Raw genomic sequence first — 144,179 nt, forward strand, 5'->3', positions numbered from 1 at the left:
CAAAAGTGGCTGTTGTACTCCATTTGTGTACCCCTGGTGCTAAGCTATTTCTAGCACCTCTGCATTGCACCCTTCTGCTCTGTTTTTAATAAGCTATAAAAATAGCAAAAAATGCTGCAACCTAGTGGCATCCAAAAAGTGGCTGCTGTTCTCCATTTGTGTCCCACTGGTGCCAAGCTATTTCTAGCACCTCTGCATTACACCCTCCTGCTCTGTTTTTAATAAGCTATAATAATAGCAAAAAATGCTGCAACTTAGTGGCATACAAAAAGTGGCTGTTGTACTCCATTTGTGCCCCACTGGTGCCAAGCTATTTCTAGACCTCTGCATTACACCCTCCTGCTCTGTTTTTAATAAGCTATAAAAATAGCAAAAAATGCTGCAACTTAGTGGCATCCAAAAAGTGGCTGCTGTACTCCATTTGTGTCCCACTGGTGCCAAGCTATTTCTAGCACCTCTGCATTACACCCTCCTGCTCTGTTTTTGATAAGCTATAATAATAGCAAAAAATGCTGCAACGTAGTGGCATACAAAAAGTGGCTGTTGTACTCCATTTGTGCCCCACTGGTGCCAAGCTATTTCTAGCACCTCTGCATTACACCCTCCTGCTCTGTTTTTAATAAGATATAATAATTGCAAAAAATGCTGCAACATAGTGGCATCCAAAAAGTGGCTGTTGTACTCCATTTGTGCCCCACTGGTGCCAAGCTATTTCTGGCACCCCTGCATTACACCCTTCTGCTCTGTTTTTAATAACCTATAAAAATAGCAAAAAATGCTGCAACTTAGTGGCATCCAAAAAGTGTCTGTTGTACTACATTTGTGCCCCACTGGTGCCAAGCTACTTCTAGCACCTCTGCATTACACTCTCCCATTACAACCTCCTGGTCTGTTTTTTAAAAGCTATAATAATAGGAAAAAATGCTGCAACTTAGTGGCATCCAAAAAGTGGCTGTTGTACTCCATTTGTGCCCCACTGGTGCCAAGCTATTTCTAGCACCTCTGCATTACACCCTCCTGCTCTGTTTTTTAATAAGCTATAATAATAGCAAAAAATGCTGCAACTTAGTGGCATCCAAAAAGTGGCTGCTGTACTCCATTTGTGTCCCACTGGTGCCAAGCTATTTCTAGCAGCTCTGCATTACACCCTCCTGCTCTGTTTTTGATAAGGTATAATAATAGCAAAAAATGCTGCAACTTAGTGGCATAAAAAAAGTGGCTGTTGTACTCCATTTGTGCCCCACTGGTGCCAAGCTATTTCTAGCACCTCTGCATTACACCCTCCTGCTCTGTTTTTAATAAGATATAATAATTGCAAAAAATGCTGCAACTTAGTGGCATACAAAAAGTGGCTGTTGTACTCCATTTGTGCCCCACTGGTGCCAAGCTATTTCTGGCACCTCTGCATTACACTCTTCTGCTCTGTTTTTAATAAGCTATAATAATAGCAAAAAATGCTGCAACTTAGTGGCATACAAAAAGTGGCTGTTGTACTCCATTTGTGCCCCACTGGTGCCAAGCTATTTCTAGCACCTCTGCATTACACCCTCCTGCTCTGTTTTTAATAAGATATAATAATTGCAAAAAATGCTGCAACTTAGTGGCATACAAAAAGTGGCTGTTGTACTCCATTTGTGCCCCACTGGTGCCAAGCTATTTCTGGCACCTCTGCATTACACCCTTCTGCTCTGTTTTTAATAAGCTATAATAATAGCAAAAAATGCTGCAACTTAGTGGCATCCAAAAAGTGGCTGTTGTACTCCATTTGTGCCCCACTGGTGCCATGCTACTTCTAGCACCTCTGCATTACACCCTCACATTACACCCTCCTGCTCTGTTTTTTGAAAGCTATAATAATAGGAAAAAATGCTGCAACTTAGTGGCATCCAAAAAGTGGCTGTTGTACTCCATTTGTGCCCCACTGGTGCCAAGCTATTTCTAGCACCTCTGCATTACACCCTCCTGCTCTGTTTTAAATAAGCTATAATAATAGCAAAAAATGCTGCAACTTAGTGGCATCCACAAAGTGGCTGTTGTACTCCATTTGTGCCCCACTGGTGCCAAGCTATTTCTGGCACCCCTGCATTACACCCTTCTGCTCTGTTTTTAATAAGCTATAATAATATCAAAAAATGCTGGAACTTAGTGGCATCCAAAAAGCGGCTGTTGTACTCCATTTGTGCCCCACTGGTGCTAAGCTATTTCTAGCACCTCTGCAATGCACCCTTCTGCTCTGTTTTTAATAACCTATAAAAATAGCAAAAAATGCTGCAACTTAGTGGCATCCAAAAAGTGTCTGTTGTACTCCATTTGTGCCCCACTGGTGCCAAGCTACTTCTAGCACCTCTGCATTACACTCTCCCATTACAACCTCCTGGTCTGTTTTTTAAAAGCTATAATAATAGGAAAAATTGCTGCAACTTAGTGGCATCCAAAAAGTGGCTGCTGTACTCCATTTGTGTGCCACTGGTGCCAAGCTATTTCTAGCACCTCTGCATTACACCCTCCTGCTCTGTTTTTGATAAGCTATAATAATAGCAAAATATGCTGCAACTTAGTGGCATCCAAAAAGTAGCTGTTGTACTCCATTTGTGCCCCACTGGTGCCAAGCTATTTCTAGCACCTCTGCATTACACCCTCCTGCTCTGTTTTTAATAAGCTATAATAGCAAAAAATGCTGCAACTTAGTGGCATACAAAAAGTGGCTGTTGTATTCGATTTGTGCCCCACTGGTGCCAAGCTATTTCTAGCACCTCTGCATTACACCCTCCTGCACATTTTTGCAAAGCCATTGTAATTTAAAAGAGTGCTGCCAGTTAGTGGCATCCAGAAAGTGGCTGTTGTACTCCATTTGTGCCCCACTGGTGCCAGGCTATTTCTAGCACCTCTGCATTACACCCTCCTGCTCTGTTTTTAATAAGCTATAATAATAGCAAAAAATGCTGCAACTTAGTGGCATCCCAAAAGTGGCTGTTGTACTCCATTTGTGCCCCACTGGTGCCAAGATATTTCTAGCACCTATGCATTATACCCTCCTGCTCTGTTTTTAATAAGCTATAATAATAGCAAAAAATGCTGCAACTTAGTGGCATCCAAAAAGTGTCTGTTGTACTCCATTTGTGCCCCACTGGTGCCAAGCTACTTCTAGCACCTCTGCATTACACTCTCCCATTACAACCTCCTGGTCTGTTTTTTAAAAGCTATAATAATAGGAAAAAATGCTGCAACTTAGTGGCATCCAAAAAGTGGCTGTTGTACTCCATTTGTGCCCCACTGGTGCCAAGCTATTTCTAGCACCTCTGCATTACACCCTCCTGCTCTGTTTTTAATAAGCTATAATAATAGCAAAAAATGCTGCAACTTAGTGGCATCCAAAAAGTGGCTGTTGTACTCCATTTGTGCCCAACTGGTGCCAAGCTATTTCTAGCATCTCTGCATTACACCCTTCTGCTCTGTTTTTAATAAGCTATAATAATAGCAAAACATGCTGCAACTTAGTGGCATCCAAAAAGTGGCTGTTGTACTCCATTTGTGCCACACTGGTGCCAAGCTACTTCTAGCACCTTTGCATTAAACTCTCCTGCACATTTTTGCAAAGCCATTTTAGTTTAAAGAGTGCTGCCAGTTAGTGGCATCCAAAAAGTGGCTGTTGTACTCCATTTGTGCCCCACTGGTGCTAAGGTATTTCTAGCACCTCTGCATTACACCCTCCTGCTCTGTTTTTAATAAGCTATAAAAATAGCAAAAAATGCTGCAACTTAGTGGCATCCAAAAGTGGCTGTTGTACTCCATTTGTGCCCCACTGGTGCCAAGCAATTTCTAGCACCTTTGCATTAAACTCTCCTGCACATTTTTGCAAAGCCATTTAAATTTAAAGAGTGCTGCCAGTTAGTGGCATCCCAAAAGTGGCTGTTGTACTCCATTTGTGTACCCCTGGTGCTAAGCTATTTCTAGCACCTCTGCATTGCACCCTTCTGCTCTGTTTTTAATAAGCTATAAAAATAGCAATAAATGCTGCAACCTAGTGGCATCCAAAAAGTGGCTGCTGTTCTCCATTTGTGTCCCACTGGTGCCAAGCTATTTCTAGCACCTCTGCATTACACCCTCCTGCTCTGTTTTTAATAAGCTATAATAATAGCAAAAAATGCTGCAACTTAGTGGCATACAAAAAGTGGCTGTTGTACTCCATTTGTGCCCCACTGGTGCCAAGCTATTTCTAGACCTCTGCATTACACCCTCCTGCTCTGTTTTTAATAAGCTATAAAAATAGCAAAAAATGCTGCAACTTAGTGGCATCCAAAAAGTGGCTGCTGTACTCCATTTGTGTCCCACTGGTGCCAAGCTATTTCTAGCACCTCTGCATTACACCCTCCTGCTCTGTTTTTGATAAGCTATAATAATAGCAAAAAATGCTGCAACGTAGTGGCATACAAAAAGTGGCTGTTGTACTCCATTTGTGCCCCACTGGTGCCAAGCTATTTCTAGCACCTCTGCATTACACCCTCCTGCTCTGTTTTTAATAAGATATAATAATTGCAAAAAATGCTGCAACTTAGTGGCATCCAAAAAGTGGCTGTTGTACTCCATTTGTGCCCCACTGGTGCCAAGCTATTTCTGGCACCCCTGCATTACACCCTTCTGCTCTGTTTTTAATAACCTATAAAAATAGCAAAAAATGCTGCAACTTAGTGGCATCCAAAAAGTGTCTGTTGTACTACATTTGTGCCCCACTGGTGCCAAGCTACTTCTAGCACCTCTGCATTACACTCTCCCATTACAACCTCCTGGTCTGTTTTTTAAAAGCTATAATAATAGGAAAAAATGCTGCAACTTAGTGGCATCCAAAAAGTGGCTGTTGTACTCCATTTGTGCCCCACTGGTGCCAAGCTATTTCTAGCACCTCTGCATTACACCCTCCTGCTCTGTTTTTTAATAAGCTATAAAAATAGCAAAAAATGCTGCAACTTAGTGGCATCCAAAAAGTGGCTGCTGTACTCCATTTGTGTCCCACTGGTGCCAAGCTATTTCTAGCAGCTCTGCATTACACCCTCCTGCTCTGTTTTTGATAAGGTATAATAATAGCAAAAAATGCTGCAACTTAGTGGCATACAAAAAGTGGCTGTTGTACTCCATTTGTGCCCCACTGGTGCCAAGCTATTTCTGGCACCTCTGCATTACACTCTTCTGCTCTGTTTTTAATAAGCTATAATAATAGCAAAAAATGCTGCAACTTAGTGGCATACAAAAAGTGGCTGTTGTACTCCATTTGTGCCCCACTGGTGCCAAGCTATTTCTAGCACCTCTGCATTACACCCTCCTGCTCTGTTTTTAATAAGATATAATAATTGCAAAAAATGCTGCAACTTAGTGGCATACAAAAAGTGGCTGTTGTACTCCATTTGTGCCCCACTGGTGCCAAGCTATTTCTGGCACCCCTGCATTACACCCTTCTGCTCTGTTTTTAATAACCTATAAAAATAGCAAAAAATGCTGCAACTTAGTGGCATCCAAAAAGTGTCTGTTGTACTACATTTGTGCCCCACTGGTGCCAAGCTACTTCTAGCACCTCTGCATTACACTCTCCCATTACAACCTCCTGGTCTGTTTTTTAAAAGCTATAATAATAGGAAAAAATGCTGCAACTTAGTGGCATCCAAAAAGTGGCTGTTGTACTCCATTTGTGCCCCACTGGTGCCAAGTTATTTCTAGCACCTCTGCATTACACCCTCCTGCTCTGTTTTTTAATAAGCTATAAAAATAGCAAAAAATGCTGCAACTTAGTGGCATCCAAAAAGTGGCTGCTGTACTCCATTTGTGTCCCACTGGTGCCAAGCTATTTCTAGCAGCTCTGCATTACACCCTCCTGCTCTGTTTTTGATAAGGTATAATAATAGCAAAAAATGCTGCAACTTAGTGGCATACAAAAAGTGGCTGTTGTACTCCATTTGTGCCCCACTGGTGCCAAGCTATTTCTAGCACCTCTGCATTACACCCTCCTGCTCTGTTTTTAATAAGATATAATAATTGCAAAAAATGCTGCAACTTAGTGGCATACAAAAAGTGGCTGTTGTACTCCATTTGTGCCCCACTGGTGCCAAGCTATTTCTGGCACCTCTGCATTACACTCTTCTGCTCTGTTTTTAATAAGCTATAATAATAGCAAAAAATGCTGCAACTTAGTGGCATACAAAAAGTGGCTGTTGTACTCCATTTGTGCCCCACTGGTGCCAAGCTATTTCTAGCACCTCTGCATTACACCCTCCTGCTCTGTTTTTAATAAGATATAATAATTGCAAAAAATGCTGCAACTTAGTGGCATACAAAAAGTGGCTGTTGTACTCCATTTGTGCCCCACTGGTGCCAAGCTATTTCTGGCACCTCTGCATTACACCCTTCTGCTCTGTTTTTAATAAGCTATAATAATAGCAAAAAATGCTGCAACTTAGTGGCATCCAAAAAGTGGCTGTTGTACTCCATTTGTGCCCCACTGGTGCCATGCTACTTCTAGCACCTCTGCATTACACCCTCCCATTACACCCTCCTGCTCTGTTTTTTGAAAGCTATAATAATAGGAAAAAATGCTGCAACTTAGTGGCATCCAAAAAGTGGCTGTTGTACTCCATTTGTGCCCCACTGGTGCCAAGCTATTTCTAGCACCTCTGCATTACACCCTCCTGCTCTGTTTTAAATAAGCTATAATAATAGCAAAAAATGCTGCAACTTAGTGGCATCCACAAAGTGGCTGTTGTACTCCATTTGTGCCCCACTGGTGCCAAGCTATTTCTGGCACCCCTGCATTACACCCTTCTGCTCTGTTTTTAATAAGCTATAATAATATCAAAAAATGCTGGAACTTAGTGGCATCCAAAAAGCGGCTGTTGTACTCCATTTGTGCCCCACTGGTGCTAAGCTATTTCTAGCACCTCTGCAATGCACCCTTCTGCTCTGTTTTTAATAACCTATAAAAATAGCAAAAAATGCTGCAACTTAGTGGCATCCAAAAAGTGTCTGTTGTACTCCAATTGTGTCCCACTGGTGCCAAGCTACTTCTAGCACCTCTGCATTACACTATCCCATTACAACCTCCTGGTCTGTTTTTTAAAAGCTATAATAATAGGAAAAATTGCTGCAACTTAGTGGCATCCAAAAAGTGGCTGCTGTACTCCATTTGTGTGCCACTGGTGCCAAGCTATTTCTAGCACCTCTGCATTACACCCTCCTGCTCTGTTTTTGATAAGCTATAATAATAGCAAAAAATGCTGCAACTTAGTGGCATACAAAAAGTGGCTGTTGTACTCCATTTGTGCCCCACTGGTGCCAAGCAATTTCTAGCACCTTTGCATTAAACTCTCCTGCACATTTTTGCAAAGCCATTTAAATTTAAAGAGTGCTGCCAGTTAGTGGCATCCCAAAAGTGGCTGTTGTACTCCATTTGTGTACCCCTGGTGCTAAGCTATTTCTAGCACCTCTGCAATGCACCCTTCTGCTCTGTTTTTAATAACCTATAAAAATAGCAAAAAATGCTGCAACTTAGTGGCATCCAAAAAGTGTCTGTTGTACTCCATTTGTGCCCCACTGGTGCCAAGCTACTTCTAGCACCTCTGCATTACACTCTCCCATTACAACCTCCTGGTCTGTTTTTTAAAAGCTATAATAATAGGAAAAAATGCTGCAACTTAGTAGCATCCAAAAAGTGGCTGTTGTACTCCATTTGTGCCCCACTGGTGCCAAGCTATTTCTAGCACCTCTGCATTACACCCTCCTGCTCTGTTTTTAATAAGCTATAATAATAGCAAAAAATGCTGCAACTTATTTGCATCCCAAAAGTGGCTGTTGTACTCCATTTGTGCCCCACTGGTACCAAGATATTTCTAGCACCTATGCATTATACCCTCCTGCTCAGTTTTTAATAAGCTATAATAATAGCAAAAAATGCTGCAATTTAGTGGCATCCAAAAAGTGTCTGTTGTACTCCATTTGTGCCCCACTGGTGCCAAGCTACTTCTAGCACCTCTGCATTACACTCTCCCATTACAACCTCCTGGTCTGTTTTTTAAAAGCTATAATACTAGGAAAAAATGCTGCAACTTAGTGGCATACAAAAAGTGGCTGTAGTACTCCATTTGTGCCCCACTGGTGCCAAGCTATTTCTGGCACCTCTGCATTACACCCTTCTGCTCTGTTTTTAATAAGCTATAATAATAGCAAAAAATGCTGCAACTTAGTGGCATCCAAAAAGTGGCTGTTGTACTCCATTTGTGCCCCACTGGTGCCATGCTACTTCTAGCACCTCTGCATTACACCCTCACATTACACCCTCCTGCTCTGTTTTTTGAAAGCTATAATAATAGGAAAAAATGCTGCAACTTAGTGGCATCCAAAAAGTGGCTGTTGTACTCGATTTGTGCCCCACAGGTGCCAAGCTATTTCTGGCACCCCTGCATTACACCCTTCTGCTCTGTTTTTAATAAGCTATAATAATAGCAAAAAATGCTGCAACTTAGTGGCATCCAAAAAGCGGCTGTTGTACTCCATTTGTGCCCCACTGGTGCTAAGCTATTTCTAGCACCTCTGCAATGCACCCTTCTGCTCTGTTTTTAATAACCTATAAAAATAGCAAAAAATGCTGCAACTTAGTGCCATCCAAAAAGTGGCTGTTGTACTCCATTTGTGCCCCACTGGTACCATGCTACTTCTAGCACCTCTGCATTACACCCTCACATTACACCCTCCTGCTCTGTTTTTTGAAAGCTATAATAATAGGAAAAAATGCTGCAACTTAGTGGCATCCAAAAAGTGGCTGTTGTACTCCATTTGTGCCCCACTGGTGCCAAGCTATTTCTAGCACCTCTGTATTACACCCTCCTGCTCTGTTTTAAATAAGCTATAATAATAGCAAAAAATGCTGCAACTTAGTGGCATCCAAAAAGTGGCTGTTGTACTCCATTTGTGCCCCACTGGTGCCAAGCTATTTCTGGCACCCCTGCATTACACCCTTCTGCTCTGTTTTTAATAAGCTATAATAATAGCAAAAAATGCTGCAACTTAGTGGCATCCAAAAAGTGGCTGTTGTACTACATTTGTGCCCCACTGGTGCCAAGCTATTTCTAGCACCTCTGCATTACACCCTCCTGCTCTGTTTTTAATAAGCTATAATAATAGCAAAAAATGCTGCAACTTAGTGGCATCCCAAAAGTGGCTGTTGTACTCCATTTGTGCCCCACTGGTGCCAAGATATTTCTAGCACCTATGCATTATACCTTCCTGCTCTGTTTTTAATAAGCTATAATAATAGCAAAAACTGCTGCAACTTAGTGGCATCCAAAAAGTGTCTGTTGTACTCCATTTGTGCCCCACTGGTGCCAAGCTACTTCTAGCACCTCTGCATTACACTCTCCCATTACAACCTCCTGGTCTGTTTTTTAAAAGCTATAATAATAGGAAAAAATGCTGCAACTTAGTGGCATCCAAAAAGTGGCTGTTGTACTCCATTTGTGCCCCACTGGTGCCAAGCTATTTCTAGCACCTCTGCATTACACCCTCCTGCTCTGTTTTTAATAAGCTATAATAATAGCAAAAAATGCTGCAACTTAGTGGCATCCAAAAAGTGGCTGTTGTACTCTATTTGTGCCCAACTGGTGCCAAGCTATTTCTAGCATCTCTGCATTACACCCTTCTGCTCTGTTTTTAATAAGCTATAATAATAGCAAAAAATGCTGCAACTTAGTGGCATCCAAAAAGTGGCTGTTGTACTCCATTTGTGCCACACTGGTGCCAAGCTACTTCTAGCACCTTTGCATTAAACTCTCCTGCACATTTTTGCAAAGCCATTTTAGTTTAAAGAGTGCTGCCAGTTAGTGGCATCCCAAAAGTGGCTGTTGTACTCCATTTGTGTACCCCTGGTGCTAAGCTATTTCTAGCACCTCTGCATTGCACCCTTCTGCTCTGTTTTTAATAAGCTATAAAAATAGCAAAAAATGCTGCAACCTAGTGGCATCCAAAAAGTGGCTGCTGTACTCCATTTGTGTCCCACTTGTGCCAAGCTATTTCTAGCACCTCTGCATTACACCCTCCTGCTCTGTTTTTAATAAGCTATAATAATAGCAAAAAATGCTGCAACTTAGTGGCATCCAAAAAGTGGCTGTTGTACTACATTTGTGCCCCACTGGTGCCAAGCTATTTCTAGCACCTCTGCATTACACCCTCCTGCTCTGTTTTTAATAAGCTATAATAATAGCAAAAAATGCTGCAACTTAGTGGCATCCCAAAAGTGGCTGTTGTACTCCATTTGTGCCCCACTGGTGCCAAGATATTTCTAGCACCTATGCATTATACCTTCCTGCTCTGTTTTTAATAAGCTATAATAATAGCAAAAACTGCTGCAACTTAGTGGCATCCAAAAAGTGTCTGTTGTACTCCATTTGTGCCCCACTGGTGCCAAGCTACTTCTAGCACCTCTGCATTACACTCTCCCATTACAACCTCCTGGTCTGTTTTTTAAAAGCTATAATAATAGGAAAAAATGCTGCAACTTAGTGGCATCCAAAAAGTGGCTGTTGTACTCCATTTGTGCCCCACTGGTGCCAAGCTATTTCTAGCACCTCTGCATTACACCCTCCTGCTCTGTTTTTAATAAGCTATAATAATAGCAAAAAATGCTGCAACTTAGTGGCATCCAAAAAGTGGCTGTTGTACTCTATTTGTGCCCAACTGGTGCCAAGCTATTTCTAGCATCTCTGCATTACACCCTTCTGCTCTGTTTTTAATAAGCTATAATAATAGCAAAAAATGCTGCAACTTAGTGGCATCCAAAAAGTGGCTGTTGTACTCCATTTGTGCCACACTGGTGCCAAGCTACTTCTAGCACCTTTGCATTAAACTCTCCTGCACATTTTTGCAAAGCCATTTTAGTTTAAAGAGTGCTGCCAGTTAGTGGCATCCCAAAAGTGGCTGTTGTACTCCATTTGTGTACCCCTGGTGCTAAGCTATTTCTAGCACCTCTGCATTGCACCCTTCTGCTCTGTTTTTAATAAGCTATAAAAATAGCAAAAAATGCTGCAACCTAGTGGCATCCAAAAAGTGGCTGCTGTACTCCATTTGTGTCCCACTTGTGCCAAGCTATTTCTAGCACCTCTGCATTACACCCTCCTGCTCTGTTTTTAATAAGCTATAATAATAGCAAAAAATGCTGCAACTTAGTGGCATACAAAAAGTGGCTGTTGTACTCCATTTGTGCCCCACTGGTGCCAAGCTATTTCTAGACCTCTGCATTACACCCTCCTGCTCTGTTTTTGATAAGCTATAATAATAGGAAAAAATGCTGCAACTTAGTGGCATCCAAAAAGTGGCTGTTGTACTCCATTTGTGCCCCACTGGTGCCAAGCTATTTCTAGCACCTCTGCATTACACCCTCATGCTCTGTTTTAAATAAGCTATAATAATAGCAAAAAATGCTGCAACTTAGTGGCATCCAAAAAGTGGCTGTTGTACTCCATTTGTGCCCCACTGGTGCCAAGCTATTTCTGGCACCCCTGCATTACACCCTTCTGCTCTGTTTTTAATAAGCTATAATAATAGCAAAAAATGCTGCAACTTAGTGGCATCCAAAAAGCGGCTGTTGTACTCCATTTGTGCCCCACTGGTGCTAAGCTATTTCTAGCACCTCTGCAATGCACCCTTCTGCTCTGTTTTTAATAACCTATAAAAATAGCAAAAAATGCTGCAACTTAGTGGCATCCAAAAAGTGTCTGTTGTACTCCATTTGTGCCCCACTGGTGCCAAGCTACTTCTAGCACCTCTGCATTACACTCTCCCATTACAACCTCCTGGTCTGTTTTTTAAAAGCAATAATAATAGGAAAAAATGCTGCAACTTAGTGGCATCCAAAAAGTGGCTGTTGTACTCCATTTGTGCCCCACTGGTGCCAAGCAATTTCTAGCACCTTTGCATTAAACTCTCCTGCACATTTTTGCAAAGCCATTTAAATTTAAAGAGTGCTGCCAGTTAGTGGCATCCCAAAAGTGGCTGTTGTACTCCATTTGTGTACCCCTGGTGCTAAGCTATTTCTAGCACCTCTGCATTGCACCCTTCTGCTCTGTTTTTAATAAGCTATAAAAATAGCAAAAAATGCTGCAACCTAGTGGCATCTAAAAAGTGGCTGCTCTACTCCATTTGTGTCCCACTTGTGCCAAGCTATTTCTAGCACCTCTGCATTACACCCTCCTGCTCTGTTTTTAATAAGCTATAATAATAGCAAAAAATGCTGCAACTTAGTGGCATACAAAAAGTGGCTGTTGTACTCCATTTGTGCCCCACTGGTTCCAAGCTATTTCTAGACCTCTGCATTACACCCTCCTGCTCTGTTTTTGATAAGCTATAATAATAGCAAAAAATGCTGCAACTTAGTGGCATACAAAAAGTGGCTGTTGTACTCCATTTGTGCCCCACTGGTGCCAAGCTATTTCTGGCACCTCTGCATTACACCCTTCTGCTCTGTTTTAACAAGCTATAATAATAGCAAAAAATGCTGCAACTTAGCGGCATCCAAAAAGTGGCTGTTGTACTCCATTTGTGCCCCACTGGTGCCATGCAACTTCTAGCACCTCTGCATTACACCCTCCCTTTACACCCTCCTGCTCTGTTTTTTGAAAGCTATAATAATAGGAAAAAATGCTGCAACTTAGTGGCATCCAAAAAGTGGCTGTTGTACTCCATTTGTGCCCCACTGGTGCCAAGCAATTTCTAGCACCTCTGCATTACACCCTCCTGCTCTGTTTTAAATAAGCTATAATAATAGCAAAAAATGCTGCAACTTAGTGGCATCCAAAAAGTGGCTGTTGTACTCCATTTGTGCCCACTGGTGCTAAGCTATTTCTAGCACCTCTGCAATGCACCCTTCTGCTCTGTTTTTAATAACCTATAAAAATAGCAAAAAAATGCTGCAACTTAGTGGCATCCAAAAAGTGGCTGCTGTACTCCATTTGTGTCAACCTGGTGCCAAGCTATTTCTAGAACTCTGCATTACACCCTCCTGCTCTGTTTTTAATAAGCTATAAAAATAGTAAAAAATGCTGCAACTTAGTGGCATCCAAAAAGTGGCTGCTGTACTCCATTTGTGTCCCACTGGTGCCAAGCTATTTCTAGCACCTCTGCATTGCACCCTACTGCTCTGTTTTTAATAAGCTATAAAAATAGCAAAAAAAGCTGCAAGTTAGTGGCATCCAAAAAGTGGCTGCTGTACTCCATTTGTGCCCCACTGGTGCCAAGCTATTTCTAGGACCTCTGCATTACACTCTCCTGCACATTTTTGCAAAGCCATTTTAATTTAAAGAGTGCTGCCAGTTAGTGGCATCCCAAAAGTGGCTTTTGTACTCCAAATGTGCCCCCTTGGTGCTAAGCTATTTCTAGCACCTCTGCAATGCACCCTTCTGCTCTGTTTTTAATAAACTATAAAAATAGCAAAAAATGCTGCAACTTATTGGCATCCAAAAAGTGGCTGCTGTACTTCATTTGTGTCCCACTGGTGCCAAGCTATTTCTAGACCTCTGCATTACACCCTCCTGCTCTGTTTTTAATAAGCTATAAAAATAGTAAAAAATGCTGCAACTTAGTGGCATCCAAAAAGTGGCTGCTGTACTCCATTTGTGTCCCACTGGTGCCAAGCTATTTCTAGCACCTCTGCATTACACCCTCCTGCTCTGTTTTTAATAAGCTATAATAATAGCAAAAAATGCTGCAACTTAGCGGCATCCAAAAAGTGGCTGTTGTACTTCTCTTGTGCCCCACTGGTGCCAAGCTATTTCTAGCACCTTTGCATTAAACTCTCCTGCACATTTTTGCAAAGCCATTTTAATTTAAAGAGTGCTGTCAGTTAGTGACATCCCAAAAGTGGCTGTTGTACTGCATTTGTGCCCCCCAGGTTCTAAGCTATTTCTAGCACATCTGCATTACACCCTCCTGCTCTGTTTTTAATAAGCTATAAAAATAGCAAAAAATGCTGCAACTTAGTGGCATCCAAAAGTGGCTGTTGTACTCCATTTGTGCCCCACTGGTGCCAAGCAATTTCTAGCACCTTTGCATTAAACTCTCCTGCACATTTTTGAAAAGCCATTTTAATTTAAAGAGTGCTGTCAGTTAGTGGCATCCCAAAAGTGGCTGTTGTACTCCATTTGTGCCCCACTGGTGCCAAGCTAATTCTAGCACCTCTGAATTAAACCCTCCTGCTCTGCTTTTAATAGGCTATAATAATAGCAAAAAATGCTGCAAATTAGTGGCATCCAAACAGTGGCCGTTGTACTCCATTTGTGCCCCACTAGTGCCAAACTATTTCTAGCACCTCTGCATTACACCCTCCTGCTCTGTTTTTAATAAGCTATAATAATAGCAAAAATTGCTGCAACTTAGTGGCATACAAAAAGTGGCTGTTGTACTCCATTTGTGCCCCACTGGTGCCATGCTACTTCTAGCACCTCTGCATTACACCCTCCCTTTACACCCTCCTGCTCTGTTTTTTGAAAGCTATAATAATAGGAAAAAATGCTGCAACTTAGTGGCATCCAAAAAGTGGCTGTTGTACTCCATTTGTGCCCCACTGGTGCCAAGCTATTTCTAGCAACTCTGCATTACACCCTCCTGCTCTGTTTTAAATAAGCTATAATAATAGCAAAAAATGCTGCAACTTAGTGGCATCCAAAAAGTGGCTGTTGTACTCCATTTGTGCCCCACTGGTGCCAAGCTATTTCTGGCACCCCTGCATTACACCCTTCTGCTCTGTTTTTAATAAGCTATAATAATAGCAAAAAATGCTGCAACTTAGTGGCATCCAAAAAGCGGCTGTTGTACTCCATTTGTGCCCCACTGGTGCTAAGCTATTTTTTAGCACCTCTGCAATTCACCCTTCTGCTCTGTTTTTAATAACCTATAAAAATAGCAAAAAATGCTGCAACTTAGTGGCATCCAAAAAGTGGCTGCTGTACTCCATTTGTGTCCCACTGGTGCCAAGCTATTTCTAGACCTCTGCATTACACCCTCCTGCTCTGTTTTTAATAAGCTATAAAAATAGTAAAAAATGCTGCCACTTAGTGGCATCCAAAAAGTGGCTGCTGTACTCCATTTGTGTCCCACTGGTGCCAAGCTATTTCTAGCACCTCTGCATTGCACCCTACTGCTCTGTTTTTTATAAGCTATAAAAATAGCAAAAAAAACTGCAAGTTAGTGGCATCCAAAAAGTGGCTGCTGTACTCCATTTGTGCCCCACTGGTGCCAATTTATTTCTAGGACCTCTGCATTACACTCTCCTGCACATTTTTGCAAAGCCATTTTAATTTAAAGAGTGCTGCCAGTTAGTGGCATCCCAAAAGTGGCTTTTGTACTCCATTTGTGCCCCCTTGGTGCTAAGCTATTTCTAGCACCTCTGCAATGCACCCTTCTGCTCTGTTTTTAATAACCTATAAAAATAGCAAAAAATGCTGCAACTTAGTGGCATCCAAAAAGTGGCTGCTGTACTTCATTTGTGTACCACTGGTGCCAAGCTATTTCTAGAACTCTGCATTACACCCTTCTGCTCTGTTTTTAATAAGCTATAATAATAGCAAAAAATGCTGCAACTTAGCGGCATCCAAAAAGTGGCTGTTGTACTTCTCTTGTGCCCCACTGGTGCCAAGCTATTTCTAGCACCTTTGCATTAAACTCTCCTGCACATTTTTGCAAAGCCATTTTAATTTAAAGAGTGCTGTCAGTTAGTGACATCCCAAAAGTGGCTGTTGTACTGCATTTGTGCCCCCCAGGTGCTAAGCTATTTCTAGCACATCTGCATTACACCCTCCTGCTCTGTTTTTAATAAGCTATAAAAATAGCAAAAAATGCTGCAACTTAGTGGCATCAAAAAGTGGCTGTTGTACTCCATTTGTGCCCCACTGGTGCCAAGTAATTTCTAGCACCTTTGCATTAAACTCTCCTGCACATTTTTGCAAAGCCATTTTAATTTAAAGAGTGCTGTCAGTTAGTGGCATCCCAAAAGTGGCTGTTGTACTCCATTTGTGCCCCACTGGTGCCAAGCTAATTCTAGCACCTCCGCATTACACCCTCCTGCTCTGTTTTTAATAAGCTATAATAATAGCAAAAATTGCTGAAACTTAGTGGCATACAAAAAGTGTCTGTTGTGCTCCATTTGTACCCCACTGGTGCCAAGCTATTTCTAGTACATCTGCATTACACCCTCCTGCACATTTTTGCAAAGCCATTTTACTTTTAAAGAGTGCTGCCAGTTAGTGGCATCCCAAAAGTGGCTGTTGTACTCCATTTGTGCCCCACTGGTGCCAAGCTAATTCTAGCACCTCTGAATTAAACCCTCCTGCTCTGCTTTTAATAGGCTATAATAATAGCAAAAAATGCTGCAAATTAGTGGCATCCAAACAGTGGCCGTTGTACTCCATTTGTGCCCCACTGGTGCCAAACTATTTCTAGCACCTCTGCATTACACCCTCCTGCTCTGTTTTTAATAAGCTATAATAATAGCAAAAATTGCTGCAACTTAGTGGCATACAAAAAGTGCCTGTTGTACTCCATTTGTGCCCCACTGGTGCCAAGCTATTTCTAGCACCTCTGCATTAAACCCTCCTGCTCTGCTTTAAATAGGCTATAATAATAGCAAAAAATGCTGCAACTTAGTGGCATCCAAACAGTGACTGTTGTACTCCATTTGTGCCCCACTGGTGCCAAACTATTTCTAGCACCTCTGCATTACACCCTCCTGCTATGTTTTTAATAAGCTATAATAATAGCAAAAATTGCTGCAACTTAGTGGCATCCCAAATGTGGCTGTTGTACTCCATTTGTGCCCCACTGGTGCCAAGCTATTTCTAGCACCTCTGCATTACACCCTCCTGCACATTTTTGCAAAGCCATTTTTATTTAAAAGAGTGCTGCCGGTTAGTGGCATCCCAAAAGTGGCTATTGTACTCCATTCGTGCCCAACTTGTGCCAAGCTATTTCTAGCACCTCTGCATTAAACCCTCCTGCTCTGCTTTTAATAGGCTATAATAATAGCAAAAAATGCTGCAACTTAGTGGCATCCAAAAAGTGGCTGTTGTACTCCATTTGTGCCTCACTGGTGCCAAACTATTTCTAGCACCTCTGCATTACACCCTCCTGCTCTGTTTTTAATAAGCTATAATAATAGCAAAATATGCTGCAACTTAGTGTCATCCAAAAAGTAGCTGTTGTACTGCAATTGTGCCCCACTGGTGCCAAGCTATTTCTAGCACCTCTGCATTACACCCTCCTGTACATTTTTTCACAGCCATTTTAATTTAAAGAGTGCTGCCAGTTAGTGGCATCCCAAAAATGGCTGTTGTACTCCATTTGGGCCCCACTGGTGCCAAGCTATTTCTAGCACCTCTGCATTACACCCTCCTGCTCTGTTTTTAATAAGCTATAATAATAGCAAAAAATGCTGCAACTTAGTGGCATCCAAAAAGTGGCTGTTGTACTGCATTTGTGCCCCACTGGTGCCAAGCTACTTCTAGCACCTCTGCATTACACCCTCCTGCACATTTTTTCAAAGCCATTTTAATTTAAAGAGTGCTGCCAGTTAATGGCATCCAAAAAGTGGCTGTTGTACTCCATTTGTGCCCCACTGGTGTCAAGCTATTTCAAGCACCTCTGCAATACACCCGCCTGCTCTGTTTTTAATAAGCTATAATAATAGCAAAAATTGCTGCAACTTAGTGGCATACAAAAACTGTCTGTTGTACTCCATTTGTGCCCCACTGGTGCCAAGCTATTTCTAGCACCTCTGCATTACACCATCCTGCACATTTTTCCAAAGCCATTTTAATTTAAAAGAGTGCTGCCAGTTAGTGGCATCCCAAAAATGGCTGTTGTACTCCATTTGTGCCCCACTGGTGCCAAGCTATTTCTAGCACCTCTGTATTACACCCTCCTGCTCTGTTTTTAATAAGCTATATTAATAGCAAGAAATGCTGCAACTTAGTGGCATCCAAACAGTGGCTGTTGTACTCCATTTGTGCCCCACTGGTGCAAAGCTATTTCTAGCACCTCTGCATTACACCCTCCTGCACATTTTTGCAAAGCCATTTTAATTTAAAGAGTGCTGCCAGTTAGTGGCATACAAAAAGTGGCTGTTGTACTCCATTTGTGCCCCACTGGTGCCAAGCTATTTCTAGCACCTCTGCATTACACCCTCCTGCTCTGTTTTTAATAAGCTATATTAATAGCAAAAAATGCTGCAACGTTGTGGCATCCAAAAAGAGGCTGTTGTACTCCATTTGTGCCCCAATGGTGCCAAGCTATTTCTAGCACCTCTGCATTACACCCTCCTGCTCTGTTTTTAATAAGCTATAATAATAGCAAAAAATGCTGCAACTTAGTGGCATCCAAAAAGTGGCTGTTGTACTCCATTTGTGCCCCACTGGTGCCAAGCTATTTCTAGCACCTTTGCATTACACTCTCCTGCACATTTTTGCAAAGCCATTTTAATTTAAAGAGTGCTGCCAGTTAGTGGCATCCCAAAAGTGGCTGTTGTGCACCATTTGGGCTCCACTGGTGCTAAGCTATTTCTAGCACCTCTGCATTGCACCCTTCTGCTCTGTTTTTAATAAGCTACAAAAATAGCAAAAAATGCTGCAACTTAGTGGCATACAAAAAGTGTCTGTTGTACTCCATTTGTGCCCCACTGGTGCCAAGCTATTTCTAGCTCTTCTGCATTACACCCTCCTGCTCTGTTTTTAATAAGCTATAATAATTGCAAAAAATGCTGCAACTTTGTGGCTTCCAAAAAGTGGCTGTTGTACTCCATTTGTGTCCCACTGGTGCCAAGCTATTTCTAGCACCTCTGCATTACACCCTCCTGCTCTGTTTTTAATAAGCTATAATAATAGCAAAAAATGCTGCAACTTGGTGGCATACAAAAAGTGTCTGTTGTACTGCATTTGTGCCCCACTGGTGCTAACCAATTTCTAGCACCTCTGCATTGCACCCTCCTGCTCTGTTTTTAATAAGCTATAATAATAGCAAAAAATGCTGCAACTTAGTGGCATCCAAACAGTGGCTGTTGTACTCCATTTGTGCCCCACTGGTGCAAAGCTACTTCTAGCACCTCTGCATTACACCCTCCTGAACATATTTGCAAAGCCATTTTAATTTAAAGAGTGCTACCAGTTAGTGGCATACAAAAAGTGGCTGTTGTACTCCATTTGTGCCCCACTAGTGCCAAGCAATTTCTAGCACCTCTGCATTACACCCTCCTGCTCTGTTTTTAATAAACTATAATAATAGCCAAAAATGCTGCAACTTAGTGGCATCCAAAAAGTGGCTGTTGTACTCCATTTGTGCCCCACTGGTGCCAAGCTATTTCTAGCACCTCTGCATTACACCCTCTTGCTCTGTTTTTAATAAGCTATAATAAAAGCAAAAAATGCTGCAACTTAGTGGCATCCAAAAAGTGGCAGTTGTACTCCATTTCTGCCCCACTGGTGCCAAGCTATTTCTAGCACCTCTGCATTACACCCTCCTGCACATTTTTGCAAAGCCATTTTAATTTAAAGAGTGCTACCAGTTAGTGGCATACAAAAAATGGCTGTTGTACTCCATTTGTGCCCCACTGGTGCCAAGCTATTACTAGCACCTCTGCATTACATCCTCCTGCACATTTTTGCAAAGCCATTTTAATTTAAAGAGTGCTGGGTTAGTGGCATCCCAAAAGTGACTGTTGTACTCCATTTGTGCCCCACTGGTGCCAAGCTATTTCTAGCACCTCTGCATTACACCCTCCTGCTCTGTTTTTAATAAGCTATAATAATAGCAAAAAATGCTGCAACTTAGTGGCATCAAAAAAGTGGATGTTGTACTCCATTTGTGCCCCACTGGTGCAAAGCTATTTCTAGCACCTCTGCATTACACCCTCCAGCTCTGTTTTTAATAAGCTATAATAATAGCAAAATATGCTGCAACTTAGTGGCATCCAAAGAGTGGCTGTTGCACTGCATTTGTGCCCCACTGGTGCTAAGCAATTTCTAGCACCTCTGCATTGCACCCTCCTGCTCTGTTTTTAATAAGCTATAATAATAGCAAAAAATGCTGCAACTTAGTGGCATCCAAAAAGTGGATGTTGTACTCCATTTGTGCCCCACTGGTGCCAAGCTATTTCTAGCACCTCTGCATTACACGCTCCAGCACATTTTTGAAAAGCCATTTTAATTTAAAGAGTGGTGCCTGTTAGTAGCATCCCAAAAGTGGCTGTTGTACTCCATTTGTGCCCCACTGGTTCCAAGCTATTTCTAGCACCTCTGCATTGCACCCTCCTGCTCCGTTTTTAATAAGCTATAATAGCAAAAAATGCTGCAACTTGGTGGCATCCAAACAGTGGCTGTTGTACTCCATTTGTGCCCCACTGGTGCAAAGCTATTTCTAGCACCTCTGCATTAAACCCTCCTGCACATATTTGCAAAGCCATTTTAATTTAAAGAGTGCTACCAGTTAGTGGCATACAAAAAGTGGCTGTTGTACTCCATTTGTGCCCCACTGGTGCCAAGCTATTTCTAGCACCTCTGCATTAAACCCTCCTGCTCTGTTTTTAATAAGCTATAATAAAAGCAAAAAATGCTGCAACTTAGTGGCATCCAAAAAGTGGCTGTTGTACTCCATTTGTGCCCCACTGGTGCCAAGCTATTTCTAGCACCTCTGCATTACACCCTCCTGCACATTTTTGCAAAGCCATTTTAATTTAAAGAGTGCTACCAGTTAGTGGCATACAAAAAGTGGCTGTTGTACTCCATTTGTGCCCCACTGGTGCCAAGCTATTTCTAGCACCTCTGCATTACACCCTCCTGCACATTTTTGGAAAGCCATTTTAATTTAAAGAGTGCTACCAGTTAGTGGAATCCAAAAAGTGGCTGTTGTTCTCCATTTGTGCCCCACTGGTGCCAAGCTATTTCTAGCACCTCTGCATTACATCCTCCTGCACATTTTTGCAAAGCCATTTTAATTTAAAGAGTGCTGCCAGTTAGTGGCATCCCAAAAGTGGCTGTTGTACTCCATTTGTGCCCCACTGGTGCCAAGCTATTTCTAGCACCTTTGCATTACACCCTCCTGCTCTGTTTTTAATAAGCTATAATAATAGCAAAAAATGCTGCAACTTAGTGGCATCCAAAAAGTGGATGTTGTACTCCATTTGTGCCCCACTGGTGCCAAGCTATTTCTAGCACCTCTGCATTACACCCTCCAGCTCTGTTTTTAATAAGCTATAATAATAGCAAAATATGCTGCAACTTAGTGGCATCCAAAGAGTGGCTGTTGTACTGCATTTGTGCCCCACTGGTGCTAAGCAATTTCTAGCACCTCTGCATTGCACCCTCCTGCTCTGTTTTTAATAAGCTATAATAATAGCAAAAAATGCTGCAACTTAGTGGCATCCAAATAGTGGCTGTTGTACTCCATTTGTGCCCCACTGGTGCCAAGCTATTTCTAGCACCTCTGCATTACACCCTCCTGCACATTTTTGAAAAGCCATTTTAATTTAAAGAGTGGTGCCAGTTAGTGGCATCCCAAAAGTGGCTGTTGTACTCCATTTGTGCCCCACTGATTCCATGCTATTTCTAGCACCTCTGCATTACACCCTTTTGCTCTGTTTTTATTAAGCTATAATAATAGCAAAAAATGCTGCAACTTAGTGGCATCCAAACAGTGGCTGTTGTACTCCATTTGTGCCCCACTGGTGCAAAGCTATTTCTAGCACCTCTGCATTACATCCTCCTGCACATATTTGCAAAGCCATTTTAATTTAAAGAGTGCTACCAGTTAGTGGCATACAAAAAGTGGCTGTTGTACTCCATGTGTGCCCCACTGGTGCCAAGCTATTTCTAGCACCTCTGCATTACACCCTCCTGCTCTGTTTTTAATAAACTATAATAATAGCAAAAAATGCTGCAACTTAGTGGCATCCAAAAAGTGGCTGTTGTACTCCATTTGTGCCCCACTGGTGCCAAGCTATTTCTAGCACCTCTTCATTACACCCTCTTGCTCTGTTTTTAATAAGCTATAATAAAAGCAAAAAATGCTGCAACTTAGTGGCATCCAAAAAGTGGCTGTTGTACTCCATTTGTGCCCCACTGGTGCCAAGCTATTTCTAGCACCTCTGCATTACACCCTCCTGCACATTTTTGCAAAGCCATTTTAATTTAAAGAGTGCTACCACTTAGTGGCATACAAAAAGTGGCTGTTGTACTCCATTTGTGCCCCACTGGTGCCAAGCTATTTCTAGCACCTCTGCATTACACCCTCTTGCTCTGTTTTAATAAGCTATAATAATAGCAAAAAATGCTGCAACTTAGTGGCATCCAATAAGTGGCTGTTGTTCTCCATTTGTGCCCCACTGGTGCCAAGCTATTTCTAGCACCTCTGCATTACATCCTCCTGCACATTTTTGCAAAGCCATTTTAATTTAAAGAGTGCTGCCAGTTAGTGGCATCCCAAAAGTGGCTGTTGTACTCCATTTGTGCCCCACTGGTGTCAAGCTATTTCTAGCACCTCTGCATTACACCCTCCAGCTCTGTTTTTAATAAGCTGTAATAATACAAAAAATGCTGCATCTTAGTGGCATCCAAAAAGTGGCTGTTGTACTCCTTTTGTGCCCCACTGGTGCCAAGCTATTTCTAGCACCTCTGCATTACACCCTCCTGCTCTGTTTTTAATAAGCTTTAATAATAGCAAAAAATGTTGCAACTTAGTGGCATCCAAAAAGTGGCTGTTGTACTCCATTTGTGCCCCACTGGTGCCAAGCTATTTCTAGCACCTCTGCATTACACCCTCCTGCACATTTTTGTAAAGCCATTTTAATTTAAAGATTGCTGCCAGTTAGTGGCATCCCAAAAGTGGCTGTTGTACTCCATTTGTGCCCCACTGGTGCCAAGCACCTCTGCATTACACCCTCCTGCTCTGTTTTTAATAAGCTATAATAATACAAAAAATGCTGCAACTTAGTGGCATCCAAAAAGTGGCTGTTGTACTCCTTTTGTGCCCCACTGGTGACAAGCTATTTCTAGCACCTCTGCATTACACCCTCCTGCTCTGTTTTTAATAAGCTTTAATAATAGCAAAAAATGCTGCAACTTAGTGGCATCCAAAAAGTGGCTGTTGTACTCTATTTGTGCCCCACTGGTGCCAAGCTATTTCTAGCACCTCTGCATTACACCCTCCTGAACATTTTTGTGAAGACATTTTAATTTAAAGAGTGCTGCCAGTTAGTGGCATCCCAAAAGTGGCTGTTGTACTCCATTTGTGCCCCACTGGTGCCAAGCTATTTCTAGCACCTCTGCATTACACCCTCCTGCACATTTTTGCAAAGCCATTTTAATTTAAAAGGAGTGCTGCCAGTTAGTGGCATCCAAAAAGTGGCTATTGTACTCCATTTGTGCCCCACTGGTGCCAAGCTATTTCTACCACCTCTGCATTGCACCCTCCTGCTCTATTTTTAATAAGCTATAATAATAGCAAAAAATGCTGCAACTTAGTGGCATGCAAAAAGTGGCTGTTGTACTCCATTTGTGCCCCACTGGTGCCAAGCTATTTATAGCACCTCTGCATTACACCCTCCTGCTCTGTTTTTAATAAGCTATAATAATAGCAAAAAATGGTGCAACTTAGTGTCATCCAAAAAGTGGCTGTTTTCCTCCATTTGTGCCCCACTGATGCCAAGCTATTTCTAGCACCTCTGCATTACACCCTCCTGCTCTGTTTTTAATAAGCTATAATAAAAGCAAAAAATGCTGCAACTTAGTGGCATCCAAAAAGTGGTTGTTGTAATCCATTTGTGCCCCACTGGTGCCAAGCTATTTCTAGCACCTCTGCATTACACCCTCCTGCAAATTTTTGCAAAGCCATTTTAATTTAAAAGAGTGCTGCCAGTTAGTGGCATCAAAAAAGTGGCTCTTGTACTCCATTTGTGCCCCACTGGTGCCAAGCTATTTCTAGCACCTCTGCATTGCACCCTCCTGCTCTATTTTTAATAAGCTATAATAATAGCAAAAAATGCTGCAACTTAGTGGCACGCCTAAAGTGGCTGTTGTTTTACATTTGTGCCCCACTGGTGCCAAGCCAAGCTATTTCTAGCACCTCTGCATTACACCCTCCTGCTCTGTTTTTAATAAGCTATAATAAAAGCAAAAAATGCTGCAACTTAGTGGCATCCAAAAAGTGGTTGTTGTAATCCATTTGTGCCCCACTGGTGCCAAGCTATTTCTAGCACCTCTGCATTACACCCTCCTGCAAATTTTTGCAAAGCCATTTTAATTTAAAAGAGTGCTGCCAGTTAGTGGCATCAAAAAGTGGCTCTTGTACTCCATTTGTGCCCCACTGGTGCCAAGCTATTTCTAGCACCTCTGCATTACACCCTCCTGCTCTTTTTTTAATAGGCTTTAATAATAGCAAAACATGCTGCAACTTAGTGGCATCCAAAAAGTGGCTGTTGTACTCCATTTGTGCCCCACTGGTGCCAAGCTATTTCTAGCACCTCTGCATTACACCCTCCTGCTCTGTTTTTAATAAGCTATAATAATAGCAAAAAATGCTGCAACTTAGTGTCATTCAAAAAGTGGCTGTTTTACTCCAATTGTGCCCCACTGGTGCCAAGCTATTTCTAGCACCTCTGCATTACACCCTCCTGCTCTGTTTTTAATAAGCTATAATAATAGCAAAATATGCTGCAACTTAGTGGCATCCAAAAAGTAGCTGTTTTACTCCATTTGTGCCCCACTGGTGCCAAGCTATTTCTACCACCTCTGCATTACACCCTCCTGCTCTGTATTTAATAGGCTATAATAATAGCAAAAAATGCTGCAACTTAGTGGCATCCAAATGTGGCGCCCCTGACCTGGTCAGGCACCACTGAGTACTGCACCCATGCTGGGGACAGTACAATACAGGTAATCCAGAAGGCTGACCGAGGTGTGACTACACAGGCGCATAGTGATCAGGTCTCACACATGTACCTATGAGAGGACCCCTGGGGATCCCAGGAGGGGGAAAAGCCTTCACCTTCACTGGAATAGTGGAGGGGGCCAAAAGCCTCCATCTCCTCTCAAGGGGTGTGGTAAGAGAGCCTGGTTGCTAGGTGGCGTAGGCAAGAACAGGAGAGGAGGAGCAGTGAGCCGGTTCAGTGCAGTGCAGAGTCCAGGGAGCTCCGAGAGGAGCTGACCCCTACCCCTGGGGCTGTTGCAGTCTGACAGCGCCCGCGCAGTGGCTACCGACGGGGGAGAACGGTCACCTAGGAGTGCTACCCGAAACCCATCTCCAGCTAGAGAGAGAGCACAGAGTGGGAAGTAAGGAGACTGCTAGGGAGTACCAGGCCCAAACGGGCGGCAGATCCCGGAGCGGGGATAGATCCACCTTTCTCTGCTAAACCTGCCGGTGTGGGGCCCTCAAAGCCCACACCACAACACCTAAAAGCCGCAGCCACGTAGCCACAGTTAGGGCCCATAGTTCACAGGAGGCAAGCAGCTGGAGTGATCTGGCCCAGGCAACAAGCAAACGGCAAACGAAGGGGAGAGAGGCTTCAGCAACTTCCCTGGGTGACCCCCATAGGGACTAAAAGTCGGGGTTACCCCAAACCACCAAGGGCTAAGGAAGGCGAGTTGGTAGTCACCATCAGAAGTCAGCCTGAAGGATACCTGGTTCCAGCCTGGTTCATCCCAGCTACGCCCGGGTTACTCACCCTGCCATCAACTGTGAGTAAAATCCCTGAAAGACATCCTGCTTGTGTGGAGTTATTCTGCGCCTTGTGGTTCTACACACCTACACAGGGCCCTGGGGCTTGCCTCACTCTCAGGAGGCTATCCCAACTGACTGCACACACCATCAGCCCCAGGCGACCCTCAACCTGCAGTGGCGGTCACCACTGACCGCAATTCTGAGAGTGGCGTCACGACAAATAGAAGATTTCCTACCTGTGACAGGATCCAGCAGAGTGGAGTCCCTGAAGGTAATGCACCGACACAGCGTTCTCGGGGCTTCACACAAACAGTGGCTGTTGTACTCCATTTGTACCCCACTGGTGCCAAGCTATTTCTAGCACCTCTGCATTACACCCTCCTGCTCTGTTTTTAATAAGCTATAATAATAGCAAAAAATGCTGTAACTTAGTGGCATCCAAAAAGTGGCTGTTGTACTCCATTTGTGCCCCACTGGTGCCAAGCTATTTCTAGCACCTCTGCATTACACCCTCCTGCACATTTTTGAAAAGCCATTTTAATTTAAAGAGTGGTGCCAGTTAGTGGCATCCAAAAAGTGGCTGTTGTACTCCATTTGTGCCCCACTGGTGCCAAGCTATTTCTAGCACCTCTGCATTACACCCTCCTGCTCTGTTTTTAATAAGCTATAATAATAGCAAAAAATGCTGCAACTTACTGGCATCGATAAAGTGGCTGTTGTACTCCATTTGTGCCCCACTCGTGCCAAGCTATTTCTAGCACCTCTGCATTACACCCTCCTGCACATTTTTGCAAAGCAATTTTAATTTAAAAGAGTGCTGCCAGTTAGTGGCATCCCAAAAGTGGCTTTTGTACTCCATTTGTGCCCCACTGGTGCCAAGTTATTTCTAGCACCTCTGCATTAAACCCTCCTGCTCTGTTTTTAATAGGCTATAATAATAGCAAAAATTGCTGCAACTTAGTGGCATCCAAAAAGTGGCTGTTGTACTCCAATTGTGCCCCACTGGTGCAAAGCTTTTTCTAGCACCTCTACATTACACCCTTCTGCACATTTTTGCAAAGCCATTTTAATTTAAAGAGTGCTGCCAGTTAGTGGCATCCCAAAAGTGGCTGTTGTTCTCCATTGGTGCCCTACTGGTGCCAATCTATTTCTAGCACCTCTGCATTACACCCTCCTGCTCTGTTTTTAATAAGCTATAATAATAGGAAAAAATGCTGCAACTTAGTGTCATCCAAAAAGTGGCTGTTTTACTCCATTTGTGCCCCACTGGTGCCACCCTGTTTCTAGCACCTCTGCATTACACCCTCCTGCTCTGTTTTTAATAGGCTATAATAAAAGCAAAATATGCTGCAAATTAGTGGCATCCAAAAAGTGGCTGTTGAACTCCATTTGTGCCCCATTGGTGCCAAGCTATTTCTAGCACCTCTGCATTACACCCTCCTGCACATTTTTGAAAAGCCATTTTAATTTATAGAGTGGTGCCAGTTAGTGGCATCCCAAAAGTGGCTGTTGTACTCCATTTGTGTCCCACTGGTGCCAAGCTATTTCTAGCACCTCTGCATTACACCCTCCTGCTTTGTTTTTAATAAGCTATAAAAATACCAAAAATTGCTGCAAGTTAGTGGCATCCAAAAAGTGGCTGTTTTACTACATTTGTGCCCCACTGGTGCAAAGCTATTTCTAGCACCTCTGCATTACACCCTCCTGCACATTTTTGCAAAGCCATTTTAATTTAAAGAGTGCTGCCAGTTAATGGCATCCCAAAAGTGGCTGTTGTACTCCATTTGTGCCCCACTGATGCCAAGCTATTTCTAGCACCTCTGCATTACACCCTCCTGCTCTATTTTTAATAAGCTATAATAAAAGCAAAAATTGCTGCAACTTAGTGGCATCCAAAAAGTGGCTGTTTTACTCCATTTGTGCCCCACTGGTGCAAAGCTATTTCTAGCACCTCTGCATTACACCCTCCTGCACATTTTTGCAAAGCCATTTTAATTTAAAGAGTGCTGCCAGTAAGTGGCATCCCAAAAGTAGCTGTTGTACTCCATTTGTGCCCCACTGGTGCCAAGCTATTTCTACCACCTCTGCATTACACCCTCCTGCTCTGTTTTTAATAGGCTATAATAATAGCAAAAAATGCTGCAACTTAGTGGCATCCAAACAGTGGCTGTTGTACTCCATTTGTGCCCCACTGGTGCCAAGCTATTTCTAGCACCTCTGCATTACACCCTCCTGCTCTGTTTTTAATAAGCTATAATAAAAGCAAAAAATGCTGCAACTTAGTGGCATCCAAAAAGTGGCTGTTGTACTCCATTTGTGCCCCACTGGTGCCAAGCTATTTCTAGCACCTATGCATTACAACCTCCTGCTCTGTTTTTAAAAAGCTATAATAATAGCAAAAAATGCTGCAACTTAGTGTCATCCAAAAAGTGGCTGTTGTACTCCATTTGTGCCCCACTGGTGCCAAGCTATTTCTAGCACCTCTTCATTACACCCTCCTGCTTTGTTTTTAATAAGCTATAAAAAAAGCAAAAATTGCTGCAACTTAGTGGCATCCAAAAAGTGGCTGTTTTACTACATTTGTGCCCCACTGGTGCAAAGCTATTTCTAGCACCTCTGCATTACACCCTCCTGCACATTTTTGCAAATCCATTTTAATTTAAAGAGTGCTGCCAGTTAGTGGCATCCCAAAAGTGGCTGTTGTACTCCATTTGTGCCCCACTGGTGCCAAGCTATTCCTAGCACCTCTGCATTACACCCTCCTGCTCTGTTTTTAATAGGCTATAATAATAGCAAAAAATGCTGCAACTTAGTGGCATCCAAACAGTGTCTGTTGTACTCCATTTGTGCCCCACTGGTGCCAAGCTATTTCTAGCACCTCTGCATTACACCCTCCTGCTCTGTTTTTAATAGGCTATAATAAAAGCAAAAAATGCTGCAACTTAGTGGCATCCAAAAAGTGGCTGTTGTACTCCATTTGTGCGCCACTGGTGCCAAGCTATTTCTAGCACCTCTGCATTACACCCTCCTGCTCTGTTTTTAATAGGCTATTATAAAAGCAAAAAATGCTGCAACTTAGTGGCATCCAAAAAGTGGCTGTTGTACTCCATTTGTGCCCCACTGGTGCCAAGCTATTTCTAGCACCTCTGCATTACACCCTCCTGCTCTGTTTTTAATAAGCTATAATAATAGCAAAAATTGCTGCAACTTAGTCGCATCCAAAAAGTGGCTGTTTTACTCCATTTGTGCCCCCCTGGTGCCAAGCTATTTCTAGCACCTCTGCATTACACCCTCCTGCACATTTTTGCAAAGCCATTTTAATTTAAAAGAGTGCTACCAGTTAGTGGCATCCCAAAAATGGCTGTTGTACACCATTTGTGCCCCACTGGTGCCAAGCTATTTCTAGCACCTCTGCATTACACCCTCCTGCTCTGTTTTTAATAAGCTATAATAATAGCAAAAATTGCTGCAACTTAGTGGCATCCAAAAAGTGGGTGTTTTACTCCATTTGTGCCCCCCTGGTGCCAAACTATTTCTAGCACCTCTGCATTACACCCTCCTGCACATTTTTGCAAAGCCATTTTAATTTAAAAGAGTGCTACCAGTTAGTGGCATCCCAAAAATGGCTGTTGTACACCATTTGTGCCCCACTGGTGCCAAGCTATTTCTAGCACCTCTGCATTACACCCTCCTGCTCTGTTTTTAATAAGCTATAATAATAGCAAAAAATGCTGCAACTTAGTGGCATCCAAACAGTGGCTGTTGTATGCCATTTGTGCCCCACTGGTGCCAAGCTATTTCTAGCACCTCTGCATTACACCCTCCTGCACATTTTTAAAAAGCCATTTTAATTTAAAAGAGTGCTGCCAGTTAGTGGCATCCCAAAAATGGCTGTTGTACTCCATTTGTGCCCCACTGGTGCCAAGCCATTGCTAGCACCTCTGCATTACACCCTCCTGCTCTGTTTTTAATAAGCTATAATAAAAGCAAAAAATGCTGCAACTTAGTGGCATCCAAAAAGTGGCTGTTGTACTCCATTTGTGCCCCACTGGTGCAAAGCTATTTCTAGCACCTCTGCATTACACCCTCCTGCTCTGTTTTTAATAGGCTATAATAATAGCCAAAAATGCTGCAACTTAGTGGCATCCAAAAAGTGGCTGTTGTACTCCATTTGTGCTTCACTGGTGCCAAGCTATTTCTAGCACCTCTGCATTACACCCTCCTGCTCTGTTTTTAATAAGCTATAATAATAGCAAAAAATGCTGCAACTTAGTGTCATCCAAAAAGTGGCTGTTTTACTCCATTTGTGCCCCACTGGTGCAAAGCTATTTCTAGCACCTCTGCATTAAACCCTCCTGCTCTGTTTTTCATAAGCTGTAATAATAGCAAAAAATGCTGCAACTTAGTGGCATCGAAAAAGTGGCTGTTGTACTCCATTTGTGCCCCACTGGTGCCAAGCTATTTCTAGCACCTCTGCATTACACCCTCCTGCACATTTTTGCAAAGCTATTTTAATTTAAAAGAGTGCTGCCAGTTAGTGGCATCCCAAAAGTGGCTGTTGTACTCCATTTGTGCCCCACTGGTGCCAAGCTATTTCTAGCACCTCTGCATTACACCCTCCTGCTCTGTTTTTAATAGGCTATAATTATAGCCAAAAATGCTGCAACTTAGTGGCATCCAAAAAGTGGCTGTTGTACTCCATTTGTGCCCCACTGGTGCCAAGCTATTTCTAGCACCTCTGCATTACACCCTCCTGCTCTGTTTTTAATAAGCTATAATAATAGCAAAAAATGCTGCAACTTAGTGTCATCCAAAAAGCGGCTGTTTTACTCCATTTGTGCCCCACTGGTGCCAAGCTATTTCTAGCACCTCTGAATTACACCCTCCTGCTCTGTTTTTCATAAGCTATAATAATAGCAAAATATGCTGCTGTGACGCCCTGGGCAATCCAGGGGTCACAGGTCATCACACCACCACACCCTACATCCCAGTTAGGAACATTAAAGCTACCAAAATCCTTGTTGCCTTCCTCCAGGGGCTGATGTTCACACCAGGGGGTGGGTCAGGCGGTTGGCTCCGCCCACCGAGGAGTACACAGTCCTGGAGGCGGGAGAAACCAGTGAGTGAGCTCAGGGAAGAGCTAGAGGGAGGAAGGAGTAAACAGCTAAGTGAAAGGGAAGTGGTAGGGGAGCAAAGAAGAAAAGGAGTAAAAGTGAACATAGAAAGGCCTGAAGGTTAGTCCAGCTAAGTGCAGGACAGTGTCAGCAAGGTCAGCAACAACGGTGATCGTCTGGAGGGGGACTGCTCGGAGGTTGCTGGAAGGACCGCGGACGGGAAGTGGCCCGGCGGTCTGGAGCAGTATACGAAGGACAGTCAGCACCAGGGCAGGGGCCTCTCGGACCCCGGCAAGGCTAGGAGTCGCCATAATTTGCCGAATCCGTCAGTGAAGGGGACGTCGATCCCCCAACAACCAAGTCCCGACTGAAGGCAAAAGTCCAACCATTAAGGAGGAACACCGCCACCGCCAGGGCACCAGTTCCTCAGGGCCAGCGTCTGCGGGCAAAGTAGGGCTCCTACGGCCCATATCCAAGCCGGGGAGCGGGTTACCGGTGGGAACCCATCGCTACCAACACAGAAACACTAGGTGCAGGTCAAAGGGACATCACCGTTACCTACTGGGAGAGCAAGTGCAGCCGTCCGTGGGAACCGTCTTTCCAGCCGTGTGGTTTACCGTAAAACTGTGTCAACGTCTCAGGCTGAGTGAGTACCACAGTGCCGCAAGGCACAGCGCTGCCCCCGCGTCCCTGTGCCCACCAGGCCCTGCACCTTCCACTCCATCACTGGGCCCCGGGATCACCAACCCCTACCCATGGAGGGGCAACACAACACCTGGCTGCTCCGCATCACCACTCCCGGGATCCCCATATTGAGCAGCGGTGGTGCTACAAATCATCACAACCGTGGGTGGCGTCATGGACAATAAACCATCCCCACATCCAACAACCCCCTTTCACTCATGGGCGAGGAGCGCCGCTAGAGTCCCCGGGATCCGGCCCACCGCTCGAGCCACCGAGCAGCAGCAGGCCGCAGCAGCCGCGGCAGCCGGACCCGAGCAGCAGTGGGAGAGCGCGGCGTCCCCTCCTCCGCCCGCGAGAACTTGGCGTCACGAACAGGATCTTACCGCTCTGCCGTTGGGTAGAGGTGCACCTTGTTACCGCCGGAGGTATCCGGCTGAAAATTTCCAGAAGTCGCCATCTTTGGCGCGAAAAGTTCCCGCTCGAGTGTCTTCTCGAGTAGCAGAGGCGCGTAGGCCAAAACTCCGCCCCAATAGAGGAGTGGCCGGAAAGAAGCTAAGGGGGACGGAAGCAAGATGTCTGCGCCCGACGGAGCCGCTGGAGGAGCGGTGGTCGCAGCCGCAGTGGCCCCCGCGGATGGGAATGGGCCTGCCCAGGTCCCGGCCGCACTGGCGGGAGGTGCCGCGGCCCCCGCGCTCGCTCAGGTCATGCCGTTCTCCTTGCCCTTTGCGCCCGGAGCTGCCTGGCTACCGCAGTATGACGGGAAACCGGATGACTTACAGGCCTTCCGGAAAAAGCTTAACCCGTTGCTAGAACTGTACCCCCTGACCGATAAGCAACGTGCGGCGATAGTGCTAGGCCAGTTAACCGGTGCGGCTGAGCAGGAAGCGGAGGCCTGGGCCGAGGGGGACCGGCTCTCTGTAGCCACCATCTTTGAGAAGCTACAGACTGCCTTTGAGACCCGGACTGAAGCTGAGCTGAGGATGCAGTTTTACCAGTGCCGGCAACGGGCTGTGGATAGCATTCGGGACTATGCTTTACGTCTGCAAACCGCCCTCCGCACGCTGAAGCGGGTAAACCCTATTAATGAGGCGGATAGCAACAAGATGTTAGTAGAGCAATTTGCGCAGGGGATGAGGTCCCTTGAAGATCGTAAACAACTCCGGCTGTGGGCCCTGGAACACCCTGATGTGGACTTTGCTGTGTTAAAGGAACGGGCCATTAAAGCACTACAGCCCCCAGCCTCAGAAGCCCTGGAGCCAGCCCCGTGGCCCATCGAGACAGCTCCCGTGGTGGTGGCCCCTGACCTACCAACCTCTCCAACACCTGCAGCCCCAAGCAGCACTATGGAGGAACTGGCAGCCCAGGTCCGTCGCATGGACGGAGACATCGCCAAGATTCTTGCTGCACTCCAACCGTTGACCAGATCTCAGCCTTCAGCACCGATCCAGCTTGCCAACAGCCCTGAAGATGTCCCCTGGATGCAGCGGAGAAGTAATAGCAACCCGCGGGGCAGGCCTCCCATCTGCTACAAGTGCCGTAAGCCTGGGCATTACATCCGAGAGTGCCCGTTAAACGAGCAACCCCTGGGGCCCCGGGCCAACCCTCAGGAGTAGAACCCCGTGGCCCCCCGGACTGGCGGGACCGGTATATCGGGGCCCGACCCATCATTCCCGTGGTTGTGGACGGCATACCGGTGATGGCTCTCTTGGACACTGGATCCCAGGTAACTACCATACCTTATACGTTGTACCAGCGGTATTGGGGGATAGACGAGCTGGCACCCCCAGATACTAGTATAACGCTAATTGCTGCCAATGGACTCCCATTGACCCAAGTGGGGTATAAACAGGTGGCTATGACGGTAGGGCAAGCTGAACTGCAACACCAGGGTATGATTGTGATCATGAATGCACCCAGTGATCATAACCCGAAGATAGTGCTAGGAACTAGTGATGAGCGAGTATGCTTGTTACTACTCGGTACTCGCACGAGTATCACCGTACTCGGGCTACTCGGCGGGGACCGAGTAATCTCGCGATACTCGTGCTGTACTCGTGGTCTTCATCCCTGCATGTTGGCGCTCTTTTGAGAGCCAGCCCTCATGCAGGGATTGGCTGGCAGACCACTGCAATGCCACAGCCCTGTTAGTTGTGGAATTGCAGTGATTGGCCGGCCCGCACAGCGTGACCGAGCCTTTATACCGGCGGGCGCGCTGTGCTCTGCTCACAGCCATCCAGACAGTCAGTGCAGGGAGAGGGTTGCTGCTTCAGGGAAAGGTTTGCGGCCCTTTATAGTTAGTTCCGGAGCAGGGCTGCAAACAGTGTGACCAGAAGTCCTTCTCAGGACATACAATAAGTTGTATACAGGCAGGCAGGGAATAGCCAGGTCGGAGTACAGTAGCAGAGTCCTTCTCAGGACTATTGTTGCTATATGCAGGCAGGGTATAGCCAGGTCGGAATACAGGCTAGTGACCAGAAGAGTCCTTGTCAGGACTATTGTAGCAGTATACAGGCAGGCAGGCAGGGTATATAGCCATTCCTAGTGGTGACCATATACCAGCCTTCATCATATCTGGGGCTGGTGTACACAGTGTAAAACAGTCCAGATAGTGTCAGACTTCTCAGTAATTGTCGCTCCTAAAAACCTGTTAGGTTCTTAGTACGTCCGTGCTTGCATTTAAAAACCGCACGTGTGTGCCTGTCGGTGGCAGCGTACAGGTGCACTTGTGTGCGTTTTTCACAAACTATTATATAACGCACAAGTGTAGTGTATAATACACGTCAGTCAGCAGTGGCTGATAGTGTCAGACTTCTCAGTAATTGTCGCTCCTAAAAACCTGTTAGGTTCTTAGTGCGTCCGTGCTTGCATTTAAAAACCGCACGTGTGTGCCTGTCGGTGGCAGCGTACAGGTGCACGTTTTACACAAACTATTATATAACGCACAAGTCTAGTGAATAATACACGTCAGTCAGCAGTGTCTGATAGTGTCAGACTTCTCAGTAATTGTCGCTCCTAAAAACCTGTTAGGTTCTTATTGCGTCCGTGCTTGCATTTAAAAACCGCACGTGTGTGCCTGTCGGTGGCAGCGTACAGGTGCACGTTTTGCACAAACTATTATATAACGCACAAGTCTAGTGAATAATACACGTCAGTCAGCAGTGTCTGATAGTGTCAGACTTCTCAGTAATTGTCGCTCCTAAAAACCTGTTAGGTTCTTATTGCGTCCGTGCTTGCATTTAAAAACCGCACGTGTGTGCCTGTCGGTGGCAGCGTACAGGTGCACGTTTTGCACAAACTATTATATAACGCACAAGTCTAGTGAATAATACACGTCAGTCAGCAGTGTCTGATAGTGTCAGACTTCTCAGTAATTGTCGCTCCTAAAAACCTGTTAGGTTCTTATTGCGTCCGTGCTTGCATTTAAAAACCGCACGTGTGTGCCTGTCGGTGGCAGCGTACAGGTGCACGTTTTGCACAAACTATTATATAACGCACAAGTCTAGTGAATAATACACGTCAGTCAGCAGTGTCTGATAGTGTCAGACTTCTCAGTAATTGTCGCTCCTAAAAACCTGTTAGGTTCTTATTGCGTCCGTGCTTGCATTTAAAAACCGCACGTGTGTGCCTGTCGGTGGCAGCGTACAGGTGCACGTTTTGTACAAACTATTATATAACGCACAAGTCTAGTGAATAATACACGTCAGTCAGCAGTGTCTGATAGTGTCAGATTTCTCAGTAATTGTCGCTCCTAAAAACCTGTTAGGTTCTTATTGCGTCCGTGCTTGCATTTAAAAACCGCACGTGTGTGCCTGTCGGTGGCAGCGTACAGGTGCACGTTTTGCACAAACTATTATATAACGCACAAGTCTAGTGAATAATACACGTCAGTCAGCAGTGTCTGATAGTGTCAGACTTCTCAGTAATTGTCGCTCCTAAAAACCTGTTAGGTTCTCATTGCGTCCGTGCTTGCATTTAAAAACCGCACGTGTGTGCCTGTCGGTGGCAGCGTCAGGCTCCATATTGTCCCTGGATAGAGATGTGCATGAGGGCCTCAAAACATTGTTCCCATTGCAAAGGAGCGGGTCTCCTGTCGTTGTAATGCCCATTCTGAAAGAATGGGCGAAAAAATTTACCACTGGGGGTATACCTGAAACAATGGCCTAACTATTGTAACGGTCATCATGATGGCGCATGAGGAGAAGGAGGAGCAGTCCAGCGATTAGCCAAAGTCCAGAAGTGTGTTACCATGGGTGAGTGGAGGTACATGGCAAATTCCCGTTACAAACTTTAAATTCCGCTGTCATTTGCTGGTGGTGTGGTGAAGTCTGGCCCAATCCAACCCTTGTTCATCTTGATCAGTGTCAGCCTGTCAGCATTTACAGTTGACAGGCGGGTGCATTTATCTGTAATGATTCCACCTGCGGCACTAAAAACACGCTCTGACAAAACGCTAGCGGCAGGGCAGGCCAGGACTTCCAAGGCGTAGAGAGCCAATTCATGCCACGTGTCCAGCTTGGATACCCATTAATTGTAAGGCACAGAGGAATGTCGGAGTACAGTTGTTTGATCTGCAAGGTACTCCTTGAGCATCTGGGCAAACTTAGGATTTCTTGTGGCACTACCCCGCACCTCAGGGGCTGTGGTATGTGAGGGGCTGAGAAAACTGTCCCACATCTTAAAGACTGTTCCCCTACCTCTGGCGGATTGGACTTGTGCCCCTCTCGGCTGTACGCCTTGGTTGTCCACTGATTCCTGACCTATGCCGCTAGCGTTTTGTGAGGGGAATGCTTTGCCTACTTCCGTGACTATGGCCTTCTGGAACTGCTGCATTTTGCCTGACCTCTCCGCCTCGGGAATAAGAGACATAAAGTTCTCCTTTTAGCGTGAGTCTAACAGTGTTACCAACCAGTAATGATTGTCGGCCAAGATGTTCTTAACGCGAGGGTCACGAGACAGGCAGCTTACCATAAAGTCAGCCATGTGTGCCAGACTCTTAACAGCCATCACTTCAGTATCCTGACCAACACGATGACTGAACATGCTGTCCTCCTCCTCCTCCTCCTCATCATCTACCCTGTCCTCTGGCCAGCCACGTTGAACCGAGGATATGACTGCATGTCATATCCTCAATTTGGCCAGAGAGTTGCTCCATGTCTTCATCCTCCTCCTCGTCATAGTCCTCCACTGCACGATGTGATGAGACGAGGCTGGGCTGTGTGTTATCACCCACACCCACTACTGTTTCTTGCTCAAACTCATCGCGCTCCGCCTGCAATGCATCATGGTTGTTTTTTGAGCAGAGACCATTTTAGAAGGCAGAGAAGCGGTATGGTGACGCTAATAATGTCGTCATCGCCGCTCACCATCTTGGTGGAGTTCTCAAAGTTTTGGCGGATGGTACATAGGTCGGACATCCATCTCCACTCCTCAGGTGTTATGTGTGGAGTTTGACCCATTTCCCGACGGCTTAGGTGATGCAGGTACTCAACAACTGCCCTCTTCTGCTCACATATCCTGACCAACATGTGCAGAGTTGAATTCCAACGCGTGGGGACATCACACACCAGTCTGTGAGCCGGAAGATGCAAATGGCGCTGAAAGCCGGCAAGGACGGCTGAAGCAGTAGGTGACTTTTGAAAGTGTGCAGACAGGCGGCGAACGTTTACCAGCAGATCAGACAGCTCTGGGTATGACTTTAGAAACCACTGAACCACGAGGTTGAGCACATGGGCCACGCATGGAACATTTGTCAGCTGGCCTCGCCTCAAAGCCGCCACCAGGTTCCGGCCATTGTCACACACAACCTTTCCTGGCTTTAGGTTCAGAGGTGTGAGCCAGTGATCTGCCTGCTGTTTCAGAGCTGTCCACACCTCTTCTGCATTGTGGGGTTTGTCACCTATGCAGATTAGCTTCAGCACAGCCTGTTGCCGCTTCGCCGAGGCAGTGCTGCAGTGCTTCTGTGTCGCCCTGGACAAGCCTGGGGCCACAGAGCACAACACTTACACACCACACACTCCCTGCAGGCATATCATAGTCAAAACACAAAATCCTTGTTGCCTTCCCCAGGGGCTGTTGTCCACACCAGGGGGTGGACCCAGGCGGTTGGTCTCCACCCACCAAGGAGGAGGGAAAACACAGGCAGTGAGAGTTAAGCTAAGGAAGTGGAAGGAGGAAAGTAGTAGAGAGGAGAAAAGTGACAGCAAAGAGCCTGAAGTTGGTCCGGGTGTGTGGCCCGGACAGGACAGCAAGGTTGGCAGGATGTGGCGACCGTCTGCAGTGTAGGCCGATTGGAGTCTGCCGTAAGGACCGTGGACGGGTGGTGACCCGGCCGTACCGGACCGGTATACAAAGAGAAGCCAGCACCATTGGCAGGGGCCTTTCGGATCCCGGCAAGGCTTGGTGTCGCCGTGAATTTGCCAAATCCGTTAGTGAAGGGGACCTCAGGGTTTCCAAACAGCCAAGTCCCGATAGAAGGCAACCGTCCAACCGTGCAGGGGAGACACCGCCACCGCCAAGGGCAACCGTCTCCCAGGGTCAGCGCCTGTGGGCAAAAGGGGCTCCTCCGGCCCATATCCAGGTCGGGGAGCGGGTTACCGGTGGGAAACCATCACTACCAACACTGAACTTAGGTGCAGGGGGAGACAGTCATCACTAACCTGCAGGGAGGAACAACCGCAGCCGTCCGAGGGACCCGTCCATCCAGCCACTTGTTTTACCGTGAACTGTGTCATCATCATTGGGCTGAGTGAGTACCTCCGTGCCGTGCGGCACAGCGCTGCCCCTGCGACCCTGCACCTCATAAGGCCCCGCAACCCGCCTGTCATCCATCTCTACCCCATCACCGGGCCCCGGGACAACCAACCCCCCTACCCACAGAGGGGAGAAATAACAACAAAGCTGCTCCCTGTCACAGGCTACCGGGATCCCCGTCCAGAGCAGCGGTGGTGTCCACACAATCACCACAACCGTGGGTGGCGTCACGGACAATATCCCCAAAACCCAAACGACCCCTTTTCACTCACGGGCGATGAGCGTCGCTCGAGTCCCCGGGATCTGGCCATCGCTCGAGCCACCGAGCAGCAGCAGCCGTAGAGCAGCGGCAGCCGGACCCGAGCAGTGGGAGAGCGCAGCGTCCCCTCCTCCGCCCGCGACACTTCCAGCTTGGGACTGGTGTGGAGGGTAAAGTGGATGAGGATGCGCAGGAGGAGGAGGAGGCTGAGGAGCATGACATTCCGGAGCTGTAGATAGGGCCTGAGGTAGAGCCTGCAAAACTTGGTGTGTGAAGGACGTGTTCCGTCCCTCGCTCAGACTGGGTCCCAGCTTCCACAATATTAACCCAGTGTGACGTCAACGAGATGTAGCGGCCTTGCCCACATGCACTTGTCCACGTGTCTGTGGTTAGGTGGACTTTGGCTGAAACAGCGTTGTTCAGGGCACGTGTGGTTTTGTGACACGTGGTTATGCAATGCGGGGACGGCACACCGGGAGAAATAGTGGCGGCTGTTGACCGAGTAACGTGGGACAGCTGCCACCATCAGGTCGCGGAATGCTTCTGTCTCAACCAGCCTAAAAGGCAACATTTCCAGCGCAAGCAGTCGCGAAATGTTAGCATTTAGAAGTGTGGCATGTGGGGCGTTGGCAGTGTATTTGCGCCTGCGTTCAAAGGTTTGCTGAATGGATAACTGAACGCTGCGCTGGGACAAGGACGTGCTTGATGATGGTGTTATTTCTGCGTGGGCAACTGCAGGTGCAGGGCCGGAGGAGGCTTGTTCGCGGGCAGCATGGACAGGGGATTGGCTCGCATGCACAACAAGCGAAGACGTAGCAGTGACATCAGCAAGCACTGCTCCTCGACTCTGTTGTACATCCCACAAAGTCGGGTGCTTGGCTGACATGTGCCTGATCATGCTGGTGGTGGTCAGGCTGCTAGTTTTGGTACCCCTGCTGATGCTGGCATGGCAGGTGTTGCAAATGGCCTTTTTAGAATCATCTGGAGCCAACTTAAAAAACTGCCAGACTCGGGAAGACCTAACATTTGTACAGGCACCTTGTGTCGTGTTGTTCCGGGGAACAGTTGCCTGACGTCTGCCTGGGGCCACCACCCTGCTTCTTACTGCCTGTTGGGATGCTACGCCTCCCTCCCCCTGTGCACTGCTGTCCTCGCTCTGCATATCCTCCTGCCAGGTTGGGTCAGTTACTGGATCATCCACCACGTCGTCTTCCTCTTCCGCACCCTGCTCCTCCTGACTTCCTGACAATTGTGTCTCATCATCGTCCACCCCTTGTTGAGACACGTTGCCAACTTCGTGAGAATGTGGCTGCTCAAATATTTGGGCATCTGTACATACAATCTCATCATGGCCCACTTCAACAGGAGCTGGCGAGAGGCCAGAATGTGTGAATGGAAACGTGAACGAACAGCTCTTCCGAGTGTCCAAGTGTGGGATCAGTAATGTCCGTGGACGTGTACTCGGCCTGGTGGTAGGAAGGAGGATCAGGTTCTGAAATGTGCGGTGCAGTATCACGGCTACTGACACTTGACCGTGTGGAAGACAGAGTGTTTGTGGTGGTGCCAATCTGACTGGAAGCATTATCCGCTATCCAACTAACAACCTGTTGACACTGGTCTTGGTTCAAGAGCGGTGTACTGCTGCGGTCCCCAAGAATTTGGGACAGGACGTGCGAGCGAGTAGATGTGGCCCTTTGTTGTGGTGAAATTAGAGCTTGCACACGACCTCGGTCTCTGCCTGCACCACCATCACGTCCACTTCCTTGTTCGTTGACAACGCCCTTGCGCATTTTGCAATGCTGTGCTGATGTGTATTCACTAGACTTGTGCGTTATATCCAAGTTTTTGCAAAACGCACACAAGTGCAGCGGAAAGCTGCCACCAACAGGCACACACGTGCGGTTTTTAAATGCAAGCACGGAGGCACTAAGAACCTAACAGGTCTCTATCCAGGGACAACGTGGAGCCTCCCAATTTTTGGCTGCCCTGCCAAAGGGCTATACTACAATAGACCCACTTCCTTACAATAGGCACTTCAGGTTTACAGGCCCTCATGCACGTCTCTATCCAGGGACAACGTGGAGCCTCCCAATTTTTGGCTGCCCTGCCAAAGGGCTATACTACAATAGACCCACTTCCTTACAATAGGCACTTCAGGTTTACAGGCCCTCATGCACGTCTCTATCCAGGGACAATGTGGAGCCTCCCAATTTTTGGCTGCCCTGCCAAAGGGCTATACTACAATAGACCCACTTCCTTACAATAGGCACTTCAGGTTTACAGGCCCTCATGCACGTCTCTATCCAGGGACAACGTGGAGCTTCCCAATTTTTGGCTGCCCTGCCAAAGGGCTATACTACAATAGACCCACTTCCTTACAATAGGCACTTCAGGTTTACAGGCCCTCATGCATGTCTCTATCCAGGGACAACGTGGAGCCTCCCAATTTTTGGCTGCCCTGCCAAAGGGCTATACTACAATAGACCCACTTCCTTACAATAGACACTTCAGGTTTACAGGCCCTCATGCACGTCTCTATCCAGGGACAACGTGGAGCCTCCCAATTTTTGGCTGCCCTGCCAAAGGGCTATACTACAATAGACCCACTTCCTTACAATGGGCACTTCAGGTTTACAGGCCCTCATGCACATCTCTATCCAGGGACAATGTGGAGCCTCCCAATTTTTGGCTGCCCTGCCAAAGGGCTATACTACAATAGACCCACTTCCTTACAATGGGCACTTCAGGTTTACAGGCCCTCATGCACGTCTCTATCCAGGGACAACGTGGAGCCTCACAATTTTTGGCTGCCCTGCCAAAGGGCTATACTACAATAGACCCACTTCCTTACAATGGGCACTTCAGGTTTACAGGCCATCATGCACGTCTCTAACCAGGGACAACGTGGAGCCTCCCAATTTTTGGCTGCCCTGCCTAAGGGCTATATTACAATAGACCCACTTCCTTACAATGGGCACTTCAGGTTTACAGGCCCTAATGCACGTCTGTATGCAGGGGCATTGGTGAACCTCACAATTTTGGACTGCCCAGGCAAAGGAAAATACTACAAAGACTCACTTTCTCAAAATGGGCACATTAGACTCAAAGGCCTTTAAGTACGTCTCTTCTCAGGGACATCGGAGTGCCACACAATGTTTTACGTAAAATCTTTCATGTATTAATCTCAAAAAGTAACATACATTAGCTCTATCTCACTATTGGGTATGTGCCCTTAACATTTCCGCCATGAAAATTCATTTTGGTGTCATTTTTGAAGGTTTTCTGGTGAGTCCGTAAAAATGGCGTAAAACGAGGACAAAATTGTTCACAGCTGTGACTTTTGAGTGATAAATGCTTCAAGGGGTCTTCCCCATGGTATTGCCATGTCATTTGAGCACTCTTCTGAGACTTTTGTGCCATTTTTAGTGTTTCTACATGCTGCCGGGGGTCATTTCACAAAAATACTCGGGTCTCCCATAGGATAACATTGGGCTCGGTGCTCGGGCCGAGTACACGAGTATCTTGGGATGCTCGTCCCGAGCCTCGAGCACCCGAGCTTTTTAGTACTCGCTCATCACTACTAGGAACCAATGTGATGGATCACTGTATGGGTGATGTGTTAGCCCTACTGCAGCAGCTGGCCGCCACAGCGGTGGGGAGCCGACAGAGAGCTGTGCAGCGAGAGATCCGAGCCTTGATGTACCGCCAGCATGTAAACTCAACAGGAGGAGAGATTGGTGGAGTGAGAGTGATGGATGTGGCCCCGTTGCTTGTGCCCCCTAGGAGTGAGATGATGATCTGGTGTAGAGCAGCGGTAGGGCCTCAGGGGTGTGACTACCCTGCCATGATGGAGTCCATACCCTCTGAGCACTGGCCCACGGTAATGGCCGCCCGAGGGGTGGTAGACGTGAAGAAGGGGAGAGTGCCCGTGAGGGTGTTGAACTGTGGGGAGGAAGAAGTCAGGCTTCCCCGGTATGCCCCCATTGCCAAGCTCCTCACCCTAGATCCCCACACCATCCATGAAGCCAGTCCCTCCGTCCCCCCACCTACTACCAGCACTTCCCCGCTGCAAGGGGAGGTAAATGAGTGGCACCAACAGCTACACGTGGGCACTGACGATACCCCTACACATCACAAAGCAGGGGTATACAGGGTGGTGCGGGAGTACGAACAGGTTTTCAGCAAACACCCACTAGACTTCGGGCAGATCAAGGGGGTTCAACACCATATCCCCACCGGGGAACACCCCCCTATCAAAGAGAGGTACAGGCCTATTCCCCCTGCACATTATCAGTGTGCTAAAGATATGTTGAGGAATATGAAGGAGGCAGGGGTTATTCAGGACAGCTGTAGTCCCTGGGCCGCTCCGTTTGTACTGGTCAAGAAGAAGGATGGTACCATGCGGATGTGTGTGGACTACCGGAAGATTAATCAGATAACCCATAAAGATGCCTACCCACTGCCCCGGATTGAAGAGTCTTTGGCCGCGCTGAGAACTGCAAATTACTTCTCTACCCTTGACCTCACCAGTGGGTACTGGCAAGTGGCCGTGGCCCCGGAAGATCGGGAGAAAACCGTCTTCACCACCCCGATGGGGCTCTGTGAATTTAATAGTATGCCGTTCGGGCTGTGCAATGCCCCAGGAACCTTCCAACGGCTGATGGAGTGCTGTCTGGGACACCTAAACTTCGAGACCGTCCTATTGTACTTGGATGATGTGATTGTTTACTCCCAGATGTATGAAGCCCATCTGGAGCACCTGGCCTAAGTGTTTGCGTCCCTTGCCAAATACGGGATGAAGTTGAAGCCCTCTAAGTGCCACCTGCTGAAACCCAGAGTGCAGTACCTGGGGCACGTGGTGAGTGCAGAAGGTGTTGCCCCTGACCCTGAGAAGATCACTGCCATCCAGGGCTGGCCAAGACCAACCACCGTGAGGGAAGTAAGGCAGTTTCTGGGTCTGGTGGGGTACTACCGGCGCTTTATTAAAGGGTATACGAAGATGGCTGCCCCCATGCAAGATCTCCTCGTGGGACAGACCAAAGGTGGTAGACCCATCGGAGCCCCACTGGTGTGGGAAGAAAAGCATGAGGAATCCTTCTGCCACCTGAAAGCGGCCTTGACCGGAGAAGAGGTCCTGGCGTATCCCGACTATGGCTGCCCGTTCATCCTCTACACCGACGCCAGCAATGTGGGGCTAGGAGCAGTCCTGTCCCAGGTCCAGGATGGGAAAGAGAAAGTGATTGCTTATGCTAGCCGGAAGCTTCGGCCAACTGAAAGGAATCCGGAGAATTACAGCTCCTTCAAGCTCGAGCTTCTGGCATTGGTATGGGCTATCACGGAGAGGTTCCGTCACTACTTGGCCGCAGCAAAATTCACCGCTTTCACGGACAACAATCCGTTGACTCACCTGGATACGGCCAAGTCGGGCGCGTTGGAGCAGTGGTGGGTGGCCCGGCTAGCCAACTATGACTTCACCATCAAGTACTGTGCTGGTCGTGTCAACATTAATGCTGATGCACTCTCCCGAATGCCCCATTTGTCAGAAGAAGGGTGCGAGGATGATGACCTCGAGGAGATCGAGTTGCCTGCATTTCACCGTCCCTCAACCGAGAGGATACAGGTACACCAACAACGGGTGGACTTGGACCCACGGCCCAGTCAAGAGTGGCAGGAAGCTCAAAACCAGGCGCCGGCTGTCCGCCTCGTCAAGACCCTGGTGGAACAAGGTGCTGTTGGGATAGACCCTGCCGCCCCGGCTGAAGCCCAGCGCTTGTGGAAAGAACGGAAGCGGCTGTATCTACATCAAGGGAAGCTGTACCGTGAGCTGATCAACCCGAAGATTCATGAGAAAATCTGCCAGTTGGTTATTCCCCAAGCTGATGTGGCTACTGTTTTGCGGGCATACCATGATGATGCCGGGCACTTCGGGTGGAAAAAGCTGGAGATGCTGTTGAGAGAGCGGTTCTACTGGAGTGGGATGCGGGAGTCGGTAGAAGCCTGGTGCCGGGAGTGTGGCCCTTGCACGCTGAAGAGGAAGGACGAGACCAGCCAGAGGGCACCCCTGCACCCAATCATCACACATCAGCCGCTGGAACTGGTCGCCCTAGACCATGTCAAGCTCACCCCCAGCCGAAGTGGGTACGCCTACGCGTTGACCATCGTAGACCACTATTCAAGATTCATGGTGGTTGTCCCCGTCAAGGACCTAACTGGCAGAACTGCTGCTCGAGCGTTCCAGGCTTATTTCTGCCGCCCACATGGATATCCAGAAAAAGTACTTACTGACCAAGGCCCGGCTTTTGAAGCGGAGGTGTTCCACGAGTTTTGCCAGTTGTACGGCTGTAAGAAGATCCGGACCACCCCTTACCATGCCCAGACCAACGGCATGTGTGAGAAGATGAACCACTTGGTCCTGGGACTCCTCAAGACGTTGCCGCTGGAAGAGCGGAACCTGTGGCCGGAGAAGCTACCCGACTTGGTTGATATGTACAACAATATCCCGTCCAGCTCGACAAAGTGCACCCCAGCATACCTAATGAGGGCTCGTCCCGGCCGCCTGCCGGTGGACCTGGAAATAGGGTTGGAGTCCCCGGAAGCACTCCCTTCGACAGCTGAATGGGAAACTCGGCGGAGAGCACAATACCGGCAGATTCAGGAATATGTGGAGAAGAACCTAAGTCGAAGTCGAGAACAGCAAGAGCAGCGATTCAACCAGAAAGCATCTGCGGGCCCTTTCCAGCCAGGAGATGTGGTTTTAAAGCGGAAGAGGAAGACCCACAAGCTGGATGATCAATGGGAACCAATCCCATACGTCATACAACCCACAGGGTGGGAAGATGGGAAGGCCTACCAGATCAGCCGTGACCAAGGGGGCACTTTGGCCACGGTTTCCCGGGACCATCTGAAAAGGTGCCCACCAGCATTGAGAGCAACGGCAGACGAACCAGTTCCTCCACCAGCAGAGAAGGAAAAAGAGGTGATCCACACTGTAATGGGTGACTTCCCAGCAGACTGGCCTACACAGATCGGCGCGGTGATTCTTCCAGTGATACTGTTCCCACAACCTGTGGATGAAGAAGTGGTGGAAGCGGTCAACCGTGAGCCAGAACCAGTGCCAGTGCCCAGGGATGAACCTGTACCAAGCTCCCCTATGCCTCCGCCTGCCCCACACGATAGAAGGGAAGAGGAACCGGTTGTTCCCTCTGCCCCACTGCATAGCCCCACTGACACCGGACCCTGAAGGTCCACCCGTCCCAACCTAGGTAGACCCCCACTTAGGTACAGGGAGACTGTCCTTTAAAGAGGGGAGTCAGGAAGTCTGTGTGAGTTCATGTTTAAAAGTGTTTGAAAAAGTTTAAAAGTTTACAGAGAATGATAAGAAACATGATGATTACCGTGTACTTCACCAGATTTACAGTGATTGAACCGGCCGGAGCCGGCACCGTTGTCCCCGTTGGGACCGTTCAAAAAGTTGGCATGGGAACTATCCATGGACAAGCCCGTGAACTTGCAGGGCAACCACAAACGTTAAGTGGCTTGTAAATATGTTGTTTTACCGTTACCGTTTTCCGCAGTTGCCGCCTCTGGAGAGGCAGGTTGGAGGGAGGGACCTCAGCAGAGCAGGCTGGGGCCCAGCCACCAAAGGAACCGGTGGCTACCCTCTGGAGGGGAAGGACAGATCCCGCTCGGGTAACTTGTGCTGGACTGTGGGTCAAGGGGTGCTGCCTGGGTTTTAGGGGCAGCATCAGGGCCAGGTTGCTTGGGTGGGAGAGAGCGGAAACCGTACCCGTAAAACCGTTTAGTAACGTTTAAGAAATGTGCCTCCCGTTGTGGGATGATGTTATGCTTTATATGTTACCTTTTTACATTTTTACAGAAAATAAAACCGGTGTTGGATGGGCAGCCCGCGGACGGTCTGCATTTTGCTAAGGGGGAATGTGACGCCCTGGGCAAGCCAGGGGTCACAGGTCATCACACCACCACACCCTACATCCCAGTTAGGAACATTAAAGCTACCAAAATCCTTGTTGCCTTCCTCAAGGGGTTGATGTTCACACCAGGGGGTGGGCCAGGTGGTTGGCTCCGCCCACCGAGGAGTACACAGCCCTGGAGGCGGGAGAAACCAGTGAGTGAGCTCAGGGAAGAGCTAGAGGGAGGAAGGAGTAAACAGCTAAGTGAAAGTGAAGTGGTAGTGGAGCAAAGAAGAAAAGGAGTAAAAGTGAACGTAGAAAGGCCTGAAGGTTAGTCCAGCTAAGTGCAGGACAGTGTCAGCAAGGTCAGCAAGGTCAGCAACAGCGGTAATCGTCTGGAGGGGGACTGCTCGGAGGTTGCTGGAAGGACCGCGGACGGGTAGTGGCCCGGCGGTCTGGAGCAGTATACGAAGGACAGTCAGCACCAGGGCAGGGGCCTCTCGGACCCCGGCAAGGCTAGGAGTCGCCATAATTTGCCGAATCCGTCAGTGAAGGGGACGTCGATCCCCCAACAACCAAGTCCCGACTGAAGGCAAAAGTCCAACCATTAAGGAGGAACACCGCCACCGCCAGGGCACCAGTTCCTCAGGGCCAGCGTCTGCGGGCAAAGTAGGGCTCCTACGGCCCATATCCAAGCCGGGGAGCGGGTTACCGGTGGGAACCCATCGCTACCAACACAGAAACACTAGGTGCAGGTCAAAGGGACATCACCGTTACCTAGAGGGAGAGCAAGTGCAGCCGTCCGTGGGAACCGTCTTTCCAGCCGTGTGGTTTACCGTAAAACTGTGTCAACGTCTCAGGCTGAGTGAGTACCACAGTGCCGCAAGGCACAGCGCTGCCCCCGCGTCCCTGCGCCCACAAGGCCCTGCACCTTCCACTCCATCACTGGGCCCCGGGATCACCAACCCCTACCCACGGAGGGGCAACACAACACCTGGCTGCTCCGCATCACCACTCCCGGGATCCCCATATTGAGCAGCGGTGGTGCTACAAATCACCACAACCGTGGGTGGCGTCACGGACAATAAACCATCCCCACACCCAACAACCCCCTTTCACTCACGGGCGAGGAGCGCCGCTAGAGTCCACGGGAACCGGCCCACCGCTTGAGTCACCGAGCAGCAGCAGGCCGCAGCAGCCGCGGCAGCCGGACCCGAGCAGCAGTGGGAGAGCGCGGCGTCCCCTCCTCCGCCCGCGACACTGCAACTTAGTGGCATCCAAAAAGTGGCTGTTGTACTCCTTTTGTGCCCCACTGGTGCCAAGCTATTTCTAGCACCTCTGCATTACACCCTCCTGCACATTTTTGCAAAGCCATTTTAATTTAAAGAGTGCTGCCAGTTAGTGGCATCCCAAAAGTGGCTGTTGTACTCCATTTGTGCCCCACTGGTGCCAAGCTATTTCTAGCACCTCTGCATTACACCCTCCTGCTCTGTTTTTAATAAGCTATAATAATAGCAAAAAATGCTGCATCTTAGTGGCATCCAAAAAGTGGCTGTTGTTTTCCATTTGTGCCCCACTGGTGCAAAGCTATTTCTAGTACCTGTGCATTACACCCTCCTGCTCTGTTTTTAATAAGCTATAATAATAGCAAAAAATGCTGCAACTTAGTGGCATCCAAAAAGTGGCTGCTTTCCATTTGTGCCCCATTGATGCCAATTATTTCTAGCACTTATGCATTACACCCTCCTGCACATTTTTGCAAAGCCATTTTAATTTAAAAGAGTGCTGCCAGTTAGTGGCATCCCAAAAGTGGCTGTTGTACTCCATTTGTGCCCCACTGGTGCCAAGCTATTTCTAGCACCTCTGCATTACACCCTCCTGCACATTTTTGCAAAGCCATTTTAATTTAAAAGAGTGCTGTCAGTTAGTGGCATCCCAAAAGTGGCTGTTGTACTCCATTTGTGCCCCACTGGTGCCAAGCTATTTCTAGCACCTCTGCATTACACCCTCCTGCTCTGTTTTTAATAAGCTATAATAATAGCAAAAATTGCTGCAACTTAGTGGCATCCAAAAAGTGGCTGTTGTACTCTATTTGTGCTCCACTGGTGCAAAGCTATTTCTAGCACCTCTGCATTACACCCTCCTGCACATTTTTGCAAAGCCATTTTAATTTAAAGAGTGCTGCCAGTTAGTGGCATCCCAAAAGTGGCTGTTGTACTCCATTTGTGCCCCACTGGTGCCAAGCTATTTCTAGCACCTCTGCATTACACCCTCATGCTCTGTTTTTAATAGGCTATAATAATAGCAAAAAATGCTGCAACTTAGTGGCATCCAAAAAGTGGCTGTTGTACTTCATTTGTGCCCCACTGGTGCCAAGCTATTTCTAGCACCTCTGCATTACACCCTCCTGCTCTGTTTTTAATAAGCTATAATAATAGCAAAAAATGCTGCAACTTAGTGTCATCCAAAAAGTGGCTGTTTTACTCCATTTGTGCCCCACTGGTGCCAAGCTATTTCTAGCACCTCTGCATTACACCCTCCTGCACATTTTTGCAAAGCCATTTTAATTTAAAGAGTGGTGCCAGTTAGTGGCATCGAAAAAGTGGCTGTTGTACTCCATTTGTGCCCCACTGGTGCCAAGCTATTTCTAGCACCTCTGCATTACACCCTCCTGCAAATTTTTGCAAAGCCATTTTAATTTAAAAGAGTGCTGCCAGTTAGTGGCATCCCAAAAGTGGCTGTTGTACTCCATCTGTGCCCCACTGGTGCCAAGCTATTTCTAGTACCTCTGCATTACACCCTCCTGCTCTGTTTTTAATAAGCTATAATAATAGCAAAAAATGCTGCAACTTAGTGTCATCCAAAAAGTGGCTGTTTTACTACATTTGTGCCTCACTGGTGCCAAGCTCTTTCTAGCACCTCTGCATTACTCCCTCCTGCTCTGTTTTTAATAAGCTATATAAATAGCAAAGAATGCTGCATCTTAGTGGCATCCAAAAAGTGGCTGTTGTTTTCCATTTGTGCACCACTGGTGCCAAGTTATTTCTAGCACTTGTGCATTACACCCTCCTGCTCTGTTTTTAATAAGCTATAATAATAGCAAAAAATGCTGCAACTTAGTGGCATCCGAAAAGTGGCTGTTGTACTCCATTTGTGCCCCACTGGTGCCAAGCTATTTCTAGCACCTCTGCATTACACCCTCCTGCACATTTTTACAAAGCCATTTTAATTTAAAAGAGTGCTGTCAGTTAGTGGCATCCCAAAAGTGGCTGTTGTACTCCATTTGTGCCCCACTGGTGCCAAGCTATTTCTAGCACCTCTGCATTACACCCTCCTGCTCTGTTTTTATTAAGCTATAATAATAGCAAAAATTGCTGCAACTTAGTGGCATACAAAAAGTGGCTGTTGTACTCCATTTGTGCCCCACTGGTGCCAAGCTATTTCTAGCACCTCTGCATTACACCCTCCTGCTCTGTTTTTAATAAGCTATAATAATAGCAAAAAATGCTGCAACTTAGTGGCATACAAAAAGTGACTGTTGTACTCCATTTGTGCCCCACTGGTGCCAAGCTATTTCTAGCACCTCTGCATTACACCCTCCTGCTCATTTAGCTACGCTATTTTTATAGCAAACTCATGGAATTCCTTCCTGCTTTTTATCATTAGGAGGGATAGAAAGTGAGGCTTCCCATACTACAGATCACGGCCACTTGTTACGGGGGGACTGGCAGATTAGGACCTGGGGTTTATATCCCAATTGCCAGTCGGGGCCCACCGTGCTCCAAATGGTAATGGAGCTGCTGGCACCCTGTGGGTTAGGCGAAGACTATAGAGCTGGATGGCTCTGATATAACTCAAGGAACCGGTCACGTGTGTAGGGACACGTCAGACCGGACGACAACTCAGTTAGCGTTTCGGTGGAGCGGACTCTACTCCGACCACGTGTGTAACAACACGTCAGGCCGGATGGTAACCAGTTAGTGTTGACCGAGAAGACTGCTGCGACAGCGCCCTGTCGACCAGATGTGTAAGACACGTCAGGCCGAGCGGTCCTCCGATTAGCGTTTCTGGCCACCAATCGACTGGCCACGTGTGTAAAGGACACGTCAGACCAGGTAGTCACACCAGTAGCATTTGACTGGGAAGCCAAGGAGGATAATAGGGTTCACACACCCAATCCAGGAACACCCTGTTAACTTCACTGGCGTTCTGGGGTGCGCTGTCCGTGCGCGTAGAGGGCACAACCGGACAGGTGGCGCAGAAGGTACACTGTCCGTGTGCGTAGAGGGCACTCTCGGACAGGTGACGCAACAGGTATTCTGTCCGTGTGCGTAGGAGGCACAACTGAACAGGTGACGCAGCAGCCGCAGCCCAGTTAACGCCACTGGACTGCTCTAGCACAACAGGAACGGTAGCAAGGAAGCATGGCGCCTGACCCTCATGTGCTGAGCCACAAATTTTGGCGTGACAGGCACCGTTCGCCTAGCCCTACCTATCGCTTCCAACAAGGCTTATGCCACCAAGAACTCTAAATGAAGACTGCGCACCTCCATGTTGTCTCCAGCCCCTTTTGTAACCTGGCTCCGCCCCAAACCCAGGGTGGAACCACCAAGGTCCAATAGCAGAGTGCCATGTCATCAGTGACGTCACATGCGACCTATCCGGAACCGCCACATCATTGATGACCTCATGGCAGCCACGCCCCAAACACTTCACCAGTCATCGTCTGACGACCAATGGTGAGGTGCCAGATCATACGGGCAGGCCTCTGCGAGCCAGTCCGGAGTTGCCACGTCATCAGGACACCTGACACCCTCTGCCCTATTAGGGCCTGCCACCTCACGGACATGCTCAGTGAGGTCCTTACCGTGCCTAGCCTCTGATGCACTAAGTGCCTGAGCATGCTCAGTAGCCTGAGCAACAGGCTCAGAAAGCAGACTATCAGTTTAAGCATGCTCAGTAGGCACATCCCAGAACTTAGACACAGCACGAAGTCCAAGTACCTGTGCAAAGAGGCTGTTAGGGTTAATTGTGGGAGCATTCTCAGTAGCCTGAACTGAGGACTTAGTCTCAGACATAACACAATCAGGCTGAGCATGCTCACTAGGCAAAACACCGGGCTTAGACTCTGGCTGGGGTAAATCGGCGCACGCATACGCACTAGCTGCCTCTCCACACTTAGACGTGGTGGAAGGAGCAGCCAACTGGATGACCCCAGGCACGACCAAGAACGGCAGCCGGCGCCTGCGCGCAACAGGAACCGCAGCAGGCTGCTTGCGGCTATGGCGGCGCCGGTTCGTAACAGTACCCCCCCTCTAGCGGCACTCCCACTCGAATGGTCTATAGTCGCCACAGATACCACTGAGCGACGGGCGGAAGATGGAGACATGCAGTGGGAGCTACAAGACTCGCTCCACCGCGTAATCACCCCAGACGACCAGTCGATATGTAGGGAATGCCGCTTCAACCAAGGAATACCCAGCAGAATATCATCTGCACCCTTAGGGAGAACCAGAAATGAAATGATCTCCCTATGCCCAGATGACATGGCAAGGGTAATGGGCACTGTCCGCTGGTGAATTACCTTGGGCAACAAGGACACATCCACCCGCGGACTCTCACTGGCCTTGGCATTTGCACCAGCGAGATGGCATGCCGCCGGGCAAAAGTGGAGGAGATGAAACTATCCCCAGCACCTGTGTCCACACTTGCCCTTGTGGACCATGTTGACCCCTTAAAGGAAATGGACACGGGAAACGTCACCCTAATGGATGACGCAGAGTCCAGTCTACCTCCAGCTATGTTCACCAATCGCGGTCGCTTACCCTGACGCTTTGGGCAACGGTTGGCATAATGACCATACTGCCCACAAGCGAAACAGGAAATGCCCTTGCAACTCAAAGACCTAGCAACACCAACCCTAGCGATGTCCATAGGGACAGAGATGTCCTCTAAGGGAGGTGCAGTAGGAGAGACCACTACAGTGGCTGAACGACCCTCTGACCTGCGCTCCAGCTGACGTTCGGAGGTCCGCAGGTCAATGCGGGTAGCCAGAGTCATGAGGCCCTCAAGGGTAGTTGGTACCTCACACGACGCTAATGCGTCCTTCACGTGCGAGGCTAATCCCCTCCAGAACAATGGAATGAGAGTCCTCTCTGACCACCCCAGTTCTGCAGCAAGTGTCCTGAAACTCACAGCATATTGACTTGAGGAGGTACGCCCCTGCTCCAAAGTCAGTAGCTGTAGGGCCGAGTCATGAGTGACCTGAGGCCCCAGGAACACTTGTCGCAAGGACTCCAAAAACTCCTTAGAGTCCTGTACTACGGGGTCATTCCTCTTCCACAATGGTGTAGCCCACTCCAGTGCTCTATCAGAGAGCAAGGAGATGATAAACCCCACCTTCGACCTCTCTGTTGGAAACCGTGCAGCCAACAGCTTTAGATGGACTGAGCACTGGTTCACGAATCCCCTACATGCCTTGCTGTTCCCCGTAAAGTTGTTGGGCAGCAAGAGGTGAGGGAGGGTTGGAGTAAGCTTGGTGACGGACACCATTGCAGCCGCTTGAGCCACCACATCATCCATATCAGCAACAAGAGCAGACTTCTCCAGAGACCTCACTCTGGCATCAAGCTGCAGTATGAACTGACCTAGCTGCTCCATCTCCGCCATGCCAGCCAGACCCTGGCGCAGTCTTACTGTTGCGGGGGGACTGGCAGATTAGGACCAGGGGTATATATCCCAATCGCCAGTCGGGGCCCACCGTGCTCCAGATGGTAATGGAGCTGATGGCACCCTGTGGGTTAGGCGGAGACTATAGAGCTGGATGGCTCTGAGATAACTCAAGGAACCGGTCACGTGTGTAGGGACACGTCAGACCGGACGACAACCCAGTTAGCGTTTCGGTGGAGCGGACGCTACTCCGACCACGTGTGTAACAACATGTCAGGCCGGATGGTAACCAGTTAGCGTTGACCGAGAAGACCGCTGCGACAGCGCCCTGTCGGCCACATGTGTAAGACACGTCAGACCGAGCGGTCCTCTGATTAGCGTTTCTGGCCACCAATCGACTGGCCACGTGTGTAAAGGACACGTCAGACCAGGTAGTCACACCAGTAGCATTTGACTGGGAAGCCAAGGAGGATAATAGGGTTCACACACCCAATCCAGGAACACCCTGTTAACTTCACAGGTCACTCTCGGACCGGTGACGCAACAGGTATTCTGTCCGTGTGCGTAGGAGGCACAACTGAACAGGTGACACAGCAGCCGCAGCCCAGTTAACGCCACTGGACTGCTCTAGCACAACAGGAACGGTAGCAAGGAAGCACGGCGCCTGACCCTCATGTGCTGAGCCACGAATCTTGGCGTGACAGGCACCGTTCGCCTAGCCCTACCTATCGCTTCCAACAAGGCATGTTGTCTCCAGCCCCTTTTATAACCTGGGTCCACCCCAAACCCAGGGTGGAACCACCAAGGTCCAATAGCAGAGTGCCATGTCATCAGTGACGTCACATGCGACCTATACGGAACCGCCACATCATTGATGACCTCATGGCAGCCACGCCTCAAACACTTCACCAGTCATCGTCTGACGACCAATGGTGAGGTGCCAGATCATAGCGGCGGGCCTCTGCGAGCCAGTCCGGAGTTGCCACGTCATCAGGACACCTGACACCCTCTGCCCTATCAGGGCCTGCCACCTCACGGACATGCTCAGTGAGGTCCTTACCGGACCTAGCCTCTGATGCACTAAGTGCCTGAGCATGCTCAGTAGCCTGAGCAACAGGCTCAGAAAGCAGACTATCAGTTTGAGCATGCTCAGTAGGTACATCCCAGAACTTAGAGACAGCACGAAGTCCAAGTACCTGTGCAAAGAGGCTGTTAGGGTTAATTGTGGGAGCATTCTCAGTAGCCTGAACTGAGGACTTAGTCTCAGACATAACACAATCAGGCTGAGCATGCTCACTAGGCAAAACACCGGGCTTAGACTCTGGCTGGGGTAAATCGGCGCACGCATGCGCACTAGCCGCCTCTCCACACTTAGACGTTGTGGAAGGAGCAGCCAACGGGACGACCCGAGGCACGGCCAAGAACGGCAGCCGGCGCCTGGGCGCAAGAGGAACCGCAGCAGGCTGCTTGCGGCTATGGCGGCGCCGGTTCGTAACACCACTGTACCCACCTGCCCACTTTTTCCACGCTATTTTATTTGCCCAAGGAGCTGACTCTTTTTCTGCCATCATAAAATTGTTTGGAATACTAAGTTATTGTTCCTTTGCTGTCAAGCAAGGTGCAACACATGTGCATTCCACACTCCTTTCCGTTTGTGGAACGCAATAATTAACTGCAGGTAGTCCAGACAATCTTTTTCGAAGGTGCAGGTGTGGATATAATGTTTCCTTCATCCAATGGTTGTTCTCTCGATGTCTGACAGCTCAACAATACCATCTGTTTGCACTTAAAAAACAAGTGACGACCTGCCAATCATACTCCCGCTTACGGGTAATGGGGTGGAAGTTCATTGTGAAAAAGCATGTGTGACTGCTGTCCCCACTGTCACAGAGGATGAAGAGCACGCAGATGCACGTGATGGGGCAGGCGGTGGTTGCACAGCCCCGCTAGGCCGTATTGTAGCACAGTGAAATTCCCATTGCGACTTATGCTTCATTTTAAGTCTTGTATTTGGTGGGATCCACAGTATGCAGCAAAACCACTCAACATGAAAAGCACTGTTTGCAGTTGGGTTCATAAATGATTGTTTCACTTTCCCAAAACAAACAATAAGAACCATGCATTAAATTGAAATAATAGAACAATCTATTCAGTTGCCTACTGCTTGCTAAGCCCTCTGCATAGCAGCAGTAATTGTGTGTTTGTGTGTGTGTGTGTGCGAAGACAACTTACTAGTGGCGCATCACAAGAGCTTCCCAGTTATCTACCTAAACATAGACAAAACACATCACCCACCCTGAATACCATTGTTAGCTGAAGCCTCACAGATAAGGCAGATGATAACAGTGTGAATGCAAACCACATAGCTCTGCAACACAGTCATGTAATTAATCTTGAAAAGCAACATTCAATGCAAACATGTGTCGCTGTCCCTCTATGGTTTAAACTGTACGTGACAATTTGACAGTGCAGAGGCAGCAAGTGTGATTGTCTATATAGTCGTCCTATCCAGAACAGATATGTGTTTTCATAATAAAACAAAGTGTTGCGTGCACGCATTACTGTCTGGGCACAGCTTACCGTACCCGGGTACTGTGATGTCCAGTTGCCATAAATACAGACTTTACGCTCCTATCATGGTTAACAGTAAAGACAGCACCGGAAGAATGTTGGTCTGTGGCACAGGATGCTGCTCACTGGTGTTACGATACTCCTCACCAAACTCCAAAATGACTCCCATCACAATTGAACGAAGTGTTTCCGCGGTTGCTCCTTGCTGTAACACACACCTTTATTTTTTCATCCTGTTCATAGACAGCATCTCCAAGTCCACACCCGAAGATCGTTTTGCTATTGCTATAGTGAACAAACAGACAAAAACAGCTCCAAAAAAACTGCAGCCCCTTGTGTGTAGTCTGCAACAATGCATGCAATGAACGGCAAATAAGCATGTTGCATTGACAGTGGCTAAAGCTGAGCAATACATCCTCACGCTATCAATTCATATCCATGTGACACTTCATGGTGGTAGTACTTAAACTTGAAATTTTTTTACTTCTATTTTGAGATTGTTACAGATTACATGACTTGTGTGATCCTTTGCTATGTCCAAAAAATTTCCAGGCTAGGCAAGGCTTACAGCCCATGCGAACTGCATAGCCAACATGATTTATGCCCATAGGCAGAGTAGTGGCTGAGGATTCAGTTGTTGACTTGCTTCCAGTACTTTGTCTTTGTCCATGAAGACACAACGTAAACTCGTCGTCAGTAGCATCCTCCTCCACCTCCACTGCTGACGTCATGGATTGGCTTACTTTGGTTTGACAGTAAGTGGTGTCTCCAACCTCATCATCACCCTGTGTGTTTTCATTACCCTCCTCCTGAGTCCTCCGTGACAACCTCTTCCTGCCCTGACCCAATAGCAAAGTTGACGTTACAATCAGGTATCTGAGTCTCGTCATCATGTTACCCATTGTCTCCACCAGGATGATGTACGGTTTGGAAATGAGGGTGTACATTATGATCAGCACCTTTTTCATCGGGGCCTGGATCCAACTCACAAACCTTCTGGCTATCTGTGCAGATCATTTCCCCTGTCTCCTATAACACGCTGCCTCAACACATCAGATTATCTGCTACACCCGCAAGCTTTAAATGGAACCTGAAAAATCATCTATTCATAAATTATTATAACCATTAAATGACACCACCACGGTGCGGAGCTTCTGCCCAACCTACACCCCACCTACTGTCTACTCCACAAAATACTTTACAATGTAATCCCACATGGGCTGAGTCCTCTGCCCTCTGTACCAGTCTGTCTATTGTTACTTGTATATGTATTCTGTATGTAACCCCCTTGTCATGTACATCACCATGGAAACAATGGTGCTCTATAAATAAATATTACTCATAATAATAATACTAATAATAAGAACTTCTTTGTCTGTACTCACTGGAGCTTTATAGCAGACCTCTGATTCCCAGGCTACAGTGTGACTGAACGGCACTGCAGACTCAACCATCTCTGTTACCCCTTATTCAGCAGTGCTGGGAGAAACTTGAGAGCAGGTATGAAGCAAGTGCGATTTGGTTTGCACCACTGTGGAATGTAGTATTTGTGATATTGAACTTGTGGTGGAGGAGAGCCCACTTTATTGCGCACTTCACATCCATTGAAGCAGCTGCTGTTTAGGTGCCTCCTCTACTTTTGTTAACGATGGTCGTGTCCGTGAAAAAAAGATATCAGATTATCTACGGGAAGAAGTACACCTGTTATTTTAGCTGTTATTTGTTGTTACGAATTGGTGCCACTGTAAACGCAAGCAACCTGCTGCGGTTCCAGTTGCGCCCAGGTGTCAGCTGCCATTTAGGGCTGTGCCTCGGGTTGTCCAGCTGGCTGCTTTCTCAACCACGTGTAAGTGTGGAGAGACGGCCAGTGCGCATACGTGTGCCGATTTACCCCAGCCGCAGCCTAACTCCAGTGTTTCGCCTACTGAGTATGCTCAGCCTGACTGTGTCATTCCTGAGGCAAAGTCTTCATTTTGGGCGACAGCGCATGCTCGTTTGGACTGTGCCTGAGTCATTCTGCGACCTGCGGCTCAACACACTTACACAGGGCCCTGGGGCTCGACAAACTCTCGGGAGGCCACTAAAACTAACTGCACCCAACATCAGCCCCAGGTGACCCCTTACACTGCAGTGGCGGTCCCCACTGACCGCAATACCAAGAGTGGCGTCACGAAAATACATATAAAGAAGCAACCTAAGTGTGACCAGACTCTTCCTCCACGTGGAGTCCCTGAAGGTAATGCACCAACACAACACCTGTGGGGCTTCACACTGACTGAGAAAAGCCTCTTTGCACAGGTACTTGCACTACGTGCCGGGTCTAAGTCCTGTGTTGTGCCTAGACAGCATGCTGAAGCGGATAGTCTTTTTTTCAGAAAATGTATTTCATGCTATTGAGCATGCTCAGGCACTTACTGTATCAGAGGCTAAGTCGGGTAATGAACTCTTTGGCCCTGCCCCTGATGTGGGGGGCCCATATAGACCACAGGGCATCAGGTGTCCTGACAATTTGGCCAGGCCACTCCCAACAGGCTTGCAGAGGCCCGCCCCTATGACTTGTCACCTCATTGTTGTTGGTCAGACGATGACTGTTGAAGTGTTTTGGTTGTGGCAGCCATGAGGTCATCATTCAAGTGGCGGTTCAAAATAGGACGCTAGTTATGCCACTCATGACGTGTCACTCTGCTTTTGTCTCCAAGAGGTGCATTGTGGTCCACCCTGGTTTAGGGCAGACCCAGGTTATAAAAGGGGCTGGAGCCAACAAGAAGCTGCGCAGTCTTCTATTATGCTACGAAACAGCACACCTCCATGTGTTGAACACATTGCGGCTTTAGCCCAGAGGTAGGCAGGGATAGGTCATCGATGCAGGCCTCCACCACAGTTGGTAACGCAGAACGTTTAAGACCATCTCCTGTCCTACCAGTCCTGCTAGTGCAGCCCAGTGGCATAAACAGGCCTGCTGCTGCTGATGCGCCTGCTGTCCACAGGTGTGTCCCCTAAGCACACGGACAGCGTACCCAATGGCCCCTGTATTGTTAACAGGGAGCTCCGGGGCTGGGTGGTCGTGTGGACCCCGTCACGCTAACAGGGCTCCCAGTCTCCAGATACGAGTGGCGTCTAACTCGGTTCAGGCTACTATTTGTTTGAGAGTCAACCTGCTCTGTATCCTCCACCTAACCTTCCAGTTGCCAACCTCTCCTTTTCCATCTGTAAGCACGGTGGACACCGAATGGCGATTGGGATATCTACCTTTCTCTTTCTTTTCTTCTTAATATTTTTTATATAGCGGTAACATAGTATATACCATCTTATCCAAATCTGCCAGTCCCACCATACCAGATGTTGTTTCTTCAGCAAATGTTAATGTTGCTTAACCACCAAACCCATGGACACAAACTTTTTTACCCTTTCCAACACACCTGTTCCCCTTTCCACCAGCATCTGCCTTTTTCAACTCCGTACTCAACGCCGTCTCAGCACAGCAGCCAGCCCTCGGTCCCTCAGATGTGGACAAGTAAGACCATTTCCTCCTATCGATGAAAAAGCGTTGAGATTCACTCTGTGCACCACTGGTGTTTAGTGGAAAAGCAGATGTAAAATTGCGTAACACCTTCTGCTGATACTCCTGCATACGTGCGTCCCTTTCTTTGGCAGGAGTTATTTCGTAAAATTTTGTGTTCTACCGGGGATCTAACAGTGTGGCAACCCAGTAGTCAGCATGACTTGGAATTCGTACAATCCGAGGGTCATGTTGTAGGTAGTGCAGCAAGAAGGCGCTTATGTGTCTTGTGCATCCAGGAGGACCAAGTCCTTGGTGTGTTGGTGGTGGAGAGGTAAGAATCGTGCCTCCTTCCTCTGCCCTCTCCCCACAAAATCGCACAACCGAAATGTGAGCAAGCTCTCACTAATCTGCTGAGTCTTCCATGCCCATCGCCAGTTCATCCTCCATTTCTTCCTGGGCTCCTGCACCTTCCTCAACTGTTTTGCTGATACTATGTGCCCTTGATAGTCCCTCTCCCCCACCGTGCCATGACTGCCGCCAAGGTGCCGCTGACCGTCTGGACCTTGTAGATCTTGTTATCCCTTCCGCATATGACTCCTCCAGTACTTCCTCCCTTCCTCTTGGACCAACACCTGACTCTGAATAATGCTTACAGTGTGCTCCATCATGTAGATGACCAAAATTGTCACGCTGAGAATGTCATCGCCAGTGTTCAACATCTGCGTCGACATTTGTAAACTGTGTAGAACGGTGAATATGTCCTTGATCTGACACCACTCCAGCAGCGTGATCTGCACCACCTCTGGATCAAGTTAGCCCAGGGTATACATCATAACGTATTTCAGCAGGGCTCTGCGGTGCTGCCACAGACGCTGCAACATGTGCAGATTCAAATTCCTGCATGTCGGAACATTGCATTTCAGATGTTTAACCGCCAGACCTTAAGACTTCAGGAGCGATGAAAGTTGTTGAGCTACTGGGTGCGAACGATGGAAGTGAGCACATAGCGTGCGTTCCCGCTGTACAAGGCCATGTAGGCCGGGATGATGTTTTAAAAATTGCTGGAGAATCAGATTAAACACGTGAGCCATACAAGTCACGTGTGTCACATTGCCCTGACGAAGGCATGCTGCCATGTTTGCATCATTGCCGCACACGTCTGTTAAGTCACCACCGGGGTCCGCTACGTCAATTTGTACTCCTGTTGCAAGGTGACAACTTGTACCTTTTGTGCATAGTGCTGATGATGGGAGAGGAGTCGACGCCAGCAGCGCAGGTGGACGCAGGTTATGCTCACCCACTGGGCTGCAACACCCTTTTTTAGGCCCCTCTTGTCTGAAGACCACTGCCAGACATAGCTATGAACCTCTGGTTACTGTTACCCCCAGTTTCGTTTTATGAGTTTGTCTGCTTGCTACCTGACTACTTTTCCTGCTTGCTGTTTAGGTACCTCGTTGGCCGATTTGCATTTCACCTCTGCTTGTTTTTTGATTAAGTCCTGTCCCTCCCATTCTGTTCCTCTTTCTCAATTAATGTTTTGATCTTGCATGACTACTATTCTCTGGAACTGCAGCCTTCCACAGGTATTGATCAACTTGGGCCCTGTGTCATTCAAAATCACTGTATAGGGGTTAAAGGGTTTCAGGGTTCTGGGGTCCAGCTTGGTGAGTGGATTCCCTCTAGCCTATCCTTTACAGCCCGTCTGAGTGTGTCGATCCCGGCAGGCGTTACACCGTGCCCTCGACAGAAGGACATGTAGGCCGGGATAGGGTTTTAAAAATTGCTGGAGAATCAGATTCAATACTTGAGCCATACAAGGCACGTGTGTCACATTGCCCTGAAGAAGGGCCGCAGACTGTTTAGCATCATTGTCGCACCCGGCATTCCCTGGCTGCTGGTTGAGTGGAGACAACCATTGATGAAACTCGGTCTCACTCTACAGAGCTAACCGTCCACAACTCCTCAGCAGTGTCTCACACTTCCCCTACATTTCAAAGTAAACATCGGACCACCTGATGGCCTTGAGCTCTGCTGCCAGCATAGTAAGGAGGTGTGTGGGATTCCTTGGGCGCAGTTACAAGGAAGGGTGGCCTGACCACACAGGGTTTGGGCTGAGGTGCAGGAAAAACACGAGGTTGATGAGGCAGAAGCAGTGGAGGAACTTGTACATATAGAAGAAGGATTGAAACACAAAACTCGTGGGGACGGAAAGACTTGTACAGCAGACCCTTCTCCATCTCTCACCATAGTTACCCAGTGCCCAGTCAGCGACATGTAACACCCCTGTCCATGCTTACTGTTCCAAGTATCTGTGGTGAAATGCACCCTGTCACACACAGCGTTTCTCAAGGAAGTGGTGATGTTGTGTGCGACCTGCTGTGTTAGCGCGGGCACCCCTTTTTTGGAGAAGGAGTGGCAAATGGCCATCGGCTCTTGGGGCACTGCAATGGGCATAAGGTCTCGAAAATCCTCGGTGACAAAAGGGTGTAAAGGCAGCCTTTCTGTAGCCAACAAGTTTGAGATTCTGAAACTAAACCTCTTAGGCATGTCATGCACTTCGAAAATCATGTAAAAAACAGCGAGGGGACTCCAACCACAATCTTCCTCGTTTGCACTAATTGGGCCACACACACCCCACTTGACTGGCATCAGTTGATCCCCATTTTCTCAAGATGAAAAAGATGCTTTGCATGAAGCACTCTCAAAAATATGCGTGCCTTTCGCCTCCCCTGGATGACACAGGGGAAGAAAAGTCCTTTGACAGCCATGACTTGTTCATCTTGGTTCTTTTTTCAAAAGCGAGGGGACTCCAACCACAGTCTCCCTCGTTTCCACTAATTGGGCCACACATGCCCCACTTGACTGGCGTCAGTTGACCCCCGTTTTCAAGATGAAAAAGATGCTTTGCATGAAGCACTCTCAAAAATACGCGTGCCTTTCGCCTCCTCTGGATGACACAGAGAATGAAAAGTCCTCTGAGAGCCATGACTTGTTCATCTTTGTTCTTTTTTCAAAAGAGAGGGGACTCCAACCACAGTCTCCCTCGCTTCCACTAATTGGGCCACACATATCCCACTTGACTGGCATCAGTTGACCCCCATTTTCAAGATGAAAAAGATGCTTTGCATGAAGCACTCTCAAAAATACGCATGCCTTTCGCCTCCCCTGGCTGAGCCAGGGGAAGAAAAGTCCTCTGAGAGCCAGAACTTCCTCATCTTGGTGAACATTAGTATGTCCACATTGTCAGTGGACAGACGCGTGTGATTATCTGTTAGCACACCCCCAGCAGCACTGAGGACACGTTCCGAGAGAACGCTGGCTGCGGGACACGACAAGATCCCCAAGGCATACGTGGTGAGCTCAGGCAATTTATCCAGATTGGAAGCCTAAAATGAGCAGGGCTCAAGTTGCACAGTAAAGGCATCGATGTTCCCTTGCATATGCTCATATATCTGTGTCTCCTCCTCTTTTTCCTTGTCCAGCTGTTTTGTTTTCGCATGAGTATATGTCCTTGTCACTTTCCCATGTGTTTGTGTTGTGTTGTGAGTTGTTTGTCACCTTTTGGACAACTTTGAGGGTGTTTTCTAGGTGTTCTTATGTGTTTATGATTGCCTCCCATTGTTTTCTATGGGTTCGAGTGGTTCGCCAAACTGGTTCGCCGAACCGAACTAGAACCAGACCTCGGTTTGACGAACCGAGCTCGAGCCGAACCGCGACCGGTTCGCTCATCTCTACCTGTGGCGCACAACATCGCTCAGACCCGTCACACGTACTTACCTGCCTAGCGACGTCGCTGTGACCGGCGAACCGCCTCCTTTCTAATAGGGAGGTTCGTTCGGCGTCACAGCGACGTCACTAAGTGGGTGCCCAATAGAAGCGGAGGGTTGGAGATGAGCGGGACGTAACATCCCGCCCACCTCCTTTCTTCCGCATTGCCGGCGGCCGCAGGTATGGTGAGGTTCCTCGTTCCTGCGGTGCACACATAGCGATGTGTGTTGCTGCAGGAACGATGAACTACATCGTAAATGCAGCAGCAGCGATAATTGGGAATGGGGGGCAGGTCACCGATTAGCGATGTTGCACGTTGTTGCGACAATGCAAAATCGCTCATAGGTGTCACACACAACGACATCGCTAAAGCGGTCAGATGTGTGTCACAAATTCTGTGACCCCCAACGAGATCACTTGAGCGATTTCGTAGCGTGTAAAGCGGCCTTTAGTACTTAAGGCATCCTACCCTTTAGGGAGTTGCTTGACCAATATGGTCATTTTGTCAAATTCATGTTTGTTAATTGTCAAGTCCTATATTCTGCTAGACCTGTACCTGGGTTCCAGGACCTGTTCTGTGTATTGAGTACCTGAATTCCGTTACTTGTCCTGCTTGAATTTGTGCCTTCTAGAACCTTTTGTCTAGCCATTATCTGCCTTCCCCTCTGCAAATGCTGTCCAGTCTAAACCAGCTTTCCAGTCTACACCTGCCTTCCAGTTTGCATCAGCCGTCCTCTCTGCAAAGCCGTCCAGTTATGATCTGAAACCATAGACAATCACAAAAAATCCCATTAATTAGGAAAAAACAAAACCACAAGAGTACTTGGAAACTGAGCTGACCACATCTATCAGACAACACCAGAAGCAGCAGTGGGATGTTCCTAACACACCTAGACACCTCGTCACTGCCTGAGAAACTTGCTACACCTCAAAAATAGAAATGAGGAATCCTAACTTGCCTCGGAGCAGTCCCCAAAGACACTAGCAAACTTATCTGGAGTTGATTCAGGCAAAGAAGGATTGGGAGAAACTGAAATGAAAACTCCCAGACATCTTGAGAAGGAGGCAGGAAGCACTATCACCGGCGGCCGCCACCAGAAAATGCTCTCCTAAATACACTAGGCTGATTTGCAATAGGATTTCCTGGATTCCTAATTAACTCCAACACTTGTCTGGGTCACAGATTCAGACCCAGCTTTATTACCATACCATACCATCACCCACTCGGATGACATTCACAACAGTACCCCCCCTTGAGGAGGGGTCACCGAACCCTCATCAGAGCCACCGAGTCTGTCAGGATGGGCATGATGAAAGGCACGAACCAACCTGTCAGCGTGAATGTCATAAGCAAAAACCCAAGAATTGTCCTCCTGACCATAACCCTTCCACTTAACAAGGTACTGAAGCTTTTGTCTATTAAGGCGGGAATCCAAAATTATCTCCGCTTCATACTCTAGATTCCCATCTACCAACACAGGATCAGGAGGCACCGCCGTGGGAACTGCTGGTTCCACATGTTTCTGCAACAAAGACTTATGAAACTTAGACAAAGACTTATGAGACTCAGGAAGAGCCAAACGAAATGATACAGGATTAATAATCACCGAAATCTAATAAGACCCAATAAATCTTGGCTTAAATTTAGGAGAAGAAACCATCATAGGAATATTTTTGGAGGACAATCAAACCATGTCCCCCACTTTAAACCAGGGACCAACAGTCCTACGCCAGTTAGCAAACCTTTGGGCATTCTCCTGGGCCTGAAAATATGTGTCCACTACCTGACCCCAAATCTGCTGCATTCTCTCTACCACAGAATCAACTCCCAGACAGGCTGAAGCCTCAACTTGACCTGAAGAAAACCTGGGATGAAACCCAAAATTGCAGAAAAACGGAGATATCAAAGTAATAGAGCTAGCCCTATTATTGAGAGCAAACTCAAAACCAAACCCAGTCATCATGATCCACAGATACAAAACATGTCAAATAGGTTTCCAAGGTCTGGTTAGCTCTCTCAGTCTGACCATTGGTCTGAGGATGAAATGCAGAGGAAAAAGACAGCCCAATTCCTAATTTAGAACAAAATGCTCTTTAAAATCTTGACACAAACTGAACTCCTCTGTCCGACACTATATTCGCAGGAATATCATGTAAACGAACCACCTGTTGAAAAAACAAGGGCAGCAACTCTGATGAAAACGGCAACTAAAGGCCGCTTTACACGCTGCGACATCGCTCAAGCAATCTCGTTGGGGTCACAGACTTTGTGACGCACATCCGGTCGCTTTAGCTATGTCGTTGCGTGTGACACCTTTGAGTGATATTGCATCGTTGCAAAAACGTGCAAAATCGCTCATCGGTGACATGGGGGGCCATTCTCTAATATCGTTGCTACAGCAGTAACGAACTTGTTCCTCATTCCTGCGGCAGCACACATCGCTCTGTGTGACATCGCAGGAACGAGGAACCTCTCCTTCCCTGCCACCCGACCGCAATGCGGAAGGAAGGAGGTGGGCGGGATGTTCGTCCCACTCATCTCCGCCCCTCCGCTTCTATTGGGCGGCGGTTCAGTGACACAGCTGTGACATCGCTGTGACGCTGAACGAACCGCCCCCTTAGAAAGGAGGCGTTTCGCCGGTCACACCGTCGTCGCAGGGCAGGTAAGTAGTGTGACGGGTCTGGGCGATGTTGTGCGCCACGGGCAGCGATTTGCCCATATCGCACAACCGATGGGGACGGGTACCCACGCTAGCGATATCGGTCATGATATCGCAGTGTGTAAAGCGGCCTTTAGGCAAGGGTACCAAATGGACCATCTTAGAAAATCTACCACAAATAACCCAAATAACCATCATCCCCTGAGAGACGGGAAGATCCAAAATAAAATCCATAGCAATAGAATTGTCCAAGGTCTCTTAGGTACAGGCAATGGCAATAACAGCCCACTAGAACATGAACAACAAGGCTTGGATCTAGAACAAGCCCCACAAGATTGCACAAAACTCCCAACATCCCGAGATAAAGAAGGCCACCAAAAAGACCTACTCACTAGATCCCTAGTACCAAAAATCCCAGGATGACCAGCCAAGACGGAACAATGAATCTCGGACATAACTCTAATCCTCCATTGATCAGGAACATACAGTTTCCCCACAGGACATCTCTCAGGTTTGTCCCCCTGAAATCTCAATGCTAACCTCAAATCGGGCGAAATAGCGGAGAGAACCACACCTTCATTCAGGATGCTAGATGGCTCAGCAATATCAAGAGAATCAGCAAATAAACTTCTAGAGAGGAAATCTGCTTTAAAATTCTTGGTGCCTGGTAGAAAAGAGGCCACAAAATCAAAACGTGTACAAAATAGAGCCCACCTGGCCTGCCTAAGAGTCAGTCTCTTGGCAGATTCAAGGTAGGTCAGATTCTTATGATCACTGAGCACCACAATTTAATGTCTAGCACCCTCCAACCAATGTCTCCATTCTTCAAAAGCCCACTTCATAACCAATAATTCCCGATTATCCACATCATAGTTTCGTTCAGATGCAGAAAATTTCCGAGAGAAGAAGGCACAAGGCTTCAGCTTGGAAGTTATAGGATCTCTTTGAGACAAAACAGCCCCTGCTCGAATCTCTGAAGCATCTATCTCCACCTGAAATGAAAGAGAAACATCAGGTTGCTGTAGGACTGGGGCAGAAGTGAACCGCTTTTATAGCTCCTGGAAGGCCATAATGGCCTCTGGGGTGCAATTCTCAACATCAACTCCCTTTTTATTCAAATCCATCAAAGGCTTAACAATACTAGAAAAATTGCCTATAAATTTACAGTAGAAATTTGCAAAACCCAAAACTTTCTGAAGTTATTTCAAAGAAGTAGGCTGAACCTAGTCATATATAGCCTGAACCTTGACCGGATCCATGTCAATAGAAGATAGGAACAAAATAAACCCCAACATTTTTTGTACTCCAAAGAGACATTTTGACCCCTTAACGTACAATGAATTGTTCTTAAGAACCTGAAAAACAGTCAGAACTTGCTCAACATGAGAGTCCCAATCATCAAAAAAAAATCAAATTATCATCTAAATAGACGATCAGAAATTTACCAATTAGTTCCCGGAGATATCATTCATGAATGACTGTAAGCCGGAGGAGGCATTAGTGAGCCCAAAAAGCATCACTAGATACTCAAAATGCCCCTCAGGGGTATTAAAAGTCATATTTCATTCATCACCCTCCTTAATTTGAATGAGATTGTACGCCCCCTTAAGATCACGTTTCGGAAACCATTTAGCCCCCTTAACTCTGGAAAACATATTTGACATCAGGGGCAATGGATACTGGTATTTAACAGTTATTTTATTAAGGAGGCGATAGTCAACACAAGGTCTCAATGACATATCCTTCTTGGACACAAAGAAAAAAACGGCACCCAGGGGTGAAGATGACGGTCTAATATGACCTTTTTCTAATGACTCCTTAATATAAGTTTGCATACCATCATGTTCGGTCACAGACAAATTGAAAATCCGTCCCTTAGGAAATATACAACTTTGCACTAAGTCAATGGCACAATCACACTCCCTATGGGGAGGCAAGGAATCAGATCCAACAAATATTCAGCTACATCATATGTCTGAGCAGAAATAGACAACGCAGAAAGGTCATTATGCACACATTGACAACCCCAACTAACCACAGACAAGGATCTCCAATCAAGAACTGGATTATGGGTCTGCAGCCAAGGGAATCCCAGTACCAAAATATCATGCAAGTTGTATAGTACCAAAAATTTACAATTCTCCTGATGAGCTGGTGCAACCCTCATAGTCACCTTGTTCCAAAATTGGTGTTTATTCTCAGCTAAGGGAGTAGCATCAATGCCTCTTAAAGGAATAGGAGATTGCAAAGGTACCATGGGAAAGCCACAATTTAAGCAAACCCAAAATCCATTAAGTTCAGGGTGGCCCTTCAATCAAGAAAAGCCATAACAGAAAATGAGGATAACGAGGAAATTAAAGAGACTGACAAAAGAAATTTAGGTTGCACAGTACCCACAGTAAATGAACAAGCAATCTCTTTTCTTATTTAGGACAGACAGAGATAGTGTGAGACGCACCTCCACAATAGAAACACAACTTATTTATCCGTCTAAAACCCTGCCGCTCAGTTTAGAGAGAATCCTATCACACTGCATAGGCTCCGAAGACTGTTCCGCAAGCAATACATCAGCACGTAACGTTTTGCGCTCTCGTAAACGTCTATCAATCTGAATGGCTAAGGTCATAGACGCATCGAGACCAGAAGGGATAGGAAATCCCACCGTAACGTCTTTCACAGTATCCGCAAGATCCTTCCGAAAAAGTACTGCAAGAGCATCATCATTCCATTTGGTAAGGACCACCAACTTTCGGAATCTCTGGCAAAATATTTCAGCGGAATCCTGACCCTGGATCATTGCCATCAAGGCCTTCTCAGTGTAATACTACTGTATGTTCTGAGGATTTCAATTGCGTTAGGGCAATGACAACAGAGACGAGTTCTTGGTACAAGATGTTATATAATATGTCACCACGGTAGATACACAACGGGAATAAACACAGTAAAACAACACACAAAACGGAGCGAAGGGGATTCCCGGGGCCACGCACCGGACTCCCCCAGGGAGACCACCAGAGCGAACCCCTGTATAGGGACTGTCCGGCAATCAACCCCGGAAGGCCTAAATGTGCGGCAGCCGGTACACAAGGGGCAAGTGGTATAGTCCAGGAGTGTCCGTACGGGATGATTGTCCAGAGTGGTTACGAACCGGGCAGAGTGCTGATCAAAGACGGCAGACGGAGTCCGGGCACAGCTTGAATAAAACCGGGTATGGTCCAGAGTCGGTCGGTAGAGTTTCAGGAGAATCCAAGGCAATCAGGAAGTAGAAACAGCAAAGCAGGAGCACACAGCAAGCAGTATACTCAGGCACTGGACTGGGCTGAGAGGCGGCCTTTTAAGCAGCTGGAAAGGAAGTAGGGCAACAGAACCTTAAACTCCATGTTAACTGAGGGCAAGCTCATTCAAAAGAGAACTGGAAAACCTGGAAACCTGACATTACTCCCCCCCCCAGAGACGGCCTCAGGACGGATCAGGGCCCGGCTTGTCCGGGAACCGTCGATGAAACTGAGCGATCTTCCGGGGTGCCCGAATGTTACCCACCGGTTCCCAGGAATCGTCCTCGGGGGCGTACCCCTGCCAACGTACCAGATATTGAAGCCGACGACGAAGGAGCCGGGAGTCAATAATGTCCTCAACCACGAACTGCTCCTCGCCGTCGACCATCACAGGCGGAGGAGGAGGCACAACACGACCACGAAACGTATTAGGGGAGACAGGTTTGAGGAAAGACACATGAAAGACCGGGTGTACCTTTAGATGGTGCGGCAACCGTAGCCGACAGGCCACAGGGCTCACGATCCCGGTGATCTTAAACGGACCGATGAATTTTTGTCCCAGCTTCTGCGAAGGAACACCCAATCTCAGGTTTTTGGTGGATAACCATACAGAGTCCCCTACCTTGTACATGGGTGCCGGTTTCCGGTGAGTGTCTGCCGACCTCTTGTAACGCTCCTGGGCCGTAGCCACAGTGTCCTTTAGAACCTCCAGATTCTGTCGAAGCTCTGTCAATCTGTCCTCCACCGCCGGCACCGAAACCGCAACCGGTGACCTAGGCAAAACATTCGGATGATAACCCAAGTTAGCAAAAAAGGGCGTTACCTTAGTGGAGCTGCTCTGAGTGTTGTTATAGGAGAACTCCGCCAACGGAAGCATCTTCAACCAATCGTCTTGGAGATGGCTGACATAACATCGAAGGTATTGTTCCAGGGTTTGATTCGTCCGTTCGGTTTGCCCATTTGTCTGAGGATGGTATGCAGAAGACAAACAGACATCAATCTGGAGTGCCGTACAAAAGCCCTTCCAGAACCTAGACGTGAACTGCACGCCCCGGTCAGAGATGATCTCGTCTGGTACCCCATGCAATCGGAATACGTTCTGGATAACCAAATCCACTGTCTCTGCGGCTGAGGGAAGACCGGTACACGGAATGAAGTGAGCAGCTTTAGTCAATCGATCCACCACCACTAAGATGGTATTGTGCCCGTCTGAGACTGGCAACTCCACAATAAAATCCATGGAGATAGACCCCCAAGGGCGAGATGGCACGGGTAACGGTTGGAGGAGTCCCGTAGGAGCCACACGAGGGACCTTGCACCGGGCACAAACCACGCATGAGTGGACATAGTCCTTTACATCCTTTAGACAGGTAGGCCACCAGAAAAAACGGCTCAGAAATTCCTGCGTCTTCTGTACCCCCCTATGACCAGCCAACACGGAGTCATGGACCAACTTGAGAACCCGAAGTCTTACGGCCTCCGGGACATAAATGCGTCGCTCTCTCAACCACACACCATTCCGAAGAACAAGAGTTACATCATTCGGGGGGGCAGCAAGAAATACGTCACCATCATAGGCCAGCTTGATGTCCTTCCACAAGTCCTGGTCCTGGATTACTCCAACGAAATTGGCATCCGATAACACGGTCTGAGACGGGGTTCCAGGCACGGAGTCCACGGCGTGGATTCGGGACAAGGCATCGGCTTTCCCATTACGTGAACCTGGACGGTATGTAACGACAAAATTGAATTGGTTAAGAAATAGGCTCCAACGGGCTTGCCGTGGAGACAGGCACCTGGCAGACTTAAGAAATTCCAGATTACGATGATCTGTGAGTACTATCACTTGCTGCGCGGCTCCCTGTAAGTGGTGTCTCCATTCCTTGAAAGCGGAAATAATCGCTAACAATTCCTTGTCCGCAATGTCATAGTTCCTTTCTGCAGGGGACAACCGGCGGAAAAAGAAAGCACACGGATGTAAGAGACTCTTGTCCCCGGTCCTTTGAGAAAGGATGGCCCCTAATGCGTAGTCGGAAGCGTCGACTTCCACGATAAAGGGAAGTGCGGGATTCGGATGTACCAATATAGGCGCTGAGGTAAAACAAACCTTGAGACGATGGAAGGCTTCCTGGGCCTGGGCGGACCACACAAACTTCTGTCCTTTCTTGGTTAACAGAGTGATGGGACGAACGATCTCTGAAAAATTACGGATAAAACGTCGGTAAAAGTTGGCAAAACCGACAAAGCGTTGTACCTCTTTGACGTTACCCGGTTCCGGCCAGTCCAGAATTGCTTGTATCTTGCCAGACTCCATGTTCAGTCCCTGAGGAGAGATGACATACCCTAAGAATTGTATCTGTGAGCAATGGAATTCGCATTTCTCCAGTTTAATGTACAGGTGATTTTCCCTCAGCCGGGTAAGTACGGTCTTGACGTGCTCCTGGTGTTCCTGTAAGGAATCAGAAAAGATTAGGATATCGTCCAGATAAATCACCATGAATTGGTCCATGATATCCCTAAAAATATCGTTAACTAGATGTTGGAAAGCCGCGGGAGCGTTACAAAGTCCAAAAGGCATCACTAGGTACTCAAAATGTCCATACCGACATCGGAACGCGGTCTTCCACTCGTCTCCGGGACGTATGCGAAGTAGATTATATGCCCCACGGAGATCCAATTTGGTGAATATTTTTGCCTGTTGGACCCTCTCCAATAGCTCAGGAATCAACGGTAACGGATACCGGTTCCGGATGGTTATTTTATTCAGTTCCCGGTAGTCAATACAGGGTCTCAGAGTCCCCTCTTTCTTTTTCACGAAAAAGATGGGTGCCCCTGCTGGTGAGGTAGACGGGCGAATAAATCCCTTGGCTAGGCTCTCATCAATGTATTCTTTTAGTGCTTCTAGCTCAGGTGCCGCCAACGGGTAGACATGGCCAAACGGAATCTCCGCCCCTGGAAGTAAGTCTATGGGGCAATCATACGGTCTATGCGGGGGAAGCCGATCGGCTTTTCTTTTGTCGCATATGTCAGCAAAGTCATCATAAACCGGGGGTAGAACAGGTACCTGTACAGTGCCCTCCGCATTCGGTGTTACTGGAACCGGAACAGTTGGACTAATGGTCGGACCACTCTGCGGTGGGAAGGTTATTTCCTTAGTTTCCCAATCGATGACCGGATTCGTAGACCGTAGCCACGGAATACCTAAAATAATCGGAAAATGAGGAGAAGAAATTATCATGAAAACAAGGGTCTCCTGCTGACCTGGCTTCATCACGCATTCTAGCGGTACTGTTTCCCGATCCACTGGTCCAGAGCTTAACGGAGATCCGTCTACCGTCTCCATGGTAACCGGTGAGGATCTTTGCTGAGTCCGGATACCGTGTTTCCTGGCAAAAGAGGAGTCCATGAAATTTCCCCCTGCCCCAGAATCTATCATTGCAGAGGTAGGTATTAGATGCCCCTCCCACCGGATCTGAATGGGGAGCGAGCAATGGGTATATTTCCCTTCTGAGTCCTTCGGTGAGGTTGACATTACAGTCAAGGGAAATACCGCATCCAAGTGCCCACTTGCCTCAGAGATATCGGACTCTGCGTCCGTGTTGTCACACTCTGCCATGGCTGCCAATACCTTATTTGGGCGATTCGGACGTTTCGGGCAGTCGATCAAGAAATGATCCGATTGACCGCAATAGAAACACAAACGCTCACGGAGCCGGTGTTCGCGACGTTCGTTGGTCTCTCGCTTTTGCAGAGAGTCCACTTGCATAGGAACGTCCTCGGCCTCCCGTGGTGTCCTGAGAGCGGGTTCTCTAGAAGGAAACGCAAAGTTGTTTACACGGTTTACAGCTGCCCATTTTTCCTGTCTACGCTCCGTCAAGCGGGTATCAATACGCACACAGTGCTGGAGAAACAGTTCAAACTCCCCTGGAGATTCGGAACGAGCTAACTCGTCCTTGATGGTACCGGACAAACCTTTTCTGAATACAGACAATAATGCATTGTTTCCCCAGTCGGTGTCTACCACTAACCTCTTGAACTCAGTGGCGTATTCAACGACAGAACGCTTTCCCTGACGTAAGGAAAGGAGAGCCGATTCAGCGGTAGCACGGCGATTCGGATCATCAAACATTTGCGCCATTGCGTTCAGAAAGTCATCCAGGTGATTTAAACGGATGTCCCGATTCTCTATCATAGGATTAGCCCAAGCCAGTGCTCGTGAGGTTAATAACATGATTATACATAACACTTTGGACCGGTCAGAACGGTAATAATCAGCATGTACATCAAAAAACAGTATACATTGGTTCACAAATCCACGAAACTGACTACGATCACCATTGAAACGGAATGGGGGTAACCTAGGCATACCGGCAGCTGATACGGACGTAGTGGGGACGGCTTCCTGAGCCTCCACTCTGACTTGCAAATCCTGAATAGCCGGACCCAGTACCTGGTGATCATGGCCCAGCTGTGCCTCCACATCTCTGAGTTTAGTTTGCACCGCCTCCATCTCCTGCTGCAAGGAGTTGATCATGGAAAAGAGCTGATCTACTCGTGTCTCAGTCATTGCCCCAGCGAAATCCTCTTAGGGGCCTGAGTATAATGTAATACTACTGTATGTTCTGAGGATTTCGATTGCGTTAGGGCAATGACAACAGAGACGAGTTCTTGGTACAAGATGTTATATAATATGTCACCACGGTAGATACACAACGGGAATAAACACAGTAAAACAACACACAAAACGGAGCGAAGGGGATTCCCGGGGCCACGCACCGGACTCCCCCAGGGAGACCACCAGAGCGAACCCCTGTACAGGGACTGTCCGGCAATCAACCCCGGAAGGCCTAAATGTGCGGCAGCCGGTACACAAGGGGCAAGTGGTATAGTCCAGGAGTGTCCGTACGGGATGATTGTCCAGAGTGGTTACGAACCGGGCAGAGTGCTGATCAAAGACGGCAGACGGAGTCCGGGCACAGCTTGAAGAAAACCGGGTATGGTCCAGAGTCGGTCGGTAGAGTTTCAGGAGAATCCAAGGCAATCAGGAAGTAGAAACAGCAAAGCAGGAGCACACAGCAAGCAGTATACTCAGGCACTGGACTGGGCTGAGAGGCGGCCTTTTAAGCAGCTGGACAGGAAGTAGGGCAACAGAACCTTAAACTCCATGTTAACTGAGGGCAAGCTCATTCAAAAGAGAACTGGAAAACCTGGAAACCTGACACTCAGCTTGATTCCCAACATTAGGTTCGTCACACAACAATCCCAGGGCCTGAAAAGAGGAATCCACATCAGCAAGAATCGAATCACCAGGTACCAAGGAAAAGACCCACTCCTGAGGGTCACCTGCAACAAGGAGATGACAATCCAAATCTCCTGCACGGGACTCCCTGAGGACTTAAAATTCTGGAACGGGAATTTTAGGTTCTACTACAACAGTTTGTCTAAGATAAGCCGAAATACCTTGAAACTCAGAAGCAAGATGCTCAACACGATCAGACAACTGGTTAATATCCATGCCAGCAAAAGATCTTCCATGAAACCCAATGGATAAGAGGAAAAATATACAGAATAAAAAAAAAATCCTTCTTTTGAGTACTTTTTTTTTGTGTCCGGTGATACTGTTATGATCTGGTAACCATGGATGATCACAAAAAATCCCATTAATCAGGAAAAAACAAAACCACAAGAGTAGTTGGAAACTGAGCTGACCACAATCCCCTATCTAACAGACAACACTAGAAGTAGCAGTGGGATGTTCCTAACACACATAGACACCTCGTCACTGCCTGAAAAACTTTGAAAAACTTGCTACACCTCAAAGATAGAAATGAGGAATCCTAACTTGCCTTGGAGCAGTCCCTAAAGAAATAGCAAGCCCCCAACATGCAACAACGGTGATGTAAGAAATATCAATACACAGATAGAAGATATAGATTAGCAAAGGTGAGGCCCTACTTACTAGATATTCATAGTTTCATAGTTTCATAGTTTTTAAGGTTGAAGGGAGACTCTAAAGGCCGCTTTACACACTGCGATATCAGTCCCGATATCAGTAGTGTCGGTACCCCGCCCCCATCTGTTGCGCGACACGGGCATATCGCTGCCCGCGCTGCACAACATCGCCCAGACCCGTCACACATACTTACCTGCCCGGCGACGTCGCTGTGACCGGCTAACCGCCTCCTTTCTAAGGGGGCGGTCCATGCGGCGTCACAGCGACGTCACTGAGCGGCCGCCCAATAGCAGCGGAGGGGCGGAGATGAGAGGGACGTAACATCCCGCCCACCTCCTTCCTTCCTCATAGCAGCCGGGAGGCAGGTAAGGAGAGCTTCCTCGTTCCTGCGGCGTCACACGCAGCGATGTGTGCTGCCGCAGGAGCGACGAACTACATCGTTACTGCTGCAGTAACGATAATCGAATATGGACCCCCATGTCACCGATGAGCGATTTTGCACGTTTTTGCAATGATGCAAAATCGCTCATCGGTGTCACAAGCAGCAACATCGCTAATGCGGCCGGATGTGCGTCACAAATTCCGTGACCCCAACGACTCCGCATTAGCGATGTCGCAGCGTGTAAAGCCCCCTTTAGTCCGTCTAGTTCAACCCGTAGCCTAACATGTTGATCCAGAGGAAGGCAAAAAAAACCCAATGTGTCAAATAAGCTCCAATGGGAAAAAAAAATTCCTTCCTGACTCCACATACGGCAATGAGACTAGTTCCCTGGATCAACACCCTGTCATAAAATCTAATATACATAACTGGTAATATTATATTTTTCAAGAAAGGCGTCCAGGCTCTGCTTAAATGTTAGTAGGGAATAACTCATTACAACATCATGCGGCAGAGAGTTCCATAGTCTCACTGCTCGTACAGTAAAGAATCCTCGTCTGTGATTATGATTAACCCCTTAACGACCCATGACGTACTGGGTACGTCATGGATCATGTGCCGGTAAGCCCCGCCCCCTGCCACTGGCAGGCGGCGGCGATCCGCGCACATATCAGCTGTTATCAACAGCTGACATGTGTGCCTGCTGGCCGCGGGTGGAATCGCTTCCACCCGCGCCCATTAACCCCTTACATTTCGCTGCCAAAATCTTGGCAGCGATATGCATATGGGCGCCGCCATGACAGTCACTTACCCCGCCCCCACCGGAAGTCACGTGACATGATCACGTGACTTTCGGCAGTTGCCATGGTAGCACAGGGTCATGTTATGAAGCCTGTAGCTAACATGACTCACTTCCTCTCAATGTCGGAATACAGCCGGCATTGAAAGTGAAGCAGCAAATCTGCAGTTCTCAGCTCTGTAGCTGAGATCTGCAGATAGTGCAGAGCGATCGGATTGCTGATCGCTATAGTCCCCTAGGGGGACTAGTAAAATAAAAAAAAAGTAAAAAAAAAAGTTTTAAAAAAATTTAAAAAAAATAAAAAAACCTAAAAGTTCAAATCAACCCCCTTTCACCCCATTGAAAATTAAAGGGTTAAAAAAATAAAAAATACACACATATTTGGTATCGCCACGTTCAGAAATGCCCGATATATTAAAATATAAAATCAATTAATCTGATCAGTAAACGGCGTTGCGGCAAAAAAATTCCAAACGCCAAAATTACGTTTTTTGGTCGCCGCAAATTTTGCGCAAAATGCAATAACAGGTGATCAAAACGTAGCATCTGCGCAAAAATCACATAGATACCTCAGTTTTACCATATAGTGAACACGGTGAATAAAATATCCCAAAAACTATTGTACGATCCCACTTTTTTTGCAATTTTTCCGCACTTGGAATTTTTTTGCCGTTTTCCAGTACACTATATGGTAAAACATATGGTTACATTTAAAAGTACAACTCGTCCCGCAAAAAACAAGCCCTCATATGGCAAGATTGATGGAAAAATAAAAAAGTTACGCCTCTCGGAAGAATGGGAGCAAAAAACAAAAACGCAAAAACGGAAAGTGCCCGGGGGCTGAAGGGGTTAAACGTTCTTTCCTCAAGACGTAGCGGATGCTCCTGTGTTCCAGTCGCAGGCCTAGGTGTAAAGAGATCTTTGGAAAGGTCTCTGTACTGTCCCTTCATATATTTATACATTGTGATGAGATCCCCCTAAGCCTTTGTTTTTCCAAACTAAATAACCCCAAGTTTAATAACCTGTCTTGGTGTTGCCGCCCACCCATCCCTCTAATAATCTTGGTTGCTCTTCTATCTACCTGTAAGATTATGCTATTTATAACCTTCTATACTTTTGCTATCAAGAAAAGCATCCATTCCTCTCTTAAATTCATTCAGTGAGTTGGCCATCACCACTTCCTCAGGAAGAGAGTTCCAGAGCCTCACTGCTCTTACCGTGAAGAACCCTCTTCTATGCTGATGTAGGAATTTTCTTTCCTCCAATCGAAGAGAATGCCCCCTTGTTCTTGTCATAGTCCTTAGTACAAACAGATCATGGGAGAGATCTCTATATGGCCCTCTGATATATTTGTACATGTTTATTAGGTCTCCCCTAAGTCTTCTCTTTTCTAGAGTAAATAGACCTAATTTTGATAACCTTTCCGTGTATTGTAATGCACCCACTCCATTTATTATTTTAGTAGCCCGCCTCTGAACCCTTTCAAGTTTAGTAATGTCTTTCTTGAGCACAGGCGCCCAAAATTGCACATAATACTCCAAGTGTGGTCTGACGAGTGATTTGTACAGAGGGAGAATGATGTTTTCATCTCGTGCCCCCAGACCTCTTCTAATGCATCCCATCACCCTATTTGCTTTGGTGGCTGCTGCCTGACACTGGGCACTCCAATTTAGCTTCTTATTGACTAAGATGCCTAAGTCTTTTTCCATGTCTGATTTCCCCAGCAGTTTCCCATTTAGTAAGTAATCGTAGCATATGTTTCTTCTTCCCATGTGCATAACCTTACACTTATCTGTGTTAAACCTCATTTGCCATTTTTTAGCCCAATTCTCCAATTTACTCAAATCCATCTGTAGTTGCAAACTGTCCTCCTTTGTGTTAACTACCTTACATAGTTTTGTATCATCTGCAAATACTGATATTTTACTCTGTAAGCCATCCACCAGATCATTAATAAATATATTAAATAGTAGGGGGCCCAATACAGACCCCTGTGGCACCCCACTAGTAACCCTGGCCCAATCTGAGTATGCGCCATTAATAACCACTCTTTGTTTTCTACCACTAAGCCAGCTACCTACCCATCTACACACATTTTCCCCGAGCCCAAGCTTTCTCATTTTACTTAGCAGTCTTTTATGTGGGACAGTGTCAAATGTTTTACCGAAGTCGAGATAAATGACATCCAATGATTCTCCTCGGTCCATGTGAGAGCTTACATCCTCATAGAAGCTGATCAGGTTAGTTTGACAGGAGCGATCCTTCATAAATCCATGTTGATATGGAGTTAAACAATTATTAACATTGAGACATTCCATAATAGTATCCCTTAAAAACCCTTCAAACATTTTACCCACAACAGATGTTAAGCTTACCGGCCTATAGTTTCCAGGTTCCCTTTTACACCCTTTTTTGAATATTGGTACCACATTTGCTAGCCGCCAATCCAGTGGAACAAACCCAGTTTCTATAGAGTCTTTAAATATAAGGAATAGAGGCCTGTCTATCACATTACTTAACTCCCTTAATACCCGAGGGTGAATGCCATCAGGGCCTGGTGATTTGTCAATTTTAATGTTACTAAGTCGGTTCTGCACTTCTTCCTGGGTTAGACAGGTCATACTTAATGGGGCATTTACATGATCACTCTGCATTTCCCCTGGCATATCCTTTTCCTGTGTGAACACAGTTGAGAAAAAAGTATTTAAAACATTTGCTTTTCCCACATCGCTTTCTATGATTTCACCCTCATTATTCTTTAAAGGGCCAACACCATCAATTTTATTCTTTTTTCTGTTTATATAATTAAAGAATAGTTTGGGATTTGTTTTGCTTTCCTTAGCAATGAGTCTCTCAGTTTCTACTTTTGCTAAATGTATTTGTTTTTTACACATTTTATTTTTTTCTCTATATCTTTTTAATGCTTCTTCGCTGCCTTCTTGTTTTAGCTTTTTAAATGCCTTTTTCTTATTATTCATTGCCCCTTTTACATCCTTATTTAGTCACATTGGTTTTCTCCTGTTCCTAGCCCTCTTATTTTCGTATGGTATGGCTCGCTCGCAGTGGGTGTTTAATACCGATTTAAAAATGTCCCACTTATTTTCTGTGCTCCCATTTTTGAGGACATTGTCCCAATCAATTTGGCGAAGGTCTTCTCTAAGCTGATCAAACTTTGCTTTCCTGAAATTCAGTGTTTTTGTAACCCCCCTCCAAGGCACCTAACTGAAGGACAAGTGGAATTGTATTATATTGTGGTCACTATTCCCTAGGTGCCCATCCACTCGTACGTCTGTTATTCTATCTGGCCTGTTGCTTAAAATTAAGTCCAGAAGGGCTGCCCCTCTAGTTGGGCCCGGCACAAGTTGGGACAGATACTTATCTTTAGTTACTGACAGGAGCCGGTTTCCTTTCTGAGATACGCAGGTTTCAGTTTCCCAGTTTATATTGGGGTAGTTGAAGTCCCCCATAATAATCACCTCATTGTGATTTGCTGCTTTGTCTATTTGTTTCAATAATACATTTTCAGTACTTTCTGTTATATTTGGTGGCTTATAACAAACCCTTATGAGGATTTTATTAGTTTTTCCTCCTTGTATCTCCACCCATAGAGACTCCACCTCTTCATTTCCCTCTTGAATATCTTCTCTTAGTCTGGGTTATAAACTGGACTTTATATATAGACAGACTCCACCCCCTTTCCTTTTTTTACGATCCCTCCTAAACAATTCATATCCTTGGAGGTTAGCCGCCCAGTCATAACTGTCATCTAACCATGTCTCAGTTATTCCTACTATGTCGTATTTTTCCTCATACATTACCAGCTCCAGTTCTTCCATCTTATTGGTCAGGCTTCTTGCAGTGGTCAGCATGCAGGAAAGAAGTTTTGCTTCCCTTTTCTTAGCTTCCTTCTTAGTACCCTGTTTTGGGTCCTCTTTACAGCATCTAGTATCCTTGATTAGTTTGTCCTTCTGCTGCATGTTCTTGTCTGCTGTTTTTTCTCCCATCCCCTCTTCTTCTAGTTTAAAGCCCTCCTGATGAGTGTGGCAAGCCTTCTGGCGAACGTGTGTTTCCCAGGTTTTGTGAGGTGTATCCCGTCTCTTGCGAGAAGTCCATCGTAGAGGTAATTCACTCCATGGTCCAAGAATCCAAATTCTTGCTGCCTGCACCATCGTCATAGCCAGTTGTTCAAATCTAGTATCCTATTCCATCTTCTGACACCACGGCCATCGACTGGGAGGATTGATGAGAAAACAACCTGTACGTTCCGTTCCTTTATTTTCTTCCCCAAAATTTCAAAGTCTTCACAAATAGTTGGTAGATCATTTCTTGCCGTGTCGTTTGTTCCTACATGTATCAATAGGAACGGGTATTCGTCCTTGGATCCGAGGATAGTTGGTATCCTGTTGGCCACATCCTTGATTTTTGCTCCCGGGAGGCAGCATACTTCTCGTGCGGTTATGTCCGGCCTGCAGATAGTTGCCTCCGTGCCTCTTAGTAGTGAGTCGCCCATAACTACCACTCTTCTTTTCTTTCTGGACACACTGCTTGTTGCTCCTGAGTGTTTTTGAGTGTCTTTTGTTTCTGCTTTTGTTGACAAAGTAACTTCTTTTGATGATACTGTGTCTTCTCCTGTAGATATGGTATCATCCTGAGCTGTGCCATTTTCGTTCTCCAGCATGAGGGCTTCATATTGCTTGCTAAGCTGTGTGGGTGGTGACGACCACTTGATACGCTGGCTTCTTTTGGTCACATGTGTCCACTTTTCAGCCTCTGTGTTCTGAAGTTTTTCTCACTTTCCATATCCTGAATGGTTGCTTCTGCCTCGTCCAAGAAGTCCTCATGTTCTTTAATTAGCTTCAAAGTTGCTATTCTTTCTTCCAGTCCCTGCACCTTTTCCTCTAAGAGGGCAACAAGTTTGCACTTTTGACAGGTGAAGTTGGATTTTTTGTGCAGCAGATCCGTAAATATGTAGCATGTGTTGCAGGTGACCATGTGGATTTTCTTCTCTTCCATATTGCTGATGTAGCGTATGATAGACGACTCTTCTCCTCTTCCCAGAATGCACTGGAAATATGCAAATGAGCTTCCTGCTTCTCCAATCCCTGGTTTTGCGATGTCTTCAAACAGCGAGACCCGGCAAGTCCCAGCAATCGATCAGCTTACGGCGACTCCTCCTATTCCCAGAATGCACTGGAAATATGCAAATGAGCTTCCTGCTTCTCCAATGCCTGGTTTTGCGATGTCTTCAAACAGCGAGACTCGGCAAGTCCCAGCAATCGATCAGCTTACGGCGACTCTTCTCCTCTTCCCAGAATGCACTGGAAATATGCAAATGAGCTTCCTGCTTCTCCCTTCTCCAATATGACAGGACAGGACATATAACTAACTGCAGCCAGCAAAAAAACCTGCAAAAAATACCAAACTCCTGATAAGAAAAATACTGGGACCACACGGTCTCTCCCCCACTATATCAGGTACTCTTGTCCCATACACTTTAGACAGAACTGCAGATATAACGGGAAGGAACAAAATCACAGAACAAATAATATTCAAGTGCAAATAATCCAAACATGAACAGGGAGCAAGCTCCCTTTCTTGCTGGAGGAACTGCCCTGCTCACAGAAGCAGAAAGACAGATTCTCACATACAAGAAACCAAACACAGTACCAAATAGAATAAGAAGAAACAACCTCATGTGCAATTTTGCAATTTAACAAAGATACAAGCAAACGTATCTGGAGTAGATTCAGGCAAAGAAGAAATGGGAGAAACTGAAGGAAAAACTCCAGACATCTTCAGAAGCAGGCAGGAAGTACCAACACCGGCGGCCCCCAGGCAGAAAATGCTCTCCTAAATACACTAGGCTAATTTGCAATAGGATTTCCTGGATTCTCAATTAACTCCAACATCTGTCTGGGTCACAGATTCAGACCCAGCTTCATTACCATTCCTGGCCACCAGAGGGAGCTTCACACAAGCCCCCATTCGGATGACATTCACAACACCGTCCTGCCTGCACCTGAGTTCGTATCACAGCTGTCTCTCTGCATTATGAGACTAGTGACAAACTCAGGACTTGAGAGTAGAGATGAGCGAGTACCGTAGTATTCGCTATACTTGTAACAAATACTTTGTAATATTCATGTATTTGTTTGTTTTGTTACACTGTGTTCTCAGACTGTGACTAGCGATGATGTCACAGGCTCATGGGAGAGTTTGCATGAAAACACGGTGCCCATGGAACTCAGTGACAAGTGCTGACATCACGAGTTCAGCGGAGTTCATCACTGCAGGTAATGAACTCATCTAACCTCATGACGTCGGCTCTTGTTATGCCCTGCAGTGACCTGGCCTGACCTAATGATGTTAGCTCAGGTCACTGCACTTCTCTCCCAAGCAATTGGGAACATTTTGTTCATTGACTGGGACAGTGAGTATGGTATGGATTGTCATGGGACCCCCTTATTGGGTTACGCTGGACCCGGATTTGTTTTTTCTTTTCAGTAAATTGGTGAAAGAGGGAATGTTTTGGGGAGTGTTTTTTCAAATAATTTTTTTTGTTGTCTATTTTTATTATTACTGACTGGGTTAGTGATGTCGGGTGTCTGATAGAGGCTGTGACATCACTAATGCCAGGGCTTGAAGCCAGGTGACATTACATAGCTGGTATCAAACCCATATTTTACCCCGCTTGCCACCTCGCCAGGGCAACAAGATGAGTTCCGGCCTGCTATTTTTATGCTGGGGTGTTTGCAATAACCGTGGACCTCCCTAGTCAGAGAATATCAGACCACAGCTGTCCTCTGTACCTTAGCTGTTGATCCAATTTGGGAGGGAGTCCATGTTTTTAGTTTAAAATTATTTATTTAATTTAAAATAACAGCGTGGGGTGCCCTCTGTCTTGAATTACCAGCCAAGGTAGAGGTGACAGCCGTGGTTTGCAGGTTGCCACTGTCTGCTTCACCTCAGCTGTGTATAAAAAATAGGGGGGACCACAAATCATTTTTTTGGGGGGAAAAATTAATTTGTGGGTAAAAACCAAATTAAACATCCTTCAGTGCTACATGAAACACACTAAAGGGTGCAAGATTACAAAATGCAGGGGCGTGGGACATTATACTGTATATGTTTATCTATCTATCTATCTATATCTATCCATCTACAGTATCTACCCATCCAGCCATCTATCTTTCTAGCTTTTGGCTGTATGTAACTCTCCTTTCGTTTTTTTGAGGTGTGAAAAAAAAGGAGTTATTGAATGTTCTCAGTGAGAGGAACAAAATTATAATGCTGTGATACCTTTTAATGGCTAACTAAAATAAAATAAAGTGATGTTACAAAGCAAGATTTCGAGACATCTCAGGTCCCTTCATCAGGCATGTTATGACAACATTTCTGAAGAAACACAAATATATGCACAAACAGAGCAGAGGGATGGCATAATAAAATACATTTAAATAAACAAACACTGAGCTTAGAAAGTGAATCCTTAATAAGCTTTGATTAGTAGTGTGAGAGTTTTATTGTCCCAATATCCATGTAGGATCAGAGGTCTGGTGAATCTCTGGAATAGACTCCTCAGATTTTGTAATGGGCCATAAATCCTTCTGACAGGTTCAGTCCTGTGTCCACAGAGTTAAAAATTTTAATTAATTTAATAAACAAGAGCAGGTAGAGTCTTTATATTTGTTTAATAATGAATAAGATACCCAAACAAGCAGAATTTGAAAAAATATTAAATACAATAAGGTACTGTGAGGTATAACAATAAATACATACAATGTAAGGTAGAACCGGAGGAAAAAGTGCTGAAGGGGAAAGAACCCCACATGTCCCGGAGAATGGAGAAAAAAGTTTTTCACTCCAAAGTGATCATAAAAAAGACTATAGGCATTTGCCCAAGGCAACAAGAAGAGCTGCATCAAAGTAAATCAGAAGCTCACATTGAGTAAGGTACTTCCATATGTAGCACAATAGGGGCAGCACTACTCACCAAGCCAGATCACCATAGACACCGGGGTAAACACGTGGGGACCGGCATCCCAACATGTGTTTCGCGTTGGTATGCTTCGTCGGGGGACGGATAAAAGGTGTGCACAGGTACTGATCTTAAATAGGCACCCAGAAGACCTCAGAACCACCCACCATGCGCGCGTCATGGAGAGCTCTGGAGACAGCAAAAACGCCGAGGTTGGGAGGTCCACAGCGGGGACCGGATGGAAGAAAACTTCCTGTGACGTCACCAGTGTATTACGGCCCCGCTGTTAGGGATGCCACCACGGCAGTATCCAGGCAACAGACACTCCCCATGACGCATCACAAAGTACCATCCCCTCCAAGAAGAATACAGCCACCGCTTGCTCTATATGATAAGGAGGAAAATACTCCCCATAAGGCGCGGCAGAAAACCCCCCGCCCACTCCTAGGGAGAAACAACTACCGCCCACTCCACGCAGCAAAAGAAATGCGCAACAAACACTCCTCAGTGAGGTAGGGGGAATAGTATGACGTTCCCTAACGATGCACATAAAGCACTGACATAAGAGGAGAGAAGGGGAGAAGTAGAAAAAATAGATAGGAATGAAGACGCATCGCAGACAAATATGTCAGCGATAATTAACAGATCACTTTAGTATACATACAGAAGAGTGATGCGATAACACCTGACATAGAGCCATATACATTAAAGTAGCAGTATCATAAAGTCACTGTGCATCTTCATTGTTTGCTGTACTTGATAGGCTCCAGTGTATTTTTTGTTTTTTGTCTAGTTGATATGGCACCCATCCCTCGTTTTCCCCCTCCCCCCCCCCCTTTTTCCCTTCCTACCTCCTTGGTTTGACCCACTCCAATTTCTGGGGAATAATGTGATTGGATGAAGCTTGCTTGTTAACATGAAGACGTTCCAACATCTATACATTGGAGCCTATCAAGTACAGCAAACAATGAAGATGCACAGCGACTTTATGATACTGCTACTTTAATGTATATGGCTCTGTCAGGTGTTATCGCATCACTCTTCTGTATGTATACTAAAGTGATCTGTTAATTATTGCTGACATATTTGTCAGCAATGCGTCTTCATTCCTATCTATTTTTTCTACTTCTCCCCTTCTCTCCTCTTATGTCAGTGCTTTATGTGCATCGTTAGGGAATGTCATACTATTCCCCCTACCTCACTGAGGAGTGTTTGTTGCACAATTTTTTTTTTTTTGCTGCGTGGAGTGGGCGGTGGTTGTTTCTCCCTTGGAGTGGGCGGGGTGTTTTCTGCCGCGCCTTATGGAGAGTATTTTCCTCCTTATCGTATAGAGCAAGCGGTGGCTGTATTCTTCTTGGAGGAGGTGGTACTTTGTGATGCATCATGGGGAGTTTCTGTTGCCTGGATACTGCCGTGGCGGTATCCCTAACAGCGGGGCCGTAATACACTGGTGACATCACAGGAAGTTTTCTTCCATCCGGTCCCCGCTGTGGACGCCCAACCTCGGCGTTTTTCCTGTCTCCAGAGCTCTCCATGACACGCGCATGGTGGGTGGTTCTGAGGTCTTCTGGGTGCCTATTTAAGATCAGTACCTGTGCACAGCTTTTATCCGTCCCCCAACGAAGCCTACCAATGCCAAACACATGTTGGGACGCCGGTCCCCACATGTTTACCCCGATGTCTACGGTGATCTGGCTTGGTGAGTAGTGCTGCCCCTATTGTGCTACATATGGAAGTACCTTACTCCATGTGAGCTTCTGATTTACTTTGATGCAGCTCTTCTTGTTGCCTTGGGCAAATTCCTATAGTCATTTTCATGATCACTTTGGAGTGAAAAACTTTTTTCTCCATTCTCCAGGACATGTGGGGTTCTTTCCCCTTCAGCACTTTTTCCCTCCGGTTAATAATAATAATAATAATAATAATAATAATAATAATAATCTTTATTTCTATAGCGCCAACATATTCCGCACCGCTTTACAATTCAGGAGGAACATATACATATCATATACATAAACATATACAAACAAGTAACAATTATAGAGGATACAATATTTAAAAGGAAAAATGGCAACCCTGCTCGTGAGAGCTTACAATCTACAATGAGATGGAGGGAGGGGCAAGGTACAAGTGTTTATTTAAAATGACAATCCAGCCAGCTCATGGGGGATAGATGATGGCTTCCTGGACCAGTTGGCCAGAGCCTTGAGATGCATTTGGGTGCCATGGAGTTTGACGTGGGGTTATGTTCTGAGAAGTTGTAGAGGGATTAGGTGAAATTAGTTTGGCTAGGGAGTGTGATAGGCCACCCTAAAAAGATGCGTTTTTAGGGAGCGTCTGAAGCTGAGTAAGTTGTGATTTGTCCTAACTTCTTGGGGTAGAGCGTTCCAGAGGTTTGGTGCAGCTCGGAAGAAGTCTTGGATTCGGGAGTGGGGGGTTCGAATTAGTGTGGATGTTAGTCGAAAGTCATTTGCAGAGCGTAGAGAACGGGTGGGATGATAGACAGAGAGGAGGGTGGAGATGTAGGAGGGTGCTGCACTGTGGAGAGCTTTGTGGGTGAGAACAAGCAGTTTGAATTGGATCCTGTGATATATGGGCAGCCAGTGCAATGACTGGCACAGAGCAGAGGCATCCGAGTAGCGGTTGGCCAGATAGGTGACCCTGGCTGCTGCATTAAGGATGGACTGTAGAGGGGAGAGTCTAGTTAGGGGGAGACCAATTAATAGAGAGTTACAGTAGTCAAGGCGAGAGTGGATCAGGGCCACGGTGAGGGTTTTTGTCGTTTCCATTGTGAGAAAAGGGCGGATTCTAGCGATGTTCTTAAGGTGCAAGCGGCAGGTGCGGGCAAGAGATTGTATGTGGGAGGTGAAGGAGAGATCAGTGTCAAGTATAACCCCCAGGCAGCGGGCTTGCGGCCTAGGACTTATCGTTGTGCCACACACAGAGAGGGAGATGTCAGGTTTAGGAAGGTTGGGAGATGGAGGGAAAAGCAGAAGTTCAGTTTTGGAAAAGTTAAGTTTCAGATAGAGAGCAGACATGACATTGCAAACTGCAGTCAGGCAGTCACTTGTGTTCTGTAGTACAGCGGGGGTGAGCTCAGGGGATGAGGTGTATAGCTGTGTGTCATCAGCATAAAGATGGTACTGAAAGCCAAATCTGCTGATTGTCTGTCCAATTGGGGCAGTGTAGAGGGAGAACAGAAGAGGGCCAAGGACTGAACCTTGAGGGACCCCAACAGTGAGAGGGAGAGGAGAAGATGTGGAGCCAGCAAATGATACACCTCCGGTTCTACCTTACATTGTATGTATTTATTGTTATACCTCACAGCACCTTATTGTAATAAATATTTAATATTTTTTCAAATTCTGCTTGTTTGGGTATCTTTTTCATTAGTAAGCAAATATAAAGACTCTATCCGCTCTTATTTATTATGATCTATGAGTTGTTGCTTGTATAGCTATGCGATCTACCTATGGTCCCTGTGTGTTTCAAATTTTAATGAATTTCTATTCCCAGATCCTTTGATGGCTCTGTGATCTGAAGTTCAGAGTTAAACATTTTAATGAATTTGTATTAAAAAAAGGAGGGCACGCGGATTTAAAACAGAATGTATGCAGAATGGAAAGGATGAGGTTGTCATACGGATGTGCATTGTTTAAAAAAATTAGTCATGGTTGACGCAGGGAGTCACCATCATAAGTGCCTCCAATGACAAATAGTAGTTGGGCTGGAGTAGGACCACTGTTATAGATTTTCCGCCACTGCACAATGTGCATAGTGTTTACAAAAATTAGCCCTATGGATTGAGTTATGATTGACGCAGGAAGGAAATGGATTTATATGGGAAGGGGTGGACGATAACAGTGTGGCACCCTTGAGGCTTCCGTCGCCACAGAGTATTGCATCTGTCTTAAGGTGTAATGCTAATCCTGGGTAAAAGGAGGTTAACCACTGGTGCTTGGAGCTTACACAATACACTTACATAAACACGCCAGCACTTACACTACTCAGGAAGCCAGGCTGGGAAATTCCCAGGCAGGATGAGTCATCAAAAAGGTGGAGGCTGCCTGGGAAGTGATCGAACACACTTAGTTTCAATTTCGAAGGAGTTTTACCTCAGTAAAGTTTTGGAGCTGAAGGAAGCAGACAGCCTTAGCCCTGTGCGCACTTACCGTTTTTTCCCACGGATTCCCTGCGGATTTGCTGCATATTTCGTTGCAGAAAATGTTCATAACATCTCTGCAGTGAATCACCAGCAAAACCTATGGAAAAAAAAATGCTGTGCGCACTAGGCGGATTTTGACAGCTGCATGTTTTGCTGCGCTATTCCCGCAGCAAAAACAATTGCATGTCACTTCTTTTCCGCACGTCGCTGCGGGATTTCACTCCACTGACTGCAATGTAATCGTGAAATCCCGCAGGGAATAATGCAGGCAGCAAATTCTGTGCGGTTCAATGCGTTTTCCTGCGTTCGCGGTTTACCTGCGGTAATGTACATCGCTGCCTGCGGTTTGCAGGGAAGTGATGTCATTATGACAGGAAGAGGAAGCGGAGCAGAGTAAACCTACACACATCACACTCACACACAGACATCACAGACATAGAACACAGACACAGAACACAGACACAGACATATAGAATACACATAGAAAGCAAATGGAAATATAGAAAAAAAACACGTGGGCTCCGCCGTATTTTTAACTTCCAGCCGAGGTAAACACACAGCGGCGGCGCGGTATTCTCAGGCTGGGGAGAGCGAGGGGCAGGGTTAATGTCCCTCGCCTCCCTCCCACCTCCCGCAGCCGAGAATATCAGCCACAGCTGCCCCGGGACTGTCGCATGCATTATGCGGCAGTACCGGAGTGTCCCCAGCTCTTCTAGATGCTGTGATGCAGTGGCGATCCAGGTAATAAGGAGTTAATGGCGGCGGATCGCCGCCACTAAGTCCAGGCTTGATCATGGCAGCGTCTATGTGACAGCTGACATGATCAACCCGTAAGTAAAGTGAAAAAACACACATCGAAAAATCCTTTATTTTAAATAAGACACAAAAAAGCTCCTGGTTCACCCGTTTATTAACCCCTCCCAAAACACACAGCTCCGGCGTAATCCACGTCCTCCGATGCTTGCATCCCGCCGCGACTGACACTGACACACTGCTGAATGCAGCCTCGCAGCGAGACAGCAGAGGTAACCACAGGGCATTTCCCACGGCCGGTAATGTGAACTCACTACCGACCGTGAGATATGCAGCGTGTGCTCACAGGGACTCTCTGTCTCTCTGTCTATCTATCCCTCTATCTAACTATCTAGCTATCTCTATCTATTCTTCTATCTATCTATTTATCTATCTGCTATCTAAGGAAATTACTTTATTTTTTTTTTTTCAATGTGCTTTATTGCATTGAATGTGTCGCGGGCGGGGAGGAGGGTGTCAGCACACCGCACTCACCCCTTCTGCTCGGGTCCGGCAGCTGCTCCTGGTGGCTCGAGCCGTGGGCTGGATCCCGGGGTTTCTCGAGCGACACTCCTCGCCCGTGAGTGAAAGGGGGTGTTTGTTGGGTGTGGGGATTGTTATAGTTCGTGACGCCACCCACGGTTGTGGTGATTGCACCACCGCTGCTCAGTATGGGGGTCCCGGGGATGGTGATGCGGAGCAGCCAGGTGTTGTGTTGCCCCTCCATGGGTAAGGGCTGGTGATCCCGGGGCCCGGTGATGAGATGTAGAGTGTAGGGCCTGGAGGGCGCAGGGACGCGGGGGCAGCGCTGTGCCTTGCGGCACTATGGTACTCACTCAGCCTGACACACGGACACAGTTTGTACGGTAAACCAACGGCTGGTAGGACGGTCCCACAGACGGCTGCACCTGCACTCCCGGTAGGTGACGGTGATGTCCCTCTTCCTTGCACCTGTGTTGACTGATGGTAGCGGTGGATTCCCTCCGGTTACCCGCTCCCCGGCTGCAATCTGGGCCGGAGGAGCTCTACACTTTGCCCGCAGGCGCTGGCCCTGAGAAACTGGTGCCGTGGCGGTGGCGGTGTCTCTCCAGTACGGGTTGGGCTGTTGCCTTCAATCGGGACTTGGTTGTTGGGGGATCTGCGTCCCCGTCACTGACGGATTTGGCAAATCTGGCGACTCCTAGCCTTGCCGGGGTCCGAGAGGCCCCTGCCCTGGTGCTGACTGTCCTTCGGAACACTGCTCCAGACCACCGGGCACACAGCCAACGGGGTCCTTCCAGGAACTTCCAAACGGTCCCCCTCCAGACAGTCACCGCCGTTGCTGACCTTGCTGTTCTGGCCCTCACAAAGCTGGACCCTTCAGGCTGTCTTTCTCTTCTGTCACTTTACTTGCTTTTCCTCCTTTTCTACTTTCACTTTCACTTAACTCCTAAACTGAACTCTCCTCTTTACTCTTGCCCTGCCTGGGCTCGACTTCACTCCTTCCACTTCCTCCTCCCTGACTCATCTCACTTGCCCTCCCAGGGCTAATCTGCCTGGTTACTTCCTGCCTCCAGAGCTGTGAGCTCCTTGGTGGGCGGAGCCAACCGCCTGGCCCACCCCCTGGTGTGCATCATCAACCTCTGGAGGAAGGCAACAAGGATTTGTGGTTAGCTGTGATGTGCCTACCTGGAGTGTGGGGTGTGGTGGTGTTGTGACCTGTGTCCCCTGGCTTGCCCAGGGCGACACAAATGCATTAAAGCACATGTACCAACCCGCACGCGAAAAAACCTGCGGCAATACCGCGAACAATACCGCGGTAAAACCGCAGCAAACCGCATGCGGTTTTCGGGTGCGGTTTGCCGCGGATTTTTACCTCGGGTGCGGTAATCTTTCAGTGCTTGCGGAATTTTCTTAAGAAAATTTTGTTTTCCAGTGCGCACAGGGCCTTAGGAGAGCAGAGTAAAGCAGACTGGTCCTGGGGATGGAGGCTGGAGGAATTAGTCCCAGGACCAGGGACCATGACACCGCACTGAGCTTGCACAGGACAGACAGAGAGAGAAACAGTGGACGACCAAGTGGAGCTGTGAGACAGAGGAGCAACTCGGTAGCCGAAGGGTGAGCCCCCAAAAGCCCCTTCAGGATGGGCCCCAGTCAGTGTGCAGAGCCCTCGGCTAGGTGAACCTTCATTGACTTTAACAAATCTGCAGCTAAAGGGGATTTCACGTCTCATTGCCCACTAACAAAAATCCCGGGGAACCGCAGCAGATAGACAGGAGCCACGGCCATGGTCAGGTCCATAACAAGTTTCACACTGCCTGCATACGGGATAACAACTAAATCCAAGGACACTGGGGTCCCCAAATAGCTTCACGCCACGGGCATGCACACTACAAGGCGCAAGGAGGAAGGTCTCACATGCTTCACAACACCGGTGGTGACCCCTGCTTCATCTGGGATTGGCTGGGGCCCATCACAGCGATGACCGCTACTCTGCTGGCACAGCACACGAATGGTGAGTAAAACACCTGGAACCGCAGCCCCTGTGTAAGACTCTGATTTTCCGTTGCCGGCGCCCTGCGCTTCAGTGCCAACGGCCCTTCCCCCGTCACCACCGTCCTCCCTGGGGCTCGCTCCACCTGTGGGGAGCTGTACTATCTGAGCTGCAGTAACATTAGCCCAAAGGAGAGCAACATCTCGCAGCGGCGGCTAATCCCTGGTCGCGCACCACGGATGGCGCTGCAAAGCAAACCCCTATTCCACCCTTGTACTCTCTTTGCCTGTAGCCAATGTGGCCACAGAGTCGGGTCAGACCATTCACAGCAACCCCAAAAAACCACTGGCCCAATGACAAGTTATGCCTGCAGGTCCCGTGGGGTGCTACAACAGCAGTAGTCAAAATTAAATTGGAGGAATTTAACTTGTCTTCCTCTCATCTGGAGAGTTTGCAAACTGTGGAGAAATCCAGTCCTTGTTGAATTTAATCAGAGTAAGGGGGGCTTGACACGTTGCGACATCGCTTCTGAAATATCATCGGGGGTCACGTCGTTAGTGACGCACATCCGGCGCCGGTAACGACATCGCAACGTGTAAATTCTAGATGCGCCGATAAACGATCGCAAAAGCAGTAGTCAGAGGACCGCAAGTATGCGATTTGCCTGCTTCCGGCCACATTCAAATTAGACGTGTGCAGCCTCACTCAATATAAGTGAATTATGGTTATACTTGTGGTTAGTGCCTTCAAGCTCTCACTGCTGGCATCTGAGAGTCCTGACAGTGTGCACACTGAGGATTCAGAAGTCTGCAATCACAGAGACTTTCATCACAAACCTGCACAACCCCTTTAATGCTATTAACATACATACTGATATAGAAACCCTTATGGTCATGTAATTTTACAAATTATGGCTTTCTACATCTGTACAGGATCAGAACTAGCAACAGGTATATAAATACATCACCAGACCCACCAGCAGTACAGTAATACATCACTAGCACCCTCATCAGTAAAGGAATATATATGATATGATATGATGCAATATATGACTACAGCACCAAGTTTACAACAACAATATATTGTAATGTCATATCACCATATACATTTGTATCACATGAATTAACAAGTCCCACTATGTCCTTAACAATTGTAAGAAAATGCTGGGAGTTGTTATCAGTATTCATCAGATTGGATCATACAGGAACCACAGTACTGATGAGAAGCATTAAGTATCACAAAATTACATTTACATCCAGGTACCTTGTAGGTGACATCTTCTCTGATCGGAGTCCTCTTATTCTTTCTTCTCCATCTTGTCCAGACGTCATGATGACTTTTCACTTCCACAGCTCATCTCTGCAGACTTCCCGGGTTTTCTGCAGAAAATCTCGACATTATGCCCTTTAAAACTAAATAGCAGAATGATTATAATGCTCCTAAATATAAACATATGACCAACGCTGTGCGCCTGAATACATAATTGTCCCTCACTGTGCTCCCTGCACAAAATGACCCACACAATGTCCCTCTTATGCTACATGGCCTCTTCTTTCAGTTCTGTGCCCCTCTTCACACTGTCCTCTACATTGTGTCCCCACTATATTGTACTTCCAAATGTCTATACTGTGCCTCCTCCTCACACTTCCCCTCCTGAGCTGTACCCTCACACTGTTCCCCATGCTATCCCTTCTCTATACTGCCCTCACCCTCAGTATCAAAATCACTATACTGCACCTCAGTTTCACATTCCCCCTCCTCAGCATACTGTGTCCTCACACTGGCCACCATGCTGCCCCTTCTCTATACTGCTTATCTCCTTCACTATCCAGTCACTACACGGTAGTTCCATCTCCCATCCCCCCTCCTCAGCATACTGTGCCCTCCATACTGCGCCCTCACACTGGCCCCCATGCTGCCCCTTCTATATACTGCTTATCCCCCCCACTACCCAGTTTCTACACGGTACTTCCATCTCACATTCCCCTCCTCAGCATACTGTGCCCTTCATACTGTGCCCTTCATACTGTGCCCTCCATACTGTGCCCTCACACTGGCCACCATGCTGCCCCTTCTATATACTGCTTATCCCCCCCACTACCCAGTCTCTGTTCTATGCCCCTCACACTTTTCTTTCCCAATATTGTCCACTTACAACTTTCTCCCACCATACTGCTGCCTCACACTTTCCAATGGTGCCCCCCTGATTGCTGTGCAGGGGCAAATATGCTGCATGCCCCCCAAAGGTACACCCCTGTACAGTGTACAGGAGAATACATGGCTGGTACACGCAGGTTTTGGTGGGCCCTGGGCGAAAGAGTCTCAATGGGCCCCATCCACACATAGACATGCACAGATACATACACATACAGGCATACGCACACATATATTTAAAGAGAAATTAACAAAAACACATATAAATAGACACATCTAGACAGTCATATACACTGACATACGTAGATACACATCATACATGCACACACAGACACATTTTTATATTTATATATATTTCTAATATTGGGAAAATCAAATCAAAATCAAATCTTTATTTTTATATAGCGCTAACATATTCCGCAGCGCTTTACATACATCAGGAACACTGTCCCCATTGGGGCTCACAATCTAAAGTCCCTATCTGTATGTCTTTGAAGTGTGGGAGGAAACCGGAGAACCCGGAGGAAACCCATGCAAACACGGGGAGAACATACAAACTCCTTGCAGATGGTGTCCTTGGTGGGCTTTGAACCTAGGACCCCAGCGCTGCAAGACTGCAGTGCTAACCACTGAGCCACCGTGCCGGAAGACGGCAACAGCCTCATTCACCTCCCCGCTTGTCTCTATCCAACTCCTCCTGGGCATATGTCTGTGCCACGCTGATTGGTGGCAGTCACTAACAGACATGGCCACACATAGAGCATATTAACACTGCTGTATATATATCACAAGAGAGCCTGGGGACATACAAATTACTGGGGGGCATACATGTTACTGAGCAAAGGGCTATACAGCAATGGGGGACATACAGGTCTAGAGGGGGGCAGTGTCTCTGAGGTGGGGGGACAAACAGCTCTGAGGTGGGAGGATGGCATGCAGCTCTGGGGTTATACAGCTCTGGGGTGGGGGGGACATACAACTACTCTGGGGGGGTATACAGCACCGGGGTGGTGGGGACATACAGCTAAGGAGGGTATACAGCACCGGGGTGGGGGGACATACAGCTCTGAGTGGGTGTACAGCACCGGGGTGGAGGGGACATAAAACTCTGGGGGTATAGTAGTATGCAGCCCCCATATTCCTCCATATAGTGTTATGACGCTCCCATTGTCCTCCTTATAGTATTATGTAGCCCCCATGTAGCATTATGCAGCCCCCCCCCCCCCATATTCCACTATGGCACGATGCAGCCCCCAGATAAAATTAAGCAGCCCCTATATAGCACAATGCAGACCCATATAGCATTAGGCACCCTCATGTAGTACACAGCCCCTATATAGCACAGTGCAGACCCAGATAGCATTAGGCATCCTCATATAGTATACAGCCCGCCTATAGCTCAATACAAACCCAGATAGCATTAGGCATCCTCACTTAGTACACAGCCCCTATACAGCACAGTGCAGAACAGATAGCATTAGACATCCTCATGTAGTATACACCCCTATATAGCACAGTGCAAAGCCACATAGCATTAGGCATCCTCACGTAGTACACAGCCCCTATATAGCATAGTGCAGAGCCATATAGCATTAGGCATCCTCACGTAGTACACAGCCCCTATATAGCACAGTGCAGACCCAGATAGCATTAGGCACCCTCATGTAGTATACAGCCACCATATCATTTAATGCATCCCCATTGTCGTCTGGCCACAGTGATTGTACATATTCACTTCTCCTCGTTCCCCGCTGCTCCAGGCTCCTCGGCGCGTCCATTACTGTTGCTCGCTCTGACCTCTAAGCAGGCGCGCAGTGATGATGTCACCGCGCTCCGCTGCTGAGCTGTCAGAGGCTCAGAACACCGACAGCGTCAGACATAGTGGGGAGCATGGTGAGAGAGCGAGCGCGCCGCTGCTGAGCTGTCAGAGTGCTGACAGACACAGCAGGGAGAATGATGTGAGAGAGCGTGCCCCTCCATCTCATCATTGCTCTTAATTGTATCGGCAACTGCGATGCCGATACGATTGAAAGCGCGATCCTCGGCGGAGGGAGGCTGGTGACAGCGCGGGCACCCCTGACTAGCGGTATGCCACTCCTGCCACCATGATTGGGCCCCCCCGGCAGCCCAGGGCCCTGGCATTTGACCGGGTTTGCTGTGATACAGACACCAGATGTTATACAATATACACATTATTATATACCATCTGATGTGTGTATACAGTATATCACACTACTCTGTACACTGGATGTCATATACCATATACACAGATATACAATGTCCTGCACTGATTACACCTGGACCTACAGGACATCACATATTCTATATGTAATATGGGACATATAGTATAATGTGTGCTGTGCTGCAGGCTCAGATGTGATCAGTGCAGGATTCTGTACAGTGATGTCTCTGCTGGAGCTCAGTGAGTTATTGCAGGGAAGGGATGAGGCTGATGACCCGGCACTGACAGCCCGACCTGATCTGCAGCAGTTCACACTCCTGCAATAACTCACACTGATCCCCACAGAGCGGCCGTTGACACTATGGAATCCTGTCCTGCTGCCTCCTCACTGCAACCTCCTGCCCGGCACCATGATGGATTCCGTCATACTCACCGTGATCCACTTAGGCCTTCGCTCCGGTCCTCCACAAGTTCCTTTTCGGCAGGAAGAAGCATCAGGCACGCGGTGACGTCATCCTTGCAGATGCAGCCCACATAGTGGGCAGTGTGTGTCTGCAGCACAGTGACGGCCAGGATTGAAATTCTTTAAAGGTACAGTGCGGTCCTGAACCACTGCTGCGTTAATAAAATGGCGGCCACACAGATGGTGGTGGGGACCCCCTCATAAGCTCTTGTGGTGGGGGCACCGAGGCTGGAGCCCCACCTGCCCCGCCTATAATCCGGCCCTGGATGTGATCAGTGCAGGATTCTGTGTAGTGATGTCTCTGCTGGAGCTCAGTGAGTTATTGCAGGGGAGGGATATAATCCGGCCCTGCCAATCAGTGATGATTGCCCCAGCAGAACTGAAAACAAGCTCTGACATCACACTAGCAGCTGGGCTGTCGCAAACGACCAGGCCATGTTGGAGGTGCAGTGAGGAGAGCCACTAAGCGGCATGCTCTTTTATATCTTGCCACATCTCTGCTGAATTGTGTGGTTTGTGACCTAAACAGAACAGCTTCAGCAGAGCGTGTTACCGTTTTGCCAATGCGCTGCTGCACAGCTTCCAGCTTGGCAGTGATGGGGAGGGTAGTTCAGCAGAGGAGGAAGAGCAGGAGCAGGAGGTTAGACAGAAAGTGGCATATAATGACGCGAAACGTTTGTAGAAGTTGGGCCGCTATTCTTGGCATGGGTAGGATGTGTGATGTTCCAGTTTGAGACTTTTGGCCGCTTTACATACTGCGATATTGGTACCGATATCGCCATCGTGCGTACCCGCCCCCATTGGTTGTGTGACATGGGCAAATCTTTGCCCGTGTCGCACAACATCGCCCAGACCCGTCACACTACTTACCTGCCCGGCGATATCGCTGTGACCGGCGAACCACCTCTTTTCTAAGGGGGCGGTTCGTTCAGCATCACAGCAACGTCACAGCAGCGTCACTGAACCGCCGCCCACTGGAAGCGAAGGGGCGGAGATGAGCGGGATGAACATCCCGCCCACCTCCTTGCTTCCGCATTGTGGCCAGGAGGCAGGTAAGGAGAGCTTCTTCATTCCTGCGGTGTCACACGGAGCGAAGTGTGCTGCCGCAGGAACGAGGAACAACTTCGCTACTGCTGCAGTAATGATATTTGAGAATGGACCCCCATGTCGCCGATGAGCGATTTTGCACGTTTTTGCAACGATGCAAAATCGCTCATAGGTGTCACATGCAACGGCATTGCTAAAGCGACCGGATGGGCGTCACAAATTCCGTGACCCCAACGAGATCACTTGAGCGATGTCGAAGCGTGTAAAGCCCGCTTTTGTCCCAGCCTACACCAGGTTCACCCAGTGTGCTGTGACAGATATGTATCCTGTCCACAGCAACTTGTCCACATGTCTGTTGTTAGGTGGACGTTCCGGGTTACGGCGTTGGTCAGAACACGGTTGAGATTGTTTAACATGTGCTTGTGTAATGCACGGATGGCACAACAGGCAAAATAGTGACAGCTGGGAACACTGTATCGTTGGGCAACCACAGCCAAGAGATCACGGAAACACTGTGTTCCTACAAGCATAAACAGCAACATCTCCATGGTTAACAATTTGGCAATGTGCGAGTTTAGGTTTTGTGCCTGTGGGTGCGTGGCTGAGTATTTATGCTTCCTTTCCAAGATCTCAGGCACGGACAACTGGACGCTTCTCTGGGACAAAGAAGTGGATGTGGTTGATGTTTGCTGTGTCTATGCAATTGCACCTTGTGGGAAGGATGTATGAGCGCCTGCTTCCTGGACAGCAGGAGGTGAAGGATGTAGCACAGGCAACATGGCAGTAGTTTTACCCACAGACACAAATTTGGTAAACTGGTGTTCTGCCCACCTACTGGAGTGCTTGGCTGCCATGTTGTTCAACATGCTGCTGGTGCTCAGGTTGCCTTTGCCCTGGCCTCTGCTCAACTTGGTATAGCAGATGCTACAGATTAAAAAGTTTTTCTCTGAATGACTTTCAGAAAAAAAATTCCAGACCATAGCTGAACTGACTTGGGCCACAGTGCTCTTGGGAACAGTTAACCCAGTTCTCACCCTGGGCAAACCACTACCCCTTAGTGCCTGTGTTGGTGCTACATATTCATCTTCCTCTTTGTTGTTGTGCTAGTTATGCATGTCATCGGTCCAGGTCGGATCAATGGACTTATCATCCACCACCTCGTCTTCCATCTCATCTTCCTACCCACTTGAAATTGTATCCTGACCTGATGGCAACTGTCTCCTCATTATCAGCTTCCACCTCTGGGGACAGTAAATCATGTTCCTCAAAGCGGCTTTCTTATGGCCGTAGGTCCTCAAATACTTGTGCATAAATGCATGCCACCTTCTCACGTCCCTCTTCAATGCTGCATAGCGAGAGGCCAGAGCCAACCAAAGGAATGGGGTCATATGTCTCCTGTGACTGATGAAAGGGGGAGGAAGCAGGACCAGGTTGAGGATTGGATGGGCCAGCGTTCTGTGTATCACAGTAGGCTGTGTGGTCATAGAAGACTGGTTGTTGCTTGACAAATGGGAAGAGGCCTTGTCTGCTATTCAAGAAAGAATCTGCTCTCGTTCTTCTGGCTTCCACACACGTTTACGTTACAGACCAGGAAATTTGGCAAGGAACATAGTGGATGCAACAAGCTTTTTCTGACCTGACACAGACCTTGCCTGTTGCCCACCACTGACAACACCACGCCCATGTACATGTCCCTGTCCCTTAACAGCTGCCTTTTTTGTCATTTTGGGTTTTGCTGACATATTTGCAGATGTTTATAGCCGAAGCCAAGCAAACTTTGACCCCAAAAATATTGTGGAGAAAGTTTAAATGAGTACTTTGTACCAGGAAGCACAAAATGGTAGAGTCCTGCTTTGTATTTGCAAAAGCCACTAGCAATATATTAATGTGGCTAATTTGGATGCCACAAGGCAAGCTTTGAACCCCTAAATATTGTGGAAACAGGACCGGTGCATTTACTGTATATGGCAGCACCGATTGCTAAGAAGTACTGCTTTGTAATTGTTTGCAAAAGCCACTAGCAATGTATTAATGTGACTGATCTGGATGCCACAAGGCAGGCTGTGAACCCTTAAATATTGGGGAAACAGGACCAGTGCATTTACTGTATGAGGCAGCACTGATTTCTAGAGTACTGCTTTGTAATTATGTGCCAGGCTGCTCCGGACCCGGGGGCGGGGTCGCACGGCCACTCGGAATAAAGGGGAAGTATTTACACCGGATGGTATGGTTGAAGTTCGTGATGCCACCCGTGGTGCATGGTAATATGGAGTACCACCGCTGCGATTGGGAGTCCCCGGTGGCTATGGTGTGGGCAGATAGGTGTTTAACCCCTCCACAGGTAGGGGGAATGCCCCGAGACTCGGTGATGGTGACGGGGAGGTGCCATTGGGATGGTAAGGGTTACTTGTGTACTCACTCAGTCCAATAACGCTGACACCGACAACTGTAGTAAACCAAAGTTCTGGACACCGCTGCCGCTTAGACGGAGCAGGCCTGGATCCTCTGCCCGTTGGTGTTGCCTGTTAGTCTGTGACCTTTGCCTTGGCACCTAGTCTTCTAGTTGGTCCCTTTAGCCTGAAACTAATTGGGTCCCGCTCACCAGTATGGCTAACTGGGTGAGCTTGCTCTCAGGGTTCATGCTTGGGATTTTCTGGACTGTGTAGTGGGAATGTCCTATCCCCTTTGTTGCGCTAGTACCCCGATTTTAGAGCGGGTGGAGAATGGATCTTGAAGGCTCCATCCTCGTCGGGTAAATTGTCAGGACGCCTGAAGCTCCTTCCTGACCTAGGGTCCATGTACCCTTTCGTGCTCTGGCCCCTGCCCGGTGATAGCACAAGGCCGCCGGCTGTCCTCCTAGACAGTTCGTGCCCCTTGTCACGATCCCCTGTGACCGGGGTCCAGCTCATACCTGGCCCAGACCAACATCTGCCACCTAGAAGTCTCAAGGAGCTCCTGACCTTTCCTGTCGAGAGTCACCACTCAAGGTTAGCCTTCTGGTGTGTCTGGTGGGAGTGGTGCAGAGTGTTCCTAGGATTTTGATTAGCTTGTTCTTGGCAACACCAAAGATCAGGGACCCGTAACCAAGGAGGAGGTGGATATTGTACAGAAGGGAAGATTGCACAATACCCTGTGATGACCTGATAGGCCAGGGCGTCACAATTATGGGCAAAAGCCTCTAGCAACGTATTAATGTGGCTGATCTGGATGCCACAAGTCAGGCTGTGAACCCCTAAATATTGTGGAAACAGGACCGGTGCTTTACTGTATCAGGCAGCACTGATTGCTAGAGTACTGCTTTGTAATTATTTGCAATAGCCACTAGCAACGTATAAATGAGGCTGATCTGGACGCCACAAGGCAGGCTGTGAACCCCTAAATATTGGAGAAGCAGGACTGGTGCTGTTGTGTCCCATGAATGGGAACAACCTGTTGTATATATTTCTTTTATTGCATATTTTTCCTCCTATCAGGAAATTCCTTATTGTTACTAGGTAGATTTAGACTGTATGAAGTTTGTCCCTATGTTCCTCCCTTAGTTGGCTTCTGTATATAATGCTCCTCCCTTTCTTCCGCAGTTTAGTCTAGAGAGGAACCATTGCTGAAGACATGTCTCTAACCCTGTACAGATTATTCCTTTTCACCTGCCTTTACTTTGTATTTAATACAAGATTCTAGAAGAAAGCTATAGTGTTTTTCCTTGTCTTTCTACAAGTCATCGTTTCTGGCTGAGTTAAAACTATCTGTTGATGCCGGTAGTGTGAGTACAAATCATACAGTTATCTAAGGGACTGATAATTAGAGCGGTTGGGATTCATAGCTACCAGGAAGAGACAGAATAGTGAAAAGGACTAGCTGTGACCGGGATTAGTATACATATATCAGTAAAGAACCTGTTTCCAGGAGTTCTATACTGCATACAATCCAGAGAAAGGATGACCCCAAGGGGCTTATAACAAACCACAGCATAAAACTTTATAGCAGCTTCAGACAGAAAGTGTCCTGTAAAGTATTAACCTGTTATAAGAACTGTGTGCAGCTATAAACATAGAATCACCCATAAGCTAATTGTAAGCTGCAGCCAGAGGTCTGCAAATACATTCTGCAAACACAGGCTGCTCGCAGCAAAGATTGCAACATTGTATTGGTTTCCTTGACAACCATTGCAGAGCAGCATTCACCCTTCCTGATGGAGGTAAAAAGAACCCTTTCACTGCCTGTCCTAGAGCAACAACAGAAAGACATGGACTCACACTTAAATTACAGTGAAAGATCTAAGCGGTTGACCAAACCAACATGGAAGGTTAAAGAGAACCTAGAAACAGCCAGAAGTGAACTGCTTACCCACACAACATTATTGTGACAAAGAGTGCAAAAACAAGTGACTTTTATCTGCGCCCAGTGCTCATGAGCTACCACCAGAGGGAGCCCTTGAACAACTGTACTCAGCATACCGGTCCTACAAAGAAATTTGTAAAAAATATTCCTCTACCCTGCTGAGGTCAAATACGTCTGTGTTGTGAATGTTAGTTATGTTTTGGCTGCTGGAAGGCTCCCTCTGGTGGCCAGGAATGGTTTGGACTTGGACCAGGTGTGTTGTGCAATGGGCGTTTCCATTGCTAACTCTCTGCTTATTTAAATCCTGGTCTGATAGCAGGCTATGCCGGATGTCAGTTGTTCTTTGTATTACCAGCCTGCTGCATTCTGCTCCACACCACATCTACCCCAGATAAGTGCTTGCTCTTTATTTATTGTTTGGTTCTTTTGCTCTTGTCTGGGTTTGTCATTTGCTGTGGTTGTTTTCAGTTTATTTGCATGCAGGGATTTCCCCCCTCAGTTGCTTGGCTGGAGAACTCCCTGCAGTTCTGTTTGGAGTATAGCTCCTTTGGGTCCATGTGTTTGTGGCTTGTTGAATTTGTAATGATTCTTGTTTTCTGTCCATTGGTATGACAAAAGCACCTGGTATTGGACGGAGTTCAGATCGTGCGATCTGAGGGCCTTTTTGTACTATCAGGAATTTGGGATTTTGCAGGGTTTTTCTCTGGCCAACATTAGCCCCTTTCCTGTCTTTTCCTATTTTAGTCAGTGGGGGCCTCACATTTTGCTAATCCTGTCATCTATCTGTGTATTGTGTTGTTCCTATATCACCACAGTCTTTGAATGTTGGTGGCTTGCTATTCTTGTCTATTTTCTGAGGCAGAGAGTTATTCATCTTTCCTTCCTTTAGGATAGTTAGTTCTCCGGCTGGATTCGCGGTGCACAGGATGTTAGTTCACCCCTCGGCTACTTCTAGTGTTGATGGTTAGTGAGGGGATGGCGGCCAGATTAGTTGCCAATGCTTTTGTCATCTTTTACTAATGATTTGTGGTGGTCTTCCATGGTTCCGGATCATAACACGTCTGAGTCTCAAAAAGAACTACAGGACTTCCAACAGCTTAATGCTGAACGAGACCGTACCATGCACGACATTGTGAGTGAGACTGAAGCAAAAATGGCGCAAATGTCAGGAGCGGCATCTTACAAATCCAGGTCCGTTAAGAGCTCAAGGCACTCACTCAAGTCAGGCTCATCAAGGTACTCAACCTTCAATGAGCAGCTCATAAAGGCGCGCGCTGAAGCAGAAACGACAGTACAAGCCATCTTTGCCCAGAGAGAAGCAGAGATGAAAGCAGAATCTGCACGCAGAGAAGCAGAGATGAAAGCAGAATCTGCACGCAGACAAGTAGAGATGAAAAAAGAATCTGCACGCAAGGAAGCAGAGACAATTGCAGAATCTGCACGCAAGGAAGCAGAAATTGAAGCCCTTCAGAAGGAATGTGAACATGTGGCGGCCATGGCAAGGCTAAAGGTCTTTGAGCAAGCTCTGGGTGGGAGCCAGAAAGGCAGCGCCAGTTTGTGTGATATCGACACAGAAGACTCACTTAAGCGTACTAGAGATTACGTGCTGAGCCAAGCCGATGAACTGCCAACTACCATCAACATTCCCGTCAGCGCTAACACTTCTCCAGAGATTCAAGACACTGATCCACCTACAACTTGCAGCCTTCCAGGTCAGTGCAATGCACCTCAGACTTTCAAGCCTGAACCTGCTTCATATTCCAATGCACAGCCACACACTGCGCATCAGCAACCTCTGTATGCCCATGTCTACATGCAACCTAACATGCCGGCAAGGCGCTATACTCCCAACAGCTGTGTAGCTCCGGCCCCGCATACAACAGAGACTGTACACACCAAACCGATCACTGGTCTAAACGCCTACGCCACTCCGTAGTTTCCCATGTTCCCGAACCAAGAAGCTACGAACCATGCAACCAGCACCACGCAGTCAGTAAATGTGCCCCCAATGTCGGAAAGATCAGACATGTCCGACTTTGCAAGGTACATGATCCGCCAAGACCTCACCAACACCGGTCTCACAAAGTATGATGACCAGCCCGAAAACTACAGAGGGTGGAAGTATGCCTTCAAAACCGCAACGCGTGAACTCAGCATTACGGCTGCTGAAGAGCTGGACTTGCTATTCAGGTGGCTAGGGCCACAGTCTACTGAGAGAATCAAGAGACTCAGATCCGTCTACATCAGCGACCCAACAACTGGTCTCGCAACTGCATGGGACAGACTAGAGAAAGGCTTCAGCAGTCCTGAAGCAATTGAAGATGCATTGCTGAAACAACTATACAACCTTCCCAAAATTTCTGGCAAGGATGCTTCAAAGTACCAGGAACTCAGCGATCTGCTGTCCGAGCTCCAGCTGGCCAAAACAGACACACACCTACCTGGCCTCAGCTACCTGGACTCCGCTCGTGGGGTGAAACCCATAGTCGCCAAGTTACCTTACAACGTGCAGGAAAGGTGGACCACGGTAGGAACAAACTATAAAAAAGAGCACCAAGTCTCCTTCCCTTCATTCTCCTATTTCTGCGAGTTCATCAACGGCATCGCTAAACGTAAGGCAGACCCCAGCTTCACCTGTGGAGAACCCACCGGCTCCACTTCACCAGCTCCCAGATATGAGAGCACTCATCAAAATGACATAAAATGTAGGGGCCCAGTGTCAGTCAAAAAGACCAATGTTCTACCACCTACACCAACGTCAGCACCAGACAAGGGCAATGAAGGCGGGAAGGCGGAAAATCCGAACCGCCAATGTCCTATTCACAAACTGCCACACCCCCTGAAGAAGTGCATTGGATTCAGGAAGAAACCCCTTCAAGAATGAAAGGAACTCTTGAAAAGGTTTGGGGTATGTTTCAGGTGTTGTGCCTCTACAGAACACCTTGCCAACGACTGTAAGGTTACAATTAAGTGCATGGAGTGTGACAGCACAGATCACATACAAGCAATCCACCCATCTCAGCCTGATCCTGCACCTACATCTTCTCCTACCACAAGTCATGGCGGGGAGAGTACAGGCCAAGCTGCAAACCAACCACCTCACAGTATCCTCCTCGTGCACTGAAGTCTGTGGAGAAGATCTCTGGGACAAGTCTTGTGCGAAAATATGCCTAGTAAAGGTATATCCCAAAGGTCACCCAGAAAGGGCCGTAAAGGTGTACAGCATCCTGGACAACCAGAGCAACAGGTCACTGGCCAGGTCTGAACTCTTCGACTTGTTTGGCTTAAAAGGAAATGCCTACTCTTACACACTAGGTACTTGCAGCGGCATCTCAGAATCTTGTGGAAGAAGAGCCAGTGGTCTCGTGGTAACATCTCTTGAAAATACCGTAGAGATACCTCTACCAACACTCATCGAGTGCAACCAGATACCGGCTAACCGGGAAGAGATTCCAACACCAGAGGCAGCTCTTCACCAACCTCACCTGAGAACTATCACCAGCAAGATCCCAGTTCTCGATCATAGTGCAAAAATCCTGATTCTGCTTGGAAGGGACATCCTCCGGCTACACAAAGTACGCCAACAAATCAACGGGCCAAATGACGCGCCATTCGCTCAGCCCTACGACTTAGGCTGGGTGATCATAGGAAACGTCTGCGTGGGCAGAATGAAGAGTCCCGACGCAATCTCCTCCTAGAAGACACACATCCTCCCAAATGGTCGCGACACTCACTTTCAATCATGTCTGCATCACTACTGGATGAAAGAGAGGCTGAGCGACACCAGGTGTCGACAGCAGCTGCCCGACTGCGCGGATGTACACCATCTCTGGGATGACAACTTTGGGTCAACAGTGTTTGAGTCTACAAGTGAAGACAATAAGTTGGCACCGATGAGAGAAGACAAGGGATTCATAAAGATTATGGATAAAGAGTTCTCTAAAAACGACTCTAACAGTTGGGTAGCCCCATTACCATTTTGGTCTCCAAGGCCAAGGTTGCCAAACAACTCCCATCAAGCAACCGCAAGGTCCTTTTCTCTAAAACGCACCTTGAAAAGACAACCAGAGATGGAGAAACACTTTGTCGACTTCATGCAAAATATCCTCGACAGAGATCATGCTGAACAGTGGCACCACATTCCCACCGAACAAAACCCAGCTGACCAAGGAAAGAGACTCACTGCTGCGTCCAAACTCGGGGACAACATGTGGCTGACACCGCCAAGTATCTTATACGAGGAGACCTGCGATAACTACGTTGGCAACATATACGAACGAGCTGGTGGAACCAGAATCCGACAAGGAAATTAGACCAATCGTCTCTGCTCGCTACACTTCAGTGACATCAAAACAGAAGTTGAGACCTCATCGCTTCGAGCGCCTCTCAAGTTGGTCATCTGCGGTGCGAGCCATAGCTCTTCTTATTCACATCGCTCACTGTTTCTACAAGTCTTCAACGTGCCACGGTTGGCACATGTGTGTGAATCATCCTGGTGTCACCGAACTCGTGCTGCTTTTACCAAAGGAGGAAGTTACATGAACTAACTTCGTCGTTGGACACTGCCATGGCGGGGAGCGTACCTTTTCTTACCCCTGCTGTACTGAGACACAACTGTCCGTGTCCAATTGAATCTTGAACCTTTCCTTTGGACTAAAACTTTACCATTGGATTATTGGGTTGGAGGAAGAGTTGGCATGTTTGCCCATGTCTGAAGATGTGTTTGTTGAACTTGAATTCATTTTTTCATTTTTTCTACTTTTACATTTTTACGCAAGGACTATGCGTCATCAACCAAGCATGGACGTGAATTCAGTGCATTACCGTTGCATTTTTTGTGTTTCCTTTTCTCATTACAGGTTTCGTGACATCGAGTGACAGGATCGACTCCTTACGTCGTACAAGGACTTGTGAAATCAGATGATTTTAGACGGGGAGTGTTGTGTCCCATGAATGGGAACAACCTGTTGTATATATTTCTTGCATTGCATATTTTTCCTCCTATCAGGAAATTCCTTATTGTTACTAGGTAGATTTAGACTGTATGAAGTTTGTCCCTATGTTCCTCCCTTAGTTGGCTTCTGTATAGAATGCTCCTCCCTTTCTTCCTCAGTTTAGTCTAGAGAGGAACCATTGCTGAAGACATGTCTACAAGCCTGTACAGATTATTCCTTTTCACCTGCCTTTACTTTGTACTTAATACAAGATTCTAGAAGAAAACTACAGCGTTTCTCCTTGTCTTCCTACAAGTCATCATTTTTGGCTGAGTTAAAACTATCTGTTGATGCCCGTAGTGTGAGTACAATCATACAGTTATCTAAGGGACTAATAACTAGAGCGGTTGGGTTTGATAGCTACCAGAAAGAGACAGAATAGGTGTGTTTACTGTATCAGGTAGCACTGATTGCTAGAGTACTGCTTTGTAATTATTTGCAAAAGCCACTAGCAATGTATTAATGTGGCTGATCTGGATTCCACAAAGCAGGCTTTGAACCCCTAAATATTGTGGAAACAGAACCAATACCTTTACTGTATCAGGCAGCACCGATTGCTAAAGTACTGCTTTGTAATTATTTGCAAACGGCACTAGCAACGTATTAATGTGGATGATCTGAACGCCACAGGGCAGGCTGTGAACCCCTAAATAGTGTGGAAACAGGTCCCAATTCCCTACTTAGTCCACAATCTCTCCCTCCATGTTGTGACTTTGTTCAGTGCTATCAACTCTTAAAAAGAGCTATTGTATTCTGGTTTGTGGACAGTACTATGGAGGTGGTGGCACACACTGCTTGAAACACTGTCCCTGCTCGGAAATCAGTCCCTCCCTACACTACACTGAACTACACTGCAGGTAGCCCTGAAAAGGGCTTTTTGTGTTATTAAGAGACCTACACTGTCCCTAGCAGCTGCTTGCCCTATCCCTATACTTATACAATGGTGGCTCTGGATGCAATGTGCGCAAAATGGCGCCGGAAGGTCTTTTATAGACCCTATGATGCTCCGCGGCTAGCCAATCACAGTTATGTCACAACCAAGATGGCTGTGGCATTACTGTGATTATTTAAGAAGCCCAACATGTTTAGTGGCTGCAAATTAACCGCCAAACATGCCAGGCAGGACATCCGAATATAGCAGGTGAATACACCATTACTCGCTATATGACAAATACCCCGAATGCTACACTATTCTGCAAATAGCGAATAGTGACGAATACATTTGATCATCACTACTTGAGAGTCATTTCCATTCTTGATTCTCAATATTAAACGTGTTTTCTGTTCTTTTGACAGTCGTAGGGTTAATGTAAGTATTCATTCCCAGCAAGCAGGCTAATTACCAGCTCAGGTGTTTCTAGATTGGGACCACTCCCAGTCACTTTATATACCATCTGCTTCCAGCAGAGGGTGCCAGTTATTTTCTGTTCTCCATGTATTTGCCAGGTGGATGCTGTGCCAGGAGGTGGAAGGAACTGATGAAACCTTCTGCTGAAGTTGCTCTGGTGGCTGTAGTCTTGGTGTTGACTGTAGAAGTCTGTTGTAGTGTTTTCTTCCTCGTTGTCTTCATTCCCCAGTGTCTTGTTCTAGTGCACCTGAGACGCCTTGGCAAAACCAGGTAGTCACAAACAGTCTACATCCTCCTTGTCACCACCAGAAACCCACACCTAGGCATAACACACAGCCATTAAACCCTAGCCACCCCCTCATGATAATAGGGACACACCAGTGGGCGGGATCAGGCAGATGAGAACGCCCACCTAGGGGTCCTAAGGTGTCAGAGGCAGGAACCAGACAGTTGAAGTCAAGTTTGAGAACAGATCAGTCTGAGTCAGGGAGAAGTGGAAGTTGAGTTCAAGTGTGGAGAGCTGACAGAAGTGAAGTCAGGAGTCGTAGCCCTTGGACTACCTGGCTAGGTGGCAGACAGTGAACAGGGCCACAGGCGACGGAGATCCGGTCGCGGGGCACCTAAAGTGGACCGGGGCAGGGTTGTAGCTCGTCGGTACCGACAGCGGGAATCCGGTCTGGAGGCCGTGCACAGTCGGTGTGCCTGGACCCTAGAGCGAGGAAGGTTGCAAGCCCCTCTCCAGTTAACCAGCCGGGGACAAGGTTCCAGACTTTGTCCCATTAACTGCCCAGATAGAGCGAAACGGAAGCCCAACGCAGGGGATAAGGTGTCTGTCAGAACCCACTGAAATACTAAGGGTCAGCTTTCGCGGGCCACAGCTCCCAACACATACAGAACCGGGAGTGGACTTCTCCATTCCATGCAAAGTTGTCCGGAAGGAAAGAAAAACACAAAGTCAAGGAAGAAGGGATACCTGTTCACTAACCTGAGTGCGGGACCCGAATGCACCCTCCTAAGGCAGCCGGACACTGGCAACTTGGTTTACTACTGGACTTATGTGAAATTACTGAACTGTGAGTACACCAGTGTCCCCTGGTCCAGCCCGGCGTGCCACCTCCAGCAGCCATCACTCCCGTGTTTCACCCTCGGGCACCGGGACTACACCTCCCCTACCCGTGGAGGGGATCCCACCTTGCTGCCCCGCTCCATCAGCACCGGGCATCCCATCACCAGGCAGCGGCGGTGCCACCATCCCTCGTCATAACCCATGGGTGGCATCACAGACACAACACTTCCCCTGTAAATAACCCCTTCTCCGACGGTTGTGAGGACAGGCGGCCATGAGAGCCTGGGTCCGATCACCACTCGAGCCGCAGCAGCGAACCCAGATCCGAGCAGGCCCCTGAGAGAGAGAAGCGTCAGCAGCCCCCACCCACAACACACCGATGGGGCTAGTGTGATGCCCTGGACTAGCCAGGTAGTCACAGATAGCGCCCCGCACTACACCTGTCCCTCAATAAGGTAACATTTGCCAAACCATAAACCCTAGTCACCTCCCTCAGAACTTGACGGACACACCAGGGGGTGGAGCCAGGCGGTTGGCACGCCCACCGAGGAGTCCAGAGGGCCTGAGGCAAGAAAACGTAGTCAGTAATGAGTTGTCAGTTGGAGTTGGAGTTGAGGAGTAGAGAGGAGTCTGACAGGTGCCAGGGTTGGAGCCCGGGCACCTTTGGCTACGAGGCAGACGGTGGCCTTAGCCTGCAGGAGCCGGGAAGACGGCTCGGTGGAACTGTGGTGGACCGGGACAGGGTAGTGGCCCGCCGGTACCGACCCGGGGAACAGACTTGGAAACCGGAGCAGCAAGGGGGGTACTCAGACCCTGAAACGAGTTAATCAACTGATTGCGATCTGGACTTTAGGTCCTTTCCCATCCAAGTCCCAACTGAAGAAAACAGCCAACTGAGGGGGATAGAAAGCCACTGCACAGGCAGAGAGATCCCACGGGCCAGCGTCTGCGGGTAAACGGGCTCCTCCGACATATACAAAGCCTGGGAGAGGACTCCCGTCGCTGAAGCGCAGGCAGTCCAAATACACTACACAGTGCAGGAGAAAGGCCAAGATCACCGAACCGGGTGAGGGACCAGACGCAGCCGGCTGCGGGCACCGACCACAATCAACTTTGTTTACCAGAGACTTGTTTGTGTCAATAACTGTGAGTACAACAGTGCTGTCCGGCCGCGCACTGCCCTGCACCGCCCAGCTATCCCCAACGGGTCCCGGGGCTATCATCCCTACCCACGGAGGGGTTACCATCTTGCTGCATCACCATCTGCCCCCGGGTGCCCAGTAACCGCAGCGGTGGTGTCCACTTTCACCACAACCCGTGGGTGGCGTCACGAACTTAAAAACACGGCTCCGGCCGTACACCTACCTACCACCCCCCTAAGTAGCGCCAGCACCCTTTCAAAGCAAAGTGACCCAGGGTCCGGAGACTCTCGAGCCACCCACCAACGAGCCCGGATTCGAGTGGCTCGGCTGCAGCCGAGCGGGGGGCAGTACACTAGCATCCCTCACCTGTCCACTCCATAGCCAAGGACTACTGTAGGGTCTTTTTAGGGCTTCAGGTTCTTGTTCAGCACCAGGTGAGGAACATGTATAGAGACTGGCTAGAAGTAAAGGGTACAGTGACAAGTAAGTCAAGGAAGTGTCCATTTTCCCTGTTACGGCCCCTGGGTCTGTTGCTCCACGTTCCCCTTCTTCCCCTTCTGCTTCTCGTTTGCGTCGTTCCAGTCGTTTGGGAACTTCTTAGCTTCCTGAGTCTAAGTCCCAATTTTGAGCTACTGAGCATATACTCTGTTCTGAGCATGTCTGCGATGTGGCATTACATGATTGGCCATGGGTGATGTCACAGATTCGGGGATCACATGGTCCTCGGCATGTGACGTGGCATTACATGATTGGCTGTGGGTGATGTCACAGATGATACGGGGATCACATGGTCCTCGGCATGGGACGTGGCATTACATGATTGGCCGAGGGTGGCGTCACTTCTGTCGTTGCTCGTTACTATTGGCCCAGGGTCGTTCCTATTAGTTATCCTCCATCTTGTGGGCGGAGCCAAGTTTATAAAGTTCCCTGGAGCTTGCCTTTCGGCGCTCAGTCGTTATGTGTGCTTGTGTGGGAGTAGACGCTCCATGCGAGTCTGCATAATATCCCCGCTACCAATCTCTATAGTGGTACCGGGTTAAGCAGGGACCTAGTACAGATTCGGGCGTCGTTATACCCGCTTCCCATGCTTTAGGGGAGTCGGGCTAGGTAGGAACTTCTCCACCTTCGCTCCTGTTTACTCTCTGCGGATAGTATAGAGAGTTCACTGGCTTCTTATAGTGCGGTTAGCACGCGGGGCTTGAACAGGGAGTTGCACTTGAGCCATTTCAGAGAAAGCTATTGCTCTCTGTTATCAGTTGTTATGTTACACTTCCTCTATGAGCATAATAGAGGTTAGTTCTTAGGTTTGCTTGTGACCATTAACAGGAGACCTGTGCATTCTCCCCTTACCTAGGAGCATTGTTTATGCTTTGTTAATTTACAAGCTTACTTCTGTGAAGTAACAGAGGTATTTCCTATTCGTATGGGGCAGTCGCCCTAACTTATTTATTTACTACCACATATTAGTTTATGCTAATACGGTACTCGCTGTGAGTTAAACAGGGTGTGTCGTACTAGTCCTTGTTTTGCTGTGAAGTAACAGGAACAAGTACTACTTCTGTGGTGCAGACACCCTTTTCTGCTGTCACTAGCAACAGCTGCACTGTGGGCCCTGACTGCCTGTTACTCGTAATTAGTTATAATACCAGGCAGCCCCGTAACATTGATGCAATAGTGGTCCCGGGATGGATGCAGGTTAACAGCAGTCACTGGCTGCTGCCGATCACGTGAGACCGTGTGCGGGCTGTGTGGTCTGAGTTCAGATCAGCTGACTCCAGTGTCAGCCAATTACTTATTCTGTGTCTCCTTTCATCAATCGCAGCATGTGCAGGCTGTGAAGTCAGCTGAGTTGAGACGGCACTGGAGTCAGCTGATCTGAACTCAGCTGAACTCAGCCAGCAGTACAAGTAATCAGATCAGCTGACTCCAGTGTCGGCTGATTACTTTTTCTGTGTCCCGCTGCATCCATCGCAGCATGTGTGGGCTGTGAGGTCAGCTGAGTTCAGATCAGCTGACTCCAGTGCCAGCCGAACTCAGCTGATCTGACAGCCCACACACGCTGCGATTGATGCAGGGGGACACAGAACAAGTAATCGTCCGACACTGGAGACAGCTGATCTGATTAATTGTTCTGCTGGCTGTGTGGTTAAGAAGTAGGGATGAGTGAGCAGTAAAATTCTCAATGGGCATAGCCCATGTCTATTTTTTTTAATGCATTAAAAAAAAACAAAAAAACAAACAGCCAAACACACAACCCTAACCCTAGGGTTAGGGGGAAAAAAAAATGTGTGGGCTCCCGCTGCATTTTCAGTTGCTAAGTGTAACCCAAACACCTACTGGCAACCTCCACTTTTTGGTGTTACCTTCACTGGCAATGGAAAATCCAGGAAAGCCCTTTTTATAATTTTTTTTTTATTTTTTATTTAAGTTTTTTGCTCAAAAACTAAAAAAAAAAAAAAAAAAAAAAAAAAAAAAGACGTGGGCTTCGCCATGTTTTTTGGATGCTAGCCAGGTACAGCAGCAGGCCCCCAAACCCCAGCTTCCTATTTGTACCCAGCTGGGAAACAAAAATAAAGGGAAGCCTTTTTTTTTAATTATTTAATGAATTTCGTGACATAATTAAGAAAAAAAAATTACATGGGCTTCGCCCAATTTTTGTGTCCAGCCGGGTACAACTAGGCAGCTGGGGATTGGAATCTGCAGCGCAGGGTAGTCCAAGCTTTCTGACTCCTTCACTGCGAAATGCAGTCCACAGCCACCCCAGAAAATGGTGCTTTCAAAGAAGTTTCATCTTCTGATGCTGTATCCAACTTTCCTAGCGGCCCTGGTGCCGAGTGGCTCTTCATAGCCAGCATCATCCTCAATTTTGCACATTCAGCCTCGTCTCTTGCCTGTGTCAACAAAATTTCCCCCTCTATATCCATCTGTTGCTGCACCTCCTTGCTCATCACATCCTGTTGCATCTGACATTGTTTACAATGGCCCCAAGCCTGCGAAGAACAGGTGGATGAAAACTATTGCTCGAAACTGCTCACCCTGCTTGATGTGCTTGTGTTGATCAAGCTTGCAAGTGATAAGTGCTGGTGCACAGACAAAACTGCTGAGACTTCAGACATACTTAATAAAGTCCAATAATAGCTTAAAGTCCTGTACACAGTGGTTTATAGTCCAAAAATATTTATTGTAAATCTATTTAGAATCTAAAAGGCACAGACAAGTTTTTCTGATACATTTTGAGTCATTCCGACTTATTCGTAGAACATGTAGACGTTGCTGTTTTTCCTTCATCCCTTTTTGCATTTTTTTGTTCCTGTCAATATAAACATGAGGGGGATAACATTGTTGATGTCAAAATTGGCCAAACTGACAAATTTGTAGGACTCATGTGTGACTTTGCCCAAACACAGTTCAGCCACAATGTTCCAAACATTGTCACTTACCAGATTGCGCTGTTGTTGTTGATGGTAAGCCATTCAGCATGACATTTGCTGCTTGATGCAAATGAGAAACTTATCAACTGTGTGGCTGTTGTTGCCCATTATCATAAGTGGTAATGTGACGCCCCTGGACTATCAGGTCGTCACAGGGTACTGCACGCTCTTTTCCCTTTAGTGCATGGACTCCGTCTTCTTTTATATATATCTTTAGTAGTAACAATGGACCATGGCAGCAGGACTGGTTGCGGCCAGCATGGACTTGTGCTATTGTAAATAAGTTGTGTGAAGCCCCTTCGGTGCTGTGTCGGTGTCGGTGCGTTACCTTCAGGGACTCCACGTTGCTGGATCTCCGTCACTGGTAGGAAATCTTCTGTTTTGATCGTGACGCCACTCTCAGTATTGCGGCCAGTAGGGACCGCCACTGCAGGTTGAGGGTCGCCTGGGGCTGATGGTGTGTGCAGTTAGATGTAGTAGCCTCCTGAGAGTGAGGCAAGCCCCAGGGCCCTGTGTAGGTTTGTAGTACCACAAGTCGCAGAATGACCACACAGGCAGGATGTCTTTCAGGATTTTTACTCACTTCAGGTGGCAGGGTGAGTAACCCGGGCGTAGCTGAGATGAACCAGGTGGGAACCAGGTATCCTTCAGGCTGACTTTATGAGGGTGACTACTGACTCGCCTTCCTTAGCCCTTGGTGGTTTGGGGTGACCCCGACTTTTAGTCCCTATGGGGGTCGCCCAGGGAAGATGCTGCAGCCTCTCTCCCCTTCGTTCGCCGTATGCTTGTTCCCCGGACCAGGCCACTCCAGCCTCTTGCCTCCTATGACCTATGGGCCCTCACTGCGGTTACGTGGCTGCGGCTTTTGTGGTGATGTGGTGTGGGCTTTGAGAGCCCCACACCGGCAGGTTTAGCAGAAGAAAGCTGGATCTATCTTCGCTTCGGGATCTGCCGCCCGGTTGGGCCTGGTGCTCTCTAGCAGTCTCCTTACTTCCCACTCCGTGCACTCTCTAGCTGAAGCTGGCTTTCAGGCAGCACTCCTAGTTGACCGTTCTCCCCCGTCTGTAGCCACTGCGCGGGCGCTGTTAGACAGCAACAGCCCCACAGGTCTGCTCCTCACTGAGCCCTATGGAGTTCTGCTCTAACTGACTCACTGCTCCTCCTCTCCTGTTCTTGCCTACGCCACCTAGCAACCAGATTCTCTTACCACACCCCTTGAGAGGAGATGGAGGCTCTACCCCCTCCACTATTCCAGTGAAGGTGAAGGCTTGCCCCCTCCTGGGATCCCCAGGGGTCCTCTCATGGGTACATGTGTGAGACCTGATCACTATGCGCCTGTGTTCCACACCCCGGTCAGCCTTCTGGATTACCTGTGTTGTACTGTCCCCAGCATGGGTGCAGTACTCAGTGGTGCCTGACCAGGTCAGGGGCGCCACATTCCCCCTTAGTTATCACCAGCACGTCCTCGGGCTGCAAGACAACATTTTAAAATGCATAAAACATTAAAACATGTAAAACATTTTTAAAACCACCATGTATCAGACATCACCACCCTCCACCCACAAGTCCGTTAACCCACCCAAAACCCTCTCAGGAGGTAGGTCACCGGTCCTGTTGGCAACCAGGTCTGGGCCATCTACTTCCCCAGACCTTTCCTCCAATCTTCCTCTCCCGTTGGCCGCGGCTTCAGCCACTTCTGGCAGGATGTAGAGGCGGCTTTCATGGGCTGGTGGTTTCAGGGTATACCTGGCCTGGTGGATCCGCGCCGTCAGCCTCTTCTGGCAGGATGCAGAGGCGGCCTCCACAGTTGGTGCTGACCAGGTACCCTCTTTGTGGTGGTGAGCCAAGGCCCCATAAACAGGCGTGCTCTCTGGTCGCAGGTGAGCCAAGGCCCTTTTCTACGGACGGGCCCCCCCTGGTTGCAGACGAGCCAAGCCCCTAAACAGGCTGGCCCTGGTGGTGGTGCCACTGGTGTAACTTTTTACACTGCGAGAGTTTGTGGCTATAGCAAGTTCATAGCCTTAAGGTTTATGGTTTTCTCACAATAGTTTTTGTGGGCGCATTTCTTAAACGTTGCAAACAAAACTTGTCAAAACTTCAACTGGTAACTTGCTGTATTTCTTTACTTCTCTCTACTCTACTCCTCTTTTTCACTAGGGCGTGGGCATGTAGGGCACCGGCACCCGTGACTTTCTTGCTCTCCGTCGTCGTCCGTGGTTGTTTCATCTGTAGGATCTTTGTCTGCGGTTGTTTCATCTGTAGGTTCTTTATCTTTCCTTTCTTGGTCTTCGTCTGTTTCCTTTTCTGCATCTGTTTCTTTATCTCTGTCTTGTCTTTCTTGTCTTTCTTGTCTTTCTTGTCTTTCTTGTCTTTCTTGTCTTTCTTGTCTTTCTTGTCTGGGACATGGTGCTACGTCTAAGGCATAGTAGCCCCTTTCTCCTTGATGCAAGGTGAACTGTACTAAGTCCCCAATTTTCAAATTTCTGCCTGAATGTCCTCTGGGCAGGTGGGCTTGAACATCTCTCCGATTTACAAATATGCCCTCTTTTATTCCTTTCACTACAATAAAGCCGTATCCGCTCTTCAGATTGAAGTCCTCTACTATTCCTCTGTAAAGGGGTCCTCTAGCCTGGGCTTGGGACCTTCTTAGGCACCTTTTCTCCTGCAGGTCTCTGGCTGTGACCTCCCTCTGCTCTGGAGACTGTGGTGTTGGAGGATACTTTGCTCTGCTACGCCTTGTCTTGCGGGCTGGGTTCATGCCTGCAGGCTCCCAGGTGAGGTCTTTGGGCTGATCTTCGTCTGCTGACGGTGTCAAGTCTTCCTCCTCCCAGCGGGAATAGGGCAGCATCTCCGGCTCTGGGTAGGGGTCTGCTGCGGTTGGCGTCGGAGTCAGCTCCTCAGCTTCCTGGCCTCCTCTCCCCCTTAGTTCTTCGCTGCACTCCTTTGGTGGCAGTGCTGGGGATGGGCTTTCTTCAGCTGGTTTGGGCGGTGGACTCTCTGGCGCAGCTGCAGGGGTTGTCTGAATCTCCTTGGGGGTATACGGAGGGAGCAGGTACCGATCCACCATCTCTTGTGGGAACTGGGCCTCTAGATCAGCCTTCAGCTTCCAGTATTCGGGGTCCTCTCCTATCAGGGTCTTCCTAGCAGGGACCTCTCTGGACTGGGGAGCGGTGTCTGCTCTGGCCTTGCAGGCCGGGGAAAATGATGAGGTAGTCTTCTCTTCTTGGCGGGCCGCGCCCTGTATGGCGGCGGCCTGGTCTTGGCGGGCCGCGCCCTGTATGGCGGCGGCCTGAATTGGCGTTTCTGTCGCGGCCGGTTCCTGGCGGGCCGGACTGGACACTGCAGCCGCGGTCTCACTTGGCGTCGCAGCCTCGATGGGGTCCGTGCAGGCTGAGTCGGGCGTCGCGGCAGTGATCGGAGCTTGGCGGGCCGCACCCGGCGGGGCTGCGGCCTGGTTCAGCATATCACTTGCGGCGCGGACGAGCGTCGCTGCTGCGTTGGGGTCTTGGCGGACCGGGTTCAGCAGGGTGGCAGCCTGGGTCAGCGTCACACCTGCAGCACGGATGAGCACTGCCATGGTGGTCGGAGCCCGGCGGGACAGGCGGGGCATCGCTGCAGCGGCCTGGGCTTGGCGGGCCGCACCTAGCGTGGCTGCGGCCTCACTCAGCGTCGCCGCATCGGGCGCCTCCTCTGGGACCGCGGTCGCAGCAGCTAGGGTCGGGGCTCTTGTTCTAGCCGGGGCAACACCGGACTCACCCATCGGGGTCTGAATCGTCGTCGCCGCTCGATCCGGCAGGCTCCGCGCTGCTCCCTCCTCATAGGTCCGCACCGCCGCAGCCATTTCCAGGAGCTCCGTGCGTTCTTCTCTGAGCCGTCGCACGATCCCGGCCTCCAGCCGGTCGCAGAAGATGGCAAGCTCCCGGCACCACCAGGCAGCAGAGCCTGGCTCTGGGTATCCGCGTCTGGACTCCATTTTCTCTAACGAGCTGCTGGCTTCTTCTCTGCTCCGCCGTCTCTGGACGCTTCCGCTTTCTTTGCTGGCAAGCTCCGAACTCTGCAGGGGATCTCTGGGTAGCCACACCTCTTCGTGGGCGGTAACTTCTTCCAGCGCGGGCTGCTGTTGTTTTTCAGCGCGCTTTTCATGGTGGCAATATGGCGGCGCTTCCAATTTTTCAAGCGGACCGCCCAGGCACATGGTCACCTGTCTGAACAGGTCTAGTCCTTATCCTGTTCGTGACGCCAGATGTGAAGCCCCTTCGGTGCTGTGTCGGTGTCGGTGCGTTACCTTCAGGGACTCCACGTTGCTGGATCTCTGTCACTGGTAGGAAATCTTCTGTTTTGATCGTGACGCCACTCTCAGTATTGCGGCCAGTAGGGACCGCCACTGCAGGTTGAGGGTCGCCTGGGGCTGATGGTGTGTGCAGTTAGATGTAGTAGCCTCCTGAGAGTGAGGCAAGCCCCAGGGCCCTGTGTAGGTTTGTAGTACCACAAGTCGCAGAATGACCACACAGGCAGGATGTCTTTCAGGATTTTTACTCACTTCAGGTGGCAGGGTGAGTAACCCGGGCGTAGCTGAGATGAACCAGGTGGGAACCAGGTATCCTTCAGGCTGACTTTATGAGGGTGACTACTGACTCGCCTTCCTTAGCCCTTGGTGGTTTGGGGTGACCCCGACTTTTAGTCCCTATGGGGGTCGCCCAGGGAAGATGCTGCAGCCTCTCTCCCCTTCGTTCGCCGTATGCTTGTTCCCCGGACCAGGCCACTCCAGCCTCTTGCCTCCTATGACCTATGGGCCCTCACTGCGGTTACGTGGCTGCGGCTTTTGTGGTGATGTGGTGTGGGCTTTGAGAGCCCCACACCGGCAGGTTTAGCAGAAGAAAGCTGGATCTATCTTCGCTTCGGGATCTGCCGCCCGGTTGGGCCTGGTGCTCTCTAGCAGTCTCCTTACTTCCCACTCCGTGCACTCTCTAGCTGAAGCTGGCTTTCAGGCAGCACTCCTAGTTGACCGTTCTCCCCCGTCTGTAGCCACTGCGCGGGCGCTGTTAGACAGCAACAGCCCCACAGGTCTGCTCCTCACTGAGCCCTATGGAGTTCTGCTCTAACTGACTCACTGCTCCTCCTCTCCTGTTCTTGCCTACGCCACCTAGCAACCAGATTCTCTTACCACACCCCTTGAGAGGAGATGGAGGCTCTACCCCCTCCACTATTCCAGTGAAGGTGAAGGCTTGCCCCCTCCTGGGATCCCCAGGGGTCCTCTCATGGGTACATGTGTGAGACCTGATCACTATGCGCCTGTGTTCCACACCCCGGTCAGCCTTCTGGATTACCTGTGTTGTACTGTCCCCAGCATGGGTGCAGTACTCAGTGGTGCCTGACCAGGTCAGGGGCGCCACAGTTGCACCTCCTGTGCCTACCAGAGTCGTCCTTTTTAAATCCGGGACTTTAACCCTGTCATGGAACTAATTAGGAACCAGTGGGGTTCAGGTTGTTTGGGTGGCGGGTTAATGGGATCCGGGACGTTGGGACTGGACTGTCACAGGAAGAGGCTGCAAAGGAGCAGGTTGAGCCTCCGCTACTAACATGACCGATAGCGTTCCATCGCTACTTAATAAAGATGACCTCTAAAGCTATGCAACGTTTAAGTAAAGTACCTAGCCTGTGAGGGATGTGAATCTGTTAATAAAATGTTATTTCTTTTTGTTTTCCCTAGTTGAAAAATAAACCTCTGATGTCCTGTAGTTTGAGGACGAGCTACGTTTAACCAAGGGGAAATGTGATGCCCCTGGACTATCAGGTCGTCACAGGGTACTGCCCACTCTTTTCCCTTAAGTGCAGTATTCAAATCCCTCATGGTTCTGGGTCCACATCTTACAGTGCTGCCTCCAACAGCAAATCAAATCCTAGGAACACCCTGCACCACACCCACCAGACACACTAGTGGCGGCTTAAGCGGAATAGGGTCGCCCACCTAGGGGTCAGGAAGGGGAGGTCAGTGGGGTGTCAGTGAAGTGAGTGAAGGAGTGAAGTCAAGGAAGCAGGGAGCGGTGGCTCCCAAGAGTAGCTGTCTAGCTGGCAGGCGGTGGTCTGGCCCTAGAGGAATCGGACCCCTGGTCACAGGGGATTGAGGCAAGGTGCCTGAACCTGTTAAAGTGGATGGTCAGCAGCCTGGTCCTATCACTGGTCCGGGACCGAAAGCACGGCAGGGTACACGACGGAAAAAAACGGAACCATCACTTCTACCTTCACCGGCATTGTCCCTCTTACCAGCCCCGTCACCAGCCTTTCCTTTCTCTTTTTTAAAGCATTTGGACAGACTATGTCCTCCCCCACATCCTGAGCATTCATGCTTAAAGCGGCAGGCTGCTCCAAACCTGCACTGCCCTTGATTATATTGCCAACAGAAACCTTTTTCTGGCTTGCTGGGGCACCGGCGCCCGGCCCCCCGGCTCCCTCCTGAAAGGGCTGAGTCAGCACCGACATCAGCCGCGTCCATAAAGAGATATCCTTATGGCCCTACCGCATACCCGGCCACAACGCCTTCCTCTGCCTAAATTGATCATCGTAAGACAGCCACGCCAACCCGCTGTAAACCCGATAGGCCTCCCCTATCGCATCCATATAACTGAACAAAGCTGAACAATGCTCCAGCTCCTTTTCCCCGACAACGCTTGCCGATATCGCAAACGGCTGCAACCAGTTCGCAAAAGTCAGAGGAATAAGCCTATAACGGCGTTTTACCTCCTTGTCCTTCTCTTTTTTGGAGTCGCTCGGCTTAACCCTATCTAGAATACATTTTTCCAGGGGAAGCAGAGAAAATATCTCCACATATTCCCCTTTCCAAATTTTTTCACGCACCTCCTTCTTTAAATGTGCCCCCAGCGGGCCCTCAAAACAAACATAAACCTCGCTTTTTACCCTATCGTCTAGGCGCACCACTTCATCCTCCTTCTCCTTTTCCTTCTCCTTTTCACCCCGCCACACTCCCCGCCTCGCCCGCCCCATCCCCCCCCGCTGTCGCGGCCCGCCGTCCCACACACACGCTGCCGCCGGCGGCTTTTCCCCCTCCCCCGCTGCCCTGGTAACCGCCGCCAAACCCTGCAACAGCCCCAACAATTGGCTCCACACTGCTAATCCATCGGGCACTGCCGTATCCGCAGCCACCCCCCCCCCAGAACACCCCGCCAGCGCAACCCCTGCCGACACCGCGGCCGTCTCACCCAACCGCAGCTTGGCGTCCCCCGGAACCGCCGCCTCGCTGTCCTCCGTCTGTCGTCCATCCGATTCATCTGAGAGACCGACATCCTCTTCTTCCTCCTCGCCGCCGGCCTCCTCTTCCATCCGACATCCGGGAGGCGCCGCCGCAGCACCTCCACCACCACGGCTGCCGGACCGGGCTGCCGCATGAGCAGAGCCTTCCCCGCTCCTTCTCTTGCCCCGAGCAGACAGCCCAAAAGACTGTCCTGTCTCCCACGCTGGCATCGTGGGTATCGATCTCTTTCGCCCACGCCCGCCCCCTTGCCAATTGCCAGGGGGCTCCGGACGCGGACGTACAGATGCCCGGCTCTGGGTCCCAGCCGTCGCTGCCTCCGGCCCTCCAGGGCCACCACAGGGCTCCTACCGCTGGATCCTCCCGCCCCCACGGGAGACCGCCACTACCGGAGGCTGCATAGCGGCCCTGAGTGACCGGGTGGTCGCCGCAGGGCTCCTGCCGTCACTTAAACTCACTGCCGCACCAGGGTCAGGCACCAAAGGCCTCCCCCTGGCGCCGGACCTACCGCCGCCTGCAGCCCCGCGGTCCCCCCGCCGACTGCAGGGGGATCTTCTGGCCTCTCTCAGCCGCCGAACGCGCTCCCGACCAGGAACGGCTGCCATCTCTGGAAATGCAGCCAGAGGCCGGGGACCAGAAGTAGGCCCCATGCTGGTCACTCCCACCTCCCGACCGTCGCGGCTGGAGCGCAGATTCCTCCCGCCAGCCTGCACAACAGCCAAACGCCGCTGCTGCTTGGCCCGCTGCGGAGGGTCCCTGGAGGGGCTCCGACATCTCCTCCTCGCCCCCCCGCACCTGGGGAATACCTGCGGGGGGGTCGTGACTGCCGCCTGCCGCTGCTGGGGGAGTGAGGGGCAAGCGCCAACAGGTTAACCCCGGCAGCCTTGATGTGGGACTGCACTGCCAGGGGCCCGTGTGCTGCTACTGCTGCCCGGATAAGCCACTGTATCTCCTGGAGGTCCGCCATGGAGTCCACGTGTTGATCGTTCAGTGTCCAGAAGAAGAGAGGAGGTAGCCCCTTAAGTTCCCAGACTAACCCTTTCCCTACTCCTCCTCTTCCTCCCCAGCTAAACCACCCACTAATGCCATATTTGGCATCCCTGCACAAACTGTCCCTATTAACCCCATCACTCCCTAACCTCCCTCTTGGTCATGTCGCCCCTCCACCCCAGGGGTTCCATGGCTTTCTGAATGAAATGCCCAGCTCATTAAGAGGGAGGGCCACATTGCAGAAATCCTGTGTTTTTTGTTTTTTGAAGTTGTTAGTACAAAACTACACAATTACAGTCTTCTCAGGTTTTCACATTTCTGCTGCATTTTTCATGCTTTTTCTCCAGTATTTCTTGTGTTTTTGGTGCAGATATGAATCTGCATTTTTAATTGTTTTTATGGTACAGAAAAGCTTTGATTTTGCAATTGAAAAAAAAGTAACTGCAGATATTTACATGCATTTTTTTAGGCATCACATTGAAGCCTCTAAAGAGAAAGGCCATGTGCGCACTTTGCGTTTTTTCATGCGTTTCCGTAGCGTTTTCAGCCGCAGCGTTTTAATGCAAAAATGCATGCATTTTGATTTCCAGGCAAAGTCTATGGGAAATAGAGCTTTCTTGTACGCACAATGCTGTTAAAAACGCAGCGTTTTTGTTGCAGAAAATTTGTCAAAATCTCTGCGTTTGAAGAAGCAGCATGTCAATTGTTTTTACAATTTTGGCAGCGTTTTGCTAACATTAAAGTCAATAATAATGATAAAAACGCATCCTAAAACAAATTTCTAGTGTTTTACATGCTTTTTTGACAAAATCAAAGCATGCGTTTTTGACATAATAGTGAGGTCATGACGTCTCCTTTTTCACACACATATAGTCCGACTATAAGAAAAAAACAAAACAATAATTTAATGTTATTTTATAAATAAATATTAGATCACATTAATCTTTTTATTAAATTTAGCTATTTTGTTTATGATTTAAAGCATAATATTTGTTATCATTTTTGTTTGAAAGTTTAAACTTTATTTAGTAGTGTATTTGTAATCAAAATGCATCTGTCTTTAAGCACAGAAAATGCATGTAAAACGTGGTTAAAATGCTGCAAAAACGCAATAAAACCGCATGCGTATTTCCAGTGTTTTTTGTGGTCAAAACCAAATTTGACATTGACAAATTCTGCCAGAGTATGCGTTCATTTCTGCAAGGTACTGGACCCAACGTGCGCTCGTGGCCAAAGAAAGCACCAAAACCACAGAGTTCAGAGACATCTTTTCATGAAATCACATCCATTTCTCTTGGACAGGTAAACACAGCACAAAAAGCACAAAATTTACTCTACAGTCATGGCCAAAAGTTTTGAGAATGACAAAAAAATTATATTTTCACATGATCTGTTGCCCTCTGGTTTTTAATTGTGTTTGTCTGATGTTTACATCACATACAGAAGTATAATTGCAATCATATTATGAGTACCAAAAGGTTATATTGACAGTTAGAATGAGTTAATGCAGCAAGTCAATATTTGCAGTGTCGACCCTTCTTCTTCAGGACCTCTGCAATTCTCCCTGGCATGCTCTCAATCAACTTCTGGACCAAATCCTGACTGATAGCTGTCCATTCTTGCATAAGCAATGCTTGCATTTTGCCAGAATTTGTTGGTTTTTGTTTGTCCACCTGTCTCTTGATGATTGCTCACAAGTTCTCAATGGGATTAAGATCTGGGGAGTTTCCAGGCCATGGACCCAAAATCTCTATGTTTTGTTCCATGAGCCATTTAGTGATCACCTTTGCTTTATGGCAAGGCGCTCCATCATGCTGGAAAAGGCATTGTTGGGTGCCAAACTGCTCTTGGACAGTTGGGAGAAGTTGCTCTTGGAGGACATTCTGGTACCATTCTTTATTCATGGCTGTGTTTTTAGGCAAGACTGTGAGTGAGCCGATTCCCTTGGCTGAGGAGCAACCCCACACATGAATCGTTTCAGGATGCTTAACAGTTGGCATGAGACAAGACTGGTGGTAGCGCTCACCTCTTCTTCTCCTAATAAGCTGTTTTCCAGATGTCCCAAACAATCAAAAAGGGGATTCATCTGAGAAAATGACTTTACCCCAGTCCTCAGCAGTCCACTCCATGTACCTTTTGCAGAATATCAGTCGGTCCCTGATGTTTTTTCTGAAGAGAAGTGGCTTCTTTGCTACCCTCCTTGAAACCAGGCCTTGCTCAAAGAGTCTCCGCCTCACAGTGCGTGCAGAAGCACTCCCACCAGCCTGCTGCCATTGCTGAGCTAGCTCGGCACTGCTGGTAGTCCGATCCCACAGCTGAAACAGTTTTAAGATACGGTCCTGGCGTTTGCTGGTCCTTTTTGGGCGCCCTGGAGCCTTTTTGGCAACAATGGAAGCTCTCTCCTTGAAGTTCTTGATGATGCGATAGATTGTTGACTGAGGTGCAATCTTTGTAGCTGCGATACTCTTCCCTGTTAGGCCATTTTTGTGTGTGTTTCTTTAGAGATAACCATGGTTAACTGAAGAGAAACAATGATACCAAGCACCAGCCTCTTTTTAAAGTGTCCAGTGGTGTCATTCTTACTTAATCATGACTGATTGATCGCCAGCCCTGTCCTCATCAACACCCACGCCTGTGTTAATGGAACAATCACTAAAACAATGTTAGCTGCTCCTTTTAAGGCAGGAATGCAATGATGTTGAAATGTGTTTTGGGGGTTAAAGTTCATTTTCTTAGCCAATATTGACTTTGCAAGTAATTGCTGTTAAGCTGATCACTCTTTATGACATTCTAGAGTATATGCAAATTGCCATTAGAAAAACTTAAGCAGTAGACTTTGTAAAAATTAATATTTGTAGCATTCTCAAAACTTTTGGCCATGACTGAACATCTGAACACAGACTAAATGTCCAAGCAAAGTGGATGTGATGTCATGAAATCGCCACCCGCTGAGCGTCTAAAGAACTGTGCACTTTTGGTGCTTTTATTTTCCCTCTATAGGCTGCTTTGTGGAGCGTCAAAAAAATGACATTGCATTTTTCAACCCAGAATCAAAACTTTTTTGTAGTATTAAAAAAAATTAAAAACCCAGATTCACATCTGCATCAAACATGTATCAAATATTGGGTAAAACACATAAAAAATGCAGCAAACACGCAATAATCAGAGAGGATTGTTATTGCATTGCATTGTGTGGACACCTGCAGAAAAAAACAGCATTTATGCTACGTGTGAATATGGCCTCAGCATTACATTTTTATTACATTTTTTATGAATTACATAGTTACATAGGTTGAAAAAGACCTAGGTCCATCTAATTCAGCCTTCCTCCACCAATTACATATTTTGTCACTAAGTCATTTATAACCAACAATGTTGTGTTCACTGAGGAAATCATCCAGACCTTTTTTAAAAGCCTTTAACGCTTGTTCGCACGTAAATGCTGAAAATTCTGCAGCGATTTAGCAGTGCATGTGCGCTTCAAATCACTGCAGAAACACTGCGTAATGGATGCAGTGTGTCTGCAGTTTACATGCCGATTTTATGCGCTCTGGCTGCTGCCTCTCCCATAGGCCTGTTTTACACGTCAGTGAAAAACCACGCACGTTTTTCAAAGTGTCAAAGGTGCGTATTGCCCTCCGTGAGCCGTGTTTATGGCACACGTGTGTTCTCCAAGTGTTATCCGTGAGAACGGGAACTTTCTACTCACCTGTCCCTGGCGTCGCTGTCCATGGTGCTGATCTTCGGTCTACGGTCCTGCCGACTCCCCGCTGCTGCTGCTGCTTCCGGCCTCAGTGAAGTGAATATTCAATGAGCAAAATGAGCGGCGGTCGGAAGCAAGTGACAGCAGCGGCATAGACAGGAGGGCTAGAGAAGGTGAGAAAAGTTTTTTTTCTCTTCTCAAACACGTGTGCTTTCTTCGGCGCGTGTCACACGGAACACCTCCGTGTGGTCCGTTAGGGTTCTGTGTGACACCCGTGATGCCGGAGAAAAACGGACATGTTGACGTGTGGAGCACACGGACACACGTATGCTCCACACGAACACACGGTCCATGGCAGAACACGCACGTGAGCGAAGACCCATTGATTTTAATGGGTCTACGTGTGCCCGTGTCTCCGGTACGTGAGGAAATGGACCAAACACGTACCGGAGACACGGACGTTTGAAAAAGGCCATACACAGAGTGGGAGTTGCATCCAAAGCGCACAAAAGAAGTGACATGCTGCATTTTTGAACGCACCGATTTGGGTCTAAAGTTTAGCATCCAAATCACTGCGTTCAAACAAGCATAGTGTGCACGGATTATGCACAATGTACATAGATTGTGCTGGGGACGCAGGACGCATGCATTTATGCTGCAGTGCAATACGCAGCGTAAATGCATGAAATTACGCAACATGCACACGAGCCCTTACAGTATCTGCCATCACTACCTCTTGTGGTCGGCATTCCACAGTATGGCTGCGCTAACTGTACAGAACCCTTTCTTATTCAGATGCTGGTATCGCCTTTCTTCCACTTGCAGTGAATGCCCCCTGCTCCTTAGTATTGTCTTTGGAAGAAATAAGTCACGTGCCAGTCCTTTATATTGACCACACATGTATTTATACATATAAATGAGTTCTCCTCTGAGACGTCTTTTTTCTAACCTAAACATATCTAACTTTTTCAACCTCTCATCATATGGGAGGCCTTCCATTTCTTGTAGTAGTCTAGTTAGCTGCCTTTGAACCGACTCTAACTTCAGAATGTTTTTTTTAAATGTGGAGTCCAAATCTGGATCCCATATTCCAGACGTTGGCTTACAAGTGATTTATAGAGGGGTAACAATACGTTGGAATCACAGGATCTAATCTCTCTTTTTTTACACCCTAAAATCCTGTTTGCTTTAGCAGCTGCTGCTTGACATTGAGTGCTGCTGCTCAGCCTATTTGTAATGAGAATACCCAAGTCCTTCTCCTGTTCTGTAATCCCGATTTTACTTCCATTTATTGTATATGCAGCAATAGGATTACCCCGTCCAAGGTGTGTGCTGCTCGGACCCGGGGGTGGTGTCCGGTCGTGGCTCGAGGGTCTCCGGACCCGGGGGCTTAGGGGCCACACTCAAAATGTAAAGGGGGTATTTACAGGGAATATGGTATAGTTATGATGCCACCCATGGTGTACAGTAATTGGGAGTACCACCGCTCCCATTAGGAGTACCCGGGGTGATGGAGTGGGGCACCAAGATGACGTTGCCCTCCACAGGTATGGGTAGGTCCCGGGACTCTGGATGTGATGCGGGGGACACAGTGCAGGGGTCAGTCGGTACTCACTCAGCAATGAAGCAGATGCAGACAACAGGTTAAACCAAGTCTTTGACTGCCGCTGGCTCTCAAGGGGAGCTCGTCCGGGTCCCGTCCCCTACAGTGCTGCTGGTGGTCTGTAACCTGCCTCCTGGCACTAAATTTTAGAGTGTCCATTGTGGTCCAGTAGCTTGGAGCTATCCGGGCCCCGCTCCCCACTATGGCTAAGTGGAGGAGCCTTCTCTCAGGGCTCACGCTTGGGATTTCAGTGGGTTGCTTGCTAGGAAAACCCTATCCCCCTCGTTGCGCTAGTGCGCTGATTCTGGAGCTGGTGGGAACAGTCCATAAAGGCCCCGTTCTCAGGTTAATTGCCGGGTTGCCTGAAGCTTCTCCCCGACCTAGGGTCCGTGTACCCTGTCGTGCCTTCAGTCCCGGACTGGTAATAGGACCAGGCTGCTGACCGTCTTTTTCGACAGGTTCCAGGCACCTTGCCTCATTTCCCTGTGACCGGGGGTCTAACTCCTCTAGATCTAGACGACTGTCTGCGACCTAGTTTTCCTCTCTCTTGGGAGCTCCAACTCCCAGCTTCCTCAGAGCTCCTCACCGCTCGAGGGTCACTACTCAACTCACTGACCTACCTTGACACCTCCCACCTCCCTGTCTGACCCCTAGCTGGGCGGCCCTATTCCTACTTAAGCAGCTCACTGGTGTGCCTGACAGGTGTGGTGCAAAGTGTATCTAGGATTTGTGAATGCTGATGGAGGCAACACTGCAGTATAGAGACCCAGAACCACGAGGGGTTGAATACTGCACGGTTAGGATAGTTTGTGCAGTACCCTGTGATTACCTGCATAGTCCAGGGGCATCACAGGTGCATTACTTTACATTTATCAACATTAAATCTCATTTGCCAAGTGTCTGCCCATTCCAATATCTTATCCGGATCGTTTTGTAATATTGTACTATCAAGGGCCGTTTTTAATATCCTACATAGTTTGGTATCGTCAGCAAAGACTGACACTTTACTCTCAATCCCATCCTCAAGGTCATTAACAAAGAGATTAAAAAGAATTGGTCCTAGCACAGATCCCTGTAGTACCTTACTTCTGACTATAGAACAAATAGAGAAAGTAACTTTTATCTTTACTCTTTGTTTCCTGTCTTTTAGCCAATTCCTTACCTATCTGCTTAAAGTTTCCCCTAGTTTAATAGAGAAAAATAATCACTCCATGTTTGCCATATACCGATCCCCATAAATAATCTTATTGTATTGTGTGGGTTGTGGCACCCTGGACAAGCCAGGGGCCACAGAGCACAACACCCACACACCCCACACTCCCAGCAGGCACACCAGAGCCAGAACACAAAACCCTTGTTGCCTTCCTCCAGGGGCTGATGATCACACCAGGGGGTGGGCCAGGCAGTTGGTCCTGCCCACCGAGGACTTTACAGTCCTGGAGGCGGGAAAACCAGGCAGATTAGTTTTGGAGAGGAGTAAGGACAGTTGAGAAGTGAAAGTGAGTGAGGAGAAAAGTGACAGCTGAGCAGCCTGAAGTTTGTCCGGGTGTGTGGCCCGGACCGATGGGCAAGGTTTGCAGATGGTGGTGACCGTCTGCAGGAGTGGCCGATTGGAGTCTACCGTAAGGACCGTGGACGGGCGGTGGCCCGGCGGTACCGGACCGGTACACAAAGAGGAGCCAGCACCATCTGGCAGGGGCTTTTCGGACCCCGGCAAGGCTAGGAGTCGCCGTGAATTTGCCAAATCCGTTAGTGAAGGGGACCTCCTTTGTTTCCAAACAGTCAAGTCCCGACAGAAGGCAACCGTCCAACCGAGTGAGAGAGACACTGCCACCGCCAAGGCAACCGTTTCTCAGGGCCAGCGCCTGCGGGCAAAAGGGGCTCCTCCGGCCCATATCCAAGCCGGGGAGCGGGTTACCGGTGGGAACCCATTGGAACCGTACAGACATCTTAGGTGCAGGGAAAGGCAGTCACCACCAACCTGCCAGGAGCAACGACACCGCAGCCGTCTGTGGGACCCGTCCATCCAGCCGTGTGTTTTACCGAGAGTGTGTCTTCATCATTGGGCTGAGTGAGTACCACCGTGCCGTGTGGCACAGCGCTGCCCCTGCGACCCTGCACCTCGCCAGGCCCTGTAGCCCGCCTGCCATCCATCCCTACCCCATCACCGGGGCCCCGGGTCAACCAACCCCCTACCCACAGAGCGGAGAACTAACAACCAAGCTGCTCCCAGTCACCGCTCCCGGGATCCCCGTCTAGAGCAGCGGTGGTGTCACCAAAATCACCACAACCGTGGGTGGCGTCACGGACAATATCCATAATCAAAACCCCCACAACCAATCACCCCCTTTTCACTCACGGGCGAGGAGCGCCGCTCGAGTCCCCGGGATCCGGCCCACCGCTCGAGCCACCACCGAGAAGCAGCAGCGGCAGCAGCAGCAGCGGCAGCCGGACCCGAGTAGTGGGAGAGCGCAGCGTCCCCTCCTCCACCCGCGACATGGGTCATGTTATGTCCATATTATATGCTGACTTGTCATGTTTATTATATTATAAAAAAGGGCTTTAAAAATGACAATATTACATTTTTTAAATTATCTTTAAAAATTGAATTAGAGGGAAAAATAATCTCTTTAATTCTCCCTCTAGAATACAGGATATAGAGATGCACTGCTCTGTACAATGGATCTCTATGTACCAGTGTAATCTGTCTGTGAACTCAGAGGTTGCACTGCAGCTTCAAGTAAAAATACTCCCTGTGCCATCACCTGAGTATGGGGCTCAAAAGCAAGGGTTCCTGTCAAGATTACCAAATCCTCCTTTAATTCTCACTCCAGGCAGTGGCTCGGTGGTAGAGCTAATACATATAGACAAAGCATTCAAGAGTCCTTGTACATGTAAACCAAAGCATAGCCTTAAGGGTACTTTACATGCTGCGATATCGGTACCGATATCGCTAGCGAGCGTACCCGCCCCCGTCGGTTGTGCATCATGGGTACTGACCGTGGCGCACAACATCACTAACACCCGTCACACGGCACCCGTCCAATAGTAGAGGAGGAGATGAGCGACCGGAACATGCCGCCCACCTCCTTCCTTCCTCATTGCCGGTGGACGCAGGTAAGGAGATGTTCGTCGTTCCTGCGGTGTCACACATAGGTTCCCGAATTACAGAGATATACCTTGCCGTTGGTGTCCGGGCTTACATGCATTGGCCAATACATAAACTAAATCTCTCTCTTTTGCAGTAATGCAGTGCTGTATTTTCCCTTGTACATTTTTGGCTTTTTCAGTGTGCAACTGTATGCATTTATAGTTACTATGATTTTTCAGTTAGCACCTGTTCACATTTGTTGGATGTGCGGGTCAGTTTTTTTATATTTCTAGTGAGTCTTTTTCTGACTGAGCACTTCGCCCTAAGACCTGGCTGTGTTCATAACCATAGTAGCAGGAGCCTAGCTGCCCATACACGGAGGTTTATAGTCCAAATAGTGGCATTTTGCCCAGATACGGATGTTTTTAACCTAGAAAGTGGCGTTTAAGTTAGGTTTCCCGGATTACAGAGATATACCTTGCCGTTGGTGTCCGGGCTTACATGGATTGGCCAATACATAAACTAAATATCTCTATTTTGCAGTAATGCAGTGCTATATTTTCCCTTGTACATTTTTGGCTTTTTCAGTGTGCAACTGTATGCATTTATAGTTACTATGTTTTTTCAGTTAGCACCTGTTCACATTTGTTGGATGTGCGAGTCAGTTTTTTGATATTTCTAGGAAGGAGCTTCAGGCATCCTGACAATTTACCCAACGAGGACGAAGCCTTCAAGATCCGTTCTCCACCTGCTCCAAAATCGGGGTACTAGCGCAACAAGGGGGATAGGACTTTCCCACTGCATGGTTCAGAAAATCCCAAGCGTGAACCCTGAGAGCAAGCTCACCCAGTTAGCCATACTGGTGAGCGGGACCCGATTAGTTTCAGGCTGAAGGGACCAACTGGAAGACTAGGTGCCACGGGAAAAAGGTCACAGACTAACAGGCAACACCAATGGGCACAGGACCCAGGCATGCTCCCTCTCAGCGGCAGCGGTGTCCAGAACTTTGGTTTACTACAGTTATCAGTGTCAGCTTTATTGGACTGAGTGAGTACGCAAGTGACCCTTACCGTCGCAACGGCACACCCCCGTCACCATCACCGAGTCCCCGGGGCACTCCCTCCTACTTGTGGAGGGGTTAAACACCTAGCTGCCCACACCATCGCCACCGGGTACTCCTAATCGCAGTGGTGGTACTCCAGCTTACCACGCACCACGGGTGGCGTCACGAACTTTCCACACCACCCCCTGTACATAACCCCCCTTGGTTTGGGGAGCTGTACGACCCCCGGGTCCGGAGCCTTCTCGAGCCACCGTGAATCCAGATCCGAGCAGCCCGGCTGCTCGCGCGGGAGCGACACACTGACTTCCGGTTGTCATCTGACCATGTCTCCACCTCCAGCTCAGCTGCTCCCGTTAAATGTCCCAGCACCACTGACGCCCTCTGTCTGCCGGTAATCGCGTACATGTCCAATACAGTGCAAATTTTCTTTTTAAATTTCGGTAAGGCATTGGGTTTGCCATCATATTGGGGCAGCCACGCTGCGCCGGGTACATACAGTAAGGTGATTGGCATTATCAGGGCGGCCGCCATGGCTACGGGTTCTGCTGCTTGTTCTATTGGCCATGGAGCTCCCGTCGTCCGGTGCCTCCATCCTTTGCTCCCCCTCGGTCATCTCTCAGCATACTGGGGCACACTGGGAGCTTCCGGTTCCAGTCACTGCTGACTTCCGCCCGTGCTCTCAGGGTTCGTGGGCGGGGCTTACGTTTCCGCGCTTTTGCAGTTTTGCACTCTTTTCAGGCACACTGATGACGCAGCAGCTTTTTCAGCATTCAAGATGGCAACAGTCTTTACACAAACAGTCCATATAAGACACTTCTTAAGGCACACATCACCCGTGTTAATGGGCCTTGTCCGTATCCTGTTCATGACGCCAATTTTTAAACAGTGTCGCCCAGAGACGGGGGTACTCGGTCCTGGGCGGTTGCAAACGGGAATATCACTCTAGTGGCCGTTGCCCGGTCCCGTGCCCTGGGGATGCTTAATAAAAAGGAAATATTTACAGGGAATAATGGAGTCAATGTTCGTGATGCCAGAAAAAGGGGGTTGTAGTGCCCAGAGAAGGGGATATTCGGTCCCGGGCGGTAACAAATGGGAATGTCACTCTGGTGGCTGTTGCCTGGTCCCGTGCTCTGGGCCCCTTTTGTTAATGGAGTGTATTCACAGGGGAGATAATAGTTTTTTTCATGTGATGCCACCTGCGGGTTGCGGTTAATGATGGAGAAACCGCTGCTGCTCAATGTGGGTACTCCCAGCGCTGGTGGTAGTGGCAGCTGCGATGATAGGCCCTAGGGCTGTGCCTGGGAGATGTAGTGAGGCAATAATAGAGACCACACCAGGTTGTCTTTAACAGTCTCTACTCACTGTGGACCCAGGGGTTGCTGGTTCAGGTCCCAAGAGGACCAGTGCCAATGTAGTGACCCAGAATGTTCTGTCCCCAGCACTCTCTGTAGATTGAGTCCCCGTAGCATGGAGAGTTTGGTGACCCCAACTGTCCCTTTTGAGGTACAGTCTCCTTTTCCATACGGCGGGCAGTGCAGACTCTGCAGGGCGGTAAATGTCTGAACCCCGATACTAGTTTATTGCTGATGCTCCCGGATAATTTGGTTCAGTGAAGTCCGTGAAGGTGTCCTCACCGGGCAGGTATTTGCCAAACAGTCTAAAACTTGCACTTGACATAGGGCCCTGTGCCCAGTTTGTGCTCCGGTCCCAGTAGTATCTCAGTACCCGTCCTGGCGACCTCTCTCCTGTGCCCCCAGGGTCACCGTTACATGGACCCAGCTTAGGCATGTCCGCACACCACTCCTGTGTGCTCCTGTGACGCCCCTGGACTATCAGGTCGTCACAGGGTACTGCACAAACTGCCCTTCTGTGAGTATTCCGCCTCCCTCTTGGTTCTGGGTCCCTAACTAAATGGTAATTAATACATATATCCAGATTTTCATTATCTATATATATATAGAGAAAACACAGGAGCAATTGCGCATTTCAAAAATTAGAAAATTCCTTTTATTACATAATAATATTAACAAAGTTAAAAAGACATACATGAACACATAAAATTGAAGTGTGACAGTGTACAAAACACACATAGATGGGGAGGATTGAAACTGGCTGAATATCCGATGCTATAATGTTGTTCGCTTATTACAAGTAAACAAAAAGGAACCCACATTGGTCATATCCCTTTGCTATTGCAAAGCAACGGATAGCAGCACTGTAGAGCATGAGCTACATGGATGTAAGCGCACAAACATGAAAGACCCGGTATATTATTTCATATCGTGGCCATTGGAGGATTAAAGTGAACCTGTCAGCAGAATTTTCGCAATTAAACTAAAATAATCCCTTTCTGCAGCTCCTGGGCTGCATTCTAGAAAGGTTCCTCTTGCTACTGTGCCCCCTTTCAGACCTAAATAAACACTTTATAAAATCATATGTCGCAGGCGGAGGAGGGGACGCTGTGCTCTCCCACTGCTCGGGTACGGCTGCTGCCGCTGCTCGGTGGTGGCTCGAGCGGTGGGCCGGATCCCGGGGACTCGAGCGGCGTTCCTCGCCCGTGAGTGAAAAGGGGATTTGATTGGATGGTGGGGATTTGGTGATTGTCCGTGACGCCACCCACAGTTGTGGTGAAGTTAGTGACACCACCGCTGCTCTGGACGGGGATCCCGGGAGCGGTGACAGGGAGCAGCTTTGATGTTAGTTCTCCCCTCCGTGGGTAGGGGGTTGATTGTCCCGGGGCCCGGTGATGGGGTAGGGATGGATGGCAGGCGGGTTACGGGGCCTGGTGAGGTGCAGGGTCGCGGGGGCAGCGCTGTGCCGCACGGCACGGTGGTACTCACTCAGCCAATGATGAGAACACAGTTCTCGGTAAAACACACGGCTGGATGGACGGGTCCCACAGACGGCTGCGGTGTTGTTTCTCCCGGCAGGTTGATGGTGACTGCCTTTCCCTGCACCTATGTAATGTAAACGGTTCCAATGGGTTCCCACCGGTAACCCGCTCCCCAGCTTGGATGGGAGCTGAAGGAGCCCCTTTTGCCCGCAGGCTCTGGCCCTGGGAACGGTAGCCTTGGTGGTGGCTGTGTTTCCTCTCTGTTGCCTTCTGCAGGACTTGGCTGCTGGGAAACCCAGGAGGTTCTCTTCGCTGACGGATTTGGCAAATTCACGGTGACTCCTAGCCTTGCCGGGGTCCGTAAGCCCCTGCCAGATGGTGCTGACTTCTCTTTGTGTACCGGTCCGGTACCGCGGGGCCACCACCCGTCCACGGTCCTTACGGTAGACTCCGATAAGCCTCTCCTGCAGACGGTCACCACCATCTGCCAACCTTGCCGATCCATCCGGGCCACATATCCGGACCAACTTCAGGCTTCTCTACTGCCACTTCACTCCTCTCTCACCTCTACTCCAAACTAAAACTGCCTCTTTTCCCGCATCCAGGACTGTGAACTCCTCGGTGGGCGGGGCCAACCGCCTGGCCCACCCCCCTGGTGTGAACATCAGCCCCTGGAGGAAGGCAACAAGGGTTTGTGTCTGACTTCGGTGTGCCTGACCGGGAGTATGGGGTGTGTGGGTGATGTTCTCTGTGGCCCCTGGCTTGTCCAGGGCGCCACACATACCTTTTGGTATGCTAAAGTGGTTTTATGGTCACAAGGGTGGGCTGTATTGCGTCCGTTATTCGCCCTCCTGCCGCTGTTTGCCGTCCCCCATTGCTCATTTACATACAGTGCTTACAAGTAGTATTCAACCCCCTGCAGATTTAGCAGGTTTACACATTCGGAATTAACTTGGCATTGTGACATTTGGACTGTAGATCAGCCTGGAAGTGTGAAATGCACTGCAGCAAAAAAAGAATGTTATTTCTTTTTTTTTTTTTTTTTTTAAATTGAGAAAAGTTTATTCAGAGGGTCATTTATTATTCAACCCCTCAAACCACCAGAATTCTGTTTGGTTCCCCTAAAGTATTAAGAAGTATTTCAGGCACAAAGAGCTTCACATGTTTGGATTAATTATCTCTTTTTCCAGCCTTTTCTGACTAATTAAGACCCTCCCCAAACTTGTGAACAGCATACATGGTCAACATGGGAAAGACAAAGGAGCATTCCAAGGCCATCAGAGACAAGATCGTGGAGGGTCACAAGGCTGGCAAGGGGTACAAAACCCATTCCAAGGAGTTGGGCCTACCTGTCTCCACTGTTGGGAGCATCATCCGGAAGTGGAAGGCTTATGGAACTACTGTTAGCCTTCCACGGCCTGGACAGCCTTTGAAAGTTCCCTCCCGTGCCGAGGCCAGGCTTGTCCGAAGAGTCAAGGCTAACCCAAGGACAACAAAGAAGGAGCTCCGGGAAGATCTCATGGCAGTGGGGATATTGGTTTCAGTCAATACCATAAGTAACGTACTCCACCGCAATGGTCTCCGTTCCAGACGAGCCCGTAAGGTACCTTTACTTTCAAAGCGTCATGTCAAGGCTCGTCTACAATTTGCTCATGATCACTTGGAGGACTCTGAGACAGACTGGTTCAAGGTTCTCTGGTCTGATGAGACCAAGATCAAGATCTTTGGTGCCAACCACACACGCGTGACGTTTGGAGACTGGATGGCACTGCATGGTGGTGGCAGCATCATGCTGTGGGGCTGTTTCTCAGCCAAGGGGCCTGGCCATCTGGTCCGCATCCATGGGAAGATGGATAGCACGGCCTACCTGGAGATTTTGGCCAAGAACCTCCGCTCCTCCATCAAGGATCTTAAGATGGGTCGTCATTTCATCTTCCAACAAGACAACGAACCAAAGAACACAGCCAAGAAAACCAAGGCCTGGTTCAAGAGGGAAAAAATCAAGGTGTTGCAGTGGCCTAGTCAGTCTTCTGACCTTAATCCAATTGAAAACTTGTGGAAGGAGCTCAAGATTAAAGTCCACATGAGACACCCAAAGAACCTAGATAACTTGGAGAAGATCTGCATGGAGGAGTGGGCCAAGATAACTCCAGAGACCTGTCCCGGCCTGATCAGGTCTTATAAAAGACGATTATTAGCTGTAATTGCAAACAAGGGTTATTCCACAAAATATTAAACCTAGGGGTTGAATAATAATTGACCCACACTTTTATGTTGAAAATGTATTAAAATTTAACTGAGCAACATAACTTGTTGGTTTGTAAGATTTATGCATCTGTTAATAAATCCTGCTCTTGTTTGAAGTTTGCAGGCTCTAACTTATTTGCATCTTATCAAACCTGCTAAATCTGCAGGGGGTTGAAAACTACTTGTATGCTGTCACGGCCGGGCGGTCGGGCAGACCCAGGAGGTGGATCCACTGGACCGAACTCTAAGATGGAGGTAGGGAGTCCGGCAGCTGAAGCACTGAAGGGCAGCAGGATAGTCCGTGCAAGTGAAGACAGCGGAGGAGTCCCTGGGACCACGGAGTCACAGAAGGTAGTCTTGGTGACGTAGCTCAGGTTCGGAGGCCGAGATGATATCAGGCGGAGTCCAGAACCTCTGGAGCAAGATGACGGGTCACCGCAGGGATCCGAGATGGCAGGTGCTGTCGGATGGCAGACGGACAGCGTGCGGGGTTCGGGATACGGCAGACTGGATGGCGAGGCAGGTACGGCTCTACAAAGAGAGATAGGTGAGTACAGGCACATAAACACCAGGAGACCTGACTCCTAGCTCAGGGAACACGAAGATCAGGCCCCGCCCCCTTGGACAAGAACCCCCTTTATACCCTGAACCTGACTAACCTCATTTCCTGTTACTGGACGCTGGCCCTTTAAGAAAGGGTCAGTGACCGCGCGCGTGCCCTAATGCGCATGCGCGCGGCCTGGGTGCCAGAAGCCAGGGAAGGAGGCTGCGAGGAGGACGCAGGAGAGCCGGCCAGGGCCTGGGAAGATGTCGGACGCCGGGATCGGCGACCAGAGGACCTATGGAGGACGGGCACCGGAGGCTGGGACGAGGGGAGCGTTGCAGGTGAGCCGGGGAGCGGGGCTGAGGACCCGGGGAGGGGAGCCGAGGACCCGGGGAGCGTGACAGTACCCCCCCCCCCCACGCCCCCCTCCCCGCAACCGGGACAAGAAGGCACGGATAAGAGGAGTGCCTACGTTCTCCCTGGGCTCCCAGGACCTATCCTCAGGACCATACCCTTCCCAGTCCACCAGGAAGAACTGCCGACCACGTACGGTCTTCATGGCCACGATATCCCTTACCGCATAGATGTCATCATCGGCAATAGGTGGAGGAGCTGGACTGGCAGCAGCGGAGAAGGGACCAAGGACCACCGGCTTGAGCAGGGAGACGTGAAACGAGTTGGGTATCCTCATCGTGGCCGGGAGCTGCAGCTTGTAGGAGACCTCATTGATCCTGGTGAGGACTTTAAATGGCCCAATGTAGCGAGGACCCAGCTTGTATGAAGGTATCTTCAGGCGGACGTACTGGGAAGAAAGCCAGACGAGGTCTCCAGGAGAGAAACACGGAGGATCCAGGCGTTTCTTGTCTGCGTGTCTCTTCATCCGCAGGGAAGCACGTCCTAGAGACACCTTGACAGAGTCCCAAATGGTGGCAAAGTCACGGGCTACTGTATCTGCAGCAGGGACATCCGAAGAGGGGGATACAGGCAATGGGATGGAAGGCTGAAGTCCGTAAACAACATGGAAGGGAGAGCTGGAGGACGACTCACTGATGTGGTGGTTGTGGGAGAATTCAGCCCAAGGTAGAAGAGCGGACCAGTCGTCGTGATGGGCGTTAACATAGTGACGTAGAAATGAGGTCAAGATTTGATTGACCCTCTCTACTTGGCCATTAGACTGAGGATGGTATGCAGATGAAAAGTCCAGAGTCACTCCCAGATGGTTACAGAGAGCCCTCCAGAAGCGGGAGGTGAACTGAGTTCCTCTGTCTGATACGATGTGTAATGGAAAGCCATGCAAGCGGAAGATGTGTTGTATAAAAGCGTCCGCGAGTTCCTGAGCAGAGGGCAGTCCAGCCATAGGAACGAAATGGGCCATTTTTGAGAACCGGTCCACCACGACCCATATGACTGTGTGCCCGGATGACAATGGCAAGTCCGTAATAAAGTCCATTGCTATGTGTTGCCACGGAATCGAAGGTATCGGCAGAGGCAGAAGGCGGCCATGTGGGAGGTGTTTGGGCGTCTTGTTTCTGGCACAAGAGGAGCAGGCAGAGACAAAGGCGGCGACGTCCGTGCGAAGAGATGGCCACCAGTAATGGCGTACAATTGCACCCCATGTTCTCTTCTGGCCTGCATGGCCGGCTGTTTTTGAGGTATGACCCCAGTGTAAGACCGTTAGCCTGTCGGTCTCCGAGACATAGGTCTTCCCAGGTGGTATCTGGGCCAGAGTGACAGGAGCCACCGGAACAATCTTGCTAGGAGAGATGATAGGCTGGATAGTCTCTTCCTCCTGTTCCATGGGCATGAGAGACCTAGACAAGGCATCAGCGCGTACATTCTTGTCCGCTGGTCGGAAGTGGAGCTGGAAGTCAAACCTGGCAAAGAATAAGGACCACCTGGCTTGCCGTGGATTCAGTCGCTGAGCGGACCGCAGGTATTCCAGGTTTTTGTGGTCCGTGTAGATAATCACGGGGTACACTGCTCCTTCCAGGAGGTAGCGCCACTCCTCCAGAGCCAGTTTGACCGCCAGTAGTTCTCGGTCACCGATGGTGTAATTACGTTCGGGTGCTGAGAAGCTCTTAGAGAAGAAACCGCAGGTCACCATCTTCCCGGAGGAGGATTTTTGCATGAGCACTGCTCCGGCTCCTGAGGAGGAGGCATCCACCTCCAAGGTGAACTGGCGGTTTAACTCCGGTCGGTGGAGTACAGGGGCGGAGGCGAATGCTCGCTTCAAAGAACAAAATGCGGCGTCTGCCGCAGGTGACCAGTCCTTAGGATTAGCCTCCTTTTTGGTCAAAGCGGAGAGAGGAGCGGTCAAGGCAGAGAAGTGCGGGATAAACTGGCGGTAGTAGTTGGCGAATCCCAGGAAGCGTTGGATTGCCTTCAGTCCAGAAGGCGGAGGCCAGTTGATGATGGCGGAGACCTTCTTGGGGTCCATCTGCAGTCCAGTATCAGAGATGATGTACCCCAGAAAGGGGAGGGAAGACTGCTCAAAGACACACTTCTCATACTTTGCGTACAGGCGATTCTCTCTCAGTCTTTGTAAGACCAGCTGTACGTTTTCTCTGTGGGTTTGGAGGTCCGGAGAGAAGACAAGGATGTCATCTAGATAAACAACCACACAGATGTAGAGAAGGTCCCGAAACACGTCGTTCACCAGTTCTTGGAAGACGGCAGGAGCGTTACACAGACCGAAGGGCATCACGCAGTACTCATAATGTCCATCGCGCGTATTAAACGCGGTTTTCCATTCGTCACCAGAGCGGATGCGTACCAGATTGTAAGCACCCCGAAGATCCAGCTTGGTGAACACACGAGCTCCTCTAAGCCGGTCAAATAATTCGGGAATGAGCGGCAGGGGGTATTTGTTTTTCACGGTGATTTGGTTGAGACCCCGGTAGTCTATGCATGGGCGTAAGTCGCCCTCTTTCTTCTTGACAAAGAAGAAACCTGCTCCAGCAGGAGAGGAGGATCTCCGAATGAACCCTCTTGCTAGGCTCTCTGAGATGTAATCTGACATGGCCCTGGTTTCGGCTGGAGATAAAGGATATATCCGTCCTCTAGGTGGGGTTGTCCCTGGAAGCAGGTCAATGGCACAATCGTATGGACGATGTGGCGGCAGTACCTCGGATTCCTTTTTGTCAAAGACATCGGCAAAGGACCAATAGGCCGAAGGCAGCCCCGTTAGGGTCTCAGGAACCGGAGGTCGTCGGAGGGGTGGTATGGACTTTAGGCACCTCTCATGACACGAAGAGCCCCAACGGGTGACTTCGCCAGTACCCCAGCTAACCGATGGTTCATGTGTCCGCAACCATGGGAGTCCCAACAGGATCTGGTGGGACATGTGTGGGAGAACGTAGAGAGCGATGTTCTCGGTGTGAAGAGCACCGATGCGTAGTTCGACAGGCCTGGTGATCAAGGAGATGGTATCAGAGAGAGGCCTCCCATCCACCGAGGCAATCACTAGGGGTTTGTCGAGTGGCATGACAGGCACCCGGTACTTGTCCACCGTGGCCTGCTGGATGAAATTGCCTGCTGCCCCGGAATCGAGGTAGGCATCAGCCGTGAACCGCGTCTCTCCCGTGGTCACTTGCACTGTCCATGTAACTGGGTCAGAGAGGGTCCCAGCACCTAGGGTGGCCTCTCCTACCAACCCTAGGCTTTGGAGTTTCCCGGCCTCTCTGGACAGGAGCGTAGCAGGTGGGTGTCCTCACCACAGTAAAAGCAGAGGCCCTGGGCGAGCCGCTCTGCTCGACGTCGTTCAGACTGCCGCACTCGGTCGATCTGCATGGGCTCGTGGACGGGAATCCCAGCTGTTGATGACTGAGGAACGGAGGACTTCTGCGGAGGAGGAGAATGCCGTACCGGGCGTCTCTCCCGAGATAGCTCTTTGGAGCGCTCCTGAAAACGTATGTCCACACGAGTTGCTAGGGCGATCAGTGCATCTAGGGTGGAGGGCACGTCCCGACCCGCCAACTCATCCTTGATGCGACTCGAGAGTCCTTCCCAGAAGGCGGCTGTTAGGGCCTCATTATTCCACCCGAGTTCTGAAGCCAAAGTGCGGAAACGGATGGCGTATTGACCCACCGTCAGTGTCCCTTGACGTAGGCGGAGGAGTGATGAAGCAGAGGCAGAGGCGCGTCCTGGCTCGTCAAAGGTACTGCGGAAGGCCTGTAGGAACTGTTGAAGATCCTTGGTCATGGGGTCCTCCTTCTCCCACAAGGGGTTCATCCACGCCAGCGCCTCGCCCTCTAGGTGGGACATTATAAAGGCGACCTTGGCTTGGTCGGAGGCGAACAGATGTGGCAGCTGCGTGAAGTGAAGGGAACATTGGTTTATGAAGCCCCTGCAGGTCTTGGGATCTCCAGCATACCGAGGAGGTGACGCCAAACGGAGTCGGGAAGCATCTGAAGAGGCTGCCACTGGTACGGGAGCCATGGCTTGCCTGGCGGGGGACCTGGGTGCCGCAGGCGTCATTGATGCTTGTAATGTGTACAGGCGGGTGTCCACGGAGGTCATGAATTGCAGCATGCGGGTCTGGACTTCACGCTGGCGTTGGAGTTCCTCTTGCAGGGCCATTAGTGCAGCAGCGGGATCCATGGCCTGATCTTACTGTCACGGCCGGGCGGTCGGGCAGACCCAGGAGGTGGATCCACTGGACCGAACTCTAAGATGGAGGTAGGGAGTCCGGCAGCTGAAGCACTGAAGGGCAGCAGGATAGTCCGTGCAAGTGAAGACAGCGGAGGAGTCCCTGGGACCACGGAGTCACAGAAGGTAGTCTTGGTGACGTAGCTCAGGTTCGGAGGCCGAGATGATATCAGGCGGAGTCCGGAACCTCTGGAGCAAGATGACGGGTCACCGCAGGGATCCGAGATGGCAGGTGCTGTCGGATGGCAGACGGACAGCGTGCGGGGTTCGGGATACGGCAGACTGGATGGCGAGGCAGGTACGGCTCTACAAAGAGAGATAGGTGAGTACAGGCACATAAACACCAGGAGACCTGACTCCTAGCTCAGGGAACACGAAGATCAGGCCCCGCCCCCTTGGACAAGAACCCCCTTTATACCCTGAACCTGACTAACCTCATTTCCTGTTACTGGACGCTGGCCCTTTAAGAAAGGGTCAGTGACCGCGCGCGTGCCCTAATGCGCATGCGCGCGGCCCGGGTGCCAGAAGCCAGGGAAGGAGGCTGCGAGGAGGACGCAGGAGAGCCGGCCAGGGCCTGGGAAGATGTCGGACGCCGGGATCGGCGACCAGAGGACCTATGGAGGACGGGCACCGGAGGCTGGGACGAGGGGAGCGTGGCAGGTGAGCCGGGGAGCGGGGCTGAGGACCCGGGGAGGGGAGCCGAGGACCCGGGGAGCGTGACATATGCACTGTACATGAGGCCGCCGCCCTCATGTAAAGGAGTGCTCCAGAGGTCTCGTGCATGCCCAGTGCCACTATCGTGGGACTGAGCACTGTGCAAAGTGTGAGCGCTGGTGAGGTTATTCCGCAGGCGCGAGATTATGGGCTGCGCTGTGAATGTCATCACCAGCGTCATTCAAGTACCCGCCCATAATCTCGTGCCCGCGGTAATAGGTAACGTGGATGATATGGCCAGCACTAGCGCATAAAGGTGGAGGCAGAGGGAAAAGCGCGGGCATGAGATTATGGGCGGGTACTTGGATGACACTGGTGATGACATTCACAGCACCGCCCATAATCACGCGCCTGCACAATAACCTCACCAGCGCTCACGCTTTTCACATTGCTCAGTCCCGCGATAGTGCCACTGGGCATGCGCGAGACCTCTGGAGCACTGCTTTACATGAGGGTGGTGGCTTCATGTATGTAAATGAGCAATGGGGGATGGCGAACAGTGGCAGGAGGGGGAATAACGGACGCAATACAGCCCGCCCTCGTGACCATAAAACCACATTAGCATACCAAAAGGTAAGATTTTATAAAGTGTTTATTTAGGTCTGAAAGGGTGCACAGTATCAAGAGGAACCTTTCTAGAATGCAGCCCAGGAGCTGCAGAAGGGGTTTCTTTTAGTTTAATTGCGAAAATTCTGCTGACAGGTTCTCTTTAAGCTCAGTGGCGTAACTAGAGTTTGATGGGCTTCAGTGCAAAGTTCAGACCTGGGCCCCCCCCTCCACGTACACTGACACTTGGGATATGGCATAATGACGGGGCACGGGATAATAAGCACCCAGGTTTCCCCTGATCTGAGATTCTCTATCAGCACCCAGCATTCCTATGTTCTGATATCCATCTTGTCTTCGGCACCCAGCTTTCCCAGTGCATGGGAAAGCTGGGTGCTTAGAGAAGAGCGTTTTTCCCTCAGCACAAAACGTTCCCATCCCATGCTTGTATCTTCTCCCCCCTTGTATATAGTTCTCCAAATACTATAATGGCCCCCACATAGCCTTCCAAATAGTATAAAGGATCCCACATAATCCTTCATATATTAGAATGCACATCCATAGTCCTCCATGTATTATAATGCATTTCCCATAGTTCTCCATGTATTATAATTCAGCCCATAGTTCTCCATATATTATACTGCACCACAGTCCTCCATGTTTTATAATGTACCCACATAGTCCATGTATAAGGTAGCCTCCATAGTCCTCTATATATTTTAATGTAGCCCCATAGTCCTATATGTATTATAATGCAGCCCCATAAACCTTCATATTGTATTATGCAGCCCCATGCTTCTCCACGTGTAATGCACCCCTATATTCCATGTGTCCTTCCAGCCCCCTAGACCTCCATGTATAATGCAGCCCTTGTCCATGTATAAGGTGTTCTTCGTGTTTATTATGCAGCCTCCCAGACCTCCATGTTTAAAAATGTAGCCAGCCTCTCCAGGCCTCCATGTATAATATAGCAGCTAGCCTCCCCAGTCCTCCATGTATAATAATGCAGCCAGCCTCCCCAGGCCTCCATGTATAATATAGCAACTAGCCTCTCCAGGCCTCCATGTATAATGTAGCAGCTAGCCTCTCCATGCCTCCATGTATAATAATGCAGCCATCCTCCCCAGGCCTCCATGCATAATAATGCAGCCAATCTCCCCAGGCCTCCATTCATAATATAGCAGCCAGCCTCCCCTGTCCTCCATGTAAAATATAGCAGCTAGCCACTCCAGGCCTGCATGTATAATAATGCAGCCAATCTCCCCAGGCCTCCATGTATAATAATGCAGCCAGCCTCCCCAGTCCTCCATGTATAATATAGCAGCTAGCCTCTCCAGGCCTCT

This window comes from Anomaloglossus baeobatrachus, chromosome 6, assembly GCF_048569485.1.
Source record: "Anomaloglossus baeobatrachus isolate aAnoBae1 chromosome 6, aAnoBae1.hap1, whole genome shotgun sequence".
Taxonomy (NCBI): domain Eukaryota; kingdom Metazoa; phylum Chordata; class Amphibia; order Anura; family Aromobatidae; genus Anomaloglossus; species Anomaloglossus baeobatrachus.